Source organism: Lotus japonicus, chromosome 5 (genome assembly GCF_012489685.1).
Source record: "Lotus japonicus ecotype B-129 chromosome 5, LjGifu_v1.2".
Classification (NCBI taxonomy): domain Eukaryota; kingdom Viridiplantae; phylum Streptophyta; class Magnoliopsida; order Fabales; family Fabaceae; genus Lotus; species Lotus japonicus.
In genome coordinates this window covers 14,618,291-14,762,469 of record NC_080045.1, presented here as the reverse complement: position 1 = coordinate 14,762,469, position 144,179 = coordinate 14,618,291, and the positions used below count along the sequence as shown (strand labels likewise).

Sequence of the window (144,179 nt, the reverse complement as noted above, 5' to 3'; positions counted from 1 at the left end):
AACCAATCATCCCTCTGTATGATGTTGGGTCAACTGGTGAGCTTTCATCACTTTTGTCCAGAACAGTGTTGGGATACATAGGAGTACTCATCTCATTTGACTTGTGCATGTTGTATTTCTTGAGCATATCCTTTATGTACTTGGACTGATGTATGAAGATCTTGTCTTTCTCTTGCTTGATTTGAAGTCCCAGAAAGAATTTCAGTTCTCCCATCATACTCATTTCAAATTCACTTTGCATGAGAGTGGAAAATTCTTTACACAGTTTATCGCTAGTTGCACCGAAGATGATATCATCAACATACAATTGTACAAGGATGTAGTCGTCCTTCAATTGCTTCCTGAAGAGGGTGTTGTCAATCTTTCCTCTTGAAAAACCATTCTTCATGAGAAAGTTGCTTAGACGATCATACCAAGCCCTTGGGGCTTGTTTTAAACCGTACAGAGCTTTCTTCAACCTGTACACGTAGTCTGGAGTGGATGGTTCTTCAAAGCCTGGAGGTTGCTTCACATAGACTTCCTCTTCAATTACTCCGTTCAGAAAGGCGCTTTTGACATCCATTTGATATAGCTTGATGGAATGTTGACATGCAAAAGCTAGGAGTATCCTTATTGCTTCAATTCTTGCAACTGGTGCGAACGTTTCAGTGTAGTCAATTCCTTCTTGTTGGTTGTAACCTTGTGCTACTAGTCTCGCTTTGTTTCTAGTGACTTTCCCATTTTCATCCATCTTGTTTCTGAAGACCCATTTAGTACCAATGATAGATTTTCCAGTTGGTCTTGGAACTAGGGCCCATACTTGACTTCTTTCAAATTGATTTAGTTCTTCTTGCATAGCCAGAATCCATCCTTCATCTTGTAGAGCCTCTTCAACGTTCTTTGGTTCAATCTCTGAGATGAATGCGCTGTTTGATTCTTCTCTGAATGCTGATCTGGTCTTTACTCTTTCTGATACACTTCCAATGATTTGCTCTGGTGGATGATCACTTCTGTACTTCCACTCCTTTGGAAGTGAGATTCCGCTTGAAGTCATGACTTGGTCAGACTGTTCAGGAATAGTACCAAGAGGTGACGGAGATTGATCTTCATGAACTGATTCTGATGGTTGAGCTCTTGTTGTGTCGTCATCTGCTTCATCATGATCTGATAGGTCTAGATTGAGAAAATCTCTTTCTAAACGATCAACGGCCTTGATTGAACTATCATCGAACTTGACATTGATAGATTCTTCAACAACTTTTGTTCTTGAGTTGTAAACTCTATAGGCTTTGGAGTGAGAAGAATATCCAAGGAGAATTCCTTGATCAGACTTATTGTCAAATTTTCCGATGTTGTCCTTGGTGTTGAGAATGTAACACTTGCATCCAAATGGATGAAAGTACGATACAGTTGGCTTTCTATCTTTCCATAGTTCATATGGAGTCTTTTTCAACATGGGTCGCATAGATATTCTATTCTGAATGTAGCATGCAGTTTCAATAGCTTCAGCCCAGAAATACTTTGGTAGGGAAGTTTCACTGAGCATTGTCCTTGCCATTTCTTGAAGTGATCTGTTCTTCCGTTCAGCTACACCGTTTTGCTGTGGTGTCCTTGGAGCTGAGAACTGATGGCTGATACCTTCTTGTGCACAGAATTTTTCAAAATCTTCATTCACAAACTCTCCTCCTCTGTCACTGCGAATGGCTGTGATGCAGTATCCCTTTTCATTTTGAACTCTTTTGCTGAAGATCTTGAATGCTTGGAATGTTTCATCCTTGCTTCTTAGGAAGTAGACCCAACAGAATCTTGTGTAGTCATCGATAATGACAAAACAAAATCTTTTTCCAGAAACACTAGCTACCCTAGTGGGACCAAACAAATCCATATGTAAGAGGTCCAGAGGTTTGCTAGTACTGACAAAGTTTTTAGCACGACAGGAGGTACGATGCTGTTTGCTTTGAGTACATGCAGAACATGTAGCATCAGATTTAATAGATAGTTTTGGCAAACCACGTACTAAGTCATTACTTATGATTTTAGTAATGGTCCTTAAGGATGCATGCCCTAGCTTCCTATGCCAAAGCCATGTATTATCCTCTGATGATACTAGACAAGTTACATTTTGATTTGCTAGGTTTTCCAAGTTCGTCTTATATAGATTCCCTTGTCTCTGAGCTTCAAAGATGATTTTGTCATCAGAATCAGTAACACTATACTTCACTTTATTAAAGGAAACAGTGAACCCACTATCACATAATTGACTTATGCTAAGTAGATTATGTTTTAACCCTTCAACTAATAAGACATTATTAATTACTGGAAGAGGTTCCTTACCAACAGTACCTTCTCCAACAATGAATCCTTTTTGATTTCCACCAAAGGTTACACATCCACCATCAGATCTAACTCGAATCTTGGGGAACATAGACTTTTCTCCCGTCATATGACGCGAGCATCCACTGTCCAGGTACCATTGTTGGCGTTTCCTTCGTTCTGTTAAGTAAATCTGCAACAGGAATTATTGATTTCTTAGGTACCCAGATTTTCTTGGGTCCTATAGGGTTAGTTGCACGCTTGGGAGGAATCTTCTTCTCATAGAAGATTTTCTTTCCTTCCCTTTCTATTGAACAGTTCACAACAAATTTAGATTCACTATCAATAGAAGAAGTAAACGATATATCAGACATAGTTTCTGTAACACCCCAATTTCTCAACTGAGGAGTCACATTAGTAACCTAACAAAGTCTAAGGACCAATCTGCAATCCCTAAAAACCAAGGGAATTTTTTTCTGTAAAACAACTAAACACTTCGGCTAAAAGGTTGGAAACATACCATAACTTTATTTAGATAACTTGTTTCCCGATATACAGTAATAATAGTTTACAATACCATAAGTAAGGTTCAGAATAAACATGCGCACTTTAACAGTGGCGGAAGCAAGACTTTAATAACAGAGTTCTCATAAAGTAAAAGTGACTCCAACATAATCCACAAGAAGAGAAGCAAAGCTGCTTCTCATACCTCTACTCCACCACTTACAACTCGATCTCCAACTCGAGTAGCTATGCCTCGGCGGAAGGATCTCCATCGCCTAATAGCGTTAAGCGCCCAAACAACAAGTAGCAAATAGAAAGGGTTAACTCCATGCAATTACCATGTATAAAAGAGAAAAATCATGCTGTTCGAATTTAATTACCTGGCATGGTAAATAACTAGCAACATAACTCAACTCATATATCAACAACTTAAACATAAATTGGACTCAGATAATAATAACCTCAACAATGTAACATCAAATCAGATATCAATAAACCAATACGAAAATCCAACAACATAGGGTCAGGTGTTAGTTCCCTATAATGCAACTATATGCTGCTAACAAAATGGATCGATCAATATCGTCTCTCAAGACGGGACAATGATAGGACACACCTCCTCATCGCCACTTATAACGTCATACATGACGGGACAATCATAGGACACACCTCCTAATCGCCACTTAACGTCACACAAGACGGGACAATCATAGGACACACCTCCTGATCGCCACTTAGCATCTCGCAAGATGGGACAATGATAGGACACACCTCCTCATCGCCACTTATAACGTCATACATGACGGGACAATCATAGGACACACCTCCTAATCGCCACTTAACGTCACACAAGACGGGACAATCATAGGACACACCTCCTGATCGCCACTTAGCATCTCGCAAGATGGGACAATGATAGGACACACCTCCTCATCGCCACTTGACTCAAGCCCTATATGCCAAGTCAGACAATAACAAAGCCCACCCAAGGACCAATCCAAAGTAACCACATGTTCCATCCACTAGGAAGCAGTAACGACAGAAACCAGTAAACGGCCGAAGCCTCTCAAAAAACATTTTCCAAATTCAGCATAATAATCATAATCATCTGCCAATCAATATAAACATCTTCATCTCAAACACAGGCAGTGCGATAAAAGCATGCAAGACTCAAAGACGCTCTAAAACCGAGTTACCCTTACCTTCGTGAGTTGTTGGGCATGGAAATTGCGAACCTAGAACAAAGAAAACACAATCATCAACACAAGCTTCACTAGGAGCAACACGATCTACTAATACTAATCGAAATCGTAAAGAAAGCCTCTAAAGCTTCAGAGTTCCTATTTAGGCACAAATTGACAACGGAGACTTCGTTCGCTAAAACGAGCATAACTCGAGCTACAGAACTCAGAATGACACGAAACCGGCGCCAAAATTTCGACAATTGAAAGAGCTACGCAATGGCTCAGGTCATAGAGACCCAAAAATTATTTTTGGACACGGTACCCAAGCAATTAGGTTTCGGCCACTATGGAAAATAGGGTTTTCGAACTTTTTCTTCGATCTAAATCAATTCACAAGGTAGTTTTAGGGTAAAACTAAGGCAAAGAAATTGTCGGAACAATTTTCGGACAATCGGGTCGAAATACGACTATCCAGGGGCATTTTGGTCCAAAATAAAGGCTCAAAACTTCAAAGTTATCAGTTCGGAAAACAAATTTGACAGCATTGATCCTCATGACATCCGTGACAACAAATCCTAAAGGCACGAAGTCAGATTACAGCTTTTCGACAATAAAGTTTCGAAATGTGCGACTAATGGGGTTTTGAATCAATTTTTCAGATCTTGGACAACTGAATCGCAATCGGCGATCACTGACAGAGGTTTTAGACTCATGGGAACATAAGGAACATAACCCAACCAAGAAATCAAGGAAATCGGACAATTTTAGAAAAAGCTCAAAACTATGAGCACAGAAACGACTTCAAAAACGCAACAGAAACAGTAAACAGAGGTAGGATTCATGCTAGTTACCTCAATACCTAGAAGTAGGGACGAACTGCACGAAGATTGGTCAAGTTTTCGCGAAAATTTCTCCTCTCCTCCTCTCTCCTTGCTCGCGGCCTTGAATGGGTGAGAATGAAGAGATTTTGCTTTTTCGAGCTATTTATAGGCAGGTGAAATCGCGGGAAAATGAAAATTTCGCGATTCCGATTTTTGCAGCACGTCCACCGAGGAATTCTAAGAGAGATTCTGGCGTCAGAATTCCAGAACTCAAAACAATTATCTATGATTTGGGAAAAACGATATCTAAAATCCCAAAGGCGGTGTAAGTTAATCTGTCCCGTTAAACTACTTTTTGCTGTGATGCTCAGACGACAAAACTTCCTTCTGAAGAAAGATTGGAAATGTCGAAACAAATCTGGCAACGCGGACGGAAACTTCGTTAGAAGTCCCGAATAGAAAAAGTCTTCTTCCATCGCTCGAATCTAGGGTTTCGAAGCAAGGAAATTAGCGTCGTCGGACTTCCGAAAAGTGAATACTATCGTGCGTACAGTCTAGAGTTCCGAAATGAAACGCTGGTCGAAGGAAAAATAAAGAAAATCTTTAAATTTTCCAAGGATTCGAAATCTCACTTAAAACGTTGCTCTAAAGCGAAATTAGCCTATTCTGGACACGCTTGCCATAAGGCGGGTGTGCAGACGACTCGCTCTAATTCCTAAAATGACTACGCAACATTCCTCAAGCAATTCCTGAACTTTCTTCTTCATTAATCTTTCTCAAATATCAAACTCCTGTCACGCTTACACTGATTCTACGCGTGAGTCGGAAATTAGCTTGTTCTGAAAATCCAGGTCTTACAATACTACCCCCCAAAAAGAAAGTTTCGTCCTCGAAACTTAAGGCTCAGTGAAGAGTTCCGGATACTGTTCCTTCATCCTCTCTTCTAGTTCCCAAGTAGCATCGCCCGTGACTTGGTTCCAAATCACTTTTACCAGAGGAACCTGCTTGTTCCTCAACTGCTTGATCCTACGTTCCTCAATCCTCATTGGTGCCACTTCAAAAGATAAGTTGTCTCTAAGCTGAATATCATCTTCCTTGATGATGTGAGAGGGATCAGGAATATACTTCCTCAATTGTGACACGTGTAGCACATCATGAATCTTGGAAAGAAAAGGTGGCAACGCAATCCGATAAGCTACTTTACCGACTCGCTCGATAATCTGATACGGTCCAATGAACTTCGGTGTCAGCTTCCTCGACTTTATCGCTCTTCCCACTCCGGTAGTTGGTGTCACGCGAAGAAACATGTAACACCCCAATTTCTCAACTGAGGAGTCACATTAGTAACCTAACAAAGTCTAAGGACCAATCTGCAATCCCTAAAAACCAAGGGAATTTTTTTTCTGTAAAACAACTAAACACTTCGGCTAAAAGGTTGGAAACATACCATAACTTTATTTAGATAACTTGTTTCCCGATATACAGTAATAATAGTTTACAATACCATAAGTAAGGTTCAGAATAAACATGCGCACTTTAACAGTGGCGGAAGCAAGACTTTAATAACAGAGTTCTCATAAAGTAAAAGAGACTCCAACATAATCCACAAGAAGAGAAGCAAAGCTGCTTCTCATACCTCTACTCCACCGCTTACAACTCGATCTCCAACTCGAGTAGCTATGCCTCGGCGGAAGGATCTCCATCGCCTAATAGCGTTAAGCGCCCAAACAACAAGTAGCAAATAGAAAGGGTTAACTCCATGCAATTACCATGTATAAAAGAGAAAAATCATGCTGTTCGAATTTAATTACCTGGCATGGTAAATAACTAGCAACATAACTCAACTCATATATCAACAACTTAAACATAAATTGGACTCAGATAATAATAACCTCAACAATGTAACATCAAATCAGATATCAATAAACCAATACGAAAATCCAACAACATAGGGTCAGGTGTTAGTTCCCTATAATGCAACTATATGCTGCTAACAAAATGGATCGATCAATATCGTCTCTCAAGACGGGACAATGATAGGACACACCTCCTCATCGCCACTTATAACGTCATACATGACGGGACAATCATAGGACACACCTCCTAATCGCCACTTAACGTCACACAAGACGGGACAATCATAGGACACACCTCCTGATCGCCACTTAGCATCTCGCAAGATGGGACAATGATAGGACACACCTCCTCATCGCCACTTGACTCAAGCCCTATATGCCAAGTCAGACAATAACAAAGCCCACCCAAGGACCAATCCAAAGTAACCACATGTTTCATCCACTAGGAAGCAGTAACGACAGAAACCAGTAAACGGCCGAAGCCTCTCAGAAAACATTTTCCAAATTCAGCATAATAATCATAATCATCTGCCAATCAATATAAACATCTTCATCTCAAACACAGGCAGTGCGATAAAAGCATGCAAGACTCAAAGACGCTCTAAAACCGAGTTACCCTTACCTTCGTGAGTAGAAGTTGGGCATGAAAATTGCGAACCTAGAACAAAGAAAACACAATCATCAACACAAGCTTCACTAGGAGCAACACGATCTACTAATACTAATCGAAATCGTAAAGAAAGCCTCTAAAGCTTCAGAGTTCCTATTTAGGCACAAATTGACAACGGAGACTTCGTTCGCTAAAACGAGCATAACTCGAGCTACAGAACTCAGAATGACACGAAACCGGCGCCAAAATTTCGACAATTGAAAGAGCTACGCAATGGCTCAGGTCATAGAGACCCAAAAATTATTTTTGGACACGGTACCCAAGCAATAAGGTTTCGGCCACTATGGAAAATAGGGTTTTCGAACTTTTTCTTCGATCTAAATCAATTCACAAGGTAGTTTTAGGGTAAAACTAAGGCAAAGAAATTGTCGGAACAATTTTCGGACAATCGGGTCGAAATACGACTATCCAGGGGCATTTTGGTCCAAAATAAAGGCTCAAAACTTCAAAGTTATCAGTTCGGAAAACAAATTTGACAGCAACGATCCTCATGATATCCGTGACAACAAATCCTAAAGGCACGAAGTCAGATTAAGTCTTTTCGACAATAAAGTTTCGAAATGTGAGACAAAAAGAGTTTTGAGTCAATTTTTCAGATCCTGGACAACTGAATCGCAATCAGAGTTTACTGACAGAGGTTTTAGACTCAGGGGAACATAAGGAACATAACCCAAGCGAGAAATCAGAGAAATCGGACAATTTTAGAAAAAGCTCAAAACTTAGAGCACAGAAACGACTTCAGAAACTCAGCAGAAACAGAAATCAGAGGCAGGATTCATGATAGTTACCTCGATACCTAGAAGTAGGGACGAACTGCACGAAGATTGGTCAAGTTTTCGCGGAAATCTCCTCCCCCCTTGCTCCCCACGAAATCAGCCACAAATGGAAAGAAAATGAGAGGATTTTGCTTTTTCGCGCTATTTATAGGCGGGTGAAATCGCGGGAAAATGAAAATTTCGCGATTCCGATTTTTGCAGCACGATCACCGAGAAATTCTAAGAGAGATTCTGGCGTCAGAATTCCAGAACTCAAAACAAATATCTAGGATTTGGGAAAAACGATATCGAAAAACTCAAAAGCGGTGTCGGTTAATCTGCCCCGAAAAACTACTTTTTGCTGTGATGCTCAAACGACAAAACTTCCAACTGAAGAAAGATTGGAAATGTCGAAACAAATCTGGCAACGCGGACGGAATCTTCGTTAGAAGTCCCGAATAGAAAAAGTCTTCATCCATTGCTCGAAAATAGGGTTTCGAAGCAAAGAAATTAGCGTCGGCGGACATCCGAAAAGTGAAACCTATCGTGCGTACAGTCCAGAGTTCCGAAATGAAACGCTGGTCGAAGGAAAAATAAAGAAAATCTTTAAATTTTCCAAGGATTCGAAATCTCACTTAAAACGTTGCTCTAAAGCGAAATTAGCCTATTCTGGACACGCTTGCCATAAGGCGGGTGTGCAGACGACTCGCTCTAATTCCTAAAATGACTACGCAACATTCCTCAAGCAATTCCTGAACTTTCTTCTTCATTAATCTTTCTCAAATATCAAACTCCTGTCACGCTTACACTGATTCTACGCGTGAGTCGGAAATTAGCTTGTTCTGAAAATCCAGGTCTTACAATACTACCCCCCAAAAAGAAAGTTTCGTCCTCGAAACTTAAGGCTCAGTGAAGAGTTCCGGATACTGTTCCTTCATCCTCTCTTCTAGTTCCCAAGTAGCATCGCCCGTGACTTGGTTCCAAATCACTTTTACCAGAGGAACCTGCTTGTTCCTCAACTGCTTGATCCTACGTTCCTCAATCCTCATTGGTGCCACTTCAAAAGACAAGTTGTCTCTAAGCTGAATATCATCTTCCTTGATGATGTGAGAGGGATCAGGAATATACTTCCTCAATTGTGATACGTGTAGCACATCATGAATCTTGGAAAGAAAAGGTGGCAACGCAATCCGATAAGCTACTTTACCGACTCGCTCGATAATCTGATACGGTCCAATGAACTTCGGTGTCAGCTTCCTCGACTTTATCGCTCTTCCCACTCCGGTAGTTGGTGTCACGCGAAGAAACACATGGTCTCCCGCCTCAAACTCTAACTCTCTCCGTCGTGTGTCAGCATAACTCTTCTGTCGACTCTGTGACGTCCTCATCTTCTCTTGTATTTGCTTCACTTTCTCAGTAGTTTGTTGTACTAATTCAGGTCCAACGAGAAGATGTTCGCCATCTTGAAACCAACATAAAGGAGTTCTACATCTCCTCCCATACAAAGCCTCATAAGGTGCCATTCCAATACTAGCATGAAAACTGTTGTTATAAGTAAACTCGATCAACGGCAACAGCTCATCCCAGCTTTCTTGACTATCCAGAACACAGGCTCGCAGCAAGTCTTCCAATGACTGTATTGTCCTCTCTGTCTGTCCATCCGTCTGAGGGTGATAGGCAGAGCTCAACCTCAACTTCGTCCCAAGCGCCTCGTGCAACGCCTTCCAGAAATGCGAAGTAAACTTCGGATCTCTGTCAGAAACAATACTCGATGGTACTCCATGAAGTCGTACAATCTCAGCGACATACACTTTTGCAAGTGCCTCCACATTGAACGTGGTCTTCACCGGTATGAAATGTGCTGACTTCGTCAAACGGTCCACAATGACCCAAATGGAATCAAATCTCTTCCTCGTAGCTGGCAAAGCTACCACGAAATCCATAGAGATACTGTCCCACTTCCACTCCGGCACATCTAGTGACTGCAACATACCCGCAGGCTTTTGATGTTCTATCTTCGCCTTCTGACATATCAGACATGCCGCCACAAACTCTGCTACATTCTTCTTCATTCCTGGCCACCAAAAATTCAACTTTAGATCTTGATACATCTTTGTCGATCCCGGATGAATACTCAATCTGCTCTTGTGACCTTCGTCAAGAATCATCCTTCTCAACTCCATGTCCAATGGTACGCAGACACGTCCTTTGCAACGCAGAATGTTGTCGGTTCCTACCTCAAAATCCGGCGCTTTTCCCAAAATGATCAAGTTCCGTTTCTCGATCAGCTCCTCATCTAACAGTTGTTTCACCTTGATCTCGTTCAGAAAATCACTAGTGATCGTCACCATCCCAAAGCTCAATTTTCCAGGTGTCACTTGCATACCCAAACTGAGGTCGCGAAAAGTCTCGATAAGTTCCAATTCCTTAATCATCAACGATGAAACATGAATTGTCTGGCGACTCAGTGCGTCTGCTACAACATTTGCTTTTCCTGGGTGGTACAACAAAGTGAAATCATAGTCCTTGATGAATTCCACCCAACGCCTTTGTCTCATATTCAGATCCTTCTGATCGAACAGGTACTTCAAGCTCTTATGATCACTAAAAACAGTGAAAGTGCTCCCATAAAGATAGTGCCTCCAAATCTTGAGCGCAAATACCACAGCCGCTAACTCCAAATCGTGCGTAGGATAGTTCCGTTCATGTATCTTCAATTGCCTTGAAGAATAAGCCACACCCTTTCGGTGTTGCATCAACACACAACCCAAACCTTGGTACGAAGCATCGCAGTAAACCTCGTAGGGTTCCTTCTCTTGTGGTAATGTCAGAACTGGCGCGGTCGTCAAACGCTTCTTCATATCTTGGAAACTCTGTTCACAATCCTCTGTCCAAGCAAAAGGTTGGTTCTTCCGGGTGAGTTTCGTCAATGGTCCTGCAATCTTAGCAAAACCTTCGATGAATCGTCGGTAATATCCAGCTAAACCGATGAAACTCCTTATATCTGTCACAGTCTTAGGACGCTCCCATGCAAGTACCGCTTCAACTTTACTAGGATCCACAGCAATGCCCTCCTTTGAGATGACATGCCCTAAAAACTTTACTTCTTCGAGCCAAAATTCACACTTTGTCGCGTTAGCATACAATACCTTCTCCCGAAGAACTTGTAAAACTTGTCGCAGATGCTCCTCGTGTTCTTCACGATTCCTTGAGTAGATCAAGATGTCGTCGATGAACACCACAACAAAGCGATCCAAGAATGGATGAAAGATCCTATTCATGTAGTCCATGAATACAGCTGGTGCATTCGTAACTCCAAACGGCATCACCAAGTACTCATAGTGCCCATAGCGTGTCCTAAACGCCGTCTTTTGAATATCCTCATCCTTGACTCTAATCTGGTGATATCCCGATCTCAGGTCAATCTTCGAGAAAATAGCAGCACCCTTCAACTGATCCATCAAATCGTCAATCCTTGGCAACGGATAACGGTTCTTTATCGTGACTTTGTTCAACTGTCGATAATCCACACAAAGTCGCGATCTTCCGTCTTTCTTCTTCACAAGCAGCACTGGCGCTCCCCACGGAGAAACGCTAGGTCGGATAAACCCCTTCTTGGTTAAATCTTCGAGTTGACTCTTCAGCTCAGTCAGTTCTGCCGGTGCCATACGATACGGTGCGATTGATATAGGTCCAGTGCCTGGGACTATATCAATTGTGAACTCCATATCTCTGACCGGAGGTATTCCAGGTACGTCTTCGGGGAACACATCCTCGAAATCTTGCACAACAGCAATTCCGTGTACTCCATTCTCCTTAGCTTCCACCACGGTTGTAGACATGAGAGAACTCAAAGCTCCTTTCCTCAAAGAAAGCTTTGAAAAGTACGAGTTCAGGAACTCAGCGAGTCCAGCATCGGGAAAGATAACTACCTTATTGGCGCAATCAAGAAGAACATGATGGTGGGACAACCAATACATGCCTATGATCACATCCAATCCCTAGAGGGGTAAGCAGGTCAAGTTAGCTACAACGTTCTCTACCTAATACATGTTGTTCGATAATAACTAACTATGTATATACTTATATCAAATGTATAATTAACAATAACTAGCATAAGGTTATTCACTTACGAATAACCTTCAAAAATAATCTATATAAACAGTAATCAAGCACACTCTTCCTCCGATTGACACCCCATCAATCGGTCTCAGAGTTCAAACATCTTAAGCAGGCACTCTACCCAAAAGCTCTGGTTTTCTAGACCAAAGCTCTGATACCACAATTGTAACACCCCAATTTCTCAACTGAGGAGTCACATTAGTAACCTAACAAAGTCTAAGGACCAATCTGCAATCCCTAAAAACCAAGGGAATTTTTTTTCTGTAAAACAACTAAACACTTCGGCTAAAAGGTTGGAAACATACCATAACTTTATTTAGATAACTTGTTTCCCGATATACAGTAATAATAGTTTACAATACCATAAGTAAGGTTCAGAATAAACATGCGCACTTTAACAGTGGCGGAAGCAAGACTTTAATAACAGAGTTCTCATAAAGTAAAAGAGACTCCAACATAATCCACAAGAAGAGAAGCAAAGCTGCTTCTCATACCTCTACTCCACCGCTTACAACTCGATCTCCAACTCGAGTAGCTATGCCTCGGCGGAAGGATCTCCATCGCCTAATAGCGTTAAGCGCCCAAACAACAAGTAGCAAATAGAAAGGGTTAACTCCATGCAATTACCATGTATAAAAGAGAAAAATCATGCTGTTCGAATTTAATTACCTGGCATGGTAAATAACTAGCAACATAACTCAACTCATATATCAACAACTTAAACATAAATTGGACTCAGATAATAATAACCTCAACAATGTAACATCAAATCAGATATCAATAAACCAATACGAAAATCCAACAACATAGGGTCAGGTGTTAGTTCCCTATAATGCAACTATATGCTGCTAACAAAATGGATCGATCAATATCGTCTCTCAAGACGGGACAATGATAGGACACACCTCCTCATCGCCACTTATAACGTCATACATGACGGGACAATCATAGGACACACCTCCTAATCGCCACTTAACGTCACACAAGACGGGACAATCATAGGACACACCTCCTGATCGCCACTTAGCATCTCGCAAGATGGGACAATGATAGGACACACCTCCTCATCGCCACTTGACTCAAGCCCTATATGCCAAGTCAGACAATAACAAAGCCCACCCAAGGACCAATCCAAAGTAACCACATGTTTCATCCACTAGGAAGCAGTAACGACAGAAACCAGTAAACGGCCGAAGCCTCTCAGAAAACATTTTCCAAATTCAGCATAATAATCATAATCATCTGCCAATCAATATAAACATCTTCATCTCAAACACAGGCAGTGCGATAAAAGCATGCAAGACTCAAAGACGCTCTAAAACCGAGTTACCCTTACCTTCGTGAGTAGAAGTTGGGCATGAAAATTGCGAACCTAGAACAAAGAAAACACAATCATCAACACAAGCTTCACTAGGAGCAACACGATCTACTAATACTAATCGAAATCGTAAAGAAAGCCTCTAAAGCTTCAGAGTTCCTATTTAGGCACAAATTGACAACGGAGACTTCGTTCGCTAAAACGAGCATAACTCGAGCTACAGAACTCAGAATGACACGAAACCGGCGCCAAAATTTCGACAATTGAAAGAGCTACGCAATGGCTCAGGTCATAGAGACCCAAAAATTATTTTTGGACACGGTACCCAAGCAATAAGGTTTCGGCCACTATGGAAAATAGGGTTTTCGAACTTTTTCTTCGATCTAAATCAATTCACAAGGTAGTTTTAGGGTAAAACTAAGGCAAAGAAATTGTCGGAACAATTTTCGGACAATCGGGTCGAAATACGACTATCCAGGGGCATTTTGGTCCAAAATAAAGGCTCAAAACTTCAAAGTTATCAGTTCGGAAAACAAATTTGACAGCAACGATCCTCATGATATCCGTGACAACAAATCCTAAAGGCACGAAGTCAGATTAAGTCTTTTCGACAATAAAGTTTCGAAATGTGAGACAAAAAGAGTTTTGAGTCAATTTTTCAGATCCTGGACAACTGAATCGCAATCAGAGTTTACTGACAGAGGTTTTAGACTCAGGGGAACATAAGGAACATAACCCAAGCGAGAAATCAGAGAAATCGGACAATTTTAGAAAAAGCTCAAAACTTAGAGCACAGAAACGACTTCAGAAACTCAGCAGAAACAGAAATCAGAGGCAGGATTCATGATAGTTACCTCGATACCTAGAAGTAGGGACGAACTGCACGAAGATTGGTCAAGTTTTCGCGGAAATCTCCTCCCCCCTTGCTCCCCACGAAATCAGCCACAAATGGAAAGAAAATGAGAGGATTTTGCTTTTTCGCGCTATTTATAGGCGGGTGAAATCGCGGGAAAATGAAAATTTCGCGATTCCGATTTTTGCAGCACGATCACCGAGAAATTCTAAGAGAGATTCTGGCGTCAGAATTCCAGAACTCAAAACAAATATCTAGGATTTGGGAAAAACGATATCGAAAAACTCAAAAGCGGTGTCGGTTAATCTGCCCCGAAAAACTACTTTTTGCTGTGATGCTCAAACGACAAAACTTCCAACTGAAGAAAGATTGGAAATGTCGAAACAAATCTGGCAACGCGGACGGAATCTTCGTTAGAAGTCCCGAATAGAAAAAGTCTTCATCCATTGCTCGAAAATAGGGTTTCGAAGCAAAGAAATTAGCGTCGGCGGACATCCGAAAAGTGAAACCTATCGTGCGTACAGTCCAGAGTTCCGAAATGAAACGCTGGTCGAAGGAAAAATAAAGAAAATCTTTAAATTTTCCAAGGATTCGAAATCTCACTTAAAACGTTGCTCTAAAGCGAAATTAGCCTATTCTGGACACGCTTGCCATAAGGCGGGTGTGCAGACGACTCGCTCTAATTCCTAAAATGACTACGCAACATTCCTCAAGCAATTCCTGAACTTTCTTCTTCATTAATCTTTCTCAAATATCAAACTCCTGTCACGCTTACACTGATTCTACGCGTGAGTCGGAAATTAGCTTGTTCTGAAAATCCAGGTCTTACAAAACACATGGTCTCCCGCCTCAAACTCTAACTCTCTCCGTCGTGTGTCAGCATAACTCTTCTGTCGACTCTGTGACGTCCTCATCTTCTCTTGTATTTGCTTCACTTTCTCAGTAGTTTGTTGTACTAATTCAGGTCCAACGAGAAGATGTTCGCCATCTTGAAACCAACATAAAGGAGTTCTACATCTCCTCCCATACAAAACCTCATAAGGTGCCATTCCAATACTAGCATGAAAACTGTTGTTATAAGTAAACTCGATCAACGGCAACAGCTCATCCCAGCTTTCTTGACTATCCAGAACACAGGCTCGCAGCAAGTCTTCCAATGACTGTATTGTCCTCTCTGTCTGTCCATCCGTCTGAGGGTGATAGGCAGAGCTCAACCTCAACTTCGTCCCAAGCGCCTCGTGCAACGCCTTCCAGAAATGCGAAGTAAACTTCGGATCTCTGTCAGAAACAATACTCGATGGTACTCCATGAAGTCGTACAATCTCAGCGACATACACTTTTGCAAGTGCCTCCACATTGAACGTGGTCTTCACCGGTATGAAATGTGCTGACTTCGTCAGACGGTCCACAATGACCCAAATGGAATCAAATCTCTTCCTCGTAGCTGGCAAAGCTACCACGAAATCCATAGAGATACTGTCCACTTCCACTCCGGCACATCAAGTGACTGTAACATACCCGCAGGCTTTTGATGTTCTATCTTCGCCTTCTGACATGTCAGACATGCCGCCACAAACTCTGCTACATTCTTCTTCATTCCTGGCCACCAAAAATTCAACTTTAGATCTTGATACATCTTTGTCGATCCCGGATGAATACTCAATCTGCTCTTGTGACCTTCGTCAAGAATCATCCTTCTCAACTCCATGTCCAATGGTACGCAGACACGTCCTTTGCAACGCAGAATGTTGTCGGTTCCTACCTCAAAATCCGGCGTTTTTCCCAAAATGATCAAGTTCCGTTTCTCGATCAGCTCCTCATCTAACAGTTGTTTCACCTTGATCTCGTTCAGAAAATCACTAGTGATCGTCACCATCCCAAAGCTCAATTTTCCAGGTGTCACTTGCATACCCAAACTGAGGTCGCGAAAAGTCTCGATAAGTTCCAATTCCTTAATCATCAACGATGAAGCATGAATTGTCTAGCGACTCAGTGCGTCTGCTACAACATTTGCTTTTCCTGGGTGGTACAACAAAGTGAAATCATAGTCCTTGATGAATTCCACCCAACGCCTTTGTCTCATATTCAGATCCTTCTGATCGAACAGGTACTTCAAGCTCTTATGATCACTAAAAACAGTGAAAGTGCTCCCATAAAGATAGTGCCTCCAAATCTTGAGCGCAAATACCACAGCCGCTAACTCCAAATCGTGCGTAGGATAGTTCCGTTCATGTATCTTCAATTGCCTTGAAGAATAAGCCACCGCCTTTCGGTGTTGCATCAACACACAACCCAAACCTTGGTACGAAGCATCGCAGTAAACCTCGTAGGGTTCCTTCTCTTGTGGTAATGTCAGAACTGGCGCGGTCGTCAAACGCTTCTTCATATCTTGGAAACTCTGTTCACAATCCTCTGTCCAAGCAAAAGGTTGGTTCTTCCGGGTGAGTTTCGTCAATGGTCCTGCAATCTTAGCAAAACCTTCGATGAATCGTCGGTAATATCCAGCTAAACCGATGAAACTCCTTATATCTGTCACAGTCTTAGGACGCTCCCATGCAAGTACCGCTTCCACTTTACTGGGATCCACAGCAATACCCTCCTTTGAGATGACATGTCCTAAAAACTTTACTTCTTCGAGCCAAAATTCACACTTTGTCGCGTTAGCATACAGTACCTTATCCCGAAGAACTTGTAATACTTGACGTAGATGTTCCTCGTGTTCTTCACGATTCCTTGAGTAGATCAAGATGTCGTCGATGAACACCACAACGAAGCGATCCAAGAATGGATGAAAGATCCTATTCATGTAGTCCATGAATACAGCTGGTGCATTCGTAACTCCAAACGGCATCACCAAGTACTCATAGTGCCCATAGCGTGTCCTAAACGCCGTCTTTTGAATATCCTCATCCTTGACTCTAATCTGGTGATATCCCGATCTCAGGTCAATCTTCGAGAAAATAGCAGCACCCTTCAACTGATCCATCAAATCGTCAATCCTTGGCAACGGATAACGGTTCTTTATCGTGACTTTGTTCAACTGTCGATAATCCACACAAAGTCGCGATCTTCCGTCTTTCTTCTTCACAAGCAGCACTGGCGCTCCCCACGGAGAAACGCTAGGTCGGATAAACCCCTTCTTGGTTAAATCTTCGAGTTGACTCTTCAGCTCAGTCAGTTCTGCCGGTGCCATACGATACGGTGCGATTGATATAGGTCCAGTGCCTGGGACTATATCAATTGTGAACTCCATATCTCTGACCGGAGGTATTCCAGGTACGTCTTCGGGGAACACATCCTCGAAATCTTGCACAACAGCAATTCCGTGTACTCCATTCTCCTTAGCTTCCACCACGGTTGTAGACATGAGAGAACTCAAAGCTCCTTTCCTCAAAGAAAGCTTTGAAAAGTACGAGTTCAGGAACTCAGCGAGTCCAGCATCGGGAAAGATAACTACCTTATTGGCGCAATCAAGAAGAACATGATGGTGGGACAACCAATCCATGCCTATGATCACATCCAATCCCTTGAGAGGTAAACAGATTAAGTTTGCTACAAACTTCTTATCTAGGTACATCCAAGGACATTCCAGACATGCAGTGTTAGTTACTAGACTCTTAGATGCAGGGGTAGACACTGTCAAGTCAAACGGTAGCTTTGACACTTCTAGCTTTAACCTTGCCGCACAAGCTATATCTATAAATGAATGCGTAGCACCAGAATCAAATAGCGCGATAAGGGAATTACCCGCAATCTCGCAGGTACTGCGGATCAGACCATCGTCTTCCTCAGCTTCAGTTCCACTGATCGAGTAGACCCTTCCACCAGCAGTAGGCCTCCTAGCCCCAGCAACATTTGCAGCAGCCTCAACTTTAGGAATCCTGCACTCTGCAGCAGTGTGGCCTGGCTTGTTGCAGTTCCAACACGCCGCAAGACTCTCAGAACAGTGGTTGGCATAGTGCCCCTTTTTGTTGCACCTGAAGCAAGTCACATCCTCCCGATTCCCAGATGGGGTTCTTAGTGCAATTGCATTTCCACCAGTAGGATAAAAGGACCCAGAAGTTGTCCCCCTACCCTGAGGACGAACATACGGCTTCTTCTGGAAATGCCTACCCTTGTCACTTCTTCCTTGGTTAGTCCTAGCCGGACCTCCACTTCCTTGGTAAGGCTTGTTCAGACCTTGGAATTTGCCCCTTGCATTATCAATGGCCTCAATCCCCTTGGTCTTCTCCACCAGCACTTGGTAGCGATTCAGTCCTAGCGGTTGCACCGCCCTCTGCAGCTCATAACACAGCCCCTCAATGAATCGCTCACACATGTAGCCTTCATCAATCTGTCCTCTAAAGTAACGGAAGTGTTTAGCCAACGACTCCAACTTTGCAGCATACTCAGCAACGGTCATGCCTCCTTGACGGAGTCTCAGAAATTGTGCTTCCTTAGCGGCTCTAGCACTTCTAGGAAAGTACTTGTCCAAGAAAGCTCCACGGAAACACTCCCAAGTGATGGCTTGATGGTCAGCCTCCATCATAGCCCTAGCCCCACGCCACCAATACTCAGCTTCACCCGTTAGCAGGTAGGTTGCATAATCAACTTTCATCTCTGCAGTTGTACGCAAGAAGGTAAAGATCTTCTCCAACTCTTGGAGCCATAAGTCAGCTTCTTCCGGATCGAAGCCCCCAGAGAACTTCGGCGGATCCTGACGCTTGAAATCATTCAGACCCCTGGTCTGAGCAGCAGCTAATTCACGTTCCTCCCGCTGAACACGGCGAGCATTCTCTTCAGCTTGGTTTTGTGCAGCCACCAAAGCAGCAGTAGCAGCACGTTGAGCTTCAGCTTCCTCCCTTGCAGCAGTGTTAGTAACTTGTTGTGCCATAAGGGCAGTCAGATTAGCAATAGCTTGCTCCATCGGATTCATGCTGTCTGAACCTTGAGTCTCGATCGGTTGTGGAAACCTCCTGCTCCTGTTTTCATGAACAGTCAAAGACCACAACAGATACTCAGGCCAGAACAACACAAAGTTCTATAATAACTAACTATGTATATACTTATATCAAATGTATAATTAACAATAACTAGCATAAGGTTATTCACTTACGAATAACCTTCAAAAATAATCTATATAAACAGTAATCAAGCACACTCTTCCTCCGATTGACACCCCATCAATCGGTCTCAGAGTTCAAACATCTTAAGCAGGCACTCTACCCAAAAGCTCTGGTTTTCTAGACCAAAGCTCTGATACCACAATTGTAACACCCCAATTTCTCAACTGAGGAGTCACATTAGTAACCTAACAAAGTCTAAGGACCAATCTGCAATCCCTAAAAACCAAGGGAATTTTTTTCTGTAAAACAACTAAACACTTCGGCTAAAAGGTTGGAAACATACCATAACTTTATTTAGATAACTTGTTTCCCGATATACAGTAATAATAGTTTACAATACCATAAGTAAGGTTCAGAATAAACATGCGCACTTTAACAGTGGCGGAAGCAAGACTTTAATAACAGAGTTCTCATAAAGTAAAAGTGACTCCAACATAATCCACAAGAAGAGAAGCAAAGCTGCTTCTCATACCTCTACTCCACCACTTACAACTCGATCTCCAACTCGAGTAGCTATGCCTCGGCGGAAGGATCTCCATCGCCTAATAGCGTTAAGCGCCCAAACAACAAGTAGCAAATAGAAAGGGTTAACTCCATGCAATTACCATGTATAAAAGAGAAAAATCATGCTGTTCGAATTTAATTACCTGGCATGGTAAATAACTAGCAACATAACTCAACTCATATATCAACAACTTAAACATAAATTGGACTCAGATAATAATAACCTCAACAATGTAACATCAAATCAGATATCAATAAACCAATACGAAAATCCAACAACATAGGGTCAGGTGTTAGTTCCCTATAATGCAACTATATGCTGCTAACAAAATGGATCGATCAATATCGTCTCTCAAGACGGGACAATGATAGGACACACCTCCTCATCGCCACTTATAACGTCATACATGACGGGACAATCATAGGACACACCTCCTAATCGCCACTTAACGTCACACAAGACGGGACAATCATAGGACACACCTCCTGATCGCCACTTAGCATCTCGCAAGATGGGACAATGATAGGACACACCTCCTCATCGCCACTTATAACGTCATACATGACGGGACAATCATAGGACACACCTCCTAATCGCCACTTAACGTCACACAAGACGGGACAATCATAGGACACACCTCCTGATCGCCACTTAGCATCTCGCAAGATGGGACAATGATAGGACACACCTCCTCATCGCCACTTGACTCAAGCCCTATATGCCAAGTCAGACAATAACAAAGCCCACCCAAGGACCAATCCAAAGTAACCACATGTTCCATCCACTAGGAAGCAGTAACGACAGAAACCAGTAAACGGCCGAAGCCTCTCAAAAAACATTTTCCAAATTCAGCATAATAATCATAATCATCTGCCAATCAATATAAACATCTTCATCTCAAACACAGGCAGTGCGATAAAAGCATGCAAGACTCAAAGACGCTCTAAAACCGAGTTACCCTTACCTTCGTGAGTTGTTGGGCATGGAAATTGCGAACCTAGAACAAAGAAAACACAATCATCAACACAAGCTTCACTAGGAGCAACACGATCTACTAATACTAATCGAAATCGTAAAGAAAGCCTCTAAAGCTTCAGAGTTCCTATTTAGGCACAAATTGACAACGGAGACTTCGTTCGCTAAAACGAGCATAACTCGAGCTACAGAACTCAGAATGACACGAAACCGGCGCCAAAATTTCGACAATTGAAAGAGCTACGCAATGGCTCAGGTCATAGAGACCCAAAAATTATTTTTGGACACGGTACCCAAGCAATTAGGTTTCGGCCACTATGGAAAATAGGGTTTTCGAACTTTTTCTTCGATCTAAATCAATTCACAAGGTAGTTTTAGGGTAAAACTAAGGCAAAGAAATTGTCGGAACAATTTTCGGACAATCGGGTCGAAATACGACTATCCAGGGGCATTTTGGTCCAAAATAAAGGCTCAAAACTTCAAAGTTATCAGTTCGGAAAACAAATTTGACAGCATTGATCCTCATGACATCCGTGACAACAAATCCTAAAGGCACGAAGTCAGATTACAGCTTTTCGACAATAAAGTTTCGAAATGTGCGACTAATGGGGTTTTGAATCAATTTTTCAGATCTTGGACAACTGAATCGCAATCGGCGATCACTGACAGAGGTTTTAGACTCATGGGAACATAAGGAACATAACCCAACCAAGAAATCAAGGAAATCGGACAATTTTAGAAAAAGCTCAAAACTATGAGCACAGAAACGACTTCAAAAACGCAACAGAAACAGTAAACAGAGGTAGGATTCATGCTAGTTACCTCAATACCTAGAAGTAGGGACGAACTGCACGAAGATTGGTCAAGTTTTCGCGAAAATTTCTCCTCTCCTCCTCTCTCCTTGCTCGCGGCCTTGAATGGGTGAGAATGAAGAGATTTTGCTTTTTCGAGCTATTTATAGGCAGGTGAAATCGCGGGAAAATGAAAATTTCGCGATTCCGATTTTTGCAGCACGTCCACCGAGGAATTCTAAGAGAGATTCTGGCGTCAGAATTCCAGAACTCAAAACAATTATCTATGATTTGGGAAAAACGATATCTAAAATCCCAAAGGCGGTGTAAGTTAATCTGTCCCGTTAAACTACTTTTTGCTGTGATGCTCAGACGACAAAACTTCCTTCTGAAGAAAGATTGGAAATGTCGAAACAAATCTGGCAACGCGGACGGAAACTTCGTTAGAAGTCCCGAATAGAAAAAGTCTTCTTCCATCGCTCGAATCTAGGGTTTCGAAGCAAGGAAATTAGCGTCGTCGGACTTCCGAAAAGTGAATACTATCGTGCGTACAGTCTAGAGTTCCGAAATGAAACGCTGGTCGAAGGAAAAATAAAGAAAATCTTTAAATTTTCCAAGGATTCGAAATCTCACTTAAAACGTTGCTCTAAAGCGAAATTAGCCTATTCTGGACACGCTTGCCATAAGGCGGGTGTGCAGACGACTCGCTCTAATTCCTAAAATGACTACGCAACATTCCTCAAGCAATTCCTGAACTTTCTTCTTCATTAATCTTTCTCAAATATCAAACTCCTGTCACGCTTACACTGATTCTACGCGTGAGTCGGAAATTAGCTTGTTCTGAAAATCCAGGTCTTACAGTTTCATTAGACGGTTCACTGCTGTCAAAACCCAGACCACTTTTATCATATAAGTCTCTATTGTTTCCACATAGTTTAACTAAGTTGTCATGCCCTATTGTGAAAGTAGATAAATCATCAATCAAAACTTTGATTCTTTTCTTTAAAGCAGATACTTCCATTGTGGAGTCTTGTTTCTTTAAAAACTCATTTTCATGAATAATGGAATCTTTTTCTTTTAAAACTTTCTCATGTTCTTTTTGCAACTTGGAAAACTGTTTCTTCAGGTTCTTGTATTTTTCAGACAAAGTGTAAGAATGTTCAAGCAGTTCATTAAACTCTTCTTCAAGGTTTTCAGATCTTACCTCATCATCTTCATCATCATCTGATCCATCTACTGAAGCCATGAGAGCGAATAGAGATTCTTCATCTTCTTCTTCCTCGTCATCTTCAGAGTTGTTTTCAGAATCATCCCAGCCAGTTACTAGAGCTTTCTTCTTCTTGTAGAATGGTTTCCTTACAGGCTTTTTAGCTAGTCTAGGACAGTCTGGTTTGATGCGACCTGACTTTTTGCATTCGAAACATGTAATGTTGCTTTTGTCTGCAGTTGAGGTGCTTTCACCTTTGTGTGGAAAGGATTTCTTTTTCTGACTTGATTCTCTTTTGTTGTCCTTCTTCAGGCCTTTTCCTCTTTGTTGTTTGATCCACATCTTTTTGAACTTTCTGTTGAACAGTGCTTGCTCATCATCAGACAGTTCTTCTGAGGAATCTTCTTCATCAGACATTTCTTTCGTCTGACTGTTTTTGGAGATGTTAGCTTTGAAGGCGATGCTTTTCTGCTTCTTTAGGCTTTCATCTTGAGAAAGTTCAATCTCATGAACCTTCAGAGATCCCAGGAGATCTTCAAGTTTTAGTGTGCTAAGATCTCTTGCTTCTTGGATAGCAGTAACTTTGGGTCTCCATCTTTTAGGAAGGCACCTCAGTATTTTTGTGATTTGATCAATGTGTGTGTATGTGCGATCGAGATTTCGAAGACCATTGATAATGGTTTGAAATCTTGCGAACATTTCATCAATGGTTTCATTTTCCTTCATTTTGAAGGTTTCATATTCAGCCACTAGTAAACTTACTTTGGCTTGACGTACATTTGCTGTACCTTCATAGGCAAGCCCTAGAGCTTCCCATACTTCTTTGGCAGTTGCGAGTCCATCAACTTTGTCCAACTGAGCTTTGCTTAAGGCACATAAGAGAAATAGTTTTGCCTTTGAATTGAGTTGATAGTCTTTGCGTTGAGCTTCTGTCAGCTGATCTTTCTTCATGGGTTCACCAGCGTCATCTTTATGGACGATGTTGCCATTTTCAATGATATCCCACAACTTGTAGCTTGAGGATTCTATGAAAAGTTGCATGTGCGTCTTCCAGTAGGGATATTCGGTTCCATCAAAGAAAGGAGGCTTGTTGGTGGATGAGCCCGTAGCGATAGCTTGATCTTCTGCCATGGATCTTTACTCTACACCTGTTAAGATGTTAGTTCTAGAGCCTAAGCTCTGATGCCAATTGATATGTAAATAAGTAACACAAGAAAGGGGGGGTTTGAATTGTGTTCTTAAAAATTACTTGTTAAAACTTTAGTTTATGAAAAGAAGATAAGTTCTTAAGAAAATTGTTCTGGTGACTTTTCAAAAACTGTTTAGTGCAGCGGAAGTGAGTAAATAAAGCAGAACGATCAGCACACAGGAATTTATACTGGTTCACCCTAAACGATTAATTTATACTGGTTGACCCCGCGAGCCACCGAGCGACGTATTCGGGGCACATCATGGAGGACCACGTGGACAGTGGAGGACTCTTGAGGTCAGGAGTGTTGAGGCGATGCTCTATCAGCTTCAACTTGCCACCGGGCGTTCACTGCGGACTAGGATTCGGAGGAGCACCGCCGCCACCGTCATCTTCAGAGGAGGAGGATCCCTCAGAGGAGTTTCCAGTGGGAGTGCCTTCGGCAGGGTCTAGTGCACCCTCTGTTGCGATCATTGATGATCAGGGTTCGGGCCCTAAGCCCGTGAGTCCAGCATCGGAGCGCACTGCGGTTGCGAGGGGAGGACGGATAGGGCTGGTAGACTTGGTCGTTCTGGATTCTGATTCAGACGACGATCATGCTAGCACATAGTTTTGAGTGTTGGTATGAGCTCCTCGAGTTAGGATTAGTGTAGGAGTAGAGTTTTAGCTCTGACAGTCTTGCTTCATTTGTTACTTAGGGGACAGGGTAGATCCGCCTATAGCTTTTTGTGTGGTTTCCTTACGGGAATCACAGAGAGTTGGTTGGACTTAGGAGGTCTTATTTTCAGGCCATTGGGTCAGCTGATTCTCAGTTTTGAGGGATGGTGTTGCGGGCACTTCACCCTTTTCATTTGGTTTGTATATATTGCCTACGGGCGTTGCACTTTTCTTTCCGTCACTGGAGGTTACTCGTGACGAGGTTGTTACTTACAGCGGGGGCTGTTTATATATTGTATATTAGTTCTATTGCTTTTCGCTTTTGGGTTTTATTTAATTCAGTCTTGTCTTAGTTATTATCGAAAAAAAAAAATATTTCACGTTTTTCCACATTAAGTTTACTTTTGGTTACTAAAGTGACGCCACCGAAATCGGGGTGTTACATTGTGGTATCAGAGCACGGTCGAGTCTTTCGGGAGTTGTTGGGGAATAGGTCTTCTGTGCTAGGTTGTGTGACTCTGCAAAGAGTGAAAATTGATTGTCTGCAAGCGATTTTTCGCTTAAAAATTGATTGAAGTTATTGCTTACTCATATTGTATAGTGATGCTTGATGCTATCTTATGATGAGTACTGACTGTTTGCTTCCTTTAACAGAATATGGTGAATACCAACCAGCTAGCTGAGATGATGGCCACTATGGCCCAAGCCGTTACCGCACAGGCGAATGATAACGCCATGAGGCGTGCTGCTGAAGAAGCACGTGAACAACATCAGCGCCAGAGGGAAATAACTCTGGACCAGAACAAAGGCCTCAATGACTTCAGGAGGCAAAACCCACCCAAGTTCTCTGGTGGTACTGATCCAGACAAAGCAGATCTCTGGATTCAGGAGGTTGAAAAGATATTCGGCGTCCTACAGACTGTTGAGGGTGCCAAGGTGGGCATGGCGACTTATCTGTTGCTCGGTGATGCTGAGTACTGGTGGAAGGGCCACAAGGGGATCATGGAAGCTAACCATGAAGAGATCAACTGGAATTCTTTCCGGGCCGCATTCTTGGAAAAGTACTTTCCAACAAGTGCTCGGGATGAGCGGGAGTCACAATTTCTAACCCTCCGTCAGGGAGGTATGTCGGTGCCGGAATTTGCTTCGAAGCTGGAATCCTTGGCGAAGCATTTCCAATTCTTCCACGACCATGTGAACGAACGCTATATGTGCAAGCGTTTCGTTAATGGACTGAGGCCGGATATTGAGGACTCAGTGAGGCCACTGGGAATCATGCGATTCCAGTCGTTGGTGGAGAAGGCCACGGAAGTAGAGCTAATGAAGAACCGGAGGTTGAACCGGACTGGAACTGGAGGGCCGATGAGGTCGAGCTCTCAGAATATTCAGAACAGGGGGAGGTTTCAAAACAGGAGGCCGTACCAGCGTCCTGCTGGTAGAGGGTTTGCGTCAGGATCTTACAGGCCCATGGTGGGGGCTGCTGGTGGTTCTGGGGGTCAGACTCAGAACAGGGAACTGATGTAACACCCCAATTTCTCAACTGAGGAGTCACATTAGTAACCTAACAAAGTCTAAGGACCAATCTGCAATCCCTAAAAACCAAGGGAATTTTTTTTCTGTAAAACAACTAAACACTTCGGCTAAAAGGTTGGAAACATACCATAACTTTATTTAGATAACTTGTTTCCCGATATACAGTAATAATAGTTTACAATACCATAAGTAAGGTTCAGAATAAACATGCGCACTTTAACAGTGGCGGAAGCAAGACTTTAATAACAGAGTTCTCATAAAGTAAAAGAGACTCCAACATAATCCACAAGAAGAGAAGCAAAGCTGCTTCTCATACCTCTACTCCACCGCTTACAACTCGATCTCCAACTCGAGTAGCTATGCCTCGGCGGAAGGATCTCCATCGCCTAATAGCGTTAAGCGCCCAAACAACAAGTAGCAAATAGAAAGGGTTAACTCCATGCAATTACCATGTATAAAAGAGAAAAATCATGCTGTTCGAATTTAATTACCTGACATGGTAAATAACTAGCAACATAACTCAACTCATATATCAACAACTTAAACATAAATCGGACTCAGATAATAATAACCTCAACAATGTAACATCAAATCAGATATCAATAAACCAATACGAAAATCCAACAACATAGGGTCAGGTGTTAGTTCCCTATAATGCAACTATATGCTGCTAACAAAATGGATCGATCAATATCGTCTCTCAAGACGGGACAATGATAGGACACACCTCCTCATCGCCACTTATAACGTCATACATGACGGGACAATCATAGGACACACCTCCTAATCGCCACTTAACGTCACACAAGACGGGACAATCATAGGACACACCTCCTGATCGCCACTTAGCATCTCGCAAGATGGGACAATGATAGGACACACCTCCTCATCGCCACTTGACTCAAGCCCTATATGCCAAGTCAGACAATAACAAAGCCCACCCAAGGACCAATCCAAAGTAACCACATGTTCCATCCACTAGGAAGCAGTAACGACAGAAACCAGTAAACGGCCGAAGCCTCTCAGAAAACATTTTCCAAATTCAGCATAATAATCATAATCATCTGCCAATCAATATAAACATCTTCATCTCAAACACAGGCAGTGCGATAAAAGCATGCAAGACTCAAAGACGCTCTAAAACCGAGTTACCCTTACCTTCGTGAGTAGAAGTTGGGCATGGAAATTGCGAACCTAGAACAAAGAAAACACAATCATCAACACAAGCTTCACTAGGAGCAACACGATCTACTAATACTAATCGAAATCGTAAAGAAAGCCTCTAAAGCTTCAGAGTTCCTATTTAGGCACAAATTGACAACGGAGACTTCGTTCGCTAAAACGAGCATAACTCGAGCTACATAACTCAGAATGACACGAAACCGGCGCCAAAATTTCGACAATTGAAAGAGCTACGCAAAGGCTCAGGTCATAGAGACCCAAAAATTATTTTTGGACACGGTACCCAAGCAATTAGGTTTCGGCCACTATGGAAAATAGAGTTTTCGAACTTTTTCTTCGATCTAAATCAATTCACAAGGTAGTTTTAGGGTAAAACTAAGGCAAAGAAATTGTCGGAACAATTTTCGGACAATCGGGTCGAAATACGACTATCCAGGGGCATTTTGGTCCAAAATAAAGGCTCAAAACTTCAAAGTTATCAGTTCGGAAAACAAATTTGACAGCAACGATCCTCATGATATCCGTGACAACAAATCCTAAAGGCACGAAGTCAGATTAAGTCTTTTCGACAATAAAGTTTCGAAATGTGAGACAAAAAGAGTTTTGAGTCAATTTTTCAGATCCTGGACAACTGAATCGCAATCAGAGTTTACTGACAGAGGTTTTAGACTCAGGGGAACATAAGGAACATAACCCAAGCGAGAAATCAGAGAAATCGGACAATTTTAGAAAAAGCTCAAAACTTAGAGCACAGAAACGACTTCAGAAACTCAGCAGAAACAGAAATCAGAGGCAGGATTCATGATAGTTACCTCGATACCTAGAAGTAGGGACGAACTGCACGAAGATTGGTCAAGTTTTCGCGGAAATCTCCTCCCCCCTTGCTCCCCACGAAATCAGCCACAAATGGAAAGAAAATGAGAGGATTTTGCTTTTTCGCGCTATTTATAGGCGGGTGAAATCGCGGGAAAATGAAAATTTCGCGATTCCGATTTTTGCAGCACGATCACCGAGAAATTCTAAGAGAGATTCTGGCGTCAGAATTCCAGAACTCAAAACAAATATCTAGGATTTGGGAAAAACGATATCGAAAAACTCAAAAGCGGTGTCGGTTAATCTGCCCCGAAAAACTACTTTTTGCTGTGATGCTCAAACGACAAAACTTCCAACTGAAGAAAGATTGGAAATGTCGAAACAAATCTGGCAACGCGGACGGAATCTTCGTTAGAAGTCCCGAATAGAAAAAGTCTTCATCCATTGCTCGAAAATAGGGTTTCGAAGCAAAGAAATTAGCGTCGGCGGACATCCGAAAAGTGAAACCTATCGTGCGTACAGTCCAGAGTTCCGAAATGAAACGCTGGTCGAAGGAAAAATAAAGAAAATCTTTAAATTTTCCAAGGATTCGAAATCTCACTTAAAACGTTGCTCTAAAGCGAAATTAGCCTATTCTGGACACGCTTGCCATAAGGCGGGTGTGCAGACGACTCGCTCTAATTCCTAAAATGACTACGCAACATTCCTCAAGCAATTCCTGAACTTTCTTCTTCATTAATCTTTCTCAAATATCAAACTCCTGTCACGCTTACACTGATTCTACGCGTGAGTCGGAAATTAGCTTGTTCTGAAAATCCAGGTCTTACAATACTACCCCCCAAAAAGAAAGTTTCGTCCTCGAAACTTAAGGCTCAGTGAAGAGTTCCGGATACTGTTCCTTCATCCTCTCTTCTAGTTCCCAAGTAGCATCGCCCGTGACTTGGTTCCAAATCACTTTTACCAGAGGAACCTGCTTGTTCCTCAACTGCTTGATCCTACGTTCCTCAATCCTCATTGGTGCCACTTCAAAAGACAAGTTGTCTCTAAGCTGAATATCATCTTCCTTGATGATGTGAGAGGGATCAGGAATATACTTCCTCAATTGTGATACGTGTAGCACATCATGAATCTTGGAAAGAAAAGGTGGCAACGCAATCCGATAAGCTACTTTACCGACTCGCTCGATAATCTGATACGGTCCAATGAACTTCGGTGTCAGCTTCCTCGACTTTATCGCTCTTCCCACTCCGGTAGTTGGTGTCACGCGAAGAAACACATGGTCTCCCGCCTCAAACTCTAACTCTCTCCGTCGTGTGTCAGCATAACTCTTCTGTCGACTCTGTGACGTCCTCATCTTCTCTTGTATTTGCTTCACTTTCTCAGTAGTTTGTTGTACTAATTCAGGTCCAACGAGAAGATGTTCGCCATCTTGAAACCAACATAAAGGAGTTCTACATCTCCTCCCATACAAAGCCTCATAAGGTGCCATTCCAATACTAGCATGAAAACTGTTGTTATAAGTAAACTCGATCAACGGCAACAGCTCATCCCAGCTTTCTTGACTATCCAGAACACAGGCTCGCAGCAAGTCTTCCAATGACTGTATTGTCCTCTCTGTCTGTCCATCCGTCTGAGGGTGATAGGCAGAGCTCAACCTCAACTTCGTCCCAAGCGCCTCGTGCAACGCCTTCCAGAAATGCGAAGTAAACTTCGGATCTCTGTCAGAAACAATACTCGATGGTACTCCATGAAGTCGTACAATCTCAGCGACATACACTTTTGCAAGTGCCTCCACATTGAACGTGGTCTTCACCGGTATGAAATGTGCTGACTTCGTCAGACGGTCCACAATGACCCAAATGGAATCAAATCTCTTCCTCGTAGCTGGCAAAGCTACCACGAAATCCATAGAGATACTGTCCCACTTCCACTCCGGCACATCAAGTGACTGTAACATACCCGCAGGCTTTTGATGTTCTATCTTCGCCTTCTGACATGTCAGACATGCCGCCACAAACTCTGCTACATTCTTCTTCATTCCTGGCCACCAAAAATTCAACTTTAGATCTTGATACATCTTTGTCGATCCCGGATGAATACTCAATCTGCTCTTGTGACCTTCGTCAAGAATCATCCTTCTCAACTCCATGTCCAATGGTACGCAGACACGTCCTTTGCAACGCAGAATGTTGTCGGTTCCTACCTCAAAATCCGGCGCTTTTCCCAAAATGATCAAGTTCCGTTTCTCGCTCAGCTCCTCATCTAACAGTTGTTTCACCTTGATCTCGTTCAGAAAATCACTAGTGATCGTCACCATCCCAAAGCTCAATTTTCCAGGTGTCACTTGCATACCCAAACTGAGGTCGCGAAAAGTCTCGATAAGTTCCAATTCCTTAATCATCAACGATGAAACATGAATTGTCTGGCGACTCAGTGCGTCTGCTACAACATTTGCTTTTCCTGGGTGGTACAACAAAGTGAAATCATAGTCCTTGATGAATTCCACCCAACGCCTTTGTCTCATATTCAGATCCTTCTGATCGAACAGGTACTTCAGGCTCTTATGATCACTAAAAACAGTGAAAGTGCTCCCATAAAGATAGTGCCTCCAAATCATGAGCGCAAATACCACAGCCGCTAACTCCAAATCGTGCGTAGGATAGTTCCGTTCATGTATCTTCAATTGCCTTGAAGAATAAGCCACAGCCTTTCGGTGTTGCATCAACACACAACCCAAACCTTGGTACGAAGCATCGCAGTAAACCTCGTAGGGTTCCTTCTCTTGTGGTAATGTCAGAACTGGCGCGGTCGTCAAACGCTTCTTCATATCTTGGAAACTCTGTTCACAATCCTCTGTCCAAGCAAAAGGTTGGTTCTTCCGGGTGAGTTTCGTCAATGGTCCTGCAATCTTAGCAAAACCTTCGATGAATCGTCGGTAATATCCAGCTAAACCGATGAAACTCCTTATATCTGTCACAGTCTTAGGACGCTCCCATGCAAGTACCGCTTCCACTTTACTGGGATCCACAGCAATGCCCTCCTTTGAGATGACATGTCCTAAAAACTTTACTTCTTCGAGCCAAAATTCACACTTTGTCGCGTTAGCATACATTACCTTATCCCGAAGAACTTGTAATACTTGACGTAGATGTTCCTCGTGTTCTTCACGATTCCTCGAGTAGATCAAGATGTCGTCGATGAACACCACAACGAAGCGATCCAAGAATGGATGAAAGATCCTATTCATGTAGTCCATGAATACAGCTGGTGCATTCGTAACTCCAAACGGCATCACCAAGTACTCATAGTGCCCATAGCGTGTCCTAAACGCCGTCTTTTGAATATCCTCATCCTTGACTCTAATCTGGTGATATCCCGATCTCAGGTCAATCTTCGAGAAAATAGCAGCACCCTTCAACTGATCCATCAAATCGTCAATCCTTGGCAACGGATAACGGTTCTTTATCGTGACTTTGTTCAACTGTCGATAATCCACACAAAGTCGCGATCTTCCGTCTTTCTTCTTCACAAGCAGCACTGGCGCTCCCCACGGAGAAACGCTAGGTCGGATAAACCCCTTCTTGGTTAAATCTTCGAGTTGACTCTTCAGCTCAGTCAGTTCTGCCGGTGCCATACGATACGGTGCGATTGATATAGGTCCAGTGCCTGGGACTATATCAATTGTGAACTCCATATCTCTGACCGGAGGTATTCCAGGTACGTCTTCGGGGAACACATCCTCGAAATCTTGCACAACAGCAATTCCTTGTACTCCATTCTCCTTAGCTTCCACCACGGTTGTAGACATGAGAGAACTCAAAGCTCCTTTCCTCAAAGAAAGCTTTGAAAAGTACGAGTTCAGGAACTCAGCGAGTCCAGCATCGGGAAAGATAACTACCTTATTGGCGCAATCAAGAAGAACATGATGGTGGGACAACCAATACATGCCTATGATCACATCCAATCCCTAGAGGGGTAAGCAGGTCAAGTTAGCTACAACGTTCTCTACCTAATACATGTTGTTCGATAATAACTAACTATGTATATACTTATATCAGATGTATAATTAACAATAACTAGCATAAGGTTATTCACTTACGAATAACCTTCAAAAATAATCTATATAAACAGTAATCAAGCACACTCTTCCTCCGATTGACACCCCATCAATCGGTCTCAGAGTTCAAACATCTTAAGCAGGCACTCTACCCAAAAGCTCTGGTTTTCTAGACCAAAGCTCTGATACCACAATTGTAACACCCCAATTTCTCAACTGAGGAGTCACATTAGTAACCTAACAAAGTCTAAGGACCAATCTGCAATCCCTAAAAACCAAGGGAATTTTTTTTCTGTAAAACAACTAAACACTTCGGCTAAAAGGTTGGAAACATACCATAACTTTATTTAGATAACTTGTTTCCCGATATACAGTAATAATAGTTTACAATACCATAAGTAAGGTTCAGAATAAACATGCGCACTTTAACAGTGGCGGAAGCAAGACTTTAATAACAGAGTTCTCATAAAGTAAAAGAGACTCCAACATAATCCACAAGAAGAGAAGCAAAGCTGCTTCTCATACCTCTACTCCACCGCTTACAACTCGATCTCCAACTCGAGTAGCTATGCCTCGGCGGAAGGATCTCCATCGCCTAATAGCGTTAAGCGCCCAAACAACAAGTAGCAAATAGAAAGGGTTAACTCCATGCAATTACCATGTATAAAAGAGAAAAATCATGCTGTTCGAATTTAATTACCTGACATGGTAAATAACTAGCAACATAACTCAACTCATATATCAACAACTTAAACATAAATCGGACTCAGATAATAATAACCTCAACAATGTAACATCAAATCAGATATCAATAAACCAATACGAAAATCCAACAACATAGGGTCAGGTGTTAGTTCCCTATAATGCAACTATATGCTGCTAACAAAATGGATCGATCAATATCGTCTCTCAAGACGGGACAATGATAGGACACACCTCCTCATCGCCACTTATAACGTCATACATGACGGGACAATCATAGGACACACCTCCTAATCGCCACTTAACGTCACACAAGACGGGACAATCATAGGACACACCTCCTGATCGCCACTTAGCATCTCGCAAGATGGGACAATGATAGGACACACCTCCTCATCGCCACTTGACTCAAGCCCTATATGCCAAGTCAGACAATAACAAAGCCCACCCAAGGACCAATCCAAAGTAACCACATGTTCCATCCACTAGGAAGCAGTAACGACAGAAACCAGTAAACGGCCGAAGCCTCTCAGAAAACATTTTCCAAATTCAGCATAATAATCATAATCATCTGCCAATCAATATAAACATCTTCATCTCAAACACAGGCAGTGCGATAAAAGCATGCAAGACTCAAAGACGCTCTAAAACCGAGTTACCCTTACCTTCGTGAGTAGAAGTTGGGCATGGAAATTGCGAACCTAGAACAAAGAAAACACAATCATCAACACAAGCTTCACTAGGAGCAACACGATCTACTAATACTAATCGAAATCGTAAAGAAAGCCTCTAAAGCTTCAGAGTTCCTATTTAGGCACAAATTGACAACGGAGACTTCGTTCGCTAAAACGAGCATAACTCGAGCTACATAACTCAGAATGACACGAAACCGGCGCCAAAATTTCGACAATTGAAAGAGCTACGCAAAGGCTCAGGTCATAGAGACCCAAAAATTATTTTTGGACACGGTACCCAAGCAATTAGGTTTCGGCCACTATGGAAAATAGAGTTTTCGAACTTTTTCTTCGATCTAAATCAATTCACAAGGTAGTTTTAGGGTAAAACTAAGGCAAAGAAATTGTCGGAACAATTTTCGGACAATCGGGTCGAAATACGACTATCCAGGGGCATTTTGGTCCAAAATAAAGGCTCAAAACTTCAAAGTTATCAGTTCGGAAAACAAATTTGACAGCAACGATCCTCATGATATCCGTGACAACAAATCCTAAAGGCACGAAGTCAGATTAAGTCTTTTCGACAATAAAGTTTCGAAATGTGAGACAAAAAGAGTTTTGAGTCAATTTTTCAGATCCTGGACAACTGAATCGCAATCAGAGTTTACTGACAGAGGTTTTAGACTCAGGGGAACATAAGGAACATAACCCAAGCGAGAAATCAGAGAAATCGGACAATTTTAGAAAAAGCTCAAAACTTAGAGCACAGAAACGACTTCAGAAACTCAGCAGAAACAGAAATCAGAGGCAGGATTCATGATAGTTACCTCGATACCTAGAAGTAGGGACGAACTGCACGAAGATTGGTCAAGTTTTCGCGGAAATCTCCTCCCCCCTTGCTCCCCACGAAATCAGCCACAAATGGAAAGAAAATGAGAGGATTTTGCTTTTTCGCGCTATTTATAGGCGGGTGAAATCGCGGGAAAATGAAAATTTCGCGATTCCGATTTTTGCAGCACGATCACCGAGAAATTCTAAGAGAGATTCTGGCGTCAGAATTCCAGAACTCAAAACAAATATCTAGGATTTGGGAAAAACGATATCGAAAAACTCAAAAGCGGTGTCGGTTAATCTGCCCCGAAAAACTACTTTTTGCTGTGATGCTCAAACGACAAAACTTCCAACTGAAGAAAGATTGGAAATGTCGAAACAAATCTGGCAACGCGGACGGAATCTTCGTTAGAAGTCCCGAATAGAAAAAGTCTTCATCCATTGCTCGAAAATAGGGTTTCGAAGCAAAGAAATTAGCGTCGGCGGACATCCGAAAAGTGAAACCTATCGTGCGTACAGTCCAGAGTTCCGAAATGAAACGCTGGTCGAAGGAAAAATAAAGAAAATCTTTAAATTTTCCAAGGATTCGAAATCTCACTTAAAACGTTGCTCTAAAGCGAAATTAGCCTATTCTGGACACGCTTGCCATAAGGCGGGTGTGCAGACGACTCGCTCTAATTCCTAAAATGACTACGCAACATTCCTCAAGCAATTCCTGAACTTTCTTCTTCATTAATCTTTCTCAAATATCAAACTCCTGTCACGCTTACACTGATTCTACGCGTGAGTCGGAAATTAGCTTGTTCTGAAAATCCAGGTCTTACAACTGACGTGCTTCAAGTGTGGGAAGCCGGGGCACTTTGCTCGTGCTTGTCCCGACACGAGGCCTCAATGCTTCAATTGCAACAAGTTGGGGCATACTGCTGCTCAGTGCAGGGCACCAAAGGCGGAGCCAACCGTCAACACTGCTCAAGGAAAGCGTCCTGCTGCAAAGGCGAGAGTCTACACCATGGATGGTGAAGATGCTGAGGGGGTAGATGGACTGATTAGAGGCGACTGCGAGATTGACGGTAACCTTCTATCCGTACTTTTTGATTCCGGAGCAACGCATTCATTTATCTCTAGAGATTGTGCAATCAGATTAAGACTTCCTATTACTGCTTTGAGCTTCGATCTGATAGTTGCTACTCCTGCCAAGACTCTACTTGCTAATTCAGCATGCATGTATTGTCCGATAACATACAACAATAGGATCTATCATGCTAACCTAGTATGCCTAACTCTTAAGAACCTAGATGTTATCCTAGGAATGGATTGGTTGTCCCGCTATCATTGTCTTTTGGACTGCAACCGAAAGAGAGTGGTATTTCTTGATTCGGATCTTTCCGAGTATCTAGCTGCCAATCACATCAGCGTCGCTTTGAACGAGGGATCTCAGGAGTATTCTGTTTTGCTAAGCTTGGAGAGCAAAGGGAACCCAGAAGTTGGCAGTATTCCAGTGGTGAAAGAATTCACGGATGTTTTTCCTGGCGATGTACCTGGATTGCCGCCTGTACGCGACATTGAGTTTGCTATAGACATCGTACCGGGAACAGGGCCGATTTCGATTGCACCATATCGTATGGCACCTGCGGAGCTAGTGGAACTGAAGTCCCAACTCGAAGATCTTTTGTCGAAGGGATTCATACGACCAAGCGTTTCACCTTGGGGAGCGCCAGTCTTATTGGTGAAGAAGAAGGACGGGAAGTCGAGACTATGTGTCGACTACCGACAATTGAACAAGGTAACCGTCAAGAATAGGTATCCGTTACCTAGGATTGATGATTTGATGGATCAACTGCGGGGAGCTACCATATTCTCGAAGATCGACCTGAAGTCGGGTTATCATCAAATCAGGGTCAAGACCGAAGATATCCGGAAGACGGCATTCAGAACCCGTTATGGACACTATGAGTACTTAGTGATGCCATTTGGGGTGACAAATGCGCCGGCAATATTCATGGCTTACATGAATATGACTTTCCATACATTCATGGATCGATTCGTCGTGGTGTTTATCGACGACATTCTGATCTATTCAAAGAATGCTGAAGACCATGAGGAGCACTTGCGACAAGTTTTACAAGTGCTGAGGGAGAAGGAGTTGTATGCCAATCCTTCTAAGTGCGAATTTTGGCTCGAAGAGGTAAAATTCTTAGGCCATGTGATCTCTAAGGAGGGGATAGCTGTGGATCCAGCAAAGGTAGAGACCGTATTGTCATGGGAACGGCCGAAGACAGTGACGGAGATCATAAGTTTTGTCGGTTTGGCGGGATACTATCGTCGCTTTATCGAGAATTTCGCGAAGATTGTTGGACCTTTGACTCAACTGACGAGGAAGGACCAACCTTTTGCATGGACTGAAGCGTGCGAGACTAGATTTCAGACAATGAAGGATCGGTTGACGATGTCACCTGTACTCGTCTTACCGCAACCGGAGGAACCTTATGAGGTATACTGTGATGCTTCGCATCAAGGTTTGGGATGTGTGCTGATGCAACATCGGAAGGTGGTTGCTTATGCTTCAAGACAACTGAAGGTGCATGAGAAGAATTATCCGACTCATGACTTGGAACTAGCTGCAATCGTATTTGCGCTGAAGATTTGGAGACATCACTTATATGGATGCAATTTCACCATATTCAGTGATCATAAGAGCTTGAAGTACTTGTTTGAGCAGAAGGAGCTGAACATGAGACAGCGTCGGTGGATGGAATTTCTCAAAGATTACGAGTTCACTCTGCAATATCATCCTGGAAAGGCGAATGTTGTTGCTGATGCCTTGAGCAGGAAGATGCACATCTCGTCGATGATGGTGAAGGAGCTGCAACTGCTGGAACAATTTCGAGATATGAGCTTGGATGTGAAATTATCCGAGGGAGAACTGAAGTTTGGGATGATCAGAATTACCAATGGATTGATGGAAGAAATCCGAGACCAACAGTTACAAGATGAGTTTCTGCTCGGGAAAAGGAATTTGGTAAGTCAAGGTAAAGACCCAGAATTCAAGGTAGGAAGTGACAATATCCTACGGTGCAAGGATAGGGTTTGTGTACCTAACAACCCTGACTTGAGAAGATTGATTATGGATGAAGGTCACAAGAGCAAGTTAAGCATTCATCCTGGAATGAAGAAGATGTACCAGGACTTGAAGGTGAATTTTTGGTGGCCAGGAATGAAAAGACAAGTGGCTGAGTATGTAGCTGCATGTCTGACATGTCAGAAGGCAAAGGTGGAGCATCAGAAGTCTTCAGGTATGCTACAAAGCTTGGATGTGCCAGAATGGAAATGGGATAGCATATCGATGGATTTCGTCGTGGCTTTGCCAAGAACTCAGAAGGGATACGATTCTATTTGGGTAATCGTGGATCGACTGACTAAGTCGGCTCATTTCGTACCGGTGAGGACTACGTACAACGTGGAGAAACTATCAGAGTTATATATAGCGGAGATTGTACGACTTCACGGAGTACCGACAAGTATTGTATCCGATCGAGACCCGAAGTTTACATCACATTTTTGGGGAGCTCTTCAAGAAGCTTTCGGAACGAGGCTGAGACTAAGTTCTGCTTATCATCCGCAGACTGATGGACAGACTGAGAGAACTATTCAGTCGTTGGAGGATTTGCTACGCGCTTGCGTTCTAGACAACAAGGGCAGTTGGGATACCTTATTGCCATTGATTGAGTTCACATACAACAACAATTTTCATACGAGCATTGGTATGGCACCGTATGAGGCTTTGTATGGCCGCAAGTGTAGAACACCTTTGTGTTGGTACCAAAACGGAGAAAATCTGTTGGTAGGACCGGAACTTCTGCAACAGACCACTGAGAAGATCAAGCAGATCAGAGAGAAGATGAGGACTTCTCAGAGTAGACAGAAGAGTTATGCAGATCAGAGGCGCAGAACTCTGGAGTTCGAAGAAGGAGATCATGTATTTCTGAGAGTTACTCAGACGACGGGAGTTGGTCGAGCAATCAAGTCAAAGAAGCTTACGCCCAAGTTTATTGGACCGTATCAGATCACTCGTCGAATTGGACCAGTCGCTTACCAGATTGCACTACCTCCATTTCTATCAAATATTCATGATGTATTCCACGTGTCACAACTGAGGAAATATATTGCGGATCCGACACATGTTATCGAGCTGGATGACATTGAGTTGAAGGATGATCTGTCTTTCGAGACACCGCCAATTAGCATTGGTGACACCAGGATAAAACAGTTGAGAGGGAAAGAGATCGAGTTAGTGAAGGTCATTTGGAATAAAGACACTGGTGATGCGACATGGGAGCTGAAGGAGAAGATTCAAGAACAGTATCCAGAACTTTTTACTAACCCTTAAGTTTCGAGGTCGAAACTTTCTTTTTGGAGGGTAGTAATGTAAGGCCCGAGTTTTTAAGTTTATGCTAAGTGAATAAACTTCTTATTCACGATTAGGGTTGATGTAATGTGAAGGGAAACCTGAACGAAAGTTTATTAAATGAAATATATTTATGAAGGAGAAAGTTCAGGAAAAGTTCAAGGATTGCATTATGATCGATAAAAGTTATAGCACGAACGTTTTACGCTTAAACCTAGGTCAGAAACCCTAGTATATAGCTAATTTTCACTTTTAGGCACGATGGCAGTTAATTCCAAAAATCTTCAGAGAAATGTTAGAACTTCTCTTTTTCCATATATCACAATCGTTTCGAGGCGAAACTCTAGGATCTACGAACGTCCGATTCCAATCATCGGAAGTTTGCCGAAACCGAATCCCTGGTATTTCAAAACCCTAGAATTTCTCGACAATGAAGACTTTTTCTATTCAGAGCTTCAAATGAATATTCCACACGCGTACACCCATTTCTCTTGATGATTTCAATCTTTCTTCCGAAGGAAGTTTTCCATTCCGACATTCGATGCAAAAAGCAACTTATCGGGTAAAATAGTTTTATACCGACTATGCTTTAGTTGCCAAAAATACAAGGAGACCTCTTTATAGTTTTGGAACTCTTTTGCCAAAACATATCTAATAATTCATGGAGAATGAAGTCGGAAAAATCAGATTCGCGAAACTTTCATTTTCCCGCGAATTTCCAACCTTTATATATAGCAAAGAAAGGAAGAAAAACACAAATTCTCCTCCATTTTCTCTCCCAAAACCGCGGCCAAGAACAAGGAAGAAGGAAGAAGAGTTTTTCTTCATCGTTTGCTTGATCGTCGATCAATCAGTTGCTACTTCAAGGCTTCGAGGTATAGTCGCTAATCCTTACCTCTGATCGCTTTTTCCATGGCTTTTCTGTAGAGTTTTCTGAGCGGATAGTTTATGGGTTTTTGCAAAACTATCCTGAATCTTTCATTTCTGATTCTAAACCTCTTCCTTATGCGCCCAAGATCACTTCTGTCGGGTTAGATTTTCCGTTATGTCGCCGGAATTCCGCCGGAATCAATTTGAGCCTAAAATACCCATTTTTGGAGTTTTTGGTGTAAAGCTTCAACCTTTAGGCTGAAAACTATCGCCTTAGCTTAGTGCTAGTAGGATTAGTTGTCATAAACGTCGTTGGTGACGTCCCTGCAAAATTTTATTTTTGGGATTTCAGTTTTGAAAAATCCTAAGTTAAAAATCATGACCAAAATACCCCTGCGACAGTTTTTGATCCGATAATTTTTCCGAGTTCAGAATACCCTTACTTACGGCTTATGAAAGCATAGGAACCAAGTTTGATCGAAGAAAAATCGAGCCCCATAATTGCACAAAGTGGTCGAGCCCTATTAGGGGGGAGGAGGAAAATTTCCTTTTCCGAAAACTTGTCTTTCGCGCTAGTTTATCGTACCTTAGGGTATAGATTACTTCGAGTAACCTTAGTAAGTATCGATAGCTTAGTTTCCGATAGATTCTGATAGTATTCTGTGATTTTATTGTAAAGGTGCTTTTGAGGATTTCCCCGAGGACCAACACTTTGAGAGCGAGGAAGCACTAGTTGATCATTCTGGAGAACTTTCAGGTGAGGGCTTCTCACTGAATCTCTAGTTAATGCTTAGGGTCGATGTTTCGACATTGTTTACTGTTTATGCACTGGAATTGTGTGTGATTGGAAAATGTTTTCTGAGGCTTCGGCTGACAATGTAGATGATTCATCATCTACTGAATGTTTTTGAGATTGTCTTACATGCTATGTGCTATGTGGGTAATCTAGGATGTGTGGTGCATGCTTTATATGCTAAGTGCTAAGTGTTTATGATGCGATTTATTGATATATGACATGTTGTTGATTGTGATGATTTAAATATGCTCTGTACTGGAATCTGAGATTCTGAATGGTGAGAATAGCGGGCAGGTCATGCCGATTTTATTTTGAGAGTTTTGAGAAAGTTTGATAGGACGAACGAGGTTCGGGCCTTAATTTTGTTTAGTGGATCGAGACATCCTCTGGAAGCGACTTGGGATTGGGAGATCCTGAAAATGTATAAGACTTGCGATAAGACAAAATGGAATCTATTTTATAAAGAAAATTCATAAGACCTTAAATAACCTCAAAATCTTTAAGTAATGATAACAACCTCGAAGGAAGGCATTGGAAGTCAAATCATAGTTTTGGAAAAACGAGGAGTGTCGTCGGATCTAAGTGTTGAGTTTGTTGTTGTGCTGTTGGAGCAGCGTTTGTTGTTGTGCTGTTGGAGCAGCGTTTATTGTTGTGCTGTTGGAGCAGCGTTTGTTATTGTGCTGTTGGAGCAGCGTTTGTTGTGGTGCTATTGGAGCTGCTATGTGTCGTTATGAAGTGTGTCTTTTGGTCGCAGAATCGACTTTACCTTAGGGTAAGCTTTTAGAGACTTTAACTTCCCTAGAACACGTGGCGACGTGTCGAGTGAGGACGGAGACGTTGTTTGACTAATCATTTTGCATACATGCAACATTAATGAGGTATTAACACAGGACGTACTCTGGACCTCGTCGGTTTCCAAAATGGTCATAAGACCCGGAATGCCGTGAAAGAGCGTTTGTATACGTCTCTTGTAGCAGACCGAAATGGCAGACCTACGGGTTTACTGCTGATCTGACTACCCCTGTTGGAGTAAGAGGCACGCGGGCCGAAATGGCTCCACCGTGGCTAGTGTTAGGGCTGATCCGTTTGATGTCCATCCCTTTCCGGAATGCATGTGGTTGACTGGGTTAACCTGCATACATATCATGCAACATGCATACTAATTTAGTTGTTGAGTGTGATTGGTAATTGTTAAACCTATTTGGAACATGTTATCTGCTATTATTGTGTTTATGTTATTGTGGAACATGCAACCCTAGGAATGACATCTTTAGCTATAAGCCTAAGTGGCTATCTATTATTTGTACCTATTGGGTTTATTATCTACATAGTTCTTTAGAGTTGACCCTCGCGTCTTCTGTGTGTGCTTTGGCGGACAACGCCTTTTGTCAGATGAATATTGCGGATTGGTTCACCATGGTCCACCCTTCGGGGGGATTAGGTACGAGATGATAGATCAGGACGACCCCGGGTCGTGGGTGGTTGACCCCGCGAGCCACCGAGCGACGTATTCGGGGCGCATCATGGAGGACCACGTGGATAGTGGAGGACTCTTGAGGTCAGGAGTGTTGAGGCGATGCTCTATCAGCTTCAACTTGCCACCGGGCGTTCACTGCGGACCAGGATTCGGAGGAGCACCGCCGCCACCGTCATCTTCAGAGGAGGAGGATCCCTCAGAGGAGTTTCCAGTGGGAGTGCCTTCGGCAGGGTCTAGTGCACCCTCTGTTGCGATCATTGATGATCAGGGTTCGGGCCCTAAGCCCGTGAGTCCAGCATCGGAGCGCACAGCGGTTGCGAGGGGAGGACGGATAGGGCTGGTAGACTTGGTCGTTCTGGATTCTGATTCAGACGACGATCATGCTAGCACATAGTTTTGAGTGTTGGTATGAGCTCCTCGAGTTAGGATTAGTGTAGGAGTAGAGTTTTAGCTCTGACAGTCTTGCTTCATTTGTTACTTAGGGGACATGGTAGATCCGCCTATAGCTTTTTGTGTGGTTTCCTTACGGGAATCACAGAGAGTTGGTTGGACTTAGGAGGTCTTATTTTCAGGCCATTGGGTCAGCTGATTCTCAGTTTTGAGGGATGGTGTTGCGGGCACTTCACCCTTTTCATTTGGTTTGTATATATTGCCTACGGGCGTTGCACTTTTCTTTCCGTCACTGAAGGTTACTCGTGACGAGGTTGTTACTTACAGCGGGGGCTGTTTATATATTGTATATTAGTTCTATTGCTTTTCGCTTTTGGGTTTTATTTAATTCAGTCTTGTCTTAGTTATTATCGAAAAAAAAAATATTTCACGTTTTTCCGCATTAAGTTTACTTTTGGTTACTAAAGTGACGCCACCGAAATCGGGGTGTTACACAATTACTACATGTCATTAATATATTGAACTATAAAAAAAAATGAGGGTACCAAATAGTGAACAGAAACAACACGCGTGTGGCCCCATGGCCCATATGTCTCTTTTTAATTTCAAGCTGTGCTGTCCTGATTGCTTTAGAGAGTGGAGTTGGTATGGAGTGGAAGTTTCTTTATTCTTCGTGGAAAACGTGCAGCCAAAACCTTACGCAATGTTTTGAATTTGATACTCAAACCGTTCATTTTAGAGTTGAAACAATGAAAATGACAGATTAATGGACATAATCAGATTAAACCCCACAAATGATCACCCATAGAGTTCTGCAAGAGTTCCAACCTACCTAGGGAAATACTGGGATCAAGCCATATACAAAAAAAAGTACCTTATATTACATATACTATGCTGCAAGAGTTTATTGATTTATGGAACTTCTTGATAAATTCCTAAAAATTTTTGTGTACCACTATTTTCTAGCAAACCGCCACAAATTGCATTGCAGGTGTCTAGCCGAAAATACGGTACATGAATAGGCGTACATGGTGTGCCCCAATCTAAGGATTGACATTGAAACTTCTTAATACTTGTGAACACATGGTGTACACTAATCTAAGGATTAACCAATTGAACATATTAGTACTAAGAAAAATCATTTTGAACTCTTGGTTTGTTGCATGATATCTTGAATAAGGAGGGTCACATTAGTGTGAGAAGACCCTCCTTCTTCCACAGCTCTCTTAGCCATCTCAGCAAGCTCTTGAACTCTTCTTCTCATTTCATCACTTTGGCTACTCTCATACATCAACTCTTCAATTGCTCTCTCAACATCTTCCTTCTTCACCAGCACCCCTATTTCCTCTTCCTCACCCCATTTCACAGGAGCCTCCACTCCAACTCTCACTCCAACTCCCAAAATCTGCACAATCAGCTTCTCATTGAAAAACTGGTCCCCAAATAGCGGCCATGTAACCATAGGTACACCGCCACAAATCGCTTCCAAAGTCGAATTCCAACCACAGTGAGTTAAGAACCCTCCAACTGCAGGGTGCGATAGTATCAACACCTGAGGCGCCCAACCTCGAATCAAAAGCCCTTTACCATTGTTCCTTTCCTCAAATCCTTGTTCCTTGATCCAATGCTCCAACTCATCTAATTGACTTCCACTCTTTTCCCTGATCACCCAAATGAAGGGTCTATTTGATGCTTCTAAACCCAAACCAAGCTCTATCAACTGCAGAGGAGTTAAATTGCACATGCTTCCAAGGCAAGCATAGATCACAGACTTTGATTTCTGCAAATCAAGCCACTTCATACAGTAATGTTCATCTTCATCAATAGAAACCTTATTATTGTTGCTGAGTGAAACAGGACCAATACACCAAACCTTACCATTTTTCACCTTCTTGTAACCCTTTGCATACTCTGTCTCCAGCTCTTCAAATGAATTCATGACAACCCCATAAGAAGCAGCTTCCGCCGCAGCGGTTTCGGCGTAAAAAGCTATCCGATTCTGGTCCATCCTTGCTCCAGAAGGCCCAGGAATCTGCGCTTTTGTCATCTCAATCTTGTCAGGGACACCAGGGAGAACAAAGTACTCTGTTTCTGAAGTCACGTTCTGGCGAACTTTGTGGCGGCCTATGTTGTAGAGACAGAACAGCGTGAAACAGCTCTGTCCGAGGAAAGAGATTCTCGGGATGTTGAACTTGGCTGCTATTCTGGCGGTGTAAGGCAAACACATGTCGGAAATGATGCAGTTTGGTGGCGGTGTTAACTCGTTGAAAAGCTGTTCCACTGGTTTCTGAAGGTTGCTTGCTGCGTTGAAGAAAGTTAAGGCGGTGCCCAGTGAAGGGAGCATGTCGAGATTCTCACACCCTTCTGGTAATCCAGTTTCGTTGTGTGGGAATTCGAGTTCGAGGATTCTGATTTGGGATCTGGATTTGGTTGTGTGAGTGAAGCGTGATGCGTTGTGGGGGGTGGTGATTACTGTGACTGTAACATCTTGCTGCTGTGACAAGATTGTGGCGATGTCCATCATGGGGATCATGTGGCCTTGGGACATCAGAGGGAACAAGACGAAGTGGATCTGGGAAGCTTGGGAGGCCATTTTTGTGCTGAGTGTTGGAGATGGATATGCTGAAAGTGAGTCTACTACTACCTCTTTATCAATTATTAGAGACTTATAAGAGATAAATAAGCACACTTTGTAGCTTTATTGGATATATGAAACGAATCCACACCCCAACCATTTTAAAAAAATGTTAGAAGTGCCCTTCGATATTTATTTTCCCGGATTTAGTTCGAAAGTGAAGGTGGTGAACCCCGTATTCTGTTTTAATAATGAAACGTTCTGGGAAATTAACTTTCGGATCGGTCCGACATTGTATATCCCAGAGTAAAACACGGAGGGACATTTAAGTATTTCTCCACTATTAAGTGGGATGGCATATCTAGTGCTTGGGGTGAGAATTCTAAGTCCCCTATGAAACGGCTAGCAAGTGGACACTTTATACACACTTACACCAATGAGATATTGAATAATTATTTGATCACACTTCAAAATGAGGTGGAAAGAGGTACAGGAGGAGAGAGATAGGAAGAAAATAAATTGTTAACATTATTCTATAAACAATAAAAGCATTTGGAAAAGAATCAAGTCTAATAATATAATTAAGTATGTCAACTGAAGTATCATTTTCAACTTTTATGATTTCTCTTAAAATTTTCAATTCTAAAAATAAGTCTAGTCCATCAAAATTAGAATTTTCATTGTGTTTTAAAGAACATTCAAGGTTAAGACAAGATTCTTTTAAACTTTCAACTTCTAAAGACTTTAACTTCTCAATTTTAAATAGAAAGCCAAGAATATCTTGTTCAAATCTACTTTGAAATGAACCAATTGCTTGATCTGCTATGTACTGAAAGTAGTTGGATTTAAATGATTCTTTAGCAAATATTTTTTTAAAAGAAGAGATCTTTGAAGTGGGCATCACCTCTATCAACAAATCAATTGTTAAGGACTACTAACGGCCAAGTTTTTCATATACTACGTTATTTACAAGGGATTGTGTAAGAACACGGTTGGCCCAACCCTAAGTGAGGCTTAAAGTAAACTTTAAAGTGGGGCCTATTTATCTAAAAAATATTTCTTTATTAAATTTTTTATTTAAAATTTGTTTTTTTAGCTTTTTGAGATGCAAAATCATTTATTAAATTATCATAATCAATTTGATTTAACATGTTTTTTTCAATTGATAATAAAACCAATCCATTTAATCATTGTTTAGGCAGGGTTGATCTAAGATAAGATTTTAGTAATTTTAATATTGAAAAACTTCTTTACACTAAAACAACAGTTACATGAATTGTTAACATTATTCTATAAACAATAAAAGCATTTGGAAAAGAATCAAGTCTAATAATATAATTAAGTATGTCAACTGAAGTATCATTTTCAACTTTTATGATTTCTCTTGAAATTTTCAATTCTAAAAATAAGTCTAGTCCATCAAAATTAGAATTTTCATTGTGATTTAACGAACATTCAAGGTTAAGACAAGATTCTTTTAAACTTTCAACTTTTAAAGATTTTAACTTCTCAATTTTAAATAGAAAGCCAAGAATATCTTGATATATATATATATATATATATATATATATATATATATATATATATATATATTCTAAATTCAAATCTACATTGAAATGAACCAATTGCTTGATCTACTATGTACTGAAAGTAGTGGGATTTAAATGATTCTTTAGGAGATTTTAAAACTTCATTGTCGGCAATCTCATCAAATTGTTTCTTTCTACGAATATTACGTTTTTCATGAAATTTGGGTTCTATATCCATTTCAATAGCAATTTCTTTAGCAGAAATTATGGCAGTTTCAAATCCATCTTCCCTATATTTTTCAAAATAAGAAATAAGTCCTTTCAATTTCTCCATAGCTACATCAATACGCATATCTTTTGATTGCAAATTTCTACTAATTAAATTACAGCAAACAAGATCTCATACCAAATAGTCATACTTAACAAAAATTTTAAATTCTTTTCTTTCTTTTCTCCTTTTCTTTCTTCTTACTTTTCTTTTTTAATCAAACGGACCCAAAATCATCTATGGTAAATATTATGTGAAACTGCCAGAGTTTTATGTGGGCTAATAATATTTTAATATGTGTTATGAATTAGAATATTCAAAAGCATATGTTGAAATATTATTAGACCAATTAGAGCATTTACCCATCTAGCTCAAGTGGTAGGAGATGGGGGACATATGGGTTGGTAGGGGAGGTCAAGAGATCGATTCTTGGCGGGTGCAATTTACCTTTTCGATGTGCCAAAAAATAGCATTTACCCAAAGTAAATTTTAGGTGATTTTAACAAACCATTTTTAAAAATAGCTAAAGAAAAAAATTAATTCCATGGTAACTTCATATATAGTAGTACAAATTTGTATAAGATGTCTTGGAATAACATTTTAAATAAATATATAGAATAAAATTAAGTATTACCATAATGTGTGAACATATAGGGGAATAATTTTTTGCTGAACAACTGAAATAAAGAAAACCGACTATACTAAGCTAGTATAGTTGCGTTTGTCCGAAGACAGAAGCAAAGTCAACTCAACAGAAGGCATAGACCACCTATGGAGATCAAATTGGGCAACACAATCCAACAACGCTAGCTTGTTGATACGCGTTCTGCAAGTGTTCAAAATGCCCGAAGTAATATAAAATATTGTCGAATCACAAAGATTGGGGAAAAACCGATTTACAAGAGCAATGGTTGCTTAAACCTAAAGAAAAGGTAAAAAGACAAATTATAATTTATTGGTTGGTGGAGAACTTAGCAATCTGAAGTAAATAGGAAGAAACAATGTTCGAGAGCTTAACATTTGGGTTAGTTTCACCAAAATAAGTGATGCTTTAAAGAATCTGAATGCATATGGAAAAAGGTAAAGTTTTCATGCTTTCTATTGTTGATCTAGCCTATATCTCTAAGTGTTGATTCCTTAGGTAAAAAAGATCTTTCAAAAGACTTCCCTGCTTAAATCCCAATCGATTCCTAGCCACCTATGAGCTGTCAAATTGAAGATTAAGTTCATTTTAGTTTCAGACCATCAACTACTAGTCGTTGCCCTTATTCCTAAGGCGCAAATGCTCCAATAAACGGACCCCCAGTTCCCTATTTCTAAAATAAACTTCTATTTGTGCAAAGAAAGGTAAGATACCTTGCATGGATTTCAAGTTCATATTAAAACAGAAGGGTAGACTCATAGAAAGAAAACTCTTTATTCCATATGAAGATTATGAAAGTTAAAACAATAACAAGTAAAGGATCGACATCCCAAATGATAAAAGAAAATTAGCCAAGCATGGCTAAGATAAACATGTTTCTAACCTAAATAGGAACCTTGGAAGAGCTCCTTAATCCTTACACAAGCTAAAACTTCAGAAAAACTAAGATAGAAAACTAAAATTGCAAATTCCTATTTATAGGAAAAATTAAACGCACATGTGATAAAGGTTTTTTCCTCATTTTTTTGTACTGCTTTTGGCTAAACCTTTATGATTCAATCATAGCAAAGCAGATACGGGTTTATCGTCCTCAGGGATTGTGTGAACATCAGTTCCACCAGTTAAACATTGATTTGAGCGGATACAAAGATGTTTGATAAATTGTTTTTGTGATTTTCAATATAAAGAAAGCGGTAAAAGAAAGTTTACAGAGACAACGAAGAAGAAAACATATTTAGAATGCATTCACCTAATCCTCTAATTGTTTCCACTCAATCACTTATGTAAAGGTACATTTCATTTATGATGTCGAGAGCTATCCACCTAACTATCCCTAGCCTAGGTGAATCTATCAGTTGGAATTCCTAGACGTAATCCCTTACCATCTAGAAAACCAAAAGGAACATTAAAACTCAAATTCTCTCTCAAAGACATTCCCAATAACAAATTTATCCTAAGACAAGGTACCCTAGGCTTGCGAATCTCCGTTGTCACCCCAGAAACTCCTGTTAGAACTCAAAACCCCACCTGTCACGTGGAAGCCCACTATTGTTCCTACCTAAGATAATCTCACCATAAGACAACAAGTTCATTGAGTGGTTTCTCTCTTGAACCGGACCCGCAATTATCTCCCGATCTCATGTTAGTCCATAAAAATCTAACACAAATCAATGGTACTTGAAGTGTAGAAAGCAAAACTTTAACACACGGCGTGACCTAAGACATAGGCATTCTACTTTTATTGATCTAAACATACACCAACTCATACCAACCTCTCGATCTATTTATAAATTAGTGAAGCTCTTTTGATTATCAATTGATTGGTTAGAAGCATGAAGTACAAAGAGAAACACCATACATGAAAGATTTCCATTCACATCAATAATTGAGTTTACAACAATCAAAGAACTAAGCTATAACATTCTAGATACAAAAATAGGAAAGAACATATACAAGAGATAAGAAAGGAAGAGATGAAACCCGAAGAACGGAGACGAATCCACATCGATGAAAACTTTCTCAAGCTTTCCATAGCCACCAAGAGGTTGTCACCATGCTCCAAAGCTCCACTCTATCAATTCCTAGCTCAGGGACCCTTCCTCCATGAAGCCCAGCCTCCTCTGAATGTTTTAGGGAGGAAAAATGGTGAAGAATGGAAGAGATCCCGAGAAAAATCGTGTTCTGGCCTTTTATAAGGGCTCAAGGTGGTTTGGCTCGCTTAAGCGAGCTTCAGATTCGCTTAAGCGAGAGCCTTTTCTTAACACTGAAGTACTCTTCTCGCTTAAGCGAGAATAAGTCTCGCTTAAGCGAGGGTTCACTTTCCTTCTATGCCACTGAATGGTTCGCTTAAGCGAGAAAGAATTCGGCTTAAGCGAGATTGTCTTCCAGAATTGATACCCTCTGCCATATAATTTCGCTTAAGCGAATAACATTTGGCTTAAGCGAGATTCTTCATTTCTTGGCCTTTTAACATCTTGTGGCACAGATCTTCATAGATTTTCACCTATCATTGAAAACAAAAGATTAAATGTGAAAATATAATATTTACTCTATTTATATACTAAACTTAACTATTTACTAAATTAACTACTTATGGGGATAAAATAATCAACAATCCAAGCATAGAGGTCAAATAAGTGCTTAAAATGATATTTAAAAACACGTAAAATTGGCACTTATCAACATGCGTGCAAGCTTGGCTGAAAAGCCAAGCCACTGTGCCTCCACGCATGTGCGTGCAAGGGGGTGCACGCATATGCGTGCAACCCTCTCTGAAAGTGCCAAGCCTCTGACTTTGCATGCATGTGCCTACAGTATGGTGCACGCACAAGCGTACATACCTCGCTGGTTGGGAATCTTCTCCTTAACTCATTTCTTCATTTATGGCTTTGTAACCCCCCTTCAACAGCTCTTTTGGCTTTCAATTCTTCATTCTGAAACCTCCTAACCTTCATGCTTCATCGAACCCTTGTAATTCTTCATCAATGCAATTCCTTTGACAAGAAAATCTTCCTTTAAAAACCTTTACTAAGGGCTGCACATTCACCATCAAGCCATTCTTTGTAACCTAAAACCTCTTAAACCAATGCATATAATGCCATGAAAGATCAGATTATAAGTTACAAGATTCCTTCCAACAATGCCCCTAAATGCTCTAACATCTAGACTAAGGACTTCAATGCAAAAAGACTCAACTATTATGGATTAAAAATGCAATAAAAGACTCAAAAAGGACTATAATGCAAATGATGACTCTAAAATAGTAAAAGTACTAAATGCAACTAAAGACTCTAATAAATCAACTAAAAAGATAATAAAACCTAGGAAAAAGATAAGAAAACAAAGACAAAAATACCATATTAATTCCTATCATCACTTGTCAGCACACACACATTGGCTTCACGCCTAACATGACAGAAAGAAACACACCATGGGTGGTTAGAGACAGGGACGGATGTAGGTAGGTGACTATGAGGGCAAGTGCCCTCACTTGATTTTGTAAAAAATCACTAGAAAAAAAATTAAGTAGTAAAAGTATGTGTTTTTTATGGCACCGTTGGTAAAAAAATTCCCTCACTTGTGTTCCACATTGCTAAATGCCCTCACTTGAGTAGTAAAAATTTGTGGTTTTTATGGTCCTCTATAAAAAATGTCATCATTGTGTCTTCTTTAGTAAAAAAATGTCTCACTTCTAATAGTATGTGTTAATTTTTTTTACAAATTTATATATATATATATATATATATATATATATATATATATATATATATATATATATATATATATATATTGCCCTCACAACATTAAATTTCTGCATCCTGGGTCTAGTGGTAAGCAGAGACGGATTCAAGTACAACACCATGAGGGCATTTTCCCTCACTTAATTTTGAAAAGAATCATTAGAAAAAAAAATGAGTAGTAAAAGTATGTGGTTTTTTATGGCCCTTTTGGTAAAAAAGTGTCATCACTTGTGTTCCACATTGTTAAATGCTCTCACTTGTATTCCATATTGCAAAATGCCCTCACTTGAGTAATAAAATATATTATTTTTTATGACTTCTTTAGTAAAAAATGTCTCACTTGTGTCCTCTTTTTGGTAAAAAATGCACTAACTTCTAATAGTATATATTAAAAAAAAAATTATACGAATTTACAGGTATATATTGCCCTCACGACACCAAATTTCTGGATCCGCCACTGGTTAGAGATAGGAGCAATGTCCAACAACATGACACCTAAATGCGACAATAGAGGAGGATACTCCAACATCATATTAGCATTTATAGAGTCACTCTCACACAAACTCGCGTATAACTCAAATCTCAGACGAGGAGAAGGCTATTCTTGATGGCCATGAGCTTAGCGGAGAGGGCGCACGAATGAGCTGACGATCCAGAAAAACACCCAACCAACCAACGGATGCATTGCGCAAAAGGCCACCATAACCAATACGATGGTTGTTCACTCTGAAGCACCCATCTATATTGAGCTTTACCTAGTTTGACCTTTGGCAAGACCTTAGCAGTTTCCTGGATTGATCCTAATCTATAGTAATTGCATGCGTTAGGAACTCATCACAGTTTGCAATAGAAGAGGCAACATCACGGAGAATTATTAATGATAGCATTGTTCTTCTAATACAGAGGCCACCAAAGAATAATGTCAAAGCGACGTTGATCCTTATGATGGATCAAGAAACCAATCCAAGTTCGAACACATAATGAAAGAAAGCCAAGTCTGTGGGAACCCCTAGTCTAGTTTGAACTTCCCTAGCATGGATGCAATCTCACATGCAATGATTTGTAGTTTCCTTACAATTCGAACACTGAGAGCACACATCAAAAGGAGCCAAACCCTTATTAAATCTAAGGGTATTAATGGTTGGAAGAGAGTTGTGGAGAAGAACCTAGGGAAAGAGCTTCCTTTTCTATGACAATTTAAGATGCCAAAGCTGCAAAAATGTAGGATCACAAAGTGATGAGGATGAAATAGCATTCAGAGCCTAGACATACGAGGAATAAGTCGAATAAAGACCCTTTGTGTTACCCTTTCATCAAATCCAAGAATCCCCAACATTAGTATTTGAAGGCTGAGGTAGTATCAGAATTTCATGAGGCAACGCGAGTAGTCAAAGAATTCAAGGACCATGTATGTACCATTAGCCCAAACATCACAAACCAACATGTAAGAGTCCGAAATATAAACATAATCAACCTTGTGCATAAAGGGCCAAGACTTGACCAATTTATGTACCAAAACAATTAATGGTTGCTAAGAGAAACTGTTAGAATATAATATAAAATCATTCATTTGGTCCTTACCTAACAACTTAAGCTTTTGCGATAAGTGGTTGTTTGACATGGAATCAGAGAATCTATGGCCGAGAGGTCTAGAGTTCGATCCTTACTCCCCTTACTTTCTAATTAAAAAGTGGAATTTAATTAAGCACATAGTAGGATGGCCTGTGCATTTATCCACGCTTCAAGCCCAAAAGGCTCTTGCGTGAGGGAGCGTGTTAGAATATAATATAAAATCATTCATTTGATCCTTACCTAACAACTTAAGCTTTTGGAATAAGGGGTTGTTTGACAGAATTCATTGAAAAGCAAGTTAGAGTGACCATAAAACAAGTCGCCTCCATTCACATCCATATACTTTCTTCTCACAATATCTGCCCAAATTAAAGGCACCATCGTCATTAAACAAGAGCTTTGATATCAACTTTCTAAGTAAAAAAACGTTTTGAAGCCTACAATTAATCTCTGACACCTAAACCACCAGCAGATATCGAGGAAGTAACCACGAACCAGTTGATGAGATGAAGACCGCGAGATATGCCATCATCAGACATATAGGACCTCAATGTTTGATCTCTCATCACGAACATTTTAGGCAACCAAAAAATTTGCATGGGGTGAATAGGAGTAGATGACAACATTGATTTAGTCAACAAACTCTCTCGGCATGGTTATAGAGCTTGGTTTTCCACGAGGCCAACCGCCTCTAAATACTATCTAAAGAGGATTGGAAGAGTCCTTTAAACACACACCCTTGGATTATGGGAAATCCATATACTCATGAATGTGTAGGGGATTCAAGCACCTCGATTGCACGGAGTAGTAGAGCGAGAAATCACAGATAAAGCACACAACATCTTTGGTGACGCAGTTCGGCCAAATTGCCTACCTCTGCGGCTATAGAGTAGCTATAACTCCTTTGTATTACTTGTGGCATGAAGCATGTGGTTCCAAGTACAACTTTTAGGGTTACATTGTTATCCTATTTATAGTGGATTCTATTGATCTCTATTTTACAATAAAATCCTAATAAATCCTATAACAATCCACATTAAATCAAATCCTAATAAACTAAAGATTTTAGCCCAAAATATAATGAGTCAAATCACAACAATCTCCACCTTGGCGAATTCCAGACTCCCCTATGAAGATCTGCTGCTTTAGTTTCCTGATTCTGATTTCTGGGATTGAACTCCACCTTGCTCAACACCCTGTTGCTTCACTTCTCCACCTTGGCATTTATCCACTTCTCCTTCCCTGGCGTGGCCATCGCCTCTTGAAAGTAGATAGATCTCCACCTTGTTCCGTGTCTTTCAGATCCGTCGGTTTCTCCTCTCACAACGACTTCTGCAATCCTTGTTGACCTCCCTTCGCAGCGGAAGTTATCAGCCGTCACTATGGTTACTAACCATCAGCCCCTTCGCAGAAGTTACCCGGCCGTTACCATGGTTACTAACCATCGGCCCCTCTGCGGAAGTTGTCAAACCGTTACTATGGTCCCACGAACCATCGGCTCTGATACCACTTGTAGGGGATTCAAGCACCGCGATTGCACGGAGTAGTAGAGCGAGAAATCACAGATAAAGCACACAACATCTTTGGTCACGCAGTTCGGCCAAATTGCCTACCTCTGCGGCTATATAGTAGCTATAGCTCCTTTGTATTACTTGTGGCATGAAGCATGTGGTACCAAATACAAATTTTAGGGTTACATTGTTATCCTATTTATAGTGGATTCTATAGATCTCTATTTTACAATAAAATCCTAATAAATTCTATAACAATCCCTTAAAACCTTTTACAATCCACATTAAATCAAATCATAATAAACTAAAGATTTTCTCCCAAAATATAATGAGTTAAATCTCAACAGAATGCTCCTAACAAAGGGGATCGTTGTCACATGCTTAAATTCATCACGCAAATGCATTGACGTACCTTTGGAGCAGAAGGCCACATATTTCTAAACAATAAGAAAAAGCTTAAAGGGGAAGAATAGAAACGAGTTTTGATGCAAAGGGTGTGTGTGAAGAATAAGAAAAACTTAAAAAGAATTAGTAGAGTAATAGAAAAAGTGAATACTTTTTACCTCACGCATCATTTGCTGGGTTTTGGACAAAGTATCGCATCCCCTTCTATGTAACCATGAGATGCCGAATGCACTAAGATCCAAATATAACAATTAATCTAATTATCTTCCTCATTGTATTTTAAAGATATTTAAATTAGTAGTAACTGCAAATAATTTTATTTCATAAATATAAGTCACGAATATACCTATCACATATCAACATTGATAAATCTTTTAAGCAAAATGAGTCACAAATAAAATTAGACAACACCTACACCAAGGTGGCAGTGAGGAGGCAACCACGGTTAGGCGAAAACAACAGTGGGGTGAGAAACAGTGCAATGGTGCGAAAGAGGGGCAACAGTACTGAAGAGGTGGCCTGCAGTGGATCAGGCAGTGGAGAGAGGCAGATCCGGAAGCTTTGCTGGAGGGAGACGGAAAGGCCAAGAAAGAAAGCGTGTGAGGGAGAGGGGGAGTGGTAGAGAAGGAGGGGGGCTATATGTGAGGGGAGGTCGGCATTGCCGGCGGGAGAGGGTAAGGATGAGGGTGGCATAGGAGAAGAGAGAGATCGACGGAGAAGAGTGATAGTGGTAGTGGAGGAAGGAGAAGGAGGGGGAGGAGGAGGAGTGAGAGGTCGTTGGTGATAGTAGTAGAGGAAGAGGGAGAGGCCGACAGTGAAGGTGTCAGGAGGAGGAAGGAGGGGAACGACGAAAGAGCTTATATTGAAGATGAGGCGAAGAAATCAATGTGTTTAGCATCAGTCAAGCTGATACTAAATTTCAGGCCCAAGAAGGGACGTACCCAGATACGTTAGCGTCGCTGCGTACCGACGCTAAGTTGACCAGTGAGTAGCGTCGGCCTGAACCTACCTAATATATAGTCTATGGGCGGATGCTATATTGACTAGTGATTTTAGCGTTTATCGAAACCAATATTAATCAGCAGAAAGTCGATCCCACTTGGCATCAATCAAGCCAACGCTTCATTCAGAAGAGATGTCAGATAAATCAATACTTGTAAGATCAAGATTTGGTCATGTGGTACAACTCTATGTTTTGATGATAACAAGTATTTATTTGTGGATGAACAATTATGGTACTCTAACGTTTGTCTTGAGTGTTTTGACAAACAAGTTCTGATTCTGACACCAGAAGATATATTCATCAGAAGATCTGAGGATCAGAAGTTCTGAGGATCAAAAGTTCTGAGGACCAGAAGCTCTGAAGGACCAGAAGCTCTGAAGGACCAGAGGCTCTGAAGGTCCAAAGGCTCTGAAGGTCCAGAAGCTCTGAAGGTCCAGAAGCTAAGAAATGAAGACTCTGAAGTCCAAGAGTAAGCTGGCTCTGAAGACCAAGTACTTTCTACTCTGAGGTCCAGAAGCATAAGTTACGAAGGTCAGAGGATCCAAGCTTCCCTCTGACTCTGATCACCAAGCTTCACGAGTTCCAACATGAAGCGTCGTCAGATCAGAAGTCAATGGTTAAAGGCAAATGTCTCTATCAAGTAGTACAAGAGCAGTGTACTATTCTGACAAGCCTACCTACCAAGGTTCAGCCACAGCAGGTTCTGGAAGTTCCAGAAATGCCCTCCAACGGTCACATTCTCTCAACCGAAATATCCTTTGCACCTTGGACTATTTAAGGCTGAAGAAAAGAAGAAAGATACGAGAGAGAAACCAAGAGCTGCAATACAAGAAAAGATTCAAGCCTCCACTTTCTTCATCTGTTCTTATTTAGTTTACACTTAGCTTATTCAGAAGCAAAAATTTGTAAACACCAACCTCAAACAATTGTTTGTTTTTTCTTAAGGGACCGGGTAGGTCAGTATCCTTAAGAAGACTAGGATATGTGTATCTTAGTGGTGATTCCTTAAGGGACCAGTTAGGTCAGTATCCTTGAGAAGACTAAGAGAGTGAATCTTAGTGTTTACTAGTTCATTGTATTGTTAGTTACTGAGCAGGTTGCTAGTGCAGTTGTAACAAACTCTGAATAGTGGATTGCCTTCATTCTAAGAAGGAAGAAATCACCTTAACGGGTGGACTGGATTAGCTTGAGGGATTTATCAAGTGAACCAGGATAAAATACTTGTGTGCTTCTCTCTTCTCTCTATCTTTATCCGCAGCACCATCTATCTCTGATAAACCGAAAAGATTTACTTTAAATCTTAAGGGGAAAGTTTTTATATTCAAAACTCTATTCAACTCCCCCTTTTAGTCGTTTTTCACACCTTCAATACTAACGAGTTAAATTTGGTGTCGGTGTCAGCGTCAATACTATTTTTTAACTCTAAATGGGCTCTTAGTGGTTTCTGTAAATTAGTTCAGCATCCATAGTTGATTGATACCCTATTGTTTTTTTTAATCATTGTCATCAACTTTAGAACTACTTTCATATATTGCATGTTGTAACCCATTCTTCTAATTTTATTTATAATAAGGTTGTATCCTATGCACCTAAATAACAATAACATATAGGTGCTTGCTACCATATCACAACATTTAGTTTGGGTATGATACATGAAATGATAGGGACCAATTAGAATCAACTAGGTGACATTAATTAATCATTTTCTCCTTTTATTTTTTTTATGAAAAAATATTATTTTTAATTTCATTATTTATTGAATAGTCCTCAGTTAATGTATTAATTAAGAATGACCCTCACTCTCTCCTTTCCACTCGACCTTTCCTCTCCTCCCTCACTACCATCTTCTTCTTCATTTTACTTCCTTTGCAACAAAAACACATCAACCTCATCTTCTTCTCCTTCCATGGCAAACGCTACCACCATGCCCACCTCTCACCAGCCGCCACCATTGTCTCTCTTGCTTCCTCTGTCGCGAACGCACCGCCACTGTCGTCGCAAGGGAGAAAAACAAAACCCTAAAATTGCCACCTTTCACTTCCGATCTCCGGCGAACCATTCAGTTTTTGGAAAAACCAACACGACCATTGAACTCCCCTCACCGTCCGCAACAAAACCCCTCAATCTATTCGATGATCGGCCATCGTCACTCCGACGACCGCCGCCGCCACCGACGTCTTCTCCGGCGAGCTTTGTTCTGAGAAAGGAGGTCAATTTCTCAAAGCTCTTGATCTCCTCTTCCTAAATCCAAGGTCAAATCATTGTTTAGAGCTTTGATGGCCACTGAATCCAAGCTCTGAAGTGCTAAGAGTCGCCTTTAGATTCTAATGAAACAACTCGATCGCATTAAACAGAAAAATCATCATTCTTATTGATTTTGGACTAAGCATAATAACAAACAGCATGTGGGCTAGAAGAATTGGCAAAAATGAAAGAACAGAAAAATCATCAAGCCAAGGCATACATACCCGAGTCATAGCCACGGCAGCACAAGCAAGATTGAGCTTGGTCTTGAGAATAGCATGGTAATCCTCAGAATCAATAGGAACTGGAACGGTTTGATCATTTTTATTTTTGACATCAACCATTGAAGATGAAGAAGAGGAAGAAGGAGAAGTAGAAGAACAAGGTTGTTCAGCCGCCACAGAAGAAGAAGCTTCCTTCAGAAACTGCTGAAAAGCCCACTCTGAAGCACTCCGGTTCATCTTTCCCGGTTCAATGGGGTTTTGACTTTGGTAAGGGAGATGTTGATGAAGAAGATGATGATGAAGGATGAATTTCTGGGTTAAGATAAAGCTTAATCTCTTTTTCATAATGTGAAAACCCTAAAACGCAAAAAAAAGAAATTTCATGAAATTGGATTACCACTTAACGAAATTACAAAAATGTTAGGACCATAACATAATTAATACAAATTTTTTTTTTTGTTTTTCGTTATTTTTTAAAAAGAAAAATAAAGAAGTCAAAGTTTACGGTCAAAGCAACTCCTATTGGTCCACATCACTAAGGTATGATACAATTGTGGTATGGTAGTATTTACCAATGTTCTCTGATGCTTCAATGCTGGTTGAAGATGATGTCTTGCTGCCCTTGTTCAGATCAAGATTGACCTTGCTTCTGCTGCTTTTTTATCGTCCTTTTCCCTCTTTGTATTGTATGCTCTCTTCTTTTCTAACTCTTGTCTAGTTTCTTTGCTGTTGTTATTTCTTTTGTTATTGCTGCTTTGCTTGGACATCAACTCATTTGGGAGAGTTTGTTCTCAAGTATTTCATTTATCTATATATTTCCTTTTCAAAAAAAAATAACAATAAAATAAAATAAAATGGAATGAGTTAGAATCTTCTCCTTCTATTTATTCTCCAATATATATCACAATCCCAGATTGTTCAGTGTTTTCATGCGCATATAGCTGCTATTAGAGGAGTATATTATTGCAGTTATAGGATTAACATAAAAAATCATGATCCGGGACAAAAAGTGATAAGATAACTCTGAGCCCCTTTGCACTGATACACAAGCCGCGATTTGTCACCCAGGTAGGTTGCGGCATCAGGACAAAGCTGCTTATTCATTTTCATGTACTCATCGGGACTGGAAGCAATGCCGCGAGCATAACAATATTTGAGATCATGATCTATCACATCACAACTATTCATACAACCAACATATTCAAAATATTTGTGATATGCTTTCAAATGTGAGGGACACACACTTGAAAGATCGTTGTTACATTGCACCATAGGGCAAGGACCTGATTCATGACCCACCAATGTTCCCCCATTGGGTTTGATGCTGACCATAGCATTATGCCCATGAACCAAGCTCAGATCATAGCTAACCGCGGAATCGTTGTTGATTTCGAAGATGAGCTCGGTTACAGGATATATGGGTTCCGGTCTTGAACAGGCTATGGTTCCTGTGCCGCCGCAATCACCAGTTTCACATGAGAAGTAGCCTGGTGCGGGGGTTGAGCATAGAGTTCGAGCCCAAATGGATCCAAACCATGGAGCATCGATCTTGAGTAATGAAACGAAGCCTGGTTCTAGTGGTATGTTACATTCTTCTGCGTCCGAAATGTTTAGGCTCAAGGCAGGCCATATAGTGTGTGAGCACTTGTTTTCAAGAAAGAATGTGGCACTGGCATCACAAGACACTCCTGAAACTTAAAAACATGTAAAAACAGCCGTTAATTGCATCAGATTGGGTGTTGTTAATTACCATTTAAAACTTACGAAAATAACCCGTGTTATGAGTAATGATTCTTCACATTTTATTTTCTCTTCTATCTTATTCACACTAATTATTTTAATATAATCTTTTGTACTTCAAGTCAGGTTGTCATATCACTCATTTTTCTGTTTTCTCTACTTATTTAGCATAAGTAAAAAATGAGTGTCAAAAATTCTTTTTTTTAGTGTAGGTGCAACCGTGCAAACACTAACGATACTTTTTCTAACACCGCACTTCATGGTAGTATGCGGTTTTAACGGTTATAAAGTGAAAAGTAATTTTTTTCCGATACTTTTCATTTGGCCGTCACTCATTGACGTGTGATCAGTGTTATAAAACTCGGACCGGACCGGCCGGTTCGACCGGTTGAACCGGAAACCGGACCCCTAACCGGTCCGAGCCATTTAATGGATCGGCCATGCAATTCAACCGGTATGAACCGGTTTGGACCGGCCGGTTCAGGGAATAAACCGGCAACTCGGCCGGTTTTTTATGAACTGGTCAGTTTTTTTTTTTTTTTTTTTTCTGATTTTGCCTTTTTTTTTTTTCAAAACTGTTTTTAATGGTCAAACTGTAATTAATTTATATTTAATGTTAATTATTTGGTCAAATGATATTCAATTGAGAGTTATTTAAAAAAATTGTCATAGCTAGGACTTGAACACAGGACCTAGAGAGAAGAAAGTTAATCCAAATTTCCACTACACCACTTTGCTTCTTGTTAGGAAGAATGCATATTATTTTATATATATGATATACTAAATATTTTAAATTATTATAATTTTTTAATATAAACCGAGTCAAACAATCGAACCAATGACCCAGTGGTTGAACCATTAACTCATTGACCCAGCGTCTCGACCGAGTCGATCACCGGTCCGAGTCTGATAACACTGCGTGTGATAGCATGTTGCTACTGTTTAGAGGTACGAGAGAATCATAATATTTGACTAAATAGTCATCATTTAGATTTAAAATCAAATAATGTTGGTTTTGAACCACTGATACATACTTTAATTTTCAAACCGGCCGCCACAAAATAAAGTGTCAAAAAGTGGTTGATATTATTTAATATTTAGTGATACACTAAACATATTCGAACACGAAATGGGCAATCAATTATAAAAGTTTTTCTCAAACCAACAAAAAAATCTTATTAATGTTGATTAAATCATAAAAAAGATCAAATTTAGTTATAGTCTCTAAATATTCCAGAAAAGTGACTATTTTCTTAGTAAAACCAGCCAAAAAAGATTTGATGAAAAACCAAAGATGAAAGGATGCGAGAGAGTTTGAGAAAGGATGACTACATCCTCTGTGAAACATCCATCATGATGATTGTATATTAATTAATGACTGTATTAATTGAACTGAATTGTAAGCAAAATTAATATATAAAATTCATAAAACTTACGAAATTAATATTAAAATATTCATATATAAAAACCCTTTATGCTTAACAAATTAACACTATGCATGCATTACCAGAACATAGCAGTAGCGAAGGAAGAAAAAGCTTGAGAAGGGTGTTATGAGCCATCAAAAGCTTCCTTAAACTTCGAATTTGACAGTGCTGCAGTGCAGCCACAAAGTGTTGTAATAATTACTCAAGGAGTAATAATTACATAGTGTTCCAAAATGACAAGTGTGTTGATTTTGCATTGAATGGATTGGAATGAAGTCCCACATAGAAAGTGGAGCAACTTTCCAAAGCATTTATATATCATTAAATGCCAACCATTCAACAAAGAGACAAAGTGAGGATGTAGTGCTACATGTGCATGGTTTGGTGGTCCCAAGCTTTTATGTCACATGTTCCATTCACACCACCCCTCGCCGGTGTCGCGGCGCCGGGCGACACCGGCGTGGGCGTAGAGGCGCTAGTGGCGTCTTGTAGACGGCACTGCACTTGAGGCACTTTAGCACGACGGCGACTCGGTTGCCGTAACGTCTGTTTGTTTTGGAATTCGAATTTTGCACCTGTTCATGAAGGGTCGCAATTATTCACATATTTGTTGGTAACAGACATAATTCATGAAGGGTCGTAACCTTATGAATTGTTCTGTTTTTGCCTATAAATAGAGTGCATGTTCAGAATTCAGAACACCCAATCTTATCCTCTGTTTTCCAGAAAATACTTCGCTGCTTATCGAGTTTTCATTAGTCTTGTGCAAACTCGAACCAAGGCTGATTATCCTGTGTATTCCTGCATCCAAACTCTAAGACGAAATTCAAAGAGTGCTTGAAATACTTTAAGGAAAGTGATTTCCATCACGATAAAGCCTATTTTTCTAACACAAAGTTGGGGATGGCGGAAGATATTTATATTAGATGGCTGGAAAAAATAAAAAATAAAAGTACTAAGAAAAGGTACACTAATTTATTGTTTGTTTGTTTGTTTATCCATTAAAGTGTGAATGTTGTTTTTCTAGCAACTTAAAAGTCAACAAGTAGTTGAATGTGTTCTAAAACTGGAAATCAAAAACATTTAAAAGCTCAAATGTAAATGTTTCCCAATTCTGCATTAGAAGATTAATTCCCGGAATCTCAATTTTAAAGATATTGATTTTTTTATCATATCGATATCGAAAGATAAAAACTATGGGCCCGTTTGGTACGCTGTATAGTATAAGGCCTGATAGTATAAGACCTGATAGTATTAGACCTGATAGTATTAGGCCTGATAAAAATTTAATACTATACAACGTTTGGTAAGACATCGTATAACTTCTCGTATTGTTTAACTTAATACAATCCTACGTTTGGTGAAGTGATGAATAATGATGGATAGTATAAAAAATAAATATATGTACAAAAATACCCTTTATTAAAAAAATTAATTCTTTTAGTTTATTGAATTAACTTTTCAGAAAATAAATAGTAAAATTTTTAGAAGACGTTTACGGTATACTATATAGCATTTTATAGTACAAAAATTTCAAAGTCATACCAAAAGTTTACGGTATATTATGTAACATATTTTTGATGTCTAGCAAATCTCATGCAAAAACTTCAAACAACGTAATTATATAAAAAAAAAAGTAAGAACTGTACATTTTTAGTGCACCATATATATAATAGCCAAACATATAACTCCATAATAAAATATTAAGTTCTAATGGAAAGTAACATCAAGTAATATCAAATTATAATAATAGAAAACGTGATCAAATTCTTTCATCTATTAACTGTCATAACTTTTAACTGCATAATAAAATTTTGTAACTTCAAATTGCAGTGCCCTTAGCTATCTTCAAGTAAATCTCTCACAAATTGAACTCTGTGTTCGCCTTGAAAACCCCAAAATAAATGCACCATTGGGAGGTTTTGCATAAGCAAACGACCAGCCTTGTTGCGCTCCTTAGGTGTGAGATCTTCAAATTTCATCAACTCATCAGCAATTCCCCTTGAATCATTATAAAAGTCTTTCACAACTTTAACACCTTCAGCCATGCACTTGACACTTTCAGCCATTTGTCCCATCCTATCTGCAGACTTTCCAACAACTTCCACTAGCTAGTCAGCAAACTTGTCCATGCTGTTGGCAATTGCATCTTCTCTTTTTAACCTTTTTCTTGCCCTGCGACCTTCAGAGTGAGTAATTTTCTCCTTAACTTTATTTTGATTAGTGGACATTGTTTGAGTGACATCTTGAATATCTTCATCACTTAACCCAATAACTTCGTCCATATGTTCATCAGTAATATTGTTCCCATGAGTATTAGATTCTTTGTCCAGGTCCTCAACAATATCAGCGGGATCTTCTGCACCTTTCCCATTGGCACGATCTTTCCCAAAAATTATCACCAACCGGTCAAAATGAGGAAACACTTTGTTCCTATAATTCTTCACAATGTTATCTTTCTGCATGCAAGAAACAGTAAAAATAGCCACATCAACTATTTAATATAGAAAAAAATAAACAAGACATTCAATAAATAACTTTAACAATTGGATAACCTTGTTAGCTTGAATGTAGGAATTCCAAACATCATCGCTATCAACAAGAATTTTCTTGTTCACTTCATCCCATCCAAAACCACTTGTGTTCAGCATGTCATATAATTCCTTATACTCATTTTTAAGCCTCCTAACAATGGATTCAATATGCGGTTTAACCTTTAAGCCTGCTGTAGGGAACTTGGCTTCTAATTTTTGCTCCAACCATTTAAAAGTACCACTTTTAAATTGCCCAGCGTCACACCTTTGGTTATTAGCAACAGCCTCTTCCAAGTAATCCAATAACGCATTAAACTCTTCATCACTCCAAGCCCTACGCTCTACTTTAACTTTTACAACTTGTTGTGTAACTTCAGATGTCATGTCTGTACAAATAATATAATGCAAAAGACAACTACAAAAAGTAGCAATAAAAAACTGTAGGAAATTTTATATATCCATAGCAAATTGAATGAAAGTTCCATGAAAAAAATTTCCAAATTCAATGAAAACACCGTACCATCACTTCAAGTTGTATCAAACAAACTCAACAGACATAAAATCACTACAAGTGGCCTCAAGGATTAACCCAATCATTATACATTTCATTTGCCAAAGCGTCTCTCCATGCAGTCCAAGCTGCACTTGGTTCAATAGTTTCAATGTTATCATGTGGTTGTTCATCTACCTCTTCAGTGGTAGGCATGTTCTCCAACTCTGTTTCTAATGGATCTACAGACATTTCTCTCCTAATAAAATTATGCAATAAGCAACATGCAATAATTATTCGGTTATGAGTTTTAACAGGATAGTAGCTAGGACTTCTGAGAATTGCCCAACGCATCTTCAGCAATCCAAATGTTCTTTCTATCACATTTCTAGCTTGGGCATGTCGCTTGTTGAACAGTTCTCTGGGATTTGTTGGAACACGTTGATGTCTCCACTCACTAAGATGGTATCGACTTCCTCTATAAGGGGCAAGAAACCCAACTCCATTTGTATACCCACCATCTACCAAGTAGTAATTTCCTATTTCAATAACAAATAAATTAAATATTTAATTTTATTTTATTAAAATATTGAATTTGAATGCAGTTATTATATTAGTACCTGTAGGAACCTTAAGACCATTTCTCCTATTAACTGCGTCACGCAACACCCTAGCATCTGAAGCTGAACCCTCCCAACCTGGTAGCACATATATAAATTGCATGTCTCGTGAGCATACTCCTAAGACATTTGTTGCAATTTCACCTTTCCGACTTCTATAGCTTGGTTTATCAACCTCAGAGACATTAATACGAATATAAGTTCCATCTAGTGCCCCCAGACAACCCTAAAATACATAAGCAAACTCCTTTTAATAATGTTAAATCTTGTTATATATGTAGAAAGGATATGATAATTAATAAGAAAAAATATCTCTAATATAATTCATACCTTAAACCATTTCCATCTATTGTCAATGCAATCCTCAGGAATCGGATCTGGTGTTTTAAGTAAATTCTTTTGCAACCTTAAGACAGAACTTAAGGTATCTACTAACAGTTTCCCCAGATCTTTGGAATTTAAATTTTATGACACGATTTTTAGCATGGTGAGCCAATATGTGTAGAAACATCGCAACTTGTTCTTCTATTGGCACTAACCCATCTTCCTTTAGCCTACCCTGAACTTGTAGAAGAGAACACAACACACGAAATGTGTTGGTATCCATCCGTAGCTGTTCCACACAAGTAACATCATCATTTATTAGCCTACTCATGAATGACACTCTTGATTCTTCTCTTACCCTTGGTATTGTATGTCTCTCTTGGAGCCTCTCATATTGCCTTTTAGCCACCTGACATAATTGTAGGTATGATAGAATACATACAATCGTCTTCTCCAAAAAAGCTTGTTCCATTATCAAACAAGTTGACAAGGCATTGAGAAGCTCACTTATACTATTAAGCCACTCATTAGGGTCATTTAACCACTGATTTGGATCAGAACCTTTACTAGGATCCATTTCACCTAAAATTTAAAAAATTATCTAAAAAGCTTTATACAGAAACAATTTTGATTCTATACAAGTTATTCAACTGATCAAAACAAATAGGATAAAGCAGAGTTAACTCTTAACTTTTAAACTTAACTGATTAAAATTTACTAATAAAGCAAAGAGTTAACTGATTAAAATTCCTTATTAACCTTTCTTTCTTCTGAGTGGACAACACAAGCAACTACAAACTCTTAATTTTGTTCTAAGTATATTTTGGTAAAAAAATAACACAATATAACAACAATTGCAGAGACACAGTACAAAAAACAAGCATACACTTCAAAAACATAAAACCAACTAACTTAGATTATTTGAGGTAGATTTGAGTGAAGTAGTTAACATGTTTTAGTCAAATTTCAATGAATTGATATTGTCAAGTTTTAGGCCAAAAGTACTATAGATATAAGTCATATAACAGACACAAATTTCAATGAATTATCCTCATACTAAATTGACAAAATAAACTGCATAAACACACAAATCCCACCTGCATAAACACAGCACATATCACATAAACTGATTTAAGCCAGACAATTCTAATCACCATACACCCACAGAAATTCCCCTCCATGAAGACAATATCAACCACATATGAATTGGACATAGGCACCCCACTGCCCCCTCGATGCACAGAGGCATAACAACATATGAATTTTACCCAACAAAATCCACACAAAGAAACTACTCAAACAATTTTCAATATAAGAAAATTAACAATTTTCAATATAAGAAAATTAACAATTTTCATAACAAGGATGATGTAAACGATGAAAGAAAACAGAAGAGATTATAAGGTGAGAAATTGTAAAGGCTTAATTGCAACTTTGGTCCCTGACATTTACAAAAGCCACGATTTTGGTCCCTCACCTAATTTAATTACAAAAATCGTCCCTCACCTAACACTTCGTGAACAACGTTGGTCCAACCGTCAATTTTTTAACGGAAGAAGCTTACGTGGCGTCTGAAAGCTTATGTGGAAGTGCCACTGGCGTCAGAATCGATTTTTCCTCTCCTCTCGGCTGTTTTTTTTATCTCATAGTGAAGCTTTGCTGTTGGGAGGCCTAGTTGTTGGAACGCTGGGATTGAGGTTGTGTCCTATTCCTCTGAGTTTTTTTGTTGTTTTTTCCTCTGAGATGTAGAGGCATGTGCCTCCCTCTCTCCAGTGGCACTTCCACCTAAGTTTTCAAACACCACATAAGCTTCTTCCGTTAAAAAATTGACGGTGGGACCAACTTTGTTCACAGAGTGTTAGGTGAGGGATGATTTTTGTAATTAAATTAGGTGAGGGACCAAAATCGTGGCTTTTATAAATGTCAGGGACCAAAGATGCAATTAAGCCAATTGTAAAATAGCCATGGAGAAAACTAACTTACTTGATAATGGAGGAGAAAGAAGAGGAAGAAGATGAATCAAGTCGTCAAAGAGAGGAAGCTAGAAGAGGAACGTGATAGAAGCCAGAAGAGGAACGTCGATGGAGAACATGATGAGCGATTACGAGATGAATGGGGCTAGGGTAGGGTTGGAATATTTTTAAGTAGCTAATACATCAAAATTTATCAGGCCTTATCCTCCCTTTAGATGATGGATTAAATTATCCATCATTTTGATGTATTAGAATGATTGATGGATAAAATAATCCAATACGATGTAAGCACCAAACACTTGATAAGCTCATAACGTATTGTATTAGCTTATACAATCAGGCCTAATACGGTGCACCAAACGGGCCCTATAGTTTTTTATGCATGGATGATTCCTAAACCTCCCTTCCCTAACTCATACGTCCACCAGCTCTTACCACTTGAGTATGTTGAAATTAATGCTTAATTAAATAAATAAATTTTTTTTTCAAAAATGAGCATACGGTTTTTGTTTATAATAAAATATATAAAAATAATGTAGTTTTCTATGAATTAAATGACATTATCATTGAAAAAAATATTATTTGCACTTTTATGCTTTCGATTCCAATATTTTTTTAAAGGGATTCCAATATTGGTAAATACTAACTGATTTCCTCTGGTTAAAAAAATGCTGAATACTAACTTCAAAAAAAAATATTAATAAATACTTTATTTTTCATTAAAATCTTTTCACATTTCGCGGAAGTCTTAATGATCATAATCAAAATATAAAAAGAAAAAGAAATTATAGGATCATCCGATAGGAAATATTCTACTTCTCATTTTAATTTTACAATTGAAACATTAAACTGCAAAAGCAAATTAAACTACGTACTCTAACGCAATCTGACACCGGAGTGTGACAATACTAGACGCACATAATCTCCAAATGCGCATAGGGGAGTTATCACTAGCTGCTTTATGAGCCAAGACATCGGCCATGAAATCACAATCTCTAGAGATGAGGGTCATGTGAACTGTCCATCTACAATGAAATATCGCCCGAACACAAAGAATATTGGTTTTCCGCTCCCTAAAGCTACTCACATTAGCAGTACTCTAAAGAACACTGGCCATATATCTACAATTAGAATCGCACAAAACAGTCCTATAACGGGTAATGTTTCATCCACACCTCTCTTTTGAGGTGGAGAGGTGGAATAATGAGAGAGATAGGAAGAAAAGAAAAAATAAGAGAGAGAAAATATGAGATGTGATAGATGATAAGATGAGAGAGATAGAAATAAAAAGAGGTAGAAATGGAGTGTTTAAAAAATGAGGTGTGTATACATCATTACTCGTCCTATAACCCAACTCCCACACACATGTTTCAAGCTAAGTTCAACAGCTAACAATTCCGCAAGAAAAACATTCCCAGGGCTGAAGTTGCCGGAAATAGAAGTGATCCAAATATTAAATTTACTTTAAAAGAAAATTTTATTTTGTTTAAAAATTGTTTTTTTTTACAGAGGAAAAGATTTTAACAATCGTTTAAAAATGATATTTTTAAAGGTGACTTTTCTATGTAAAAAATTGATATTTAAAGTGGTCCTTTAATGCAAAAGCGCAACTATATATTAATTACACTATTTCGTTCAAAATAATCAATTCTATTTTCTACTAGATGCTAATTAAAAATCATTAAATGAAATGATGTTGTTGCAGTGGGTCTTCACCAAAATATAGTAAGAAAACTCATAAGAAGTTATCGTCATAGGTGGGAATACAACACACTTGGGGATTTTCATTTTATTTAAGTTAAGTTAAACAATTAGATTATTCATATTGATTTGGAGAAGATATAGTCTTGTTGTAGACGTTACAATTACAAGAAGTCATTTTGTAGGGTCAGAACTCAGAAGCATATGGGGTACAAATAAATTGAAGGAGAGTCTTATCTATTGGACTGGGAAGAGTTATAATTACAATTGAAGGAGTGAAGAGTTGGCATTTGTGAGCATTTAAGGAGTTTTTAAAGCATCTCATTATAAGATCAAATAAAGGAGTCCGGATCCTCTCAATTAAAAATGACCCTAGTTAATTGTGATTTAAGCAAGTTAGTTAATGAACCTATTAGCTCTGTTAATTCTGTTTCAGGGGTTCAACAAGTTAGTTTTTTTTTTTGATAAGCCATACTCTATTAGTTCTATACACGTGTATATAATTAAATATCGTAACTGTGCATAGTAAGATCAATGAGAATTAGCACATTCAGTAACATTTCTTCCTTCTCAGATTCTTGCTTCTTCTGCAATTTCCCCACTCTTCTTTGGATCTTCAGTGTCGCAATATGTTTTATCGTCGTACGTTCTTCATATTATGAACATCTTCTAGTTGTGATTTCTCTCAGATTGAAGATCTCTCTGGTTCACGATTTCATCAGGGTTTTCCCTACTCTGCGGAAAAAGTGATGAACTCTACAATGTTATCTACTTTGAGCTCTTGTTGTAGATTGGACCATGCGGCTCTGTTCACAGTTGGATCAGGCTCAATTTTGGACATGTCATTCTAAACTTCTAGATCTTCAATGTGACCAGTTAAATTGTCAAAATAAAGAAGTCAAATTGTCAAAATAAAGAACGAGGAGTCACGTCCGTGCTGGATCTGACACGGCCGTGGGTCCTACATATTAATTACAACACGACCGTGGAATGAGGACCCCATACATCCCACCGTCATAACTCGTAAAATCACGTCCATATCATCCCTAAACATGTTTTAGAGCCTATGTAAGGTTCCCAAGCCCTGATACGTCAACACAACTCATATAAACACACAAAAGACTAGAGAAACACATTATAGACCTTTGTGGAGGCTCTGGAACGAGAGAAACACCCCGGAGGCAAATTCAAGGTGGAAAGAGACCCTATATTGGTTTATCTTTTTCCTCTATTATCTGAGTTATAGCCATGATTAGGATTTCTTTGCGTTTATTGTATATGATTCTTGGCTAATTAAATCCTCTCTCTGGAGGTTGCGATGTAGGATATTATTGAACCCCGTCTATTATATATATATGTTCTTTCTAATTCAGTTATATGATTGTGATTCTCTTTTACGCGCTTAATTTTATATGGAGTATATAACCATATCAACAGTAATTAATTGGCTCCTAATCAGAGGAATTAATTTATGGAACAATAAGAGAGAATGAGTACAAAGAATTAATAATAACTCGCTACTAACTACTCCCTCCGTTCCTAAATAACTGACACTTTAGGTTTGTTGCACAAGTATTAAGAAATAGCAATTAATGTTTTTATTTTATTAAAATTACAATCTAACTTCCTAGTATACCCTTTATCTCTCATATTAATTCTAACTTTTCAACTTTTCTACCACCAATAAATGAAGGGTACAATTGGTAAAGTATAATTAATGCTCTCTTGAACTTTGTAAAGTGGCAGATAATTAGGAACAAAATTTAGCTAGAAATAGTGTCAGTTATTTAGGAACGGAGGAGTAGAAGCTAGTTAATTCAATATATTTCCAAATTCCTATATCTAGGTAGTGAAATACTCGTTGGACACCTCGATGTACTTCATGTCTACATTGATGACCTTACAATAATGTTTGTTTGTAAGTTAGTGTAGTCTGATAGGGCATTTAGCAATAACTAAGTGGCGAGCTGAGTTAGCATTTTAACAGGGTATGGTTGGCACAATAAATAATTGAGATAACAAATAATAAAGGGGAGAGATAATCCAGTTGCATTACCAAATCAAGGCTTCTTCTTTCTGTCTGATCTCTTCCTAATCTTCATAATCGCTTGCTTTGCTTACTTTGCTTTCTTGCGTGATCACAAATAAACACCCAAACATTTGATTTCCTAAACAAAGAATCCAAATAAACCACGTATTTTCTTAGTCCTTCTGTTCAATAAATGGAACTTACCATTTCCTATATTACTTGAGCGATAGATTTTACATGCTCTTTGTATGTGTAGTTTTACTACAACAATAATGATGCACAAAATGCTCCAGATTAGGGATTAAATTAACCACCAAATGCTGAGAGACCCCAAGTTGATCAAGATCCATAAGACACAGGTCGAAATGAACAACCAAACTTGGGTAATAATAATGTAGGAAAATTTTTGTAAATCCACTCTTAGTTAATCGACATCTTAAGGTTGAAAATTTATTATCGACAAAATAATTTAGTGGACATTAAAATATTTCTCATATAGTGATGAAACGAATGATTAATCAGTATGGTTTCAATGTGGGTTATGCAAATTGACTTCATTTTGCCTCTGCATTCTCTAAATATGTTCTTCAAACAGAGTTACCAAAGGTTGGAAAGTTCCAAATTAAATTTACTAAGTTTTGTAGAGATATTGGGGAGTCAACTGTTGAACATGTTGCGAAATATCACATTGAAGCTGGTGGTATTACAAACAATGAACCATTAGAAATGAAATATTTTCCAAATTCACTCATAAAAAAATGCTTTAACTTGGTTTACTACTTGACCTTCTTATTTGATCCATAATTGGAACCAATTAGAGATAATTTTCCACAAGCAATTCTTTACAAGTGAATAAAAATAAGTCTAAAATAGTTATTCCAATGTCAAAAGGGAAACGAACGAACCAATAGATGATTATTTGAACAGGTTTAGGAAAAAGAAATTGAGATGCTTCACTAAAGTGCTTAAACATGATTTGGTCAAAATTGTTGCAGGGGGATTAGATTGTGCAGTTAGAAAGAAATTAGATACCCTACACCTTTGAGATATGACTCAACTGACTTATAGAGGTAGGTAAATTGAGTACTTAAGGCTCGAAAAAATTAAGTGTGGTACGCCTAAGATGAAGAAAGTAACAATTCAGGTCCAAAAGAGCAAATATTTTATGATGAAAATGAGGACTTCGGAACGAGTGATGTTAACGTTGTCGAAATTAAATTAGGGAGTAGGGCCTCCTCATTTTTGTATATCTTTAAGGCCATATAAAAGCAGAAATAATGTTTTGAATAGAAACTATAAGTTTCATGTAAATACTTATAAGTTCAATGTAACAAAATGTCAGATGATATATGATATCCTTGTTAAGGATGGTCAGATCGATGTTCCAGTTGACCAAAAAATTCCCTCTTTAGATCAAAGAAAATGTCAAAAATATTACAAGTTTCACAATGTATTTAGTCATTGGACTAACAGTTGTGTAAGAAAATAAAACAATTGTGTTCGTTTCAAGGATTTGGTCAAAAAGCGGATCAAAGAAGAAAGACTAAAATTCGAAGAAAGAGGAAAAATGGTTATGAAGACTGACTCTAATATGCTCCAGATCGGATACACTAATTATGTCGAGCCTTGCAACATTATGATGGTTGACATTTCTGAAGTCTCTCATGTCAACATGGCTAAAACTCCAAGCGAGATTCTTGAAGTACCAATTTCAAAGCTCGCCTATGCATGTGATGTCAAGATGGCTGACTCAGCCGCTGAAGAGTTACAAAGCAGGGCAACTGAAATTTATCCCATGGTTGGGGGAAGTTTGGTCGAGTTCTTGACTTGACGCAAGATAACTGAGCATGAGGTGATGTTGTGCCCTAGATGCATTGTTATTTTTATAAAAGGGGCGACTAGTGCTTTGGAGGACTCTTGGGGCTGAAAAGCATTATCAAAAAGTCATTGCTAAAACAGAGAAACAAGATGCAATCAAACAACAGGTAAGTGTACATGCTAAGAGTAACCAAAGGCCCTCGAACTAATAGGAAAATCAAGGTATGACCTTCATCCCTCCCTGTGGGGTTGCACTTAATAAGTGGGTAAGAGCTTTATCTGGGATGAACATTCCACATCCCAAATGGAAGGTGATGGAGGTCGGAAATGGGTCATCCTACCTTGACATTTATCTAATTAACCAGAATTATTCATACACTCTAAGGCCTTACTTAGGAGAAAACATAATGTTGAAGGCTCAATGGAGATGCCACCTGAGGTACATAAGGGCTACTTCTGAGGCTGGACAATCAAGCTCGAGTTAGAATAATCAACATGCTTATTCCCATGTCGAGGAAGAGATTGCCATCTTCAAGAAGCCTTATGAAGAAATAAAGTGTCATCTCAAGCCATTATTCGTTTGGGCACAAGTTGTAGGAATGCGAATTAACAAAGTCCCCTGTTGATGGTAAGACATCGTAAAGATATCACATTTGTGATCGTCTCTATTGGATTCATCAATATCTTGTCTGTGAGTAGGGATGTCAAATTACCCACACCCGTGAATACCCATGGATAAAATCCGTTATGGGTAAAAAATCTCGCACCCACGGGTATCCACATATTTATTTAGTGAATATTTCCACTATTCATTTAATAATGGGGCAGGTACGAATATTGATGTATCCATATCATGGATACCCACCCGATATATAAAACAATAAAATATCTTTTATATATATACATAGATGCATATTAAGTCTGATATCTAATGAATTTGTGTTTGAGTTATAGTTCTCCTTTAAGTAAACTTATACAATGATAATGGTAAAAAAAGTCCTTAGAACAAAAGAGAGTAGAAAATAAGTATTTCCCTTTACACATTAATTGACTGTAAAGTCCAATCTTATATTTTAAATTTAATATAATTTTCTTTTGAAAAAATATATGTGAATCCATTTATGTTCATGAGTGTCGAGTGCCCATGATATCACGGATATTTTAAAATCTGATGAAAACCCACTTAATGGATATCCATGTGGGTATGGATATAAATTTTTGCATGTGGAGCGGGTGGTGGGTATGTACTATCAATGTCCACCCGTACCCATTGACATCCCTATATAAACCTTTAAATCTGAAACTTAACTTTTTGGGTAAAAATGGGTCCAATCGAAAAATGGAAGAACATGTGATTGATGACTCTTTCAACAACATCAAATAACCCATTTTCCTTTGATTTTGGTGAAGGAGGCTCTAGATGATTAGTGGCCGAAGGTGGAGGACGGGTGGCTGCATGTGGTGACGGTGATGGTGGCAATGACACAGGTAATGGGAGGGATTAAATATCATATTAACTAGAGGGGCCTATTTGTAATTTACAAAGCGATTCGAAAAATCAAAAATATCCCCAACTATTTAATGGTATAAGATTAAACACTTTTTAGGGTGACACATATTAGTCAACACCATCACTTATGAGTTTGTGTAAATTACTTCAGCATCCATAGTTGATAGATATTCTTGTTTTTAGCATTATCATCAACTTTAAAACAATGTTTCATTGTTGTACCCTATTCTACTAATTTCATATAACAAGGAATTGTATATATCCTGTGCACTAAAATAACAATAAAATAGAATGAATCTATAAAATCTTCTCCTTCCATTTATTCTCGAATATAATATCACAATTCCCAGATTGTTGATTGTTGATTGTTGATTGTTGCAAAACTCACTACTACAGAAAAGACTTTTCGTCACGGTTAAAACCGCCCATTCGTCACGGTTTAACCGTGACAATAGAAGGCGTGACAATTGCTCAATTGTCACGGTTAAAGGCGGAACCGTGACAATTGATATGGCTGTTATCACGGTTTGCAAAACGTAACCGTGGCAATAGAGGCCACATATTGTCACGGTTACCTATTTAACCGTGACAATAGAGGCCATATAGTGTCACGGTTACCTATTTAACCGTGACAATTGATTAGCCTGTTATCACGGTTTGTAAAGAGTAACCGTGACAATAGGTTCCCTCTATTGCCACGGTTGAGTAAGTAACCGTGGCAATAGGTGGCCTCTATTGCCACGGTTGTAACCGTGACAATAGGTCATACACCTGGTCTGTGAAATTGCTACAGAATTTTTGATTTTTTTCTTTTTACCTGGTGTGTGCATAAATTTTAGTACGTTTATATTGAAAAATAAATTGCATAAAATCACCAACATTCACATATTCTAGCCAAATTACTCAAATATTCCAACCTTGAATAAGAAAACAATACATTTACACTAATTTGTCCAAAACAATACTAATTGTTGTTGAGAACATACTCTCACAAGAAATTAAACCAAATAGCCAACACTAGCCAGTACAGTACACTGCTTGAACCAAATACTCTAAAATAACATGCAGTGCAGTTCCATACCATAAGTAGCCCATACTCTCACAAGGAATTAAAGCAAATAGCCCACACTAGGCAAAATTCTTTAACACATAAGTAGCCCACTCTTCTTTAATTTCATTTAGTTGATCCTCATCGTAGAAGCCAAATTGACAATCAGAGAAGTACTGCAAAATGATGGTAAAAGTTACAAAATTTAGAGTCACACTTAAAAATAGGAAAAATTAAGAATTTAGTCAAAGTTCCATACCGCTTGTGGAATTGTAGATTTTTTGTGCGCAATTATCTCCTTTAGAAAGCTTAGTACATAGTACCCGCAATCTATATAATTTGTTTGGGCAGGGCACTATAAAAAACAAATATAATATATATCAGTGATTTGGTAGCTAGATCTAATTGTTTTCAGCTATGTAAATTTGTATACCTTTATAGTATTCCATTTGGCTTTGGACCATGTAATCCTCTTGTCATTGCAATTAGCACGGTAGATCATCATTGCACTAACAAATTGAATGAAAAACTCATGATTAAATATGTTGAATAGCATGACTAACATAGCAAGTAGATCTATATAAGCTTACTTATCAAACATCTCTTTCATGACTTTGCGTTGATTCAAACTACCATGTATAGGATCCAAGTAAAATAAGGTCCCTGTAGTGGCATTGATCACAACCAACACCCAATGTGCCCTACAAGCAAGACATGTTAAATTATAATATTAATAAATCAAGTAGCTAATCATATAAATTAATCAAGTAACTATGAATTAATATTTACAAATTTCATCCAATATTTCTCACCCTATATTGACCGGTGCAAGATATAATTGGTTTGGGTGTCCATTTGCCATAATTGCATGATAACAGTAACAACATAACTAAATTCTCAGCACCAAAACCAGCCCACAAGACCTCAGCAAAACACAAAACAACAGCCAATTTCCCCAGCAAAAAAGGCTTAAATCACTTCCTACAGCAGCCCAAACTGCAATAGCAAAGATATCTCAACAGAAACAGCAGCCCAAACAGCAACAGCAAAGTTAATTTCACAACAGAAACAACAGCAGCACATCAAAATACCACTCTTTTGTTAGTTTTTTGGGTATCATAGCTATAGAGTAAAGAATTGATTTGAATATTTCAAACACCCATGATTGCATTCCGTTGAAACTCTTACAGTTTTACACTTTCTTTTACTTGAAATAATTCCTGGTTCTTGCTTTAAGTTTGGTCTTAGAATGTGAGTCACCCTATGTACAACAGTTATTCATGCGCACTGTTATCTACAAATTTTAATTCTTTTATCTAATAGTTGAAAACATATATACCAGTAACATTTTTAAAATATATTTTACTGGTACAATGGGCACTGAGTCAATTACTATTTCTCAATAGAAAGGAGAAGACAACATGTATTTTCATGTTTTGCACTTCATTCTTTGTTCTAGCTCTAGCCCATTATGGTTATCTATGGAAAATCGGTCTCTGTGAATTAATCCTTTCTGTTAGTTTAACACCTAGCTGTGTTCAGGTATACTGGATTCGCGAACATGGAAACTGATACAAATCCCACTCTTTAACTAGAGTATTGTCATCAGCTTAAATTAGAGTTGACAGGCACTGAAAAGTCTTCAAACGATAAGGGAAAATTACAAGTTAGAGCAGATAAATATTTTTCATAATTTGAAAGAAATAACAATCTCTAAATTCCACAGCTGTATTTAGTTTCTACAATTTCCTTGTCAGAAATGACATAATCCCACAACTTAATCTTTACATTTTCATGATCATCGATGGACACTAGCTGTGCAATAAATTATAACTACAAGTAGCTTTTCATATAACTGATACAATGATGATAGCACACTATAATAGATACATACATGTATATAGAGAGAGAAAGGTACATGTGCTCTGCACGGTGCTCGAGAGAGAGAGAAATGCGCACGGTAGCGAGTAACGGCTTCTCACGGCAAGGTTAACGTTCCCTCTATATCCTGAATAAAAAAGGTAATTGTAGATAATTTTTACTCAAATAAGCCATGTTTCTTAATCAAAAGGGTAATCAAAATATAAGCTCCAATTTAATCTAAAGGGTGATCAAAATATAATTGCAGAGAAAACAAACGACTAAAACTAAGCCAATTTAAACCCACCACCTAATACCCAAAACCTCCAAATTAAATTTAACCACACCATCAGCACTTAATTTTCCTGAGATAGTATGAGGGGCAGTTAAAATCATGTAGCCATGTTTATTAGTCTTTTTCTGCATTAAGTCCTTTAAATCATGTGAACTAAATGTCTAAAAACCAAGTTAAATACTTATCAATTATCATGCTAAATGGAAGCATCAAGAACGAAATCAAATTAGGTCACAATAAGATGCTAGAGAACAAAAATCAAAAGAGAAAGCATGCGAACTGAACTGATTCCTGAGATCCTAAATAGAAAAACTAAATTGGGGAAAGAAACTAAGAACATGGGTTGTTCATTACTAACAAACTCATATTAGCGGAAATTCTAATTAAATAAAAACACAAATCAAAGAAGGGATGCATGCTTCTCACTCACTCTCTGCCTCTCTCACTTTTTAACTCTCTCTCAAGTTCATCTCCACAAACCAAAAGACTAGAACCACATGCATCATTGATTTCTCAGTGAATCTGCCCCTTTCTACAAAACTGAGATATATAATATATGATGAAAACTGGAACAGTTTTTGTCCATTCAGGTGCTCAAATATAAAGCTTCAAATAGCAACCTTAGTTGCAATTCCAATCTCGGAATAAAGGAGTTGAGACTTAGGAGTTACAAGCAACTATTTTTAATCCTCCCAATTCAATACTATATAGATCCTAGATATACAACTCCCTGATTGAAATAAAGATTTGAAATAACTTGGAATGACTTGGAATTGAAATAACTTGGAATGACTTGGAATTGAAATAACTTGGAATGACTTGGAATTGAAACTCGTACCTTGGAATAACTTAGAATGACTTGGAATTGAAACCCGTACCTTGAAATAAAGATCCTAGATATACAACTCCCAAATTTTAAACACTAACTAAATAAGCCCAGGATTTGAAATAACTTGGAATGATTTTAGATATTACAATTGATCTCTAACCCAATTTCTTCCCCCTTGATCTCTAACCCAATTTCTTTTCTGTGATTTTGCAGTTGGAACAATCAATTTTATCTTTCAGTCTTAAAAGGGCACAATTCAAATGATTCTCACCAAAATAAGATATATATTAATGTGAGAGTACTAGGTGTACTCCCAGGACCAATACACCAACATCTGTACAAAGATAAAAGAAAGAAACAGAAGGAGACAAACTAGGTAAAAATTCTGTTTGATGAAAAGCACAATCTCATAGCAATATGGTCACATTGTCTGGCCAAATCACTTCCAAACCCGTACCAATTTGAGCAGGGCACAGCAGCAAAAAACTTTCTCAATCACACAATAGTCTGCAACTAGCAGTAGGAGAACAACAACAACAACAGATCACACAGATTTCAAACAGTCCCAGATTTTTGGCCACATGAGGGACAGTTTAAAAGAAGCCCCAAATAACTAGAGGTAATGCAGGACCAAGAAAAACCCTAAGTGAAACTTAGCTACAGATGAACTATTTGAGTTGGTTTACGGGGGAAGCAGAGATGAATATTACAGCAGCAAGCACTAATTAGGGAGTAGTAGAGATGAATATTAGAGAGTAAGGTACCTGGGCTTTGCAATGGTGCTCGAGAGAGAGAAGTGCGCGTGACAGAGAACGGCGTGAACCGAGAACGGCGCGAACGGCGAACGGCGTGACGGAGAACGGCGACCGGCGATTGAGAGGGAGCAGGAAAGAGAGACCGATTGAGAAGGCAGATATTGGAGAGAGACCGATTGAGAGCGCGCGAGAAGAGGTTAGGGTGCAGTGGTAGGGTTTTTCAGGAAAAATTGGAGGGGAGGGAAAAATAAGAGCCAGATATTGAACTTCTGTTGTCACGGTTCCAAAACAATAATAATAAAATATTATTTCCTTTTGTCACGGTTCCTTTTAAAACCGTGATAATTGACCTTTTGTCACGGTTCCGCCTATAACCGTGACAATTGGGGCGTGGCAAAAGGTCAAATCTGTAGTAGTGACTATATTGCAACTACAGGGGATCAGGACATAAGGTTATATCATAACTACTAGCCCCTTTGCACTGATACGGTGGTTTGTCACCCTGGAAGGTTGTAGCATCAGGACAAAGCTGCTTATTCATTTTCATGTACTCATCAGGAATGCAAGTAACGCCATCACAACAATACCTTGGATCATCTATCACATCACAACTATTCTTACAACCCACATATTGTCCCTCTTGGCCATACGCTATCAAATGTGAGGGACACACACTTGAAAGTTCCTTGTTACATTCCACCATAGGGCAAGGACCTGATCCTCCATCCACCAAGGTTCCACCGTTGGGTTTGACACAGACCAGAACATTTTGTCCATGAACCAAGCTTATATCATAGGAGACTACAGAATCGTTGATTTTGAAAATGAGTTCGGTTACCGGGTATTTGGGGATTGAACAGGCCAGTTGTCCTGTCCTGCAATCACCGGTTGCACATGAGAAATAGTATGATGCGTTGATTCTGCAATGACTTCGAGGCCAAATGGTTCCGGACCAAGGATCACTCACCGTTAGTGTTGAATGGTCTCCCGGAGTTAGGTAGTATGGTTCTGGTTCCCAAATGCTTGGGCTGGAGCCACGCCATATAAAGTCTTTGCACCGGTTTTCCAAATTCAATGTGACATCAGAATACACTCCTGATACTAAAAAAACATGTCAAAAGAGACATTGCATCAGATTAAGTACTCTTACAATTTCACTGAATAGTGATTTTGATCAATAAAATACAGGATTAGTTAACTAAGATATAAATAGTTAAAATAATTCTTGGAAGATGAGAAGCAATCAATTTAGATCTTGAAAGTTGAAACATAAAAATGTTTATCAATGAAAATCTTGATAAATGCAAAAAATTCATTCATTTCAGTCCAATAATGACTACACAATTTATTTTTTTCATCTTTTAGACTGTGAAGATCTCTAGGTTGGATTCATTTTCTTAACTTTAAGTTTAATCTACGGTTTTGTGGAAGCCACTGATCCTATGCATGCTAGTGAATCTGATTTTTTTTTTGTTTACAAAGAAAAGATCTAGTGAATCTGATTAAATTAAATTGAACATGCTTGATGAAAAATCAAAGGTAGAGAGGAGCAAGACACCAAGCGGGTTTAAATTTTTTATTTAAGTCAATTAATAAAACCCACCAGCTTAGATCATTAGTGATTGTATTATTTGAACTGAAGTGCTTGTTGAATCATGAAATTAGGGGATTAAAAGTGCAATTTATAAGTCTATAAAATTCATGAAATCTTTTTACATTATTTATAGTGAAACGCCAAATATATTCGTGAAAGGAAACCCCTTGAACTTCGAATTTGACAGTGCTGCAGCCACAAAGTTTGGGATATGACGAAGAATTTAATTTATAGTGGATGGCAGAAACGTTATTTTGAAAAAGAAAAGAAAACACCACCAAGAGACACTGATTTAGTATGTGTTTGTTTATTCATTGAATTGAATGTGAATGTCTGAATCCAACAACTTTACTGAGTTGGAAAAGGGGTTTCCTTTCACGAATGTGTTTAAAGCTCAATTTAAATGTTCCCCAATTCTATGCATTAGAAGATTACTACCGTAATCTTAATTTTTTTTTTAAAGACCCGTAATCTTAATGCGTTGAAATTTTTTATAAAATAAATTAACTTTTTTTAAAATTGAACATACAGCTTTTGTTAAGAATAAAAATAAATAAAAGGTAGTTCTCTAATAATGAAATAAATGCAGTTTTTACTGGAAAAAACAACAACATTATTGCAACTTTTACTAGCGTTTTTACCCCGTGCGTTGCACGGCGAATATTGATCTCATTATTTAAGCACGATTAATGAATTAGGCTTAATAGCTCTTTTAGTCCCTCACTTATCATAATTTTTCACTTTTGGTCCCTTTAGGAAAAAATTAGCAAAATTAGTCCCTCATATTTACACACTTTTGTAGTTTTCGTCTAAATAGGGATCATTTTTGCAAACAAATAAGCAATGTGGAGGACCAAAAGTGCTAATTTTTTTATTGGGGACCAAAAGTGTAAAACTGTGATAAGTGAGGGACCAAAATAGCTATTAAGCCTTGAATTAAGATATGAAAAATTGAAAAATGAGCATTCAACCAAACAAAATCACAATGAGTATTACACAACTTGCAAAATTTGACAAAAACTTTATATACATTTAATCCTAAATATTTTTAAAATTATAAAAAATATACTTAAATTAGATTAAAAATTGTTCCCAAGAGTTTGCAATAGTGGTAAAAGCTATGAGCCATAAGGGAAGGATGGGAATGAAGAGTTAGCAAAAATTATTAGTTTTTACATGAACTATTTCTTGTGTAGAATGTTTTTCCCCGTTGAACTTTTTTACCATGTAATCTAATCATAAGTATATAGTACTCATTTAAGAAAAAAGTTTTAAAATTTGACTGAAAATTTGGCCTCAACTACTATTATTTAGTACTCATTTTAAATTTCAAACTCAAATCTCAATTTTTTTTTACAATTTTTAATAAAGGAAATTCATTAACTTAAATTGAATATTGACTCATTAATCAATGAGATCATTCTATAAATTATATTTATTTCTTAAAAAATTAAAATAAACCTAATTAATTATTATGAATGAATTTACAAATGATTTAGGGTGGAAAGAAAAGCGTATTCTGTGTCTGAGCAAAATAATTTAAAATCCGAGTGAAAAATTGGATCAAATTACTTTTATTTAGTACCCATTTTAAATTTCAAACTCAAATCGCAAAATTATTTTTTACAATTTTAAAAATAATAAATTAATTAAATAAAATTAAATATTCGCTCCTTAATCTATGAGATCATTCCATTATTTACCTTTTTTTCTAAAAAAGGTAAAAGAAACCCCAATTGGAATGGAACTGACTCTTTTTTAAAACGGAACTGACTCTTTTTTTCATCATTCCACTCCGAAATTTCATGTTGCCCAATTGGAATGTTTTTTTTTCTAAATTGATTATTCATTTCCTTTTTACTTAAAAAACGGATTTGCCTTATTTATACTCATAACTAACTAAATCTGATTTTACTTAAGAAAGTTGATTATGTGCTGCACTCATTAAATTCAATATTTATTTTCTTTTTTCATTAAAACTAAAGGATTAAGCGTTTACATTTTTTTTTAATATCACACCATAAATTTTGGCGCAAGTACTATTATTCACAACCAATTTTCAATTTCAAATTTCAAACTCAAATTTCAATATTAAATTGAATATCCACACCATAATCTATGGAATTATTCTAAATTTTATATTTATTACATAAAAAAGTTAAAGAAACTCCATTAATTATTATTAAAGGAGAAATCAAATTTATTCACTAAAATAGAATTGACATTTTTTAATTTATTTTACCTTGAAATTAAATGTATCCCAATCAAAATGATTTTTTTAAAATTGATTATTCATTTCCTTTTCATTTCTCTTATTTATATTGATCACAAACTAAATCTGGTTTTGCATAAGAAAGTTAATATCTACCCATTATATTTATTATTGATTTGCTTATTTTGTTAAAAAAAATGTATCAAGTGTTTTAAAATCTGAGTGAAAATTAGGCTCCAATTACTATTATTTAGTACTCAATTAAAATTTCAAACTCAAATCTCAATTTTTGTTTACATTTTATAAAAAAAGAACTCCATTGACTTAAATATAATATTATGATCTAAAAAATTCTATATGACCTAAAAAATATAATATTCACACCATAATCTAAACGCAAAACAGTAAATAACTCAAAGTGCACAAATAAATAAATAAATTACAACATAAAACGACAATCTTTGCTAAGTTGGAAGAAGATGCATCAGCCTTTAATCTAGAAGTAGTTGTCATGAACGGATCTGAACTATCCTGAAATAAGAGTAAAAATTGAAATTCACAATACATAACTATCTATAGTGATAGCATGTGCATATATAATAGGATTTAATTTTATTTTAACTTACATCACTTAATACTAATTATGTAAGCCGCAACTGTTCAACACTGTCATCATCAACCAAAATCTGTGAACACCAAAAGAAAAAGAGTATAACCAAATTGTAACATGCTAAACATTAAATCAAGCAGCAAGGTCAGTAGATGAAGATTCATGCCTAAAATATAAAGATGTATATGTTTCTTGAGTTATATGTTTCAATATGCTTTGCTCAAAATAAATGTGAATCAAAAAATTCATAAGGCTTACCTCTCCTTCCTCGTATCTCTTCTTTGGTTTTTAATTGTAGAACAAAACTCAACCAAGCCACTATGGAAAAACAAACAAAAAAATTCAGCAAAATCTAACAGAAAGTAGGAAGAGGGCAAAAACCTCACTTGTTGTATTCACTCTTGAAGAATCTTTCATATAAGCTCACCATCCCAAATTCCAATTCGCAATAATCCCATGGTGATGAGGCCTATGAAATTACAGAATGAAAAGTAAAAAAGCATCACTCCAATCAAAATCATTTCAATAAATCACACACGTTGCAGATCATTTCATAATGTTCATAGAAATGTAACTATACCCTTATGATATGGCAAGAAACAGGTTGAATCAGAAGCAATACCTGAACTTTTTTTGCTTTTTCAACATTTGCTTCTCAATTTCCCAGTCATCACAACAATAGTTATTTCAAAGCTCTTAGATGATGGTTAAATAATGGAATGATAGAGGAGAAGAATTACATAAGAGAGTTTATATAGATGAAAACAATTAGGGTTTATGTTGTTTGCACGTGAAAAAAGGAAGGAGAATATTGTTCCAAAAAGAATATTCAAAATTTGAATTTATAGGTTGTCAAAATTTTAAAATTTGAATCTTGATTTCAAAAACGTACTTTTTGAAAGGTTAGCAAAATCAGTTTTAATCACATAAAAAAAAGCAAAATACGTATAACAAAAGTGAGAAAGTTTTTGTTTTTAAGCCTTATGTATGAATAAGAATATTAAACATCTATTAATGTGATTTTGAATGATTATTCCATAGGTAGTCAATGATGGGTGATGACTTTTGTTACAGCATTAATGGAGAGTTTAAAAAAAATTAAGCAACAATTAATAGTATTTTGAATGACTATTCCATAAGTAGTTAATGATGGGTGATGACTTTTGATTCAGGATAAATGGACAGTTAAAAAAAATTAATCAACAATTAATGAGATTTTTTATGATTATTCAATAGATTGTTAATGATGGGCCACAAAACCAAAATTAAGGAGAAATTATCTCACCATAAATTTGTCAGAATCATTTAGAGCTTGACACTTGTCAGCTAATGAGGGAGGGTGGATAAGAGTGAACCTGGGAGTGCCAACTCATCTAAGTGGGTCTCACAGAGTTCTTCTTTTCTATAGTATATAGATATTTTCGATCCCAATTGAAATTAATAAATTCTTTATTTTTCATTATAAGCTCTTCACTTTCCACTTAAGTGTTAGTAATGGGTTGTACCAAAAAGTGTTAGTAATGATCATAATCAAAATATAAAAAGACATTATAGTTTTATCTTGATAGGATATAATCTTCTCATTTGTTTTTAAGTTTTATTTTAAAATAAAAATCATTTTAACTATACGATCGTTTCAAGATCGATATTTAAAGTTGTCAAGGCAAATACACAGCTATTCAGAGTTATTCATCCTATAAATGTATTACTAGATGCTAAAACTCATTAAATGAAATGATGACTTTGTAGTTGGGTTTAACAAAATACTAGATATTATACCCGTGCATAGCACGGGTTTACTTACAATATTTTTTAACATTATATATAAATTATTATAGTTTAAATAAATAAAAGTTAAAATATTTTTTAATTATAAATATAAAAAAATTGTGTTAAGACATTTCAATAGATATAATTAGAGTTCTTTTTCGTAAATAATTAATATTACTCAAACTTAATTATTGATATGTAATTGATAACCATGAGACTAATCCCTCAAGGCTCTACGATCACGTTAAGTGGATAAGTTTCTCAAAGCAAAAATTTATACAACTTGGGCAATTATTATTTTTCGCTATTGTGCTTCCTCAAGTAATTTTTACAAATATATCATAAATAAAAAAACTTAAGAAAATTTTAGTTTTTTTTAAAGGCAATTTTAAGTTTTTTTTTTGTACATCCGAAAAATAAATTGCACCCTCCGGGAATTGGTCCCTGTACCTCCTCCACCCAAATTCCTATGTCTAGCTCTTACCACTTGAACTATCCTTCGGAGACCAATTTTAAGTTGATGAATGTTTTTATTTAATGTAATTAGTTGAATAGTTTTGGAATATACAATTTTTTTAGGTTTTCAATTATTTTGTAATATATTTTTTATAAATAAAAATTATTATTTCTCAAATTATTTTGATGAATGTGTTTTAATACATTTAATGTAATACTCAAATTTATTTACATATAAATAGAAAATTTTAATTTTAAAACTATTTTATCTAAATTATTTGTTAATAAATATTTTTTTATTATTAGCCTTAATTTTTAGTATTTTTGAAATGAAATAGTGAAATACATTTTAAGTTTATGAATGTTGTTATTTAATGTAAGTAGTTGAATAGTTTTTGGGAATACAATTTTTTTTCAGTTTTAATTTTATTGTTTAATATATTTATTTTAAATAAAATTATGATTGTTTGTTACAATGCTTGGCACAGGAATGATAAAGAGATTTCTTATTTAGCATGTATTCAGTTTTATTAGGCGAATAGGGAATCAAGCGGTTAATTTTCTTTTAAAATTGGCTTATGATTTTCCCAATGTTGATTGGGTGGAGAATGTTTCCCAAGTTTTGATGCTTTCCTTCAGGCGGATGTATTGGGTTCTTTGATTATTTAATATATATTTCGTTTCATCTCAAAAAAAAAAGTTACAATGCAACACTTGAGTTTTGCTTATATACTAGTGATTATACCCGTGCGATGCACGGACTCTAAATCATTAATTTTGTTGAAACAATTGCGATTAAATTAATCCAACAACGGTTCATTATTTTATTATCATTTATGAGATCCCAACTACTCATATATTCACGGGAGTAAATATAACTAATGAGTATAAGTATGCAACTATGAGTACAACTAATATCTATGGATGTGACTTGGATAAAGATGCAGCTCCAGGACCATAACTCCATAAGTATGTGTTCCGCGTGAAAACCTGAAAAAGAAAATATAACTTATGAGTACACAGATAATGAGAAAATCATTTAAAACTTAAAATTCCATAAGATTGACTCACTATTTTGCCTTTCATATAAGCTGTCTACTAACTTCTCCAATTACATAAAAGGAGGAACATAGGCATCTGCTTTGGAAACAAATCCAATCAGTTTTTAACGATCCATTCTTCTGAGCCTCCAGGATCGATGTATGATCTCTAACTCTAGATACAAATAAACCCCACAAAAGAGGTTTCAGTTCTGAAACTTCTGATGCATTGTAAAACTAAGCGGAAAAAAAAAAGATGGAATCCACTTTAAACAAAATCTTCAAAAATCTTAACTAAGTCATACTTTCCATTATTGCATTCAATAGCATTTACCACATCCTGAGATGTGGAAACCCTGCATGTAAGTTTCCAGTCAATTATTAGGAGAGAAGAAAAAGGATTAGTTGAGCTCATGACTTATTCAAAGAGATAAAGTGGTAACAAAAAGAACTTTATACAGGACCTCATTCAGCTAAGCCAACATTCATCATCAGGATACAAAATTAATACCAGCCTTAAAACTAAAATGAATAAAGCACAAAATTTTTAAAATAAATAATAAAATACCTTCATTTCCTATCACTTACAGCAATTAACAAATAACACCACCATTTTATAGTCTTACTTGAAAGTTCTCTTATTTAGAAATTTTACAAATATAGCTGATGAAGTGTATATAATCTTGACATTTTAGGAATGATAGAGAGATTGAGTCCACTTCTGAAATGTTCATTATACATTTGTTGGAGTTCAGTTGGTTAACCTTAAAATATACACTGTTTAAGGTTTCAGTAAAAAAAACCACTAACAGAACCTCTAGACAAATGTAGATTATGAAAATCCTAAAGAGGCAAAAAGAATAATGATCCTGCAAAAAGAGGCACATGACAGGGGACACCTAACTACAACACATTAGACAGTGGCCCTATATGTTGGAAAGAGCCAATTGATCTTTGTTTTGTATGTTGTTTAGACCAATTTCTGTTTTTTTGCATTCAAAGTCCTTATGTAATAGAATGGTAGTAGTGATTTATTCTTTTTCTCTCTAAAGAAAAACTATTAGGCAACTTACACGTGTATTAAATATAATCATCATCATCATCATCATCATCATGGGAAAATATAAAACAAATTATAGTTGAGCTTAACCATCAGCAGATGCTGCATATGATAACTATTCGACAACTATATGCCAGTTTTTCAGACTGCGGTTGTGGTTACATTTTGAAATTGTGATAAATGCTGCTGAGATGCGATGCACATGTGGTATGCATGCAATTAACCATTTAACTCACCTTGGCAGATGCACTGCTAGTATGCTTTCCCCTAGAAGCTGGATGCTTCACTTCCTTTAATTGCTTCAATATTTTTTGGTTCTACTCATCCAATATTATATTCTCCTCAAACAGTACTTTTACCTCCTCCTCATGCATTTTTAAAAGAAAGTTCTCTTATTTGGCTTATAGATGTTAATGATGAAGCTGCTTCTACAAAGAGCGAGAGAAAAATCCTCTGGCAACCATCTTCTCCACCTACTCCTCATGCATTTTTAGTTGTCCATCCTTCCTCAGCAGATCTAGAACCTTTTCATAAATTTGCAGATTTTGTTTAGACATTTTTCTTCAACCATCTCCTTCATCAACTTGTAGGCATTGTTCCACTGTCCCTTTTCACGGAACATCAAAATCAAGGTGACGTAAGGGTCTTCCCTTTCCTACATGAACAATATAGAACTCAACAACACTTTGAACTACTTAAATAAAAATGGAGAAGATACCAGAAAATAAAAACACATGAATGGAACTAAGTTAGTCAAACAAATGGATTCAGCACACAAAATGAGTACAATACTTTCTTAGCTCTTGCTTCTGCCTTTTTTGTTTTTGTCTCATTTTCTTTTTCTGAGAAGGAAGCAACTTTGACATCTCCTCATCTACTTTGACACCATCACCACTCACCAGCAAAGAGAAGCACATGATAGGAAGCAGTAAGCTTTCCAAACCAACACACTCTAGCCATCCCTTTTTTTTTTGAAAGAGTAAGAATATCATTAGATTTATTTCAGATTAAGCTACTACCAAAGTAATAATAAAAACAAAACAATTACTCATTAAGAGTTTATGATGTGTAAAGCATGCATCTGTAGATGATAAAAATCAATTTACATGGCCAATGCACACAGGCTTTCCAGCAAAAACCCAAACATGACATTATCACTCTTGATGAGTAATTATAGTAGCATGAACAAAAGCCCAACTGTGAAACAATAGATTGAGGATATCAAACACCCAGCTAACATAGTTAAAGGCAGCTTACCTTATGTTTCCATATGTTTCAGAAAAGAACATAACCAATCTGGCGAGTTTTCCCTTGAGCTGCTCATTTTGAGTGAAGAGTGGTGAATGAAAACACGATCTAATCCCTGAAAGAAAGAAAAAACACAGTTGACACATTGAATTTCAGTGAAGAAAACTATTGAACATGTTGTGTACACAATCTTAATTAGAATGAAAACATTGTGAGAACTAATTGTATAAGTAGACATTTCAATTTTTCAGGTAAACTACAGTAACAACTCTGAACATGCACCTAGGATTAGGGACATGATAATGGTGATGGTTAAGCCTCTCAAAGCTAATTGGTGAGTCAAATCCAGGAGTGGTAGAATATGGCCCTGTGCTGGGTATGGGAACACCAGGATGTGAACTTTGGACATAGACATTGACATAGTTACTTACTACCTGCTTATTTTGTTTTGGTTGAATTCGGTATTAAAATGAACAACATAAGTCCAAAGTGTTATAAGCAAAGCTCAGAGTTTCTTAATGTAAGGAGTGTGTGTTGACTTGTTGTTCTGGTAGTGTTCATGGTTAGCTATTATTGACAGTGAGTGCTCAAAAATGACTGACGATAGAGGAAGAAACGTGGAAAGGATGCTAAAATTTAAATATATTTTAGGTACTCAATCACAAATGCAATCTAGTGGGGTCTGGGGATGAAGAAACCCAGGAACGAAACCTGTCAATGACTGGAATCCAATGGCACCTGTGGGTTCACACCACTTGCCATTGTAACATATTCCAGTCACAGGTGTCTTCAAAGGAACAACCTTAGGTGCAGGTTTCTGAATCATCACAAAAAATGATCAATACACTACATGAAGTTTAACTAAAATCTATGTGATAGATAGATAAATAGTCGAATACAATACCTCATCTTCAGATTCAGATGAAGAATCATCATCTGAACTACTTTCCTTCTTAACCTTCTGCAACTTGGTTTCCTTCTTTGGCTTTGCAGCAACCTCAGCTATCTTCTGCTTCTTAGCACTCACTTGCTTTTCAATCTCATCATCAGCAGCCCTCTTGGCTGATTATCACAATCAAAATAGACCAAGCAAAAGATTACTTACAGGAACCCTCAGTTAAAAAATACGTACACATGTCATCAGAACTCTCACTGGCCTCTATAGTTTGGCTTATAAATCAATCACCAACTTCCAACATTATTCTTTAAAAAAGAACTTCAGAAATCAAAGAACCAAGTTTGAAAACTCAACTGACAATTCATGTTAAAAAAATGAACAACCTCCATTATTTCAAACACATAAAAATAAAACATGATATTATTTTTATGCAAAAAATTGAAGCATGAAGTAAAAGCTGTCTGCACAACCATGGATAAAACAAAACAAAAAAAAATTCCATTATTTAGAACCCGTAAACAAAAAACAAAAATTTGTACAACATGAAATCTGCTACTTTTTTTCAGAAAATCAAAACGTGAAGAAAAAGCTGTCAGCGCATCAATAGATAAAACAATCTCCATTACTTAGAACCCATACACCAGCAAAATTCGTACAACAAAATGCATAGATAAACGGCTATTGAAGGAAACATCTAGGAACCCACAGGTGCCATTGGATTCCAGTCATTGCATATATTACCTGCTCAATGAAAGAGACAGAGAATCAGCCACAGAACATTGAAGAAAAACAGCTGAAAAGAACCAATCTGGCGAGCTTTCCCTCTCATTCCGCCGCTCCATCAAAGCACCCCTTCCTCAAAGCAATCGTGTATCACCAAAGATTCAGACAATATGTAAAGAAACAGATCCTCCAATTTCATTTATCAGCAAAATAATTGAGGAGAGGGAGATATGAAATCCGTGGAGGAGCTACCTATCACTCACAATCTCCAGCTGGATGTGGAGAGAAGCAGCTACAGATTCGGATTTGGTAGGATCTCAGGAAAATCTGCAGGAGAAGATTGGTTGTACCTCTCTACCTGGTAGCTGCATCGGATCCACTGAATAGGCTCCGGAAAAACCGCCCCAAACCCTGACCCGTGACCCGGCTCTTGCGGGTTTTCTCTTATGAACAGTGGCCAATTCCCTCTAGCTTTAGTAAGTTATAGATTTAATGCTAAACTCAAGTGTGTTTTAAATATATATATATATATATATATATATATATATATATATATATATATAGGGGATGTATCATATGAGAAAGATGTTCTTATGTGAGAAAATGAGAATAAATCATGACCGTTAGATCATGTCATGAACGGTCCAGATTAAAACAATTTAATGCTCACATGATCACTTAAAAAAGTCATGTGACTTTCTTAAAAACTCACGTGACTTAATGTTTTAATCTGGACCGTTCATGATTAGATCTAACAGTCATGATTTATTCTCATGTTCTCACATAAGAACACATTTCTCACATGATACATCCTCTATATATATATTGATATAGATAGAATGAAAAACTCATAAGTAGCTATCGCCATAGGTGCGAATACATGCATCAGAGTTGAGGGTTTTCTTTTTTTAAAAGTTAGGTAAAACAATTACTGTTATTCATTCTGATTTAAAGAAGATAAGTTTTGTTCGAGACGCTACAATTACAAGAGTTATTTTGTAGGGTCAGAGGCATATGGGGTGCAAATAAAGAAGAATGTAGAATTATATGGGGTACGATTGTGTTGGGTTAAGTCAAATTTGAGGTGTTTATAATTCAAACCAATTAAAAAGTTTTTGGTTGGATTGATTCGGTTTTTTTTTTTCTCCTCTAGATTGATTGGGTTGGTTCGGATCGGGTCGGCTAATCAGATTTGAATAAAATAATCAATTTTTATTATTTTTTAGCTATGTTATTTGGGTTAGTTCAGATCAATCGAGTTCGCAAGTTGGGTTAAGTGATTACCTTAATCAACAACCATTTTAGAATGGAGGAGTAGTAACTGATTTCCTCTAGTTAAAAAATGCTGAATACTAACTTAAAAAAAATTAATAAATACTGATAGAATAGAATATTCTTGCATTTATTCTTATGTAATTATGCATATAATTAGGGTTTAGTTTTTATTAACAGTCACCAATGTAATTGTATAAATAGGGTGTTTACCCACCAATAATATTCACGAAATTGATTTCCTTCATGGTATCATTGAGCAGGTTCAGATCCTTCCCTATCTGACCTATTTTTTTTTAATATTTTATTTTTTCTTCTCCCTACACAAGCCGCAACCGCCTACCACACATAGTGTCACCGCCGCTGACGTCCACCCGCGCCTCCTCCGTCGAGCCGCCGGACACAGCCAGCCATCGCGCTCCACCCAGTAGCGTCGTCGCTCCTCCCCGTTCGTTCTCAACGAACCTCTACAGTCAAACCCGTCCTGCAGCCGCCCCTTCTCGCGCCCGGAACACCTTAGGCCGCAGCCAACCGCGCCTGCCTGTCGCCGGCAGCCAGCTCCTCGCGTGCGCCGCCCTTCGTGCCGTACGAACCAGCGCCGCAACCCCTAGGGTTTGCCTTTTCCTTTGCAACCCGCGGCTAGGATCTCCAAACAGATCCGACCCGCTTCTCAAACCCGAGAAGCTTCTCCAACGGCTCCACCGGACCGGTTCGACCAGACGGTTGAACCGCCCAGCCAAAAAAAAACCCCTTATTTTCCTTACTATTTTATTTCTGTTTGTTTTTAATGGCAGACTCAGTCTCCATCACTGACACTCCTACCAGTGCCATCGCCACTACTGTGGTCACTCCACTGTCCTGCCGGCTAAACTGGATTTTCATCCGACCCTTGCTGTCACCAATATCAAAAACAACATTCCTCTCAAACTCGAGATAGACAAGGATCATTATGCTATGTGGGCTGATGTGTTTGAAACTCATTCTCACGCCACTCAGGTGCTCCACCACATCTTTCCTCAAGCTGGCCTAGAGCCTCCTACGCGCACTGATGCTTCTAAGGCCCGGTGGGCCACTCTTGACTCTACTGTCAAACAGTGGATTTGTTCCACCATCTCCTTTGACCTTCTCGCCATTGTTATGGAGAAAGGTTCTGCTGCTATGGCTACTTGGAACCGTATAGCTTCTACGGTTGAGGACAATCAGAACTCCCGTGCTGTCGCCCTCGACCAGGATTTCATCTCCACTCGCATGGAGAATTTTCCTAATGTTTCGGCCTACTGTCAGCGTCTAAAACATATCTCTGATCAGTTGAGGAATGTTGGTGCCCTAGTCAGTGACCATCGTCTTGTTCTCCAGTTGGTCTCTGGTCTCACAGAGCCTTTTCGTGGTGTTGCCACCCTGATCCGTTAGAGCGAGCCTTTGCCTTCTTTCCTCAAGGTTCGCTCCATGCTGATTCTAGAGGAATCTAGTCTCGCCAAGATGTCAGGCCCGACCTCTCAGAATGCTCTACACACCTCTGCTTCCCATCCACAAGATTCTGATGACTCTTCTCAGCAGCGCACCACCAACCGCAGCAATCAAGGACACTCTAACCACCGTTCTGGGTCAGGGAAAAATCGTAATTATCAGGGTAGTTTTGGTAAACCTAAAAAGAAAGGTGGGTCCCGCTATACTGGATCATCTGGCTCCCCTGTTGCAGCTCCTCCACCATGGCGCCCACCTCCGCAGGCATCCTGGAATCCCTGGGGTTGGGCTCGTCCCCCCGGTTGGGCTCCTCCCCCTTGGGGCATGCCTCCTTGTCCTTACCGCACATCTCAGTGGTCGCGTCCCATGGGTCCTCCGCAGCAATCCAGCGTTTCAGGTTAGCGTCCTCAGGCCTACACCGCTACTGCTTCTCCAGCACCCACTGATATCGCTGCTGCCATGCACACCATATCTTTGACTCCTCCGGACAGCACGTGGTACATGGACACCGACGCCTCATCCCATACTACGACATCTCAAGGTACTCTTACGTCTTATTCTAATTTAAGTCATTTAAATCAGAAACTGATAGTTGGTAGTGGTCAGGGCATTCCAATTCGGGGTTCAGGACACGCATCTATTCCTACCCCTCACAAACCTTTAGTACTCAATCATGTCTTGCACACTCCGCGAATTATTCAAAACTTAATTTCTGTGCGACAACTCACTACTGACAATAATGTTTCTGTTTCTTTTGATCCATTTGGATTCTCGGTGTCCGACTTCCAGACGGGGATGCCTCTCCTGAGATGTAACAGCCTTGACGACCTCTACTCAGTTACCCGTTCCTCTCATTTTGCTGGTCTTGCTTCTGGTGTCTGGCACAATCGCCTTGGCCATCCTGCTTCCTTAGCTTTAAATCACCTTAGGAATAATAAACTTATTTTTTGTGAACCTTCGCGTTCTAGTTCTGTTTGTGATTCTTGTTCGGTTGCCGTTTAGTTCCTCTGAAACTATTACTTTGAGGCCATTTGATATTTTACATAGTGACTTATGGACGTCTCCTATTTTAAGCATTGCTGGTCATCGTTATTACGTTTTTTTTTAGATGATCACACTGATTTTTTATGGACATTTCCAATTGGTAAGAAATCTCAGGTTTATGAAATATTTACTACTCTTGCTACACTTATTAAAACTCAATTTTCAACAAATATCAAATATCTCCAATGTGATAATGGACGTGAATATGCCAATGAATCTTTTCGTCGGTATTGTAATGCTAATGGTCTTATTTTCGCTTCTCTTGCCCTCACACTTCTTCTCAAAACAGCAAAGCGGAACGAAAAATCTGCACCATTAACAATATGATCCGCACCCTCCTGGCTCATTCGTCTGTTCCTCCTTCTTTTTGGCATCATGCCCTTCAAATGGCAACGTACCTTCTGAACATTCTGCCCCGCAAGACTCTTCAGAATGATTCTCCTACTCAGCTGTTGTATCATTGTGACCCTTCATACTCACACTTACGTGTCTTTGGTTGTCTATATTTTCCTCTATTTCCTTCGGCTACAATTAACAAATTGCAACCACGATTGACTCCGTGTGTTTTTCTGGGGTATCCGATGAATCACAGAGGTTATAAATGTTATGATTTGTCTAACAGAAAAATTATAATATTGCGGCATGTCATTTTTTATGAAACCTAATTCACCTTTGCTGACCTGTCCTTGAATCATGTCTCTTCATATGAGTGATTCACCGAGGACCTCCCTCCTTATTTGATCCACCATTGGCACACCATGTCCTCCCAATCACCTGACCCTCCGGTCCCGCCGTCGAGTCCCACTGACTCTTCGCCTTGATTTCCTTCAAATACTTTATTTTTCATCAAAATCTTTTCACTTTTCACGGAAGTGTTAATGATCATAATCAAAATATAAAAAACAAATTACAGGATCATATAGGAAATTTTATTTTTTTTTACATTTAGAAAATTAAACAGCGAAAGCAAAACTACTTTAACGCAATCTGACACTGGAGCGTGACGATACTAGACGCGGGTAATCTCCAAATGCGCAGAAGGGAGTCATCACTAGCTAGTTGTAACCTATACTAATTTCATTTAATAAGGAATGGAATTGTATATATCTTGTGCACCAAAATAACAATAAAATAGAATGAATCTATAGAATCTTATCCTTTATTCCATTTATTCTCCAATATAATATGTATGCTTACAATCCCAGATTAATTGTTGATTGTTCCAAAACTATATTGCAATTACAGGGGATCAGGACAGAAGGTTATATCATAACTAATAGCCCCTTTGCACACTGAAGGCTGTTTGTCACCCTGGAAGGTTGTAGCATCAGGACACAGCTGCTTATTCATTTTCATGTACTCATCAGGAATGCAAGCAACACCATCACAACAATACTTTGGATCATCTATCACATCACAACTATTCTTGCAACCCACATACTGGCCATCTTGGTCATACGCTATCAAATGCGAGGGACACACACTTGAAAGTTCTTTGTTACATTCCACCATAGGGCAAGGACCTGATCCTCCATCCACCAAGGTTCCACCGTTGGGTTTGACGCGGACCAGAACATTTTGTCCATGAACTAAGCTTAGATCATATGAGACTACAGAATCGTTGATTTTGAAAATGAATTCGGTTACCGGGTATTTGGGGATTGAACAAGCTAGTAATCCTGTCCCGCAATCACCGGTTGCACATGAGAAGTTCTGTAATGCGCTATTTGTGCATCGAGTTAGAGGCCAAATGGTTCCGGACCAAGGATCTCTCACCATGAGTGACGTACGGACTCCCGGATTTAAAAATGGTTGTATGTCCGAAATGGTTGAGTTGGAGCCACGCCATATAGTGTCTGCGCACCGATTTTCCAAATTAAGTATGAGATCAGAATACACTCCTGAAAAAACATGTAAAAAGTTTTGCATCAGATTAAGAACTCTTACAATTTCACTGAATAGTGATTATAATTAATCATTAAAATACAGGGTTAGTTAACTTAGTTTCTTAAAGATATAGTAGTCAGAATAATTCTTTTTTGAACGTAAAAATAATTCTTGAAAGATGAGAAGCACATTCAATTTAGATCTTGAATCATAAAAATGGTTATCAATGTAATTCTTGACAAATGAAGAAAAAAAATCATTCAATCCTGCCCAATAGTGACTAATTTTTTTTTTTTATTCATATTTTTAGACTGTGAAGATCTCTAGGGTGGATTCATTTTCTTAACTTTGATGTTGATCTGCGATTTTGTGGAAGCCACCGATCCTATGCATCGTGCTAGTGAATCTGATTAAATTAAATTGAACATGCTTGATGAAAAATCAAAGGTTAACATCAAGAGGGTTTAAATTTTTTATTTAAGTCAATTAATAAAACCCACCAACTTAGTTCATTAATGATTGTATTAATTGTTTGAACTGAAGTGCATGTAAGCGAAATGAGTATACAAAATTTATGAAACCTTTTTTACCTTTATATATAGTGATCAAACGTCAAATGTATTCGTGAAAGGAAACCCCTTTATACATGTTTAACAAAATAGTACTCCTATACATTACCAGAACATAGCAGCAGCAAGGGAAGGAAAAGCATGATAATGGTGTTAGGAGCCATGAAAAGCAGCCTTCAACTACGAATTTGACAATGCAGCCACAAAGTTTGGGATATGACGAAAAATGTAATTTATAGAGGATGGCTGAAAAATTATCAAGGTAAACCACAACACTTAAAAACATCTAGTAATGAATTTCAGTTGTGTGCAATCGTGTCTCATATTCCAATGAATACACAGCTCTTTAGGATAATTAATCTAATCCTATTAATTTATTAGATGCTAAAACTCATTAAATGAAATGAAGACTTTGTAGTTGGGTTTTACAAAATATAGAAAGAAAAACTCATAAGAAGCTATCGCCATAGGTGAGAATACATCACAGTTGAGGGTTTTCTTTTTTTAAAAGTTAGGTAAACCAATTACTGTTATTCATTCTGATTTGGAGAAGATATAGTTTTGTTGGAGACGCTACAATTACAAAAAGTTATTTTGCAAGGTCTAAGGCATATGGGGTGCAAATATAGAACTATGTATAAATATATATCTAGGGTGTAATTCTGTTAGTTTGGTTCGGATTTGAGGTGTTTATATCCAAACCAATCAAAGAGTCTTGGGTTAGATTGATTTGGTTTTCTTATTTTTTGCCTCTACACCCGAACTGAACCAACTCGATGTTGAATGAGTTTGTTCGGATCAGGTGATCAGATTTGAAAAAAATAATAAATTATTTTTTAGTTATGTTTTTGGGTTGTTTTGGTTTGATGCAGTTCGCGAATTGGGTTGGGTGTTCAATCTCCAAACTCAATATCCAACTGGTGGTGATCGGATGTAGTGAAAAATATCTAAACTGATCTGATGATCCAACCCACCCACCAAAATGTGATTATGTTGGTTCTGGTTGATAAAGTTCGTGGGTTGAATCATACCCGCTTACATCCTGTAATTATCAATGTAATGCACCCCGTGTCACCAATCAAAGAAGAGTTTATCGATTGGACTGGGAAGACTTGTTACAATTGAAGGAGAGAAGAGGTGGCATTTGTGAGCATTTGTTAAGGATAAGGAGTTTTTAATGCCATTAAAGATCAAATAAAGAGTTCATGCACAATTAAGAGAGTTCATGCACAATTAAGAGGATGATCAATTTCACTTTCAAAAATAGAGGATGATCAATTTCCTGTAACAAAGTATTTTACCTAATTTTGTAGACAACTCTAAACAAATGAATGATCACTTCAATTCCAACCCTTTGTTTCTCTTGTACAACATATTTTTCCATATAATAAGTTGCACGCGCTTCCAAAATACAAAATATTTATGCTTCAAAAATAATTTATAAACTATTCAAATGAAACAAATTCTTCTACTCTTAGCTTTTGAATACTATTCTCAAAACACAATTTATAAGGAAACTGTCGTGGGTGGGGGCGTGTTTGTCTGAGAAGGAATTAGCACCAAGAAGAATACATAATGCATTTTTTCTTGGTGAAACAATCTACAATCTTGTTAAGTAGCAAGAATGTGCATTGTTCATGAGCCTCACTCAGACGTAATATTGGAGTCAATTTACCATTAACATACCAAAAAAAGATGCATCAGGAATGATATTAGGCTTTCAGCAGCTTACGCAAATTCTACTTGGATCAGTAAATAAGAAGTTGAAGTTGAAGTTGAAGGTGAAAGTTGAGCACAGGAACATTGGATTTCATATCTTACTATGGCAACAAGAAGAAAATAAAGCTAAGCTAAAACTTATACAAGGATGCACCATTTTAAAATTTAACAGGCCATAACTGTGTTTTACTAGCCTTAAACTGAAGTGAAAATGCAAGCAATGACTAATCTTTATTCTGAAGAATCCGCCAGAATCCAAATTATTCTCTGACCGGTCTTGCGCACAGGAACAAAATCAACTAGCTCAATAACGGTGTATGAGTTGCTTGTATGCATCCTTGTTCTTTGAATAATGATCAATCTCAGCCTGTGCACAATAAAGCATCAAAATTAACAAGTTGGATTAGAGAATCACAGAAAAGGGACAATTGATGACCCTGCTATAGAATATAGTGAAACTCAAAACCATATGAATAAGGTCTTGTCATTTATTGGCATCAGTTATTCTTCAAGTTCTGGATAAATGAGTGAAGTTAAATTGTCTCTAAAAAGAACAAGGTTATTTTTATAATTGATTTAATCTAAAGTATCTTCCGGAAAAATATATATATATATAACATGATCATAACATACTCAAATATAAGAATAAATAAATAAATAATTATTCGTTCACTCTAAGTCGTCAATCTCGGCAGGGATCCTGCAGATTCCCGAGTTCCCATCCCATCCTAGCCATGCCAAGGGATGAATTTTCCCATCTTGTCCCAACTCACTGCCCCAACCATCCCTGCTAGGATCCCAACAAGATAGTGAATGCCCCAGTTTTCCAAAATTCTCCTCAAATGTAAACGCTGGGGGTTTTTATTAAGGGTTAAGGGCTATTTCCGGGTTTTCGCAATGGAAAAAATCCTAGCACTTTGCTTGTGTTCGACCTTTCCATCTCCTCTACTCACTTCGAACCCTCTTCTCTTCTGTACTACTTTTGCACCTTCCCTTCCCTCTCTTCGGCCCAAAACCAGCCAACGACCACAACAGGAACTTTGACCTTTCTCCAGCGAGCGTCACCTCTATTCTACCCACTTCGACCCTCTTCTCCGTTTTATCTTGTATTTGTCATGATTTAATACATGTATGTATGGTATAAATTATTAAAAATATAGATAAAAATTCACTATCCCGACCATCCTGCTTTCCCGGGTCCCGGTATCCCAGTTTTGAGGCTCGCCGCGACGAGCTGGGAACTAGGATTGACAACATAGCTTTCACTTTAGTAATTTTCATGAATAAATCAGCTCTACACAATAACACTCATGTTTCTCACTAGACCACTATAAATTGTGTAATCCTGAAATTTTGTTTCAAAGGGTTTTTATACAAGCAAGATAAAGCATGATTAAGCTCTCGATGGTGTGATGGCATATAAAATTTTGGGACAGGTGAAGTAAATGATGCAAAATATGCTTGAAAACAGGTAAAGCACATGATGAACAATTTTCAAAAACAGTTTTCTAAAACATACTTTTCAAAAGAAGAATAAAATAGTTTGAACAAGATGTGAGATCTTTTACAAAGCTGAAAGACATGTGACTAGAAAACTAAAAACAAAATCAGAAAAATACCTATAAGATATTAGAGATGTTTGGGATTCTAGTTTTAAAAACTAAAAATAAGAACTCTTTTAAACAACAGTTTTAAAAAACAGTTAATATAAAACCGAGTTTATCTCTTTTTAAAAAATTAAAAACTATTTTACAAATCATTAATCAAACAGGCCCTTAGATTCCTAATTTTCTGCATCTAAAACAAGAAAAGGCTTCCCACTAGAGACTAATACACAAGTTACTCCACCCCATGAGAACCTGTCATATCTACACCACGCAAGGTCACAAGTACCCAACAGCTATCTAAGCGTAAAAGCATTTTCCATTCTAAGGAATGTTGATTTAGAAGCATCAAAGCCAAATACATACCTTTCGAATTGCCTTAAAGGCAGTCAGCAACTTATCATCAATAAATTCCTTAAGGAAGTCATCCTTATTGAGCGCTTCCAGAGACTCAGAAAGTGATTTTGGCAATCTCTGAAGGTTTTCTGGATTTGGATCTGCATCTGTTTCATACAACAAATAAGAAGTTCATTATTTGATCAATATTTTGAAACCATTTCTGAAAAATATAAGAATCAAAAAAACTACATGCAACCATTATGCGAATTCTGTATAAGGAGCATGAAGGAAATTTTTGAAATAAAGCTTGATTGAAGTAAAGATCTAGAAATCACGGAACCTTTGAAAGAGTAGCCATGTCATATTCATGTCAGATGCTTATATTTGCCTAACACTCCACAGGCACTTATACTTGTATTTTACAATTTCTTTCTTGAATATTTTAAAATTTTATATCAAAGCAAATGAAATTAGGCTTGTATCAGATATGCTCACGATAAGCAACGACTCATGCTAACTTTTAAGGTATGAATATGAATTATGACAGATACATTCGCTTTATTCCGTGAGCTGATTTGAACTATACAGAAAGTTATTTGAAAATCGTGTAAGCTCTTTGTTGATAGAAACAAGCACTATTTAACGATGCACGTTTTGCACACACTGTATAATCAAGGTTATACGATCTTACCAACAGGCTCAGGAAGAGGATGATGCCTACGAAGCCCATCAATGCCAGCAGCAACTATGGCAGCTAAACCCAAATACGGGTTTGCACAACCGTCAAATGATTTAACCTCAAAGTTACTCACCAAACCATCAAGAGTTCCAGGTGGAGATGTAGCTCGTAATGGAGCCTCCTTATTTTCATTTCCCCAAAACTGGTATGCACCACTCCATGTGTTGGGCTGTAACCGATCATAACTGCAAAGAAATTGCGTAGCGATGTAAGAAAATATAGCAGCAAAATTTCAAAATGAATAACAAAAGATGGTCATTGGTCACTTGTGATATTTTACTCCTTTTAAAGTTTAGAATAACTGGCATATGAACATTACTACATATCTGTTTTACTATAATGCTAGTTATTTAGAGATTTTTTTTAAATAAGCCTCCTCCTAAAAACATGAGCTTTAAGCAGAATGAGTCCTCATAGATAACAGATCAAAGCTACCAAAATTAGTGGCATAATAGTACACCATAATATAAGTTTTTAGTCAACATATATAGCATGAGCAAGATAATGGAAAGAGTAACCTGATAGGAAGTGGTGCTACAAATGGAAAAATCGAAGGAAGATGATATAGAACTCCAGCCATAAATTCCTTTCCCACAGTTGATATTCCATGCTTTGATGATCCATCAGATGCCATAAATACATTTTGGCCATTCTGCCACAAGCTAAGATGCACATGGCATCCAGAACCAAAATCATCTAATGCGTACCTTAAATATGACAAGAGAACACCATGTTATGTAGTTCAAATTCAAAATGTTCAGTTCTGAGCTTTAAGAGAAAAATAGAGCTCATCAGCAGTAGTTAAATTTATGAACAAGACTGTATACAACCCTGTCTTAGTTCGACAAATTATACCTCTAATATGTGAACATGAGTGTTTATTTTCCATAGATCAAGATCATATACATCTGTTTTGGTAAAAATTGTAAAAGCATTGATTGGTTATAGACTTCTAAATTATGATAAAAGAACTGATATAAAGATATTTATTTTAAATTATAATTTGTCTGGGTATTTTGAAGTGGTAGTAAGTCCTCCAAACACTATTGAATTATAAAGTTAACTATTATGGGATTGGTCTTGTTCAACTATTGTTAAAATATAATAGTTTCAACTTTCAAGTCATGTTTTTCTATCAACACACAACCAGGTTTTTTCACCATAGTAGACGGCAACACATTTACAACATCACAACACATTCACAATCATGTCCAGACGGTGTCAAATATGGTTGCACCCGTCTTCAAGGCAAGTTTGAAGTGAAAATTTGTTTCTCTTTTGTTTAAATCTGAATTACACATGCGTAAACAAACTTTGCCACTTACTTTGGAAGAAAAGTTGCCAACAAGCCATGTTTTCTGGCGATGGCCTTAACAGTTTCACGGGTGTAAATTAAGTCGTTTGCAGCATTAGTACAAACAGAATGTCCCAGAACCAGCTCAAATTGACCTTTTCCAGCTTCTGCATGTAACTACAATATTGTAAACAAAGAAAGTTCAGAAAATGGGCTACAGGTAAAAAACTTCTAGAAAGAGGAAGCTTTTTAATACCTATAAAAGGCCAGCAAAGGTCAATTTGAAGAATGTTTTCAAACACACAAATGAGGATGATCCTTTTAGGGACCTTGGTCACACATAACAACCTAAATGATAATATTTGTTGTCCGGCTTTTTGGTGCTAGCATTCAGTTTTATGAATATTCTAATCCAAAAGTATCCCTGTATAACAATTAGGGATGAAAATAGGCTAGGATGGGATGGATTTCTAAGGCCTGGCTTACTTCCTAAACTTAACGCCTAAACCTACTTTGTTGGATTGGTATAGGCCATTTTCAAGATCTTACTTGGTGTTTCTAAAAGTACAGCTTGGCAGGAATACATATTTAAAAGGTTACTTTATAATAAGGTATTTGAAAAAAATCATAAATCTATATCTAAATAGGCTTATCAGCACAAATATTTATATATGCTAAGATGTAAGCTTTAAACAAGTAAATAAATATATAATTTAAGGATATCATAGTAAAAATATAATATCAAATTAATAAAATATTATTACATTATTTATATTTTGATAGGTACTCACATATCACATGGTTTAGTTAGTTATGTAATGGACTTATTACATAGTTAGATAGTTAGTTAGTGGGTTAGTTAGGCTTGTGCCTATAAATAAGAGGGGGTTAGAGAACATATACCATCTTTTGTATCATTTGGGTATTGGGATTAGGAAGAGGGTGTGGGCTCTCTAGAGGGTGTGGACTCTCTCTTGTATTCTGCTCTAGTCCCAATTTGGGAATTAGGGATTTGTAAGAAATAATATCAGATTTCAGGGTGGTTCTATCATATTTACTTAAATAGACCGGTTTATTAGACGTAAAATGCATTTTGAATGGCCTACCCTAATTTTTCAGATAAATAGGCTTTTAAAATGTCTTTGCCTATTTGTTTAGTAAATCATTACTGCTTCTGGTTAAAGGCAGTGATTAGACATCAGGGCAAAGTAATCCTGAACCTTACTGAGTCATTTATGTGAAAGCAATTTTCAACAGATAAAAAAAAAATCCAATCAAAATCAAACGAAGCCGTTATCATATCTTTTATTCACAATTGAGCATGTCATAAGTTCCTTTTTACCAGTTCTACTGAAATTCCCAAGGAATGAAGAGCAGCAGCAACTTCACGAAGTAAGGGAGAAGCAGCATCAAATGCTGATGAGGAGGAGTAAGGACTTGAGTCAAATGGAACCCATTCTTCTTTCCCATCCCTGAATGATTAATTTTGTTTTATCATTTTTAACCAACTGCCATGGCAAATTCCACTATTTAGATCAAAAGATAATATCAATTCAGTGATATGTCATACCTTGTTATGCTCCTCAAGAGATAAAACTCATTTTCAAATCCTGCATTCATTACCTGAAAGCAGACCATAAGTTAAACAGCACAGTACTTCACAAACGAGGCAAGGTCAGCAACATACCAAGTCAAATTCATCTTTCAGAATTTTAGAAACTCTTCTTAAGGCCTCTCTTGGGCAATATTCCCATGCTTGACCAGGTTTGACATTCATATCAGCTAAAACCATTTCATCTTGCTTGTTCCTATAAAAGAAGAGAACTGCATCAGTTTAAATAATTTGATATCTTTTAAGAAAGGTATTTCTGCAGAACAGAAGAGCCTACACTGTTAAATGGTTTAGATAAAGGAAAACAAGCACTTGATCCATGCAATTGCCGTTTACTTGGTTAATAAATATGACATTAATCAAACACAAAAATAATAGCTAACGGAGAGAAGAAATAGAAATAATACGCTTAGAACTTACATAACAGGATAAACTAAAACATGAGCAGTAAAAAATTGTGAAACAGATTAGTGGTGCTAACTGCTAAGAATTAAAAGAGAAAAAACAAAAGGAAAAGAAAAAGAAAAAGAAAAATAAGTTGTATTAATAGAAAAAATTATCTGCTCCCAAATATTCAATGAGATGGAATAAAATGCCACGTTGAGAGAGGGAAATCGGAAGAATGCACGGTTTTAAGGATTTCATTCCAATACATTATGAAAATAAACATACAATGAAGCATATATATTTGAATAACTACAATAGGATTTATGGCTCCCTTCCCCCTAATTAAAAACAAAATACGCACATCTTGAATTGCATATTATCATTTAATTATGTCAGTATGTCTCCCTATTTACCGAAAAAAGAAAAATAAAGAGAAAAGGAAACTACGTAGCAGTTCAGTTGTAACAATATCATATAGATATCTATATGTTATCAGAAGGAACCAAGGATATCCTGCATCAGGCTCTCATTCTTCTGTACATTCATCAAAAAAATTCAGAAATTTTAAAATAGTGTCTGAAAACTTGAAGATCAATTGCAAAAGTTGAAATTATGAAAGCTCAGAATATCCTCCGGAGAAAGATATTGTGTACCAAGGGATACTCCTTTTAGTAGACAAATCAGGCATTAATCTTGTTTCCCCAACTGCACTTAGACCAGACCCCTCTGCAGGCCCATCCATAAAGGAAGACATTCCCATGCTTGCAAATGCTAAACCAACCCCATTCTTTGTAACAACATCATTGAAACGCTTTCTAGGAACAGCCTGAAACAAAATTTGACAGCATCTCAGAATACAATATGAAGTCCCTTAACTTTCTAGTTTGACATCTTACGAGCCTGGACAGCCAGAAACAAATATGCCAAACAGGACCTAAATTCCCATTCTGCTTAAGGAAACAAAAGTAACAAAAAATAAGGACAGAAAACATGCAGTAAAATTTCTTAATATACTTATTTGGGAAGGTAGAATGTTAAGTGAACTGACAGGTTACGTCTTGATGCAAAATGAAAGCAAAACTTTTTCTTTGGTTGACTTCATCATTTTGCTTTGTCGTACAAATATCTAAAAGAAACAGTTACAATGTCCAATATACGGCATGATTGACGTGAGGAACTTGCAATTTAATTTGACTCCAATTTTAGAGAAATAGTGTTCTACTGGTTGCAACTTCTATATCTAAATGTTTCAGAAATGCCGGTTGAATTTACGAAGGATATGAATAATGAAATAACAGAAACAAGCTCAAGGGAAACTCACACGACATCTGTGCTGTCCTGAATTGTCAACCCATATAATTCGAACAAACGATACATCAGTCTCTAAGCCATTACTCAACCTTTGGGGCAAATTATTATGCGAACTAACACCACAGTTAGCAGAAGTAATCTTATATAAATGGATTGCATTTCTTGCGAAGATGTCTTTTGCAGCTTCCACAGCCTCTGGAATTGAAAGATCACCATCGATGCATGCATCACGTAGAACGGCGAAAACAACTTCGCGAGACTTCTTTGCACCTGTGAAAGAAAAATTCAATGATTTTAACAAGTAATATTCATACCCAATATGACTTCAAAGGTGGAAATTTTAAAAGACAGATCAATTGCTCCAAAAAACTAATTGTTACACTCATGTTGCATACAAGAACTTCAAGAAATCATTCAAAGGATTCAGGACGAAAATTTGTTCACCTCATGATCCTTTGGAATCCAAGAAGTTACAATTATTCAAATGCATTTAAGTTTGAAGCATGAGTTGAAATCATAATATATGATGCATTTATATGTAAGTACATATCTTAGTACTTTGAGTACCCCTTGGAGTTTTCACGTTCCAGCATTAGCGTATCAGGTAAACATTAGGAAAGAAATGGCTAATGATTCTTCTGATCTTAGCAGGACCATGCCATTAATATAGAGATGAAACTCCAATACAGACAAGATATCTCATAATCTCTAGAACCAGTTTACCAAAATTATCTCTAGCATTAGCATGGCAGGATTGGGGCATGGTTGTCGTTGATCATCCACAATAAAATATGGAACTCGCGTATAGCTCAAGTACCTACTTACAAGTGGATAATAAACAGCCAGCATATTTCAATAATTTGTTTCTCACCAATTAACAACTTATTGGCCTTAAATTGGTAAGTTAGGTGATGCTGATATTTCAAGTGTCAGGTACTCAGTGCAAGCATCAAGGCAGGGAAGTAAACAGCATACATTTCATGACAAAAGGAACAAGACACTTCAAGGTGATGATGTGCAAGAGAAGAAAAGCAAGTGAAACTGAAACAACCACAACAAAGCACTTGAGCATATAATCTTCAAATTTAGATGTCATAAAACATAATAGATAATAGATGTCAACCAACCTAAATAGAAGGTTTCAGGAAATGCATAGCCATCAGTGCTAAACATCACCTGCAAAGCAAAGCTTATTCTTTTGAGAAATTAGTTGCACAAAACCACGTAACTTTTATTCTTATATTGTCACCTTATTTGTTGGAGCCAGTTCCAATAGCTCTTTAAGTGAAGAAATCATCCCATGTACACTAAGCTTTGGAATTGCCAACCCAAAGTCAAGGTAAACCTGAAGGAGAAGATTGTGTTACCCACCAGTGGACCTGTAATCCAAATTAAAATCTACTAATACAAGACAGAGCAATCAAGTGTTTGCCTGGGAGTAAACAGATGCTAGATATGATGCTTCCCTTGCGAATGGATAGGATGCATGTAAAAGAACAATCCGAGACTTTGAATATCTCTTGTCCTCAAGAACTGCACGGAGATGAAGCGGATTGGACAGACGCATATCCAAATCTTTATCCCCAAAGCTACTTACAGAAAGGAAAGTTGTTAGAGGTACAATCAAACAATAATCATGGTAATCTATATCCTTACAGCTGTAAATAGGAACAGAAACTACAGCTTTATCATTTGGGAAAAGTGTGGTAGATCCTAGAAGTGAACAAGGCAAAACAAATTTCACCTCGTTAACATTAGTTGCATATGTTTTGAGCTCAACAAGCTATGTTCACCCCAAAAAGGTCTCGATATCAATATATCTAGAAGTATCAGACAAATTAAAAGTTAAAACCATACATTACCCTGTGTGTATCTGCATTGGCAGGTCATAGGATTGAGCAACTTCCAAACTTTGCAAAAAGATGTAGTCAATAAGATCTTTGTTTGCTATACGGAAAGGCTTCCCAGCTGAAAGTATTGAGTGCTCAATATAAATATCCTTAAATAAATTATATTAAAACAAATTTGTAAACTCTACAAGTCTACTCACCAGTTAAAACCTGTCTTATACCCTCTTCAGCATCTTTTTTAGTTACATTTGTATTGATTTCTAAGCCACTGCGGTAGGCAGCTATGCTTTTCAATCCAAAGATCTCACCAGAAACTGTAATAGTGATGCTAAGGAACACAGCTAAAATATTGAAAATTTTAAAAAAGCTAAGCATTTATTGTGTTTAAGTGTAGAGAGAGAGAGAGAGAGAGAGAGAGAGAGAGAAACATCAAACATATGAAGGATATGATTTCAACTTTGAGACAAATGCTTCAGTAAATGAATCCACTGTCCAAGAAGATCCATCTGACAAATCCTTCATGTAGCATCACATATGAATATAACATAAATTGACAGATGTCTTAGAGGAAGACCGAAGACATCAATATAGTTGCAAATAGAAGCATGCAACACAGCAGAAATCAGGAAATATTTCTTGCTATCAATCAACACTGGCCTTAATTAACCGACTTTTTGCTGGAAATAATTTCCCAAAAATTTCAATTTCTTCAAACTTGGCAACTCAACTTATAGACTAAGTCCTGTGTAAGAGTCTTTCAAAGATCATAAACTTTCGATTTTTGGAAACCAAATGAATAGTGGAAAACTGAATTTGACATGATTAAAGGGGTGAACTTGAAGGATATGGCTTGGAATCGCTGTAAGGAATAGCACCTAAACTAAGTATGATACTAAACTTCCTGAAAGGTCTTCACATGGATTACTAAGGAACTCTACAATTATAGGCATCAAACAAACCATAAAATTCATCCTCATTCGATCAATTCTGGTTCTCTCAAAAGCAAATAGGTTTCTGGCCTGCTATCATAGTATGCTGTCTTTGTCAAAACTCAAAACATTGATCCTAGAGACTATAAGGATAAAAACTCTTCTCCAGTTTCTTATGACATCTTAGAATGATGAAAATTAAATCGTTTATTCTTTATGAAATATTGATATGGAATTTCAGCCAGCAAAGATAAACACAACCCAGAAAAGAGCAAAGCATGTAGATAACATGGTTAACAATACAAGTAAAACAGAGAAAAATCAAGCCCCTAAAATAACAAAAGATGCCTTATAATAATTGAAATACAGATTAAAAGTCTATAGGTATCTCACTTCTTCAAGGATTTTCTCGGCCAGTCGTTCAACTCTTAAGATTCTACCAACAAGAGGTGCAAAACTCCTATGCCATTCTATATCCTGCTTTTTGTCCAATTCTAAGCCATCATCAATGAGTATGGCAGAGATTCTTGCAGCTTTGAAACATGTCGAACAGGTGGAGTGCAACCCAGAGACCCTTCGGTGTTCTTCCACACCTTGCAAAGATAACTCGGATCCATACAGCTCAGCTACTTCTCTCAAATTTCTCTGACATGACAAAATAGGGTGTCATAATAAGATTCCAAACTGAAATTATAGAAAGTTCTACTAAAAAAAAAGTCTAGACTCTAGAGGATAGCATATAAGTAAATACAGGTTGAACGGAAAACCAGTTCACATATCCAATACTGATGAATTCCCAAAGCCAAAACTACAAATCCTTGAGAATGCAAAACATAATTTAGGCCAGTTCAATACGTTTTGTAAAAATGTGACATGGTGCAATAAGCAAGTCCAAAGCAAATACAGTGGTGACTACTGAGTGAAAAGTTCATTAATGACACACATTGTTAACTTCATATGTATAAAAGTAACATTCTGAATGAATCATGAAGGAAGACCAGAACGCATTAGAATCAAAAGAATAATGAATATGATCACCTACAAGAACAAATTGTCACTCTTAACTATCTCAATTTGGTTTGAAAAAATAAAACCTATCTCTATTTGACAGTTTTGTTTATGAAAAATTAAAATTGAAAGAAAATTTTAGGTGTCTCTCTCTCTAAAAAATTATAATAGAGTAAATGCTCAATTTTGTCTTGTGTAGGTGTCAGCGTCGGACAAATTAGTCTCTAAAAGAAGAAAATATCTTCTGCAGTCTCTGAAGATGTCAAATGTTTGTCAAGTTACTTTCTATAGTCACGTAAAACGTCCCCAAGTTAATTCCATATAGAAACTAATTTGACCGACATTTAACATAGTCATTAACCACGAGACTAACTTGTCCGATGCTTAAGCTTAATTTCAAGGACGAAATTAATCATTCACTCTAAAAATATTTTATATTAGTTGACTAATATTTTAATATACAAACTCGTAAATATAGTTTGTATATTAAAACCACATATTCAGAAAAGAAAAAGAAAACGTTCTTCTTACACTGTAACATGGCGAGGATATGAAGCAAATGCTTGAAGAAGTTGGAGAGAGCAAACACAAAAGGTGTTTAACTAAGGAGTTGAGAAGTCAGAGGAGGAAGAAGTTACTTACCTTGAAGGATAGAGAGTGTTGCGAGAAAGCAAGGGCATCACCAGAGGCTTCAGAAAAGGCATGGATGAAAGCAAGGTTGGAGTCCAGGGAAACTATGTTGTGAGCATGAGCATCCACCAGTTCCACCTCCTCCACCGCTTTTTTCAACTCTTTGAAATCCATTATCTCTCTCTGTGTCTCAATGTGTGTTCAGAAATCAGAACTGGTTTAAGTAACATGACTATGGATTTGAGTGATATTTTGATTAATTAATGCACATTCATCGAAAAAAACTATAAGCAAAATCTAAATTACCAAGAAGTCCAAAGACGGCAACTAGTCAAACATTAAAATTAATACTCTATTAGAGCTATTTAAATATAATCTTGAAATTTTAATTAATTGTGTCTATGATCTTACAAAAATCACTTCTGCATTTTGTCTTTTTCACATGGGAAGGAGAGTTGGATTTGCCGCCCCAACCATTAGATTTCACACCCCCAATTTTCGGATTTTCAAGTTCCGAATTATTTCGGAATCTAATTCGTGATTTGTAGTGCAAAATACATGTAACACCCCACTTTTGAGTGAAAAAGTGCTTCGGAAACCTTATTTCCGAAATATTTCGGAAACTGAGTTTCCGTAAGTGGGGTGACATTTCTAATGAGTGGGGTGTCAAATCTAATGATCCATGGGAAGTAATCACTTTTGCATTTGATTGACTTTATTTTTCACTAAAATAAATTGATAAATTGATGCGTAATGATACAATGATGCGTAATGATGTTAACATGTCCAGATTCATTTTTTTCTAATTGGAAAATCACATGTCCAGATTCATGAATAGCTTTAATGTATTTATACTCTTTTCTTTATTTTTTATTTTCTTCATATTTTTTTAACTATTAAATCATTTATTCTTCATAAATAACTCATATATACTTCTCTCTCTTTCTCACTCTTTGTGTGGGGAAATATATTCTTTCATGTGAATTATTTTTCATGTTTCTCATGTTCAATATTTTGTATTTATCATTCTCTTTATATGAATATATTAATTATGTATAGGTGAGCCTTTTAAAGTGTCTAAAAATGCGATAAACACTGAATTTACCACATCGAAAAACATGAAGAAAAATCTTCACTCGCAATGATTCTGCCTTTGGGGTTAATGTACAACATGGTGCAACAACTGTTACGAGTTTTATACACTTATTATAGAGCCTAAAAACCAATACATTTTTTAAAGGAACCAAAATAAAAATAAAAAAGCTAAGGGGATAGAAAATAAAAACAAGAACCAGGACCAAAATAAAAAGCGGCAACTTTGCAGAGACAAAAACTTATTAAATCTTAGAAAAACTATTAAATTAGCATAAATTTTCAAAAAATAAAATGTCCAATGTAAGTTTATATGATACAATTTTTTTTTACTTCTCCAAACAAAAAGTCATATTTTCTGTTCAAATTGCTATAAGATTTAATATTATCATGAACAGCTCAAAGGTTTCATAACAAAGTGGATAACCTTGTTGGTCAGGGGGGACTACCAAAGCAAAGTTCATCTTGTTAGTTGTTGTTTTTGTTGACTCAAATCAACCAAAGCATCTAGTTGGTTAAGGAGTTGCAAAATTCAATTTGTTTTTTACTACTCAAGTCAGTGGCGAAAATTAAATTGAGCGCTTCAATTTGATCTTCACTTCTTAAGGTCCGTGGTAAAATCAAATTGTAATTGCAATTGTATGCAGTGGCGGAATCAGGATTTTTGTAGATTTGGGCACAGTTAAACCTAAGCTGAACTATCCACAATTGACGTTTGACCTAGGATGTTAAAATTGCGGTCGCGGTTGCAGGCATTATGGTGTTACAACTATTGCGACGTAAATAGCCTGTTGCAAATATAAATATGTCTCATTCTCAATTAAACACTCAACCCAAACATAAGGAGAAAGCATTTTAGCTACTATTCATTCTTGATTTTTATCATATGTTATGATAGTATATTTTAAGCTCATCTCATGTGATTATTTTGTGTTACTTTATTTCTTACTTTCTAAAACTAATGTACTTTATAAATTTATGGATTAATTAATACTTTTTGAATAATAATTAATGTATTCCTCTTTAATATTTTTTTAATAATCCTACTTAATTTTTTTTGTCTAAATCTTTAATTTACTTTATAGCTTATTACATAGTTGGTTGCATGTGAATAATAATATTCTCACAAACCAATTCCACCTCCACCTCACCAAATTATGAATAAAAGAGAGGTAAATGAGTGATATGATAGATAATGTGACAGAAAATGCAGAGAGAGAAAGGAAGAAAACAGAATAGAAATAATATGTAAGAGAAAGGGAGGTGTGAGTATATCACAACTCGATTGCATGTTACCCTGGTGTGGTGCGTGCTCACCCTCCACCATACTAGTCCACCACCATTTATCAGTTGTCATTTGTCACTATTTTTTTCTTTTTCTTTTTTTACTAGTAAAATGAACAGATGGATGGGGATCAAAGCAAATTGCAATCAATAATTATGGTGTTTAACCTAAGCCCCAAAATAACAACGAAAATTTGTTGTTGTCTCTCCAAATAACAATGGCAATCTGTTTGATAAAAGCAAACCCAACCTGGTAAGTCCTCAAGTGCTTCCATTTCCTAACAATTTTCTCCCTAAACCAACCTGAAAGCTCCTGAACCACCTTACCCACAAGCTCATCATCGGAAACACTCTCAAACAACCAGATCAGCGACACCCAGACTAGAACCTTACGGTGTGGGCTGTGGCAAGAGGTGAGTGAGAATGTGGGAGAGGAGAGAGATGGGCCACATTTTTTTTGTTTTTGGTTGAGGGATGGACCAGGCTTAACAAAAAAAAAGAATGTCTTGTGTTTTTTGTCCAGCTTAACTTAAAAAACAACCTCTTTTTTCCAATGCGCCCCAAGTAAAAAAAATATGTTTGCCACGGAGCCTGGGCAAGAGCCCAGGCAAGCCGGGCGCTAAATCCGACCATGATTGTATGTCAAGCTGTAGCATACAAGATGGAGTACGTAGGAATTCAATTTGGAAACTATGTGTGACTAGTTGCCTTTGACAACTAGTAATTAGTTGTCTTTGATTAAGGCTTAAGTAAGGAAAGGCGGCAAGAAACTATAGAGACCTTCGACCAAGTTTAAGGACATGAAATATTTGTGAGCTTTTCCTAATAAGCTTAGTAAGAGAGCTTAGTGTGTGTATTTTATACCATAAAAATCCATAAGTAGAACTCTGTGTGAGAAACTGGGTGTATTGGGGTTTTGGATATAGAGTGAGTGTTTGTATCTCATAAATTCTCTAGAAATAAAACATTTGTATAGTCTTGGCAAAATCAGTGTGTTTCTTTTATCTTATTATTATTTGTCAATTGTCCAATTTTGGCTTTTGCGCGTAACATATTCCTAACACATCTCATCTAAAGGTTAGCTGAGCGGAACAAAGTCTGCACATTTATGGAACAATTGCAAGATTTCCAAAGTGTAGCCATAATATCGGTAGTCGTTCACAAAGACTTCATGAAGGCCCAACTGGTTTTCCCAACCCGCATTCTATGGCCTGCTTTGAGTGCTTTTAGCAAATTGAAGGTGGGTGTGGTGGTTTCTTGCATCGCACACCTATTTATTTAACAGACCATATATTTAAGAGCAACTCCATATTTAGTTTTTAGAAGTAAGTCCTTAGCCTAAGAACAAGTTCTTAAGCATTGGACACGTTCAAAAAAAAATGTTCTTAAGCATTGGAGAGTGTTGATATGAAGTTCTTGGTTCTTAAATTTAATAACCAGTTTTTGGTTAATCAATTTTACTTTATGAGTTCTTAAAATGATTTTTTTTCTCTTTCATTCAGATTCTTGTATTGGTTTATGAGTTTTGCTTTATTGCTTTAGAAATATAAATAATGTGGTGTTGTATGACCAAAGGAATAATGCTAAGAACTCAAACTTAAGAATTCATGGTTGGAGTGAAATCTGCATCGGTTGCTTACATAGTCATGTACAGACATTTTAAAGTCTAAGGCGAAAATATTAAAATGAATTTTTTTTTACAAGAATATTAAAGAGACTTAATATATCACAGTATAAATTATCAATTATCTTATACTATATATTCTTTCTGAGACAAAAAAGTGGCAACTCTGACAAGTGTCAACCCCTCATTCTATGTCTATCTTTATAAGTTTTCTCTCTCATACTATAATTAATAGGTAGTTAGAGTTTGGAAATAAGGGTTTAGAGTTTGGAAATTAACTAAAAAATTAATTATGGGTTTTGAGTTTGAAGATTGATGATTTCTAGCCAATATTGATGAAGATTAATGAAGGATATTGTGAAAGAGATGAGATTTTTTGTTATGTTAATAGGTTAAACACTTAAACTCTAAACCCTTAATTGATATGGGTAATTTGGACTTTTAATTTAATTTAATTTTTTGAGGTATAATTTTTTTAATCAACATAAGCATTTTTATCCCTGTCAGCGATCCAAATCAGTGCTCGCCGGAGCTCTGACCTCCGACAAGGATCCACTCCAAAAGAAATTCAAAGATGAGGATCATTTATAATAATTTTTTCTGCGAGGGACTAGATCAGATGGCGACAAAAAGACAGAGACTAATATGATGTTTAACCCTTTATGTTTTTGTATATACATATGGAAGATTAAAATGGCTTTGGTATATTAATTCAAAACATAACAAATTAGAAGAAAAAAAATGAAATTAGAACGTAACTAGGATTATAAAAAAAACTTAAATAGATGATATACGTATCTAAAAAAGAAAAACGATATACGAAGTATGAAAAAGTCTGATGTATGTCAACAAAGTAATCTTTTTTCAACCGTGCTTGACGCGGGGTTAATACTAGTTTATATTAATTTTCTAGCTTTTTGATCAACTGTGAAATCATTTATCAGTACCAAAATCATTTTTCAACTTTTCTTTTCATTCTTCAACTTTTCAAAAAAACATATTAGTATTTTCTATTTGAAATTTTCTTTTGCAAAGAATAAGAATAAAAAAAATATGAATAAAATAATACCAAACAATAAATAAAAAAGAAGTTTTGGCAGCTTTCCGGGTAATACACACGAGTGGAATTTTTTATATGGACATATATGTAAATTTGTGAATGAATCGATCTTAACCATTGATTGCTTCAAATCCTTAACCGTTGATTTTTTGTGTGGAAGCGTCTCTGAAGTAAGGGAATGTGAAAGCTAAAGGGTTTCTCTCAGGCAACCGCTTCGAAAGTGTAACCGTAAGCCTCAAAACGCTTCCTCTTCCATATCTCTCTCAAAAGCGTTACAGAAAACCTCAAAATGTTTTCTCTTATGTGATCCAGACGTAAAGAGGGTCAAAGAACATTGCTATTTGGTCAAAGAACATGGCTTCAGTACGGAGATATGAAAAGTTACATGTACTGAATTCATATCTTTTAGAAATTATATAGTAGTTATTAAAATTAAAATCATTTAAGAAGGAATTGATCATTAAAGCTAAAATCATAATATGGAATGAAGCACCCATGACTCACAAGCACTGTTATGAAGATGTAGACTCTAAGAAATATTATGAGATTTACTAATAACAACAACCACAACAAACTTTTTGGAGGAAAATTCGTTGTGTTAGGTGGAGACTTTATGCGAATTTTACCTGTTGTGCCTAAAGGTAGAAGGTAGGATATCATCCATGCCACTATCAATGCGTCTTATCTTTAGGATCATTATCAGGTTCTTTGACATTTGCCTCATAGTGTCAGTTTTGAATTTAATCATATTACCAAACCAAAATAATTAATTCATCGAGTGTAACACCCCGATTTCGGTGGCGTCACTTTAGTAACTCAAAATAAAATAAAGCGGAAAAGCAGGTATTTTTTTTTGTTTTGTTTAAATAAAAAGACTTGTCGAAATAAAGACTCAACCCAATCGCGATTAACAGCGATTAATATACAATACAAGCACAGCCCTCGCTGCAACTAAAAACATCGTCATGAGTGACCTCCAGTGACGGAAAGGTAGTGCCCGTGGGCAAATATGTACAAACTAAAACAAAAGGTTAAGTATTCTGAGTACAGTCCTCCAACGAAAGTAAGTCGGCCCAAAACGGCCTCAAAAGACTTCCTACGTCCGACAAACTCCCTGTGATCCTCATGGAAGGGAATCACACGAAAAGCTAATAGTTGGGGACCTGCCCTGCCCCAAAATAAGGAATGACAATCAGAGCTATGACTCTAACAACCAACTCAAAGACTCTAACCACCCATAACCCACACTACTTTCATCGACCCTTCCTCGATCAGGCCTGAAGTCCGGGTCCTCGTCGAAAGCTTCAGTAATAGTCATTACGCTCCGGGTCTTTCCCGCACAACGAATCATCATGAACCGGCTGACGGACGCCTGGCAGCAGGCCGACCGCCCAAACACAAACATACACACAAAGCCAAGGCGCTAGGGTCAACTCACGGAATAAAATAGATAATACAAACAACATGTGATAAAGGGGGTATATATATATGTTGTATATATACGTATAAGTCATGTATTGCCTACCATAAGGTTGATACATAGCATGTTTATCAACATAAAATCATCAAGATATATATAACGATGTTTATCAACAACAAATCACAATAACATCCACAAGTATGGTTAGGTGCATGGCGTGCCAGTGCAATGTCATGATCCGGATAAAATGTCACCATCTCGATGGATGGGACAAGCCAAGCACCTCGCTTCGCTAAAGCACCTCGCTTTTATGAAGCAGCACGCTCCTGTGAAGCAGCACGCTCTTGTGAAGCAGCTAGCTCCATTTGGGGCATCTAGCACCGTTGAAGTCCGATCTGATATCGTCCTTCGGAAAGCAGCACACTTTCCAAGAAATGTATGCATGAATGCAATATGGTTAGCCAAACAACGAATCGTCCTCACCAAGGCACGCGTGTCTAGCTAGAGTACATTGTCTCTACAATACCCTAAGGTAAACAAAGAAGTGCTAATCGCATTTGGTAACTTTACTAGTCACTTGGGCTCACCGTCACGATGGCCAAACAAACTGCTCAACGAGCAAAAGAATGCATCTGGCATTCAGTGACTTTTCAAGTTACTTTGACTCACCAGCTCGATGGTCAAATGGACTGTTCAACGAACAAGGAGAATGCTGCTCGCACTCAGTGACTTTTCAATTTACTCAGGCTCATCAGCTCGATGGCCGAAAGGCTGCTCAATGAGCAAAGATGGTGCACTCGCACTTGGGGACTTTCCAATCATCCCAGGCTCATCCTTTGGATGGCTAGATAAACCACTAAAGGAACAAAAGGTGCTATCGCACTCAAAGTTTTCCTCACACTTAGATTGTCGACCCTTCCCGTTTTCCAAACCATTTTCACATCCTAAGTCTTTTCCAAGAGGTTATCATCATTATTTAAAAGTGTTCTATCTTTGATTAGTGTATTATGAATTTCATTTACAAATCAAGTTCTGATTTCGTTTGTTTCAAAACTCTATAAGTAAAAAGATCCCAATAAACCCAAGTAATTCCCCGGGAAGGTCTCGATTCCTAAAACAATAAAGGCTCGAACCTTGGTTCGACCTATCAAACATTCCCAAAACAAACCCGTCATTGCCATGACGAAGATAAGTGTAATCCACACTCCGAAAGTCGCATTAAATGCACGAATACAGTCAGCACAATTTAATCTTAAACACAAATAAATCAAGCTCTATTGAGCGATGAAACATTAATGCAGTGCTGCAAAACATAACCCTGTCATGTCCACTAGAAAGCGATAAGACAGAAACCAGTAAACGACCGAAGCCTCTCAGAAAACGGAGACACACGTCTCATATAAGTTCACTCGGCCGAAGCCTCCAGAAAACATTTTTCAGAACAGTTCATGCAATATTTGTGCAGAATTTAACAAATAAGTCGAACAAGTCGACTCTAGGTCATTAACTAATAACGGTGAGTTGCCACTCATGATCACAATACATTCAAGTCGAATTTATCGACGCCTACACACGAAAATAGCTAGTAAGTAAGTTGCCCTAACCTCGAGTTGTTCCAGTCTCGCGGTGTAGGTCTCCCTCACAAGCTTGTTCAGTCAATCTCAAGGTTTCCACAATTGAACCTTTGAGCAAACAAAGCAATAATGAATCAACACAAGTCGATACAGTCGAAACAATCCTAACTAATGTTCGACTAAGCTCAAGAAGCTTCAGAGTACAACATTTAGGCACGAAAGGAAGGGCTTTCCCCGAATGGATGAGTTTTGACTCGATTCAGGTTTTGTACAAAAACACTTTATTCGCTAAAACGTGCATAACTTGAGCTACAGAACTCGGAATGACACGAAACCGGCGCCAAAATTTCCACAATTGAAAAAGCTACGCAATGGCTCAGGTCATAGAGACCCAAAAATTATTTTTGGACACGGTACCCAAGCAAATAGGTTTCGGCCACTATGGAAAATAGGGTTTTCGAACTTTTTCTTCGATCTAAATCAATCCCTAGGTATTCTTAGGCGATATCTACGCCAGGGAAACTCTCAGAAAAATTATCGGGTCGAAAATTGTCACAGGGGTATTTTGGTCATTATTTTTAGCTCGGAAACTCAAAATCAGAATTTCGAAAAACAAATTTGATGAGCTCGATCCTAACGACATTTATAACAACTAATCCTAATGAAGCTAAGCTCAGTCGAGAGTTTTTGATCCAAAAAGCGGAACCTCTGTCAGAAAATGGGTATTTTCAGAAAACTTGACCTCTGCGACGATTCGACAGGATTCAGTCGAAAACAACTGGATATTCATGCTCTAGAGCACGTAGGCATTAAGTTTAGACACCAAAATCAGCTTATTTGGACAGTTTTACAAAAAGCTCCAAACTTTGAGCTCAGAAAAACATAGAAAAAGTCGACAGATCTGACGATCAGAAGTGAGGGATAGTAACTATACCTCGATGTCTTCGATTAGCAACGAACGGTGAAGCAATCGGGCAAGAAACGGCGAAAATCAACTTCTCCTCTCCTCCTCTCAAGCTCTCGGCCACTCTCTCTCAAAGGTGAGAATTTTTTGTTTTTTTTTTCATTTTCCACCTATTTATAGGATTTGGAAAATGCGGAAAAATGATTATTTCGCGATTCCGATTTTTCCTACTGATTCCAACGTATTTTAGACACGATATTCTTCCCGCTGAATCTTTTAATTCTTCAAAGAAATATCAGTATGATTTTTGGTTTTCGAGGCTTGTTTTTAATGCTTACCGGCATTAAAAATGCAATTTATGCACTTTATGATATTGACCTCGGATGCAGAAACTTCCTTCTGAAGAAAGATTGGAAACATCAAGAGAAATGGGTGCACGCGTGTGGAATCTTCGTTTGAAGCTCTGAATAGAAAAAGTCTTCATGGTCCGTAGATTTTAGGGTTTCTGAACTATCAGGGATTCCGTTTCGGCAAACTTCCGAGAATTGGAATTTGACGTTCGTACATTCCAGGGTTTCGCATCGAAATACTTGTTTATAGACGAATAAGAGAAACTCTAACATTTCTCTGAAGATTTTTGGAATTAGTTTCCATCGCGTCCTAAAGTGTAAATTAGCTATTTACTAGTGTCTTTGACCTAAGATTAGGCGAATGTTAGTCGTGCTATACTTTTATCGGTTTTGATACAATCCTTGAACTTTTCCTGAACCTTCTCCTTCATAAATTTATTTCATCCAATAAACTCTTGTTCAGGTTTCCCTTCACGATACATCGAACTTATTCGTTAATAAGGAATTTCACTAATTTATTCTAAGCTTAAAATCTTGGGTCTCACATTACTACCCTCCAAAAAGAAAGTTTCGACCTCGAAACTTACGGTTCAGTAGAAATTCCGGATACTGTTCTTCGATCTGTTCCTTAAGCTCCCATGTAGCATCGCATATGTCCTTGTTCCAAATGATTGTCACCAACACAATCTCTATTCCCCTCAACTGTTTTATCCTTGTGTCACCAATGCTAATTGGCGGCGTTTTCGAAAGACAGTTCATCTTTCAGCTCTATGTCGTCCGGCTCGACCACACGTGTCGGTTCTGTTTTGGAAATAATATTGGTTGGCACTCTATGCAATCGCACAGCCTTATCCACTTGCTCATTTACTTTCGTTCGTCCGATATTCTGCTTAAAACTCGTACACCTCTGCCATTCAAGAGGGAATGTTCAACTTGTCCTTGTGATCTTCACTCATGTTTCAAAACTTAACTCGATCGCTCTATAACTCATAGACGAACAATTCCCTTGGAATCTACTAGTCCATTAATCATTACCTCTAACTTCGTAACTATCCTTATTCGCACCCTGAAATCAATCTTCTACTAAATCATCATCCAAATTAAAACTCGACTTGAGTCTTAATACCTTGTGCATCGCTAGACCCAATCCCTTTGAACATCCATTCATCAGCAACTTATAAGCTAATCATCATATCAATATCTTACAATCCATCATTGTCACCTCCCCTTTTTCGAGACTTCCCTTACTCGAACCATAAAACCAACCTTCACTAATTCACAACCCACTTTACAATTACCTAAAATCCTTAACACTTCCCCCAAATCCGAACTTATTCCCTAGAAGATCAAATCATAACTTACCTCGGGAAACTTAACTAGTCATTTTATCATCCGATCCCTCAACATTCTGAGGTTTAACTACAATCGTTAATGCTAACACCACTAAATCTCCTATTCGAACATGATTTTCACCTCCCAAGGTCAATCTTAACCCTAAGATCCTCACTTAACTTAGTGAAATTCACTTGCTACCCTAGCATGCAACATCGAAATCCATAACAAAGCTCCATTCATTCTTAGACTCTAAGAAATTTGTCCACATACAACAACCTCAAGTATTCATCTTAATACTAACTCTTTATTTCTGTAACTAGATCGTCCTCCAATCAATCCGATACTTAGTCTCTCGTTTCAAGACCTGACAAACTTTGAGTCCTAAACACTTAAGGCAAGAATTATAAACTTAAACCTAAACTTTCACCAAGTTTGGACCTCAAATGTCCTTTAATTCTTCAATACTTCTTAAATGAATATCCTTTTCTTAAAACTATAACTCCTTCGCAAGCAAACAAATACTTCACGCGAACTTTACCTCCCAACTCAACTAATCCTCGATCCAATCAAATCAACCTTACCAATCCATCTATCAAAGTCCATTGCCAGTTCTGATTCCGAATATCACCCCCTCAATATTAAGTTGATCAGGCCTAATACATCGAAGGTGAAGATTTAGAAAAGCCCAATGGAACAGTCGATGAGTTCCTAACATCCAGTAGTTTCAATTACCCTGATATTAAATCCTCAATGATGCCGCTACGGAACTACACACTCTCGACATCATACGTATACTATCCATACGGAATCTCTCTGAGATTCATCCTTCAGCTTCTAGCTTCTTGTTAAACGCATCGGTGCAAGACTACTTTCTAGGCTTAACGTGTTATTCTAAACCTCATGTAACTTCTATAGTTTAAACACGAGCAACGGTCAAATAAAGTACTATTAGGCGTAATAACTATAAGGTCAAAGCTTAAACAATATAAGTAAAATAGGTACGTTGCATGTGCTACGAGAGTATTGGAGCGTATTGTACTAGAATGAGAAAGGATGGTTAGAAGGTTACCATCGTTCTTACGCTCTCCTCTGATTAGCCCATTAGCACCTTCAATTCCTTCACAGTCCATGATATAAACTCTTCCTCCAGCAGCAGGGCGCTTTCCTTTCACAGCATTAATAGTTGGCTCCACCTTGTGTGCCCTACAATCGACGGCCACATGCCCTGGCTGGTTGCATTTGAAACATCGAGGCCCTTGGTTCAGACATGCATTAGCATAGTGTCCATTCTTTCCACACCTGAAACATGTCACCTCTGGGTGTGCTGATTGACTTCCTACCCCTGGAGTGGCAGTAGTCAAAGGCTTATAAGATCTTGGGGTAAAACTTCTCCCCTCTGGATGCTGATACGGCCTCCTCTGTTTGAATTTACCTCTTCCTTTATAGTTCTGAGGACCTGACCTTACTGGTCCTCCAGTTCCAGCACGATTCAACCTCTTGTTCTTCATTAACTCCACTTCTGTGGCTTTCTCAACCAAGGACTGGAAGCGCATGATTCCCAACGGTTTCACTGAGTCCTCAATGTCAGGCCTCAGCCCATTCACAAAGCGTTTGCACATGTAGGGTTCATCGACCCCATTGCGGAAGAATCGGAAGTGTTTCGCCAACGATTCCAGTTTAGCAGCATATTCCGGAATGGACATGCTACCCTGACGAAGAGTTAGAAACTGTGCCTCACGCTCGTCACGGGCACTATCTGGAAAATACTTCTCCAGAAAAGCAGCACGAAATGAAGCCCAGTTCACTTCCACATTATTTGCTTCCATCATTCCTCTGGTACCCCTCCACCAGTACTCAGCATCGCCCAGCAGCAGATAAGTTGCCAGGCCCACCTTGGCCCCTTCCCTAGTCTGTAGCACTTTGAAAATCTTCTAAATCTCTTGGATCCATAGATCCGCATTGTCCGGGTCAGTCCCACCTGTGAACTTGGGTGGGTCCTGCCTTCTAAAATCATTCAATCCCCTGTTCTGGTCCAGGGCTACTTCTCTCTGAAGCCGGTGTAGCTCGCGTGCATCCTCAGCAGCACGCCTCTGTGCATTGTCATTCGTTTGTACAGTCATTGCTTGGACCAAAGTGGCCACCATCTCAGCAAGTTGGTTCGCGTTCACCATGTTCTGTATTCGTTTAGCAAACAATCAGTACCAATCATAAGATAGTATTATGCATAGCTATACAATATGATTAGGTAGCAACTTCAATCAATTAAAGCGAAGATCGCTTGGCAGACAATCAATTTTTACTCTTTGCAGAGTCACACAACCTAGCACAGAAGACCTATTCCCCAAAGACTCCCGAAAGACTCGACAAGCTCTGATACCACAATGTAACACCCCGATTTCGGTGGCGTCACTTTAGTAACTCAAAATAAAATAAAGCGGAAAAGCAGGTATTTTTTTTGTTTTGTTTAAATAAAAAGACTTGTCGAAATAAAGACTCAACCCAATCGCGATTAACAGCGATTAATATACAATACAAGCACAACCCTCGCTGCAACTAAAAACATCGTCATGAGTGACCTCCAGTGACGGAAAGGTAGTGCCCGTGGGCAAATATGTACAAACTAAAACAAAAGGTTAAGTATTCTGAGTACAGTCCTCCAACGAAAGTAAGTCGGCCCAAAACGGCCTCAAAAGACTTCCTACGTCCGACAAACTCCCTGTGATCCTCATGGAAGGGAATCACACGAAAAGCTAATAGTCGGGGACCTGCCCTGCCCCAAAATAAGGAATGACAATCAGAGCTATGACTCTAACAACCAACTCAAAGACTCTAACCACCCATAACCCACACTACTTTCATCGACCCTTCCTCGATCAGGCCTGAAGTCCGGGTCCTCGTCGAAAGCTTCAGTAATAGTCATTACGCTCCGGGTCTTTCCCGCACAACGAATCATCATGAACCGGCTGACGGACGCCTGGCAGCAGGCCGACCGCCCAAACACAAACATACACACAAAGCCAAGGCGCTAGGGTCAACTCACGGAATAAAATAGATAATACAAACAACATGTGATAAAGGGGGTATATATATATGTTGTATATATACGTATAAGTCATGTATTGCCTACCCTAAGGTTGATACATAGCATGTTTATCAACATAAAATCATCAAGATATATATAACGATGTTTATCAACAACAAATCACAATAACATCCACAAGTATGGTTAGGTGCATGGCGTGCCAGTGCAATGTCATGATCCGGATAAAATGTCACCATCTCGATGGATGGGACAAGCCAAGCACCTCGCTTCGCTAAAGCACCTCGCTTTTATGAAGCAGCACGCTCCTGTGAAGCAGCACGCTCTTGTGAAGCAGCTAGCTCCATTTGGGGCATCTAGCACCGTTGAAGTCCGATCTGATATCGTCCTTCGGAAAGCAGCACACTTTCCAAGAAATGTATGCATGAATGCAATATGGTTAGCCAAACAACGAATCGTCCTCACCAAGGCACGCGTGTCTAGCTAGAGTACATTGTCTCTACAATACCCTAAGGTAAACAAAGAAGTGCTAATCGCATTTGGTAACTTTACTAGTCACTTGGGCTCACCGTCACGATGGCCAAACAAACTGCTCAACGAGCAAAAGAATGCATCTGGCATTCAGTGACTTTTCAAGTTACTTTGACTCACCAGCTCGATGGTCAAATGGACTGTTCAACGAACAAGGAGAATGCTGCTCGCACTCAGTGACTTTTCAATTTACTCAGGCTCATCAGCTCGATGGCCGAAAGGCTTCTCAATGAGCAAAGATGGTGCACTCGCACTTGGGGACTTTCCAATCATCCCAGGCTCATCCTTTGGATGGCTAGATAAACCACTAAAGGAACAAAAGGTGCTATCGCACTCAAAGTTTTCCTCACACTTAGATTGTCGACCCTTCCCGTTTTCCAAACCATTTTCACATCCTAAGTCTTTTCCAAGAGGTTATCATCATTATTTAAAAGTGTTCTATCTTTGATTAGTGTATTATGAATTTCATTTACAAATCAAGTTCTGATTTCGTTTGTTTCAAAACTCTATAAGTAAAAAGATCCCAATAAACCCAAGTAATTCCCCGGGAAGGTCTCGATTCCTAAAACAATAAAGGCTCGAACCTTGGTTCGACCTATCAAACATTCCCAAAACAAACCCGTCATTGCCATGACGAAGATAAGTGTAATCCACACTCCGAAAGTCGCATTAAATGCACGAATACAGTCAGCACAATTTAATCTTAAACACAAATAAATCAAGCTCTATTGAGCGATGAAACATTAATGCAGTGCTGCAAAACATTACCCTGTCATGTCCACTAGAAAGCAAGACAGAAACCAGTAAACGACCGAAGCCTCTCAGAAAACGGAGACACACGTCTCATATAAGTTCACTCGGCCGAAGCCTCCAGAAAACATTTTTCAGAACAGGTCATGCAATATTTGTGCAGAATTTAACAAATAAGTCGAACAAGTCGACTCTAGGTCATTAACTAATAACGGTGAGTTGCCACTCATGATCACAATACATTCAAGTCGAATTTATCGACGCCTACACACGAAAATAGCTAGTAAGTAAGTTGCCCTAACCTCGAGTTGTTCCAGTCTCGCGGTGTAGGTCTCCCTCACAAGCTTGTTCAGTCAATCCCAAGGTTTCCACAATTGAACCTTTGAGCAAACAAAGCAATAATGAATCAACACAAGTCGATACAGTCGAAACAATCCTAACTAATGTTCGACTAAGCTCAAGAAGCTTCAGAGTACAACATTTAGGCACGAAAGGAAGGGCTTTCCCCGAATGGATGAGTTTTGACTCGATTCAGGTTTTGTACAAAAACACTTTATTCGCTAAAACGTGCATAACTTGAGCTACAGAACTCGGAATGACACGAAACCGGCGCCAAAATTTCCACAATTGAAAAAGCTACGCAATGGCTCAGGTCATAGAGACCCAAAAATTATTTTTGGACACGGTACCCAAGCAAATAGGTTTCGGCCACTATGGAAAATAGGGTTTTCGAACTTTTTCTTCGATCTAAATCAATCCCTAGGTATTCTTAGGCGATATCTACGCCAGGGAAACTCTCAGAAAAATTATCGGGTCGAAAATTGTCACAGGGGTATTTTGGTCATTATTTTTAGCTCGGAAACTCAAAATCAGAATTTCGAAAAACAAATTTGATGAGCTCGATCCTAACGACATTTATAACAACTAATCCTAATGAAGCTAAGCTCAGTCGAGAGTTTTTGATCCAAAAAGCGGAACCTCTGTCAGAAAATGGGTATTTTCAGAAAACTTGACCTCTGCGACGATTCGACAGGATTCAGTCGAAAACAACTGGATATTCATGCTCTAGAGCACGTAGGCATTAAGTTTAGACACCAAAATCAGCTTATTTGGACAGTTTTACAAAAAGCTCCAAACTTTGAGCTCAGAAAAACATAGAAAAAGTCGACAGATCTGACGATCAGAAGTGAGGGATAGTAACTATACCTCGATGTCTTCGATTAGCAACGAACGGTGAAGCAATCGGGCAAGAAACGGCGAAAATCAACTTCTCCTCTCCTCCTCTCAAGCTCTCGGCCACTCTCTCTCAAAGGTGAGAATTTTTTGTTTTTTTTTTCATTTTCCACCTATTTATAGGATTTGGAAAATGCGGAAAAATGATTATTTCGCGATTCCGATTTTTCCTACTGATTCCAACGTATTTTAGACACGATATTCTTCCCGCTGAATCTTTTAATTCTTCAAAGAAATATCAGTATGATTTTTGGTTTTCGAGGCTTGTTTTTAATGCTTACCGGCATTAAAAATGCAATTTATGCACTTTATGATATTGACCTCGGATGCAGAAACTTCCTTCTGAAGAAAGATTGGAAACATCAAGAGAAATGGGTGTACGCGTGTGGAATCTTCGTTTGAAGCTCTGAATAGAAAAAGTCTTCATGGTCCGTAGATTTTAGGGTTTCTGAACTATCAGGGATTCCGTTTCGGCAAACTTCCGAGAATTGGAATTTGACGTTCGTACATTCCAGGGTTTCGCATCGAAATACTTGTTTATAGACGAATAAGAGAAACTCTAACATTTCTCTGAAGATTTTTGGAATTAGTTTCCATCGCGTCCTAAAGTGTAAATTAGCTATTTACTAGTGTCTTTGACCTAAGATTAGGCGAATGTTAGTCGTGCTATACTTTTATCGGTTTTGATACAATCCTTGAACTTTTCCTGAACCTTCTCCTTCATAAATTTATTTCATCCAATAAACTCTTGTTCAGGTTTCCCTTCACGATACATCGAACTTATTCGTTAATAAGGAATTTCACTAATTTATTCTAATCTTAAAATCTTGGGTCTCACATCGAGAAACATATATTTCTAACAATAATATAATTTAATGAAATAATCCATGCTTCAAAATTTTGACCAAACAAATTCTGAAAAAGGTATTTAAATTAACGCCAGCTATAACAATGGTTCTTATCTTTGAAATCAAGAGAAGGTACTTTTATTAACCAAAACATGAGGCTACAAACCGGAAGATCAGATGCAGAGATTGTTGAGCTAAAAAGAATTGCATAGGAGATGAAAACACAAGTAAGCAAATAGGAGACGAAACTACCTTGGACATCCCTCAAGAATTTTTTATCACACGTTCAGGTGATCCAATGACTTCTATAGATTAGTCAACTTATCTTTCTTTCCTTCAAAAGTACACAGATCCACAATTTTTCAATAGCGTGCTATTTTAACTCCGACTTATGAGATTGTCAATAATTTGAATGAATACATAATGTCATTGTAGAAGAGAAAATTTATTTTAGTGTAGATGACATATGTTCATCAAACAACAATTATGATAGCCTATATGATATGCGCACACTAAAATTTGTAAACACAATAAAATTTGTAGGTTTGTCTAATCATCAATTAAGACTCAAAAGTGGTGATCTAGGAATGCTTCTATGACACGTCTGATTATTACTTGAATGAGGACAAATGCTTTGGAAGCAAATGTTATAGCTAGAACAAATGTCGAATAAAGAGTGAACATACCAAGATTAACATTAACTCCATCAGAAAGGAGAATTCCTTTCAAATTTCAAAGGAGAAAATTTTCTATGTACTCTCTTTTGTCATGACAATAAACAAAGGACAAGGACGGACATTAAAAAAGGTGGGGTTATATTTTCCAAAACCAGTTTTATACATGCTAACTATATGTGGCATTCTCTAGAGTCACGCATCGTAAATGATTAAAAATCCTTATTTTTGATATTGATCACAACAATTTTGATAGTTCTTCAAATATAGTTTACAAAGAAGTCTTTCACAATGTCATATGAAGAACTTTTTACATGAAATGTGGAACATCAATTTTTTTTTTCAATGTAATTATTCCAATTGTAGGAAAAAAGAATTAATTCAGTATCTATGTGGCACTTCGGGCTCAATTGAATAATACTAAGAATCCAAATTAAGATGCTAGAGATGAAAATGTTCTAAGCAATGACAATTATAACCGCCTGATGTGTTTATTTTTTTGACAGCGCCTGATGTGTTTTTTTGTCTCTTCACATTTTTTATTTCAAAATTAAATTCGGACGAGTAACACTTTCTTCAACCTCTTTTATAATTGATTGAGATTATTTAACTTCATTAAATTAGAATTAGAAATGAGAGCCATATTTTAATATGTTTCACCTAAATTTCAACCGATTAATAACAAAGTGTAATTAGAAAGTGCCCGTTGCAAACTTTTTCAATTTTTTCAAAGTTTAAGATCTCCACGTGTATCATTAGGCATTTCGTCTCTTCTAGTCTCGTAACACTTGGCACAGCTCGTTGATTGCACAACTTTGGCTGTTCATGGTAGCCATAAAATTTGATTCACATTAAAAACACTAGCCCTTAGGTGAAAATTAGAAGACAAGAAACATGAATGAAAGATAAAATAAGTGACATGATAGAAAAAAAATATAAAAATAAAGAAATTAAAAATAAGATGAAAAAAGAAGATGAGGTGTGAATAAACTAAAAATCAGAATTTTTTTCTGAATAATGCAAAAAAAAATTAATTAGCAAAAAGGGCACAAAAAAAAAATTTAGGAAGATGGGGTACTTTTGGACACGTTGGCGCTGAAGTGTATGGGGTAGTATGGTTCCGCAACAAAACTCGCGGAACCCATGTATTATTTCTGAAAAAGTAAGTCTGACTGATTGGGAAATGATGGGTTGCAGGGTGATTGGAAACATCATTGCTTTATGATGGTTGACCGCATGTGGGATTTGCAAGTTTTCTTGCGTTTTCCATGTATTCTGAAAAGCAGAGTTGGAAATGATGGTTGAATGATGGTGGTAGGTTGGCAGGGTGGCAGGGCGTGGGGTGACGTGCTTTTGACCGGTAAATGATGGGTGTCGCAAGAAAGGTTGCGAATCCAATAACCTGATTTTGCATGGGCGACACGAGGCATGCATGCAATTGATTGACATGGGTCTCGCAACATTTGTTGCGAATTGATTTGGCTAATAGTGGCGGTCTGAAACCCCTATAAATAGACCGCCACTATCCAACTTCAACTTCCACTCTCATCACAACCTCTTCACAACCTCAACTCTCATCACAACCTCTTCCTTTTGTTCAATTTCATTCATCTTCAACCTCTCTCAAGCTAAATGGCCGACCAAGAAGTGGTCAAATTGGGTCCGAGGAATGATAGTGTGTTGTATTTGCAAAAAGATGACAAACACGTGTCTATTGGTGCGTGGAACCAAATAAATAGAATTCTGAAAGTGAGAAAATATCGGGATTTTCGAGATTTTATTCCCGCTGAAATTGTAGGCCACCTTCGTCAAGTCGGATTTTACGAAGCCGCCTTAGCTGGGTCTCTAAAACTTGACAAAGTTTTAATATCAGCTATGGTGGAGCGATGGAGGCCTGAGACACACACGTTCCATATGCCGTTCGGAGAGTGTACTATCACTCTGCAAGATGTTGATGTTCATCTTGGCTTACCCATTAATGGGAATCCTGTCACCGGAGTTACTTGGTGTGATTGGTCTGAGCTTGTAGAGGACTTGCTCGGAGTGGTGCCACCCGCCAGTGCTATCAAAGGAGGTGGCTTGAAGTTGGTTTGGCTAGGTGAGCAATTTAATTTTCATAATCTAGCCGGTGCTGACCCGATAGAACTTATGTATGCTGCAAGAGCATACATCTTGCGACTAATTGGTACTTTCTTACTATGTGACCACACCGGTTCACATGTCCCTCTTAGATATCTCATTCTCTTACGAGACTTTGAGGAGACCGCAAAGTATAGTTGGGGTTCAGCCGTACTAGCACTTCTCTATCATGAGTTGTGCTATGCAACCGGTGCTTCACGTACAGAGATTGGCGGCTGTGCTTATTTGATACAAGTGTGGGCATGGCTTCGTTGCTAATTTCATTCCTTAAATTCAAACTTTACGGTTCATTCATTTTTTATATATTAAACAGATGGAGGGACCCGGACCCGGAAAAACCAATAAAGTGGGCAAAGAAGCAAATCGAGTGGTGGCGCACCAAATTAGACGATTTGAGTTCTAATGACGTGAGTAGCTTGTGTGGATGTCGTACTTTGCTTATCTTTATTTTCATTTAAATTCTTATCCTTCTTGTGTATGTAGTTTGTGTGGAAGTCGTACTCTGATCGTGTTCTCAATGGGCTTCCGGAACGTTGTCGAGAAAACATGCATTTATGGAGAACTGTGGTGCCAATGGTACTCTATCACGTTTCAGAGTGGCATCAACCGGATCGAGTTATGCAACAATTCAGGATGTTTCAATCTGTACCGGATGCACCGTCTCAACTTAATGAAATGCATGATATTTCTCTGAAAGGGAAGGAAAAGCAAGATTGGGTACATAATATGCGTGGTTTTATACAGCTGTGGTCGGAGAGGCACCAGAGGTTGGCTAACCAACCCGAGACTAATACTCTTGTTGGGCCAAATGATGAGTACATGATTTGGTACGACAAGTATTCTGTTCGTTGGTTGACGCGTGCGGCTGCAACAAGAGGGCAAATGGTTATTATATTTAAGTTGTTGTGATATTTTTACTTCTTTATTCATATATGAACGTAACATCTTCACTCTGTTATTAATAATGTAGGCTATGCGCGTTCAGCATGTATGGTATGGACTGACACCTGAAGGTCGCCCACTATACACGGATCATGACCTTCAGAACCAAACTGCTCGTTGCCTTACACTTTGCCATGCAAGTGACAGGATATCTCATCCCGCTGCATCGGTTCCTAGCTTTCCTATGGAGTTTATACACGCAACCACAAATGACATACCGCCGACTGGAAAAGAAGAAGGGGAAGGTCTTCGAAGACGGCGAGAATCTCAGATTCCCGAACATGTTATTATTCAGGGGGGAACACTACCACCTCCACATGGACAGTACTCATTGTACCCCCTTGATCTGAATGAGACATACCGACCATACTATTATGGGGCGGGGTCCTCTAGGGTTCCTGATGATCAGGAAGAGACACCGATGCAGATGCCCGAGACTCAAACAATGTATGGATCTCAGCCATATACTCCCTCAACACAATTTGATGGATCCATGTCTCAGCCATATATACCGACACCGCATTTTGACAGTTCACAGTCTCAGCCATATGTGCCGGCACCGCATTTTGATGGATCACATTCTCAACAATTTGTGTCATCAACAAATTTTGTTGGTGAACAGTCATTTGCTGGGTCACAACATGGCTATGACAACTTTCAAACACCGCCAGTGCATATGCAAGACGTTAGTCCAGATACTTGGAATCCAATGGGTGACTGGGATGGTGTTGCAATTCGTGAATTGCTGGATCCTCCTCGACCGCAATTCTGGGAAGATATAGACCCTTCCCAGCTCCAGCAGACACAGGCTAACTTCCAACTGGACTTGAACTGTGCAGCTGCAGGGGGAGACCTAGATAGGCCATACCGGGATGCAAGAGACCGTCCTTATCCTAATTGTCGAAATTGTTGATTTGTTGTATCATTTACTTATAAATAGTGAATTTAAAGTTGGTGTGTAATATATTGGTGTGTAATATATTAGTGTTTAATATTTATGTTTTTACGTAAATTATAGTTTACATATATTTGGGTTTATATATATATAATATATATAGTTTATATATATATATATAATATATATATAGTTTATATATATATATACGAGTATATAATAAAAAACTTTTAGTTTATATATATATATATATATATATATATATATATAGTATACGAGTATATAATACTATACTATTAAATTCTTTCCTTCTTGTTTTGATATGTACTAGCATCCAATTCATATTAAGTTAGAAACAATAAGCTCTAACATAATTATTTCTTACATGCATTTGGACTACACTTCAAGCTTACACATGGTGATTAATTTAAAAGCTTACACAATTAAAGCAACATATTTATCTTTGTAGTGACACCGATCTCCAACTCGGCTGAGATTGAGTCTCCCTCAAGTCCATCTCATTTCTTATACGGGTAGACCTTGGACGACCCTTCTTCCGTATTTTGGCAGGATCTGGAGCAATTCTAGGCCGAGCTCTTGGCGGCATGTTCAGATCATTCCCAATGGGGTACCACTGCCCTGAATACGCATCCACAATGTTCTGAATCGTATAAACAGGGTCCACATATTGAAGATAGTCTAAACTCTGGTTGGCGCACGCCGCGATCACATGTGAACAAGGATATTTGAACGTCTGGAAGCGTCCACATTCGCAAGTTCTTTCATCTAAGTTCAGTCGCCACGTATAACCACTGCGATGGTTCTGCTGGTGGAATCCCTCCTCTACTTCGAACCTGGTCCTATCTATGCTATACGTCTGCACAATGTGAGACTGGGCAATCGTCGCATTCTTTGTCATGGCCTCCATGACCTTGTTACAATATATGTCGCCGGCTCTTTGTTGTGCTGCTGCTGCAGAACCTCGCTGCACAAAATATTCCACAAGCCTGCCATATGTGCATTTAACAAGTGCAGTGATAGGCAAGTTTCTAGCACCCCTGAACACTTTGTTCACAGCCTCAGATAAGTTCGTGGTCATGTGGCCGTATCTACGACCTTCCACATCACAAGCTCGGCTCCATTTCTCATTGCTGATGTCATTTATCCATTGCCGGACAGCTGTGTTGTGCCCTCGAAAAGCCGCTAAGCGTTGCTCGAAAAGATATGGGCAAGGCTCGTAAGCTGCACATTTCAAACAAATTTCAATATTCCATATTAAAAAAATAAAAATTTGAACTACTGAACAGACGCAAACTTACCCATATTTATCAGTTCATTTTTTTGCTCTGTGTTGTGAAACCTGGTGTTGAAATTGCTGGCAACGTGGCGAATGCAATACACATGATAAGCGTTTGGTGGCTGCCACCCGTTAGATGGATTCCCCACTGCTGAGAGAATGCTGGCGTGTCTGTCTGATATTAGACATATCCCTTGTTTCCTGGTGACATGCACACGCATCAGACGAAGAAACCACGTCCAAGCACCGAGTGTTTCTCCCTCCACAATTGCAAAAGCTAAAGGCAACACATTACTGTTCCCGTCCTGTGTCGTGGCAATAAGCAAAGTTCCACTATACTTTCCGTAGAGGAATGTGCCATCAATTTGTATCATTGGCTTGCAATAGTTGAATGCGTCACAACATTGTTTGTACGTCCAAAACACTCGACCAAATTTCTTCAAATCAGGAACAACATTGCAATACTGGTCCTTATAGTTAGTTGTGACAAACTCGTAATGGGATCCAGGGGAAAACCTCAGCATATATTCCAACCACCTAGGGAGCAGGTCGTAAGACTCCTCCCAATCACCGAACACGCGAGCAAGTGCTTTTTGCTTCGCCTTCCAAGCTTTAAAGTATGACACCTTGTAATTGAGCTTACCACTGATCATCTCTTGTATGAGAGAAATAGGGATAGTTGGTTGGGCACTTACCATGCCTAAGACATAAAAGAAAAATAATGTAAGTTAATAGCAATTTCATATTTGTAAATGTGTAGCGACATAGTAATCATATGTAAGCATTATACCAAGAATGTAGTTGGACATGAAGGTTGACGTCATCTTCTTGTGGTCTTGAGAAGTCATCGCATTTAAGAACGTATGCGAACCCCCCCATTTGGATATGGTCCATTTACCAATTTTCTTGGATAGATGTGCCCTTATCCTCCACGGGCAGCCATCTACGGATTTCTGACACTTTGCAGTAAAATACTCTGGCTTGGATTCACTCATCTTATAAGTTTGATTTAGTCTAAGACAATAGTGTAACAGGGCATCCTGTACAGCACGCTTGTTTTCAAAAATCAAACCTTTACATAAGTCATCACCAAGCTTCCATGATCCATTCACATCCGTTTCAGAATAAAAATCAGTTTCTTCATCTGGGTGATCCCAGTTAATATATGTATAATGCGAAGAAGCACTCCAGAATGGGGCCGTGTTTGGGTGGCCTATAAAATTATAGAAATATATCAAGTACCATATATTTATAAAAAACAACGCTTGATGAGATATGTTGATTGTACATACCTTGGGTTTCAACATTGACATTCACTGGTGTCGCGGGTTGATCAGCAGGATGAGGTGCCATATGAGGCTGATGATTAGCGTGTCGGTCTCCCTCTTCGTCTGTGTCAAACTCGTCACCTCCTTCTTGCATTCTTTCATCTTCATTGTGGTCATCGTCTGAAGGAATGACTTCACCGTCCACGTTATCATTGTCAAGGCGGTAGTCATAATCATCGCCCAAATTAACTGCGACATCCGAAGGAACGACGATATTGGACTCTTCAATACTCATAACGCTAAAAGGCACAGTATATGGTTCTGCAAGAACCTCCTCATCAACAACATGTCTACCACCGTCTTCAGTGGGTGTCGGTTGAGTAGACGACGGATACGTCGGCACTGGCATTGATGAACTTCCACCTTCAGTAACTTCAACATACAGCTCCAGCTGAACCATATATGACTGCTGACTAAATGCATCCATCATGACTTGCACATCAACATTATCAACTATCTCAAAATGCGTAAAAAAAATGGGATTCGGTGTCGTCATAAATCTAGAGCTGACTCTAGAAATCATCTGGTTCCTTTGCAGCTTCAACCTTTCGTGGATTTTCTTCTTCAAACGGTCGAAGGTAATGTTGCGCTTCAGATGCATGGACCTTCTCCAACCTTCGAATATGGCACCTTGGTCGCCATGGACAACCCTACCATCGTAATACACAAAAGTAATAACTTGATCCATTGCAAAGGTTTTTTTCGTTACAGAAACGTTATGAAATGCAGGAGATTGAAGTTTTGAAAATATTCAAGTGTATTTTTCGTAGAAGAAAGTTTCCAAGTTTTGAACTTATAGTATTTTGAATTCGCAAAAAAAATTGAGAATCCAATCAATCTCGCTTATTTTGTCATTTTGTATATCCTGGTGATGACCCGGGATTTAAGGCTATTTTCCTGGTTTATTTGCATGTAGTTTAATATAGTTTTTAGGATATTTCGGTCATTTTAGGACACTTTAGGTTTAGTTCATGCATTTTAATGTTTTCATTTAGTTTTAGTATTTTTCTATATTTTTTATGTTATTTTTATAGATTTCATTAGGATTTAATCAAGTTATTTGAATTCGGTATCTTACTCTATCTTCTAGTTAATCTCTATTATTGGTTTTTAATTATTTCCCTTTATTATTATTGTTATTTTAGGAGAAGATGTGGAATCAATGAGCAAATCAAGGGAGAGAGCCAAGAATCTCGAAGTCTGGAGCAATCTGGATTTCTTTGCGCCAGTTCTGCACCAATTTCCTGTTGCATTTCGTGCAGACGCGCCAAGGAAGTAGCTGCTGGAAAATTCTGCGCCAGTTTTGCGCGAGTTCCTTCACGAAGTTCGCGCATTTACGCGAAATATCTGTCAGACTCTATTTAAGTGCGTTTTTAACCTATTTGATGGATCTTTTCATCTTTTCTTTTCTCCTAAACCTAATAAACACCTTTGGGAGACTTGGAGGCAATTTTTTGGTGGAGAGGAAGGCTAGGCCCTTGAGGGCCGGTGTCAGGGCCATGGAGGAGGTGACAACTTCTCCGGACGTCCATGGCTCCGTTCTATTTTGGGTTTTGCTTTTCTCTTTACCTATTTTTGTGTTTTGACTCTCTTTTGGTATTTGGAATGATGTTAGTTTGATTTTACTCTTAGTCAAAACATCTTTATGCAAATATAATTATGAATTTTCATTATTTGGTGTTTCTCTCTATGTTTAATGCTTCAATTGGTTAATTGATAATTTTAAGGGTTTATATTAATTCGTAAATAGATTGGAAAATTGATATGGGTTAATATAGACTTAGTTCATAGAAAGGGGAAAAATTCCTATGTCTTAGGTTATTAATTCTCTTTGCGCGTTCATGTGTCTTTTGCCAATATGACGTTTTTTAGGATTTGCATGACAATTGAGAAGTTGGTGTGAATTTAGTTAATGAGAGGAACCACCCTTGCATCAGTCATCTTAAGAATGAATTGTCTTAGGTTGGGTTGGGGTTTTCTAGGTGACAATAGGAGACATTAACCCTTAGGTATGAATATCATGAGTTGGGAATGAGGTCTAAACCGAGTGACTTGTCGGGATACTCACCTCTCTAGAATAGGATTATCTAGTCGGAACTATTAGGATTTCTTGAGTGACAGTCAGAGATTCTATCCACTAGGACATGAACTTCTTAGGTTAGGAACATAGCTTGGGAATGTCTTATCGAGTAGTTATGTGCTATAATGCTCCTTTTATGATCACTAGGGCTTAAGGAATTAAGGCTAGGTTTTTAATTGGTAGATTCACTTAGCTAAGAAATTAGTAGGTGAATAGCTCTTATCGGCATCTTAAATGTTAATTTCATCTTATAAAAATATTTTGGTAGAGAATAAGTTGTAAATCAAGTGAACTCATTTTCCAAATACACTTTCTTCTTTGTTTGTCTCCGTGAAACTTCTTTTATCGCTTTAATTATAGTTTTTCCTTTATTTAAATAAACCCACATTTTACATTTTAAGCCATTCATCCAACATCTAGCTAGTAAGATTAATACGTAGGAACACAATCCCTATGGAGACGACAAAACCCGATACTATACTACGATTGAGTCTTGAAAGGGATTTGATAGTAGTTAGTGGAGGAAAACCTCTTCATTAAATATCCTTTCATCAAAATGGCGCCGTTGCCGGGGACTGTGCTTTCGCTTCTATTAGTTAAGCTAGTCGGGTGTTGTTTAGAGCATTATTATAATATGCATTTTTTTTCTGTTATGCTCTTATATGTCAATTCAATTGATTTGTTCTTGTGCTAAATGCTTGTTGTGGCCTGATCAACTATAACATGATATGAGGTTTGGAATTCTGTGAACCTGACTTAGAATGAATCAGCTAGTGGATTTAATGAGAATTAAGTTCATTAGTTAGGAATTGATGATTTGATGCATAGAATTTTGAGTCATAGTGTCTCATTAAATTATTTGAGTTGTGTTGTGGTGTTTTAATCTGTGTGCTCATTTTTGCAAGGACTAAGTAATTTTACCGGAATTAATCTGAGTTAGAGGGCCCAACTGACCATGTCCTGATGCTTTCAAGTTTGCACCCAAATTAAGTCCAGGGAGTTTTTCTGAACCACTCATCTCTCATTTAATTTAATGATCATGCATTTAGCATTTGGTTATTTAGATTGCACACACTAGTATGCACATGCCTTGGATTCTTGGTATTCACACTTTTGTGCTTGAATAATGCTTGTTGTTTTTAATATTTATTCTGAGTTTGATGCCAGTTGTTATAATAAAAAGTGTTTGATGCATAGTGTGAGTGAAACTTGTGGAACATGTGGAGAGTTAGGTGATAAAGACTTGAGTGAGTTTTGGAAAAGTGCAGTAAAGTTATTAAGATTCCAAGTTAGTGGGGATAATGCATAAAATATGTAGTTTTCCTTTTAATCTTTATATTGAGTCTACACTCTTTTTGGCTGTGAGGTTACAAAAGGGGCACACATGTGAAAGTAAAGCTAAAGTGCTAAAAATGAAAAAATAGGGAAAGAATGTGAGTAAGGGAATGGGAAGTATTTGCACCACTGAGCATACCCCCAATCATATTCTGACCTTGTTAAATAAAATAAAAGAATTTCGCCCTGAGTTGGTAATAACTGTGAAGGGTTGCGACAAAGCTAAGTTGAAAAGGAAAGAACATGTGTGTGCTCATAATAAAATAAGACTGTTGGCCATCATTAGTGAATTCTCAATCTGGGGTTGGGGAAATAGGAATAAAATGTGAAATCCCACATCTTGGTATTTTCTATAATTCTTCCTTGCCCTTACTGAAGGTTACTCAATTTTTAAAGCTTGATTCTCTGCATGAACTATTTTGAGGAATTCATCTCATGTATCTTTTGTGAAAATATGGATACTAGCATCTTACTTTGAACTGTTTTCTTGAGCTTGAGGACAAGCAACCTTAAGTTTTCGCTTGAGGACAAGCTGTCGTTGAGTATAGGGGTATGATGACCCGGGATTTAAGGCTATTTTCCTGGTTTATTTGCATGTAGTTTAATATAGTTTTTAGGATATTTCAGTCATTTTAGGACACTTTAGGTTTAGTTCATGCATTTTAATGTTTTCATTTAGTTTTAGTATTTTTCTATATTTTTTTATGTTATTTTTATAGATTTCATTAGGATTTAATCAAGTTATTTGAATTCGGTATCTTACTCTATCTTCTAGTTAATCTCTATTATTGATTTTTAATTATTTCCCTTTATTATTATTATTATTTTAGGAGAAGATGTGGAATCAATGAGCAAATCAAGGGAGAGAGCCAAGAATCTCGAAGTCTGGAGCAATCTGGATTTCTTTGCGCCAGTTCTGCACCAATTTCCTGTTGCATTTCGCGCAGACGCGCCAAGGAAGTAGCTGCTGGAAAATTCTGCGCCAGTTTTGCGCGAGTTCCTTCACGAAGTTCGCGCATTTACGCGAAATATCTGTCAGACTCTATTTAAGTGCGTTTTTAACCTATTTGATGGATCTTTTCATCTTTTCTTTTCTCCTAAACCTAATAAACACCTTTGGGAGACTTGGAGGCAATTTCTTGGTGGAGAGGAAGGCTAGTCCCTTGAGGGCCGGTGTCAGGGCCATGGAGGAGGTGACAGCTTCTCCGGACGTCCATGGCTCCGTTCTATTTTGGGTTTTGCTTTTCTCTTTACCTATTTTTGTGTTTTGACTCTCTTTTGGTATTTGGAATGATGTTAGTTTGATTTTACTCTTAGTCAAAACATCTTTATGCAAATATAATTATGAATTTTCATTATTTGGTGTTTCTCTCTATGTTTAATGCTTCAATTGGTTAATTGATAATTTTAAGGGTTTATATTAATTCGTAAATAGATTGGAAAATTGATATGGGTTAATATAGACTTAGTTCATAGAAAGGGGAAAAATTCCTATGTCTTAGGTTATTAATTCTCTTTGCGCGTTCATGTGTCTTTTGCCAATATGACGTTTTTTAGGATTTGCATGACAATTGAGAAGTTGGTGTGAATTTAGTTAATGAGAGGAACCACCCTTGCATCAGTCATCTTAAGAATGAATTGTCTTAGGTTGGGTTGGGGTTTTCTAGGTGACAATAGGAGACATTAACCCTTAGGTATGAATATCATGAGTTGGGAATGAGGTCTAAACCGAGTGACTTGTCGGGATACTCACCTCTCTAGAATAGGATTATCTAGTCGGAACTATTAGGATTTCTTGAGTGACAGTCAGAGATTCTATCCACTAGGACATGAACTTCTTAGGTTAGGAACAGAGCTTGGGAATGTCTTATCGAGTAGTTATGTGCTATAATGCTCCTTTTATGATCACTAGGGCTTAAGGAATTAAGGCTAGGTTTTTAATTGGTAGATTCACTTAGCTAAGAAATTAGTAGGTGAATAGCTCTTATCGGCATCTTAAATGTTAATTTCATCTTATAAAAGTATTTTGGTAGAGAATAAGTTGTAAATCAAGTGAACTCATTTTCCAAATACACTTTCTTCTTTGTTTGTCTCCGTGAAACTTCTTTTATCGCTTTAATTATAGTTTTTCCTTTATTTAAATAAACCCACATTTTACATTTTAAGCCATTCATCCAACATCTAGCTAGTAAGATTAATACGTAGGAACACAATCCCTGTGGAGACGACAAAACCCGATACTATACTACGATTGAGTCTTGAAAGGGATTTGATAGTAGTTAGTGGAGGAAAACCTCTTCATTAAATATCCTTTCATCACCTGGATTCGCAAATATATTTGCGTTTTCAATATTAGCCATTCCTTTCCCTCCATGTCAGTACTGCCACCTGAAAAGCATCTGAATTCGCAAGTAAACTTGCGACACCAACCTTCATCATTGACTCTGCCATCCGTGTCTTGTCTCTGCCACTATCATTGACCCATCATTGCCATCAACTTTTCAGACTCTGTTTTTCAGAATACAAGGAAAACGCAAGTTTTCTTGCGAATCCCACATGCGGCCAACCATCATAAGGCAATGATGTTTCCAATCACCCTGCAACCCATCATTTCCCAATCAGGCTTTTACTTTTTCAGAAATAATACATGGGTTCCGCGAGTTTTGTTGCGGAACCATACTACCCCATACACCTCAGTGCCAACGTGTCCAAAAGTACCCCATCTTGCTAAATATTTTTTTTTCCGCCCCTTTTTGCTAATTAAAAATCTTTTTTGCATTAGAAAAAAAATTCTAAAAATCATATGTTAAAAAAAAACTAAAAATCACATAATGGTCTCTTCCTATTTTTCAATTTACATCTTACCAACATTATTCTTAATTCCAAGACACGGCTAAACGGTGGGGTCAAAATCCATTTATTTATTAACGAATATCTATCTAAGGATTATGCTCTGTTTGCAGGCACAATGTGTATGCACATTCGCCTTAATCCAATAAGTGCGTTCCCTAATATGCATTAGAAATGGTAATTCCAATTTAGGAGACACTAAATACTGTTTTGAATTGAAATCATATTCCAACGAACGTGGTAACTCTTCACTCCCTCCAAAATTCTGAAATTCCAAAGAAAAGTTTAATGAATCAGTGAAAGGTCAATTGGACCACATGTTTATATAGAATGGGTCATTGTGGCTTGTTTTGAGACATTTAAATTTTTTTCTAGGTACGATGTATCCAACGAACGGTGAACTGAGATATTCTCTGATCTTGCTAAGTGTACTACTGATGCATGCTCTTACCATTTCTGAAACACACACACTGGGAAAGAGTGAGAGCATGGATTTCAATGAGTTGAGAAAAGCGGTTGAGGAGGTAGAACTAGTGGATGGTCACGCCCACAACTTAGTTGAGGTTGACTCCAACTTTCCTTTTATCCATGCCTTTTCTCTAGCCCATGGTGATGCTGTTTCTTTCTCAAATAGCTCTATAGCCTTCAAGGTAACTCCTTCCTCTCATATTTTTTCTTTTATGAAAAATGATTCTAAACACCACTTTTGTAGCGGATACCATCAGCACCTGCCGTGTGTCGTGTTTTTTTCACGGCCATAAATTGTAGTTTTCAATTTGTGGCAATCAGAAAACTGTTAAAATTGCAGGGTGTTGATGGTGTCTGTCATAAAGTGTTGTACACCAATTACAAATCTATTTTCCAATTAGATTAGAGTCTCAATCACTTTTCTGTGTCTTCAACTTTTTGTAACATATAAAGTCATATGACATTTTTAAATTTTAAGTTGTCATATAAGAAAGTCTTTCTCTTCTCAAAATTATGAAACATATCAGATGAGATAAGTGTTTACTGTGAAAGATGAGAGCTAGACTTTTTATATGCCCCACATGGAATCAGCATTATTGGACATACGAATTGATTTCCAAGTTATACCAATATTTGTTCAAATGTGATCGATCCTCTAGACTTCTGTTTTCTTTAGAACATTCAATATTTTATGTATGGAATCATAATATGACAGCCTATTATATGTGTAATATCAGAGAAACTTAAGAGATGTAGCTGAGCTTTATGGAACCGAGTTATCTTTGGAAGGAGTTGAAGAATACCGAAGAGTCAATGGATTGCATTCAATCAGCTCAACATGTTTCAAAGCGGGAAGATTCTCTGCCATACTCTTCGATGATGGCATAGGAATGGACAAAGTGCAAGATATAGAATGGCATAAGAGTTTTATACCTAAAGTTGGTAGAATCTTAAGAGTTGAAAAGCTAGCAGAGAAAATCCTTAATGAAGTGAGAAAATCCTATCGACATTCACTTTTGCTTTCAATTTCCTGGATTATTAGGCATCTAATTAGGAGCTTTATTTTGCTCTGTTTTACTTGTATAGGTAATTCCATGTCATCTGCACAGGTTATATGTTTTTATTTGAGTTATATTTCATTACAGTATTTCATGAAAGGAAAATGACATTTTTTTTATATTCTAAATAATGAAAAATAAAAGCAACTAGACTAATTTGGGCTGACACAATTGGCCACAGATTCTGAGGTTTAACTATCTACTCCCCATAGGTTTAGGGTTCGAACTCTTTGCGTCTAGTAAAATCTCAGTTGGTGAGCACCCTTTTCAGGGAGATCCTCTGGTGCTCCTAGAGCCATGTTGGCATATCACAAACCTGCTTGTGGTAGTAGCCGGCCATGCATACGCAGAAGTGGGTACCTGCTGGTCTCCCGACGGAGGTGCTCTCTCCGTGCTAACATTTTATTCAACAAAAAATGAGAACCTGGAAAAAGGATCCTTACGATCACTAGAATAAATATCTAATGAAGAAGTCATCAGAACATGATATCAGGACATAAAACTATTTTTTTTTAAGAGAACCAAAATTGATCAAATGAGGATGAATTATCAGGTTTGTTTGATTCTTGTGATTAGAAGAAATTCATGTGAAGTTCTAGTTAGAGGAATTTTCCTTGTGATTTCAAGCCTTCTCATTCACACTCCTTTAACCATTTTCTCACCCTAACTTTGCTGGTAGTTGAAATTGAAAATATATCTAAAGGTCATATCAAATTGAAAAATGAATTGTTCACACTTCACCGCTTCAACTAAATGGAGAGAGATATGAAGAAAAGAGTGATATGATAGGTGATGTGATATGAAAAAAGGAAAGAGATAGAAAGAAAAAACAAGTGAAAATGAGATGGAAGATAAACTGGACTATAAACATATCATTGGTGTATCAAATTCTGTTATCTTTTTTCATTTTTATTGTTCAGAAAAGTGGAAGTTTCATTATCTTTGGAGGGTTATTACACTGCTGTTATATTTATATTTGATGCTCCCTGAAGGGTTTGCAAGGTGGATCTTCTTGGACATTGGCTTCATTCATTGGCGCATTTTCCTCACAGTTGAATTCATATCCTTCATCTCTATCAATCTATCTATATATGCACGCACACACACACACACAAAATAAACTCGTGTAGCTGGATTCCTAAGCATCACTATTACAGTAGTTGGTGAGATCTATAGCTTGAAAAGCGTAGTTGCATACTACGCTGGCCTACAAATCAATACAAATGTGACAGAAGAGGATGCTGAGGAGGGTCTGAGACAGGTGTTGAGTGGTGAGTAGAGAATACAAATTGGTTTGATTGATATAATCTGTTTCATGATGTTCATGCTAATATTGTTCTATACTTTTTCAGCTCAGATGCCTATCATGATAACAAACAAAAATCTCGTTGACTACCTCTTCTTGATAAGTTTGGAATTTGCTCAATCCCATGACTTGCCAATGCAGATACACACAGGGTAATGCTTGGTTTAAATTTGTCTGATACCTTTTACATATATGCATATCCAAACATTTTTGGGGGAATTTACAATAAAAGCTTGGGATATGGATCACTCTGGGATTTTGAAAGAATTTGATTTTGTAAGTGTTTAGGAGG

At 38.0% G+C, this 144,179-nt stretch overlaps 8 protein-coding genes and 2 long non-coding RNA genes across 11 annotated transcripts in view; 2 read left to right on the top strand and 8 right to left on the bottom strand.

Moving 5' to 3' along the window:
* Positions 1–6,259: 6,259 nt before the first annotated feature.
* LOC130720133 (uncharacterized) lies at positions 6,260–8,205 on the bottom strand. Its single transcript, XR_009012944.1, has 3 exons — positions 8,116–8,205; positions 7,280–7,315; positions 6,260–6,507 (listed from the first exon to the last, which is right to left on the bottom strand). It is a non-coding gene; the product is annotated as an uncharacterized LOC130720133 (long non-coding RNA).
* Positions 8,206–12,284: 4,079 nt separating this feature from the next.
* Positions 12,285–14,466, bottom strand: LOC130720112 (uncharacterized). Its single transcript, XR_009012941.1, has 3 exons — positions 14,377–14,466; positions 13,541–13,576; positions 12,285–12,768 (listed from the first exon to the last, which is right to left on the bottom strand). It is a non-coding gene; the product is annotated as an uncharacterized LOC130720112 (long non-coding RNA).
* A 28,927-nt stretch (positions 14,467–43,393) lies between these two features.
* Positions 43,394–45,312, bottom strand: LOC130717953 (UDP-glycosyltransferase 73C1-like). Its single transcript, XM_057568367.1, has one exon. It carries the CDS (start codon positions 45,125–45,127, stop codon positions 43,673–43,675), a length of 1,455 nt encoding a protein of 484 aa, XP_057424350.1. The 5' UTR covers positions 45,128–45,312; the 3' UTR covers positions 43,394–43,672.
* A 13,926-nt stretch (positions 45,313–59,238) lies between these two features.
* Positions 59,239–63,484, bottom strand: LOC130719137 (thaumatin-like protein 1b). The gene is made up of 2 exons (XM_057569776.1): positions 63,352–63,484; positions 59,239–59,936 (listed from the first exon to the last, which is right to left on the bottom strand). The coding sequence occupies exons 1-2, from the start codon at positions 63,482–63,484 to the stop codon at positions 59,239–59,241; spliced, it is 831 nt and encodes a 276-aa protein (XP_057425759.1).
* A 42-nt stretch (positions 63,485–63,526) lies between these two features.
* On the bottom strand, positions 63,527–64,333 carry LOC130719136 (uncharacterized protein At2g29880-like). Its single transcript, XM_057569775.1, has 2 exons — positions 63,971–64,333; positions 63,527–63,874 (listed from the first exon to the last, which is right to left on the bottom strand). Exons 1-2 carry the CDS (start codon positions 64,331–64,333, stop codon positions 63,527–63,529), a joined length of 711 nt encoding a protein of 236 aa, XP_057425758.1.
* A 10,980-nt stretch (positions 64,334–75,313) lies between these two features.
* On the bottom strand, positions 75,314–83,167 carry LOC130719135 (thaumatin-like protein 1). The gene is made up of 7 exons (XM_057569773.1): positions 83,164–83,167; positions 79,211–80,302; positions 76,275–77,470; positions 76,053–76,163; positions 75,896–75,971; positions 75,722–75,817; positions 75,314–75,638 (listed from the first exon to the last, which is right to left on the bottom strand). The coding sequence occupies exons 1-2, from the start codon at positions 83,165–83,167 to the stop codon at positions 79,632–79,634; spliced, it is 675 nt and encodes a 224-aa protein (XP_057425756.1). The 3' UTR covers positions 75,314–75,638; positions 75,722–75,817; positions 75,896–75,971; positions 76,053–76,163; positions 76,275–77,470; positions 79,211–79,631.
* A 9,871-nt stretch (positions 83,168–93,038) lies between these two features.
* LOC130719134 (uncharacterized) lies at positions 93,039–93,494 on the top strand. Its single transcript, XM_057569772.1, has one exon. It carries the CDS (start codon positions 93,039–93,041, stop codon positions 93,492–93,494), a length of 456 nt encoding a protein of 151 aa, XP_057425755.1.
* Positions 93,495–95,733: 2,239 nt separating this feature from the next.
* On the bottom strand, positions 95,734–97,353 carry LOC130720672 (thaumatin-like protein 1). Its single transcript, XM_057571350.1, has 2 exons — positions 97,158–97,353; positions 95,734–96,493 (listed from the first exon to the last, which is right to left on the bottom strand). Exons 1-2 carry the CDS (start codon positions 97,210–97,212, stop codon positions 95,832–95,834), a joined length of 717 nt encoding a protein of 238 aa, XP_057427333.1. The 5' UTR covers positions 97,213–97,353; the 3' UTR covers positions 95,734–95,831.
* Positions 97,354–98,731: 1,378 nt separating this feature from the next.
* On the bottom strand, positions 98,732–110,723 carry LOC130717210 (protein fluG). The gene is made up of 18 exons (XM_057567352.1): positions 110,483–110,723; positions 109,226–109,477; positions 108,353–108,419; positions 108,104–108,220; positions 107,916–108,021; positions 107,486–107,642; positions 107,303–107,398; positions 107,181–107,229; positions 106,064–106,323; positions 105,396–105,568; positions 104,431–104,551; positions 104,314–104,366; positions 104,086–104,215; positions 102,775–102,920; positions 101,968–102,156; positions 101,402–101,634; positions 100,738–100,874; positions 98,732–99,134 (listed from the first exon to the last, which is right to left on the bottom strand). Exons 1-18 carry the CDS (start codon positions 110,642–110,644, stop codon positions 99,072–99,074), a joined length of 2,511 nt encoding a protein of 836 aa, XP_057423335.1. The 5' UTR covers positions 110,645–110,723; the 3' UTR covers positions 98,732–99,071.
* Positions 110,724–141,165: 30,442 nt separating this feature from the next.
* LOC130720867 (protein fluG-like) overlaps positions 141,166–144,179 on the top strand; it is a 5,390-nt gene continuing 2,376 nt past the window's right edge. The window contains exons 1-6 of one of the 2 annotated variants that reach the window (XM_057571564.1): positions 141,166–141,295; positions 141,431–141,705; positions 142,261–142,512; positions 143,574–143,642; positions 143,738–143,852; positions 143,934–144,039. In XM_057571564.1, the coding sequence (XP_057427547.1) occupies positions 141,436–141,705; positions 142,261–142,512; positions 143,574–143,642; positions 143,738–143,852; positions 143,934–144,039 (812 nt within the window). In that variant the 5' untranslated portion in view covers positions 141,166–141,295; positions 141,431–141,435. The remainder of the gene's footprint in view (positions 141,296–141,430; positions 141,706–142,260; positions 142,513–143,573; positions 143,643–143,737; positions 143,853–143,933; positions 144,040–144,179) is intronic. The other variant, XM_057571565.1, reaches the window with a different exon arrangement.

What these genes read in the sequence shown, in the direction of transcription:
- LOC130717210 (XM_057567352.1), bottom strand. Translation starts at nt 110,644, where the DNA reads ATGGATTTCAAAGAGTTGAAAAAAGCGGTGGAGGAGGTGGAACTGGTG. An exon ending in AACTGGCTCCAACAAATAAG is followed by an intron (nt 107,230 to 107,302) that starts GTGACAATATAA and finishes TTTGCTTTGCAG; the next exon opens with GTGATGTTTAGCACTGATGG. An exon ending in CCTTTAAGGCAATTCGAAAG is followed by an intron (nt 99,135 to 100,737) that starts GTATGTATTTGG and finishes TATTGTGCACAG; the next exon opens with GCTGAGATTGATCATTATTC.
- LOC130717953 (XM_057568367.1), bottom strand. Translation starts at nt 45,127, where the DNA reads ATGGCCTCCCAAGCTTCCCAGATCCACTTCGTCTTGTTCCCTCTGATG.
- LOC130719137 (XM_057569776.1), bottom strand. Translation starts at nt 63,484, where the DNA reads ATGGCTGAAAGTGTCAAGTGCATGGCTGAAGGTGTTAAAGTTGTGAAA. An exon ending in GGAGCGCAACAAGGCTGGTC is followed by an intron (nt 59,937 to 63,351) that starts GTTTGCTTATGC and finishes TTTAAGTTTCAG; the next exon opens with GAGTGTCTTGTGATGCCAGT.
- LOC130719136 (XM_057569775.1), bottom strand. Translation starts at nt 64,333, where the DNA reads ATGACATCTGAAGTTACACAACAAGTTGTAAAAGTTAAAGTAGAGCGT. An exon ending in CCTACATTCAAGCTAACAAG is followed by an intron (nt 63,875 to 63,970) that starts GTTATCCAATTG and finishes TCTTGCATGCAG; the next exon opens with AAAGATAACATTGTGAAGAA.
- LOC130719134 (XM_057569772.1), top strand. Translation starts at nt 93,039, where the DNA reads ATGTGGGCTGATGTGTTTGAAACTCATTCTCACGCCACTCAGGTGCTC.
- LOC130720672 (XM_057571350.1), bottom strand. Translation starts at nt 97,212, where the DNA reads ATGGCTCCTAACACCATTATCATGCTTTTCCTTCCCTTGCTGCTGCTA. An exon ending in CTTGCTGCTGCTATGTTCTG is followed by an intron (nt 96,494 to 97,157) that starts GTAATGTATAGG and finishes ATGTTTTTTCAG; the next exon opens with GAGTGTATTCTGATCTCATA.